This window comes from Phascolarctos cinereus, unplaced genomic scaffold, assembly GCF_003287225.1.
Source record: "Phascolarctos cinereus isolate Bilbo 61053 unplaced genomic scaffold, phaCin_HiC Scaffold_726;HRSCAF=1367, whole genome shotgun sequence".
Lineage (NCBI taxonomy): Eukaryota > Metazoa > Chordata > Mammalia > Diprotodontia > Phascolarctidae > Phascolarctos > Phascolarctos cinereus.
In genome coordinates, this window is record NW_027556098.1 from 159,515,078 (window position 1) to 159,659,256 (window position 144,179).

General features: G+C 35.4%; 1 protein-coding gene across 1 annotated transcript; it reads left to right on the forward strand.

Annotated features, from left to right (window-relative positions):
- Positions 1-32,268: 32,268 nt before the first annotated feature.
- Positions 32,269-119,511, forward strand: SPOPL (speckle type BTB/POZ protein like). Its single transcript, XM_021009466.2, has 11 exons — positions 32,269-32,430; positions 91,479-91,614; positions 92,795-92,916; positions 93,142-93,293; positions 99,843-99,970; positions 105,882-106,059; positions 106,139-106,194; positions 110,149-110,271; positions 113,446-113,588; positions 113,674-113,727; positions 114,977-119,511. The coding sequence occupies exons 2-11, from the start codon at positions 91,531-91,533 to the stop codon at positions 115,119-115,121; spliced, it is 1,185 nt and encodes a 394-aa protein (XP_020865125.1). The 5' UTR covers positions 32,269-32,430; positions 91,479-91,530; the 3' UTR covers positions 115,122-119,511.
- The last annotated feature ends 24,668 nt before the right edge of the window (positions 119,512-144,179 follow it).

Consider the following 144,179-nt stretch of genomic DNA (forward strand, 5'->3'; position numbering starts at 1 on the left):
ACTTAAAACATAAAAGAAACAGGAATACTTTCAAAAACATAAACCCCACAAACTAACAGAAGACCAAATAGAAATATTAAATAATTTAATTTCCAAAGAGGAAATAGAACTAACTGGAATTTTCATGGGGGGAAAAAAACATCTTGGTCTTGATGGATTCACAGGATAATCCTAGCTTAAAGAATAATTAATACCAGTCTAAACAAATTAATCTCAATAATTTAGAAAGGAAGCATCCTATCAGGTTTTTAATGAGATAAATGTAGTCTTAATTCCTAATCAGAAAAGGATAAAGCACAGAATGAGAACTATGAACTAATATCTGTTGCATGTGAAATTTAACAAAAAGGTAAATGGAGGCAATTCTCTATGCAAGTTATCATTTTGCTAACAGGGGCATTCAATCTGATAATAAAGGATAGGTTGAATGGCCCTGCCTCTGGTCAGAAAACCCCAAATCGAAGATGTAACTTGTTTTTATAAGCATAAAACAAAGAACAAAACAGAAATCATCTAATTGGCTAGCATCACAGGGATGAAAAGTCATTATTGGTTATATCAAAGAAAGCAGACACAACCCAGATGTGGGATGAGGACCACCTCTTTCTATCTCTAAGGAATACTTTTGGAATTTATGGCTACTGGATGTATCCTGAGATTACTGATAGGTGCATAGAATCATTGGCACTTGGGAAATTAGATAAGACCACCTTAATTGTTAAACACAAGACAAGATCAGCTAATAACTTATCAATGCTACCACACAAACTTGCAGGAAATGCTGAGATAATGTTTTATCAGAGTACTGAGGAGTTTTTCTCTAACTGACAGCAATTGTGGGAAAGCTTTGATATCTAACTGCAGAAAGAGGGAAGCTGAACTTCAGCACTCATAAGCTTCTTCACCCAGAGACAAAGAGTAATATGGTTACAGAATAAAATCACTTATAGTGAGTAATCAAATATAAAATCCAGAATCAAGAATTAATTCTTTCATATCATTAATGGCAATAAATTGCAAAATGTAAATAAAATCTATCAAATTCTATGTAAATTTATCTAATAAATTATCCATCATGACCAAATTTGATTTATATCAAGTATGTAAGATGATCAGCACTAGGAAAACAATCAACACAATTAATCATATTCAAAATAAAACCTTCCAAAACCATGATTGTTTTGATGAAAGTGAGAAAGGCCTTTGATAAAGTACAACATTTGTTCCTACTGAAAGTTTTATAAAATATAAACATAGAGGGATGCATTTTTTACAATCATAAAAGTATTTATATAAAATACAAAAGAAACATCATATGCAACAAGGATACACTAGAATATTTCCCAATAATTACAAGAGTAAAGCAAAGATATCTGCTCTGCCCAATATCATTTTTATATGGCTCTGGAAATGCTAGCAATAACAATAAGAAAAGAAAAAGAAATCAAAGGCAAAATGATAATGAAGAAGAGATAAAACTATCCCTATTTGCTGATGATTATTTACTTAGAAAATATTAGGGAAGTAGCAAAGATGAAGATTGAGACAATTAAGAGCTTCAAAGGCTACAAAATACACACTCAACATTCAACAGAATTTCTACATAATAATAACAAAATCCAAGAGGTACTGATAGAAAGTGAAATCTCATTTCAAATAATTAAAAGTACATAAAACTTTTGGAGATCAAACTACCAAAGCACATAAATTACTTGTATAAATTCAATCACAAAGTGCTTTTTAAAGAAATAAAGAACTGGAGGAATATTCAGTACTCCTGGTTGGGCCATGCCAACATAAAGAAAAGTAACAACATTATAGAAATTAATTTATAATGTTAATGCTATGTCAATCAAATTATCAATGATATAGTTTACTAAACTCAATAAAATGAAAAATCCATTTGAAATTTTTTTTAAAACAGCATTATATAAAGGGATATATTTTTTTAAAAGGATGAGTTGAAGGGAAAATGGCAGTTCCAGATCTCAAAATTGTTGGAAAGCAGCAATTATTAAAACCATCTATGTTAGTCAAAAGAGAGAAGTAAATCAGTGGGACAGACCAGAAAAGGTAGAATCAGAAACAATAGAACTCAACAATCCCGTGTTTGATAAACCAGAAAACATATATTACTCAGGAAAGAACTCCCTATTTCATTTAAAAAAAAAACTGATGGGAAAACTGGAAAGCAGTCTGGCAGAAATTAGATTTAGAATAACACATTATAACATATCCCAAAGGCTAAATGGATACAAGACCTTAATATTAAAGATCATATTTAGGGACAGCTAGGTGTGCAGTGGATAGAGAACCAGCCTTGGATTCAGGAGGAACTGAGTTCAAATCTGGCCTCAGACACATAACACTTACTAGCGGTGTGACCCTGGGCAAGACATTTAAACCCATTGCCTACCCCCCCCAAAAAAGGTCATATTTAAAAAACAAAAAATTGAAAGACAAGCAGATCACATGCCTCTCACAGCTATGGTTGGGAAACACATTATTATCCAAACAAGGGATAGAGGCAATTACAGAAGAGAAAATAGATAACTTTGATTACAGGAAGGTGAGAAACTTCTGCGTGAACAAAATTAATGCACTGAGTAAAAGAAGCAAAAGTGGTCAAATGGGAAAAATAATATTAGCATGCAATATAAACAATGAACAGATATATAAGACCAAAAGTCATTCTTCAGTAGGTAAGTGGTAAAAGTATATGAACAAGCAATTCTCAAAAGAATTACAAACTTTTAATAATGTACTAAAAAGTATTCCAAATCACTGAAAAAACAAGACAAATACAAATCAAAACAGCCTTGACGTTTCATCACACACCCTAAAAATTATCAATGACAAAAGACAGGAATAGTCAATGTTGAAAGGATTGTCAAAAGATAGACGTACTAGTGCATTTTTGGTAGATGTGTAAATCAGTACAAGCATTTGAAAAGCAAATTGAAATTATGCAAATAAAGCGACTAAAATGTCCACACCCTTTGACCCAGAAATTCTAGTACCAGCAATATACTCCAAGGAAATCACTGATAAAAGAAAAAAGGCCCCATATACAACAAAATATTTACAACAGTTTTTCTGTGTGTGTGTGTGTGTGTGTGTGTGTGTGTGTGTGTGTGTGTGTAGTAAAGAACTGGAAATAAATTGGGGAATAGCTAAACAAATTGTGATACATAAGTGTAGTGAAATATTACTGTGCTGTAAGAAGTGACAAATGTGATGAATACGGAGATGCATAGAACAATCTACATGAACTAATGTAGAGTGAAATAAGCAGAGCCTAGAAAGCAATGTACACAATGACTACAACACTGTAAGTAGACAAAAGGCAAATATTGCAAATTTTAAAGAACAAGCATGATTCCAAAAGAAAATATGAGAAGATATGATCACTCCATGAGATGAAAGGTCTGTTAAGTGTTGATTATTACATATATTTTTAGGCTTTTTCAATTTATTCCACAATTATGCTGTTGGGGTTTTTTTCTCTTTTTCTTTTTCTTGTCTATTTGTTATATGTAATGGCTCTCCAGCATTGGAATTGATACTAGAAGAAATGGTGGTTGTAAAAAAAAAAGACACAATAATTTTTTTTAATTAAAAGACTGAAAAGAAGAAAATGTAAGATAATCCAGATAAAAAACAACTGACCTGGAAAAGAGGGCAAGGAAAGATAACTTAAAAACCACTGGAGTCTCTGAAAACCATGGTTTTTTTTTAAGCCTGAAAAAAGGAAAGATACTTATTAAGGCAACTTTTTTTTTATTAAAGAGAAGAAAATAAAGGGAGGACCAGAAAGAAACATAAATAAAAGGGCAGCTTTGAAAACTATTTATAAACATATTGTATAATCAAAAAGAAAAACAAGCTACATATAATAATGATCTGTAGTTTCTTGCACAATTCTTTTTTTCTGTTTACATATATATGCATATGTATGTGAAATACCCATGTTATTTAATGTTGAAGTTAATAAAATATACATGTGTACACACATGTGTGTTATATATATGTATCTGTATGTGTGTACATGCATTATATATATATGTGTGTGTATGTATGTATGCCTGGATACCATAGTTGGAGAAATCATAAATGAAAAATGGATCTATTAGAATCAGACAGCAAATTTAAGAGAGTAAGAATTCAGCACTCACTTCATGAAAGGAACCCCAAAAGGAAAAGTCTCAAAATACAGAGTTTCCACAAAAATACCACAAGCATCCAAAAGAGAAATACTTCAAGTACCCAAAAAGTATAATCAAGATCACACAAGGCCTAAAAGCTTCAGCTAAATATTATATTTTGAAGTGATATTTTTAAAGGCAAAAGATGAAGGCTTACAACAAATAATAAATGATTCTGCAAAACTGAGTATACTACTATACTCAAGGGAAAATGGATTTTTAATTAGAGGACTTGTAAGCATTTGTGTTGAATGGAACAGAGCTAAATAGGAACTTATATACAAACCAATAGTTAAGAGAAACCTAAAGACTTTATATGAGGAATTAGAAAGCACTAAATAATAAGGTAGTGCTAAGATTCTCATAGAGTCCAAGGAATCTTTTTTTTCTTTTCTTTTCTTTTTTGTGGTGAGGCAATCAGGGTTAAGTGACTTGCCCAGGGTCACATAGCTAGTAAGTATCAAGTGTCTGAGGTCACATTTGAACTCAGGTCCTCCTGACTCCAAGACCGGAGCTCTATCCACTGTGCCACCTCGCTGCCACAAGTCCTGAGGATTCTTAACATTTTCTTGTTGCACATATCCATTTTGAAATCTGTTGAAGCCAAATGACAAAACCATGGAAGGAATTACTACAAACACAACAAAGTTACTGATCCTGAAGAAGGAATTAAAAGAAAATCAAAGAACTAGAATCTAAGGGAGGGAGAAAACAATTAGAGAATTGTTAAACAAATTATGGTTTGTTAATATAACAGAATATTATTGCACCAGAAGAAATGACCAAAAAAATCAGGCTCTAAATTGATAGAGTGAAGTGAGCAAAACCAGGAGAACAACCTATGTATACATTCATCATTCCCAAAGATGAAGTCAACTCTGACACTCTCATTTCCTCAGATCATTTTCCACCCTGGCTGCATGACTTCATCATTCCCTCATATTGAGTAACTTCCTTTCCCACATCCCCTTTTTCAGCTTTTCTTTATGTGCTGTCTCCCCTTATTAGATTATGAACGCCTTGAGGGCAATCAGAGTTTAGCACAGTGCCTGGCACATAGTAGGAAGGAAAAACAACTTCAGAAGACCTAAGAGTACTTACTGCAATGCCCAACTTGTTCTGTAGAGGGCCTATAATGAAGCATGTTACCCACTTCCTGAAGAGAGGTAACTGATCTAAGGTGTAGAAAGAGACACATTTTGTACATTTCCACTATCTGGATTCCTTTTGTTCAACTATACTTATTTGTTACAAAATTTCTTTCTTTCTTTCTTTCTCTAGGTTTTTATTGAGGGGGTAGGCGGAAGGGAGATGAGCGAGAGTGTTACCAAAAAGACGACAATTGAAATAGTTTTTACAATCCACATGGAAAGGAACAGAAGGAAATTCAGAAGAAAATTCAGAAGGAAGCACGAACAGTTCAGTTTCAAAAGTAATAATGTGGAATTTTCATGTACATTTGTCAAAAAACAAGTGGGATTAAGTGGAGTTTGACAGACTCATATACCACCCTTTTTTTGTGTTCTGCGAAATATCCAGATCACTAGATGGATAGATAGAGGAATTGAGAAACCTATCTTTCTACAAAAAGAAGAGAACTGACTAGAGGAGTTCCCAAATCCTGGCCTAAATGTCCGAAGATATGGACCTAGAGAAAGTTGTTTGGATAGAATGGAGGTGCAGAGCCAAGGTCAAACATAACAATGCCTGCTTAATGTGTTGGGAGGGGAAAACAGCCTTGTTATTTGAATATGCAGTTTGTCTAATCTACACCTCCAACCCCCAACCCCCCATAGACTAAATAATAAAACATAACTGAATGGTGGGGCACTGGGGGAGTAGGGAGGTGGAGTTTGGTTTAGACTGAATAACGAAACCTGACTCAACTACCTCAATCCAGCTAGGCTGAATTCTCTAACCCCTGCTGCTTAGAGCACTATTTAGCTTCCCTGGATTTCCCCTCCCCCATAATGTTGCACCCAACCTACAAGTAGGTACTTTTCCAGCCCAACTTTCCTAAAGGAAAAGACTGTATCCTATTGGTCCATTCAAATTACAGAATGCTTCCAATTGGCTGTGTATTCAAAGCAAGACTGAAAAAGCTATATCTTAAAAATGAGTAACTTAGGAACTTGAAGCTTCCCATAGTGAAGCATTTGCTTTAGTGATCTAATAATTTTTTTTTCTTTTCAGTTTGGCTGATCATTTATTTGACCTCCATGTCACAAGGACCTGCTTATGGGTGAGATTCTTCCTGGGCTCTCAAAGAAACCAGACCGAGAAATTTCCCCACCATGAGTCTTCCAGAAAACTGCTTCATTGTCTAATGTTTAAGTTTGAAACCCCTGGGTATGTATAACAGTAGTTATTACTGTTACTTGTTTACACTTCTGTCCAAGTGTGCTGAAGAGAGTTTTTTGAGTTTAGCATTTCTTTTTTGGTGTGTAGAAGATAAATAGTTGTCCCATAGCTACAGTGGTGTCCCAGATTCAGTTTGTACTGGATCCTGTTAAAATTTCAGAAAACAGGTGAAAGCTTAAAAAAAAAATCAGGATTTGATCTGTTGTTTTGTCTATTGTCTAGACTGGAGAAAGTGGTAGAGAAAATGTTTGTAATGCAGATTATACTTAAAAGTAAATCATGCTTTTTTTTTCAGAGGCAGTTGTTAAACCATTTACCAGCCTACTCCTGCAAAGTTGCTTCATATTTCACATTCAATACCTTTCATTCCCCACTTTGGGCAGGCCTAAGATATGACTTAGATCTAAATTTTAAGTAATTTTTTCCAAGACACTCAGCTGGCATATAATGAGCCAAAGAATGAGAGGAAAAGAGCATGACTTTTTTTTTTTTAAGGCGGTCAGGTTGCCCTAGGATTTAACCCATAGCAGTCAACAAATATCAGTATAAGTCTGAGAGAGACTTAGTGGAGACAGAGAAGGCACAGCACTCTATTGTGGCCAACTATTATAATTGTTATATTACAAATAGGCACTGATGATGTTTGAGCAACATATTGACACGGTGACCCCTGTACATTTGGAAAACTGTTGTAGCTATTGTGTGAATAGATTGGGGGGAAGAGTGTCAGAAAGTGGAATCTGCAAGACCAATTAAGAGGCTATTATAAAACTTGAGAAAAAAGGTGATGAGGTCCTAAACTAGGGATGGCACGGGAGTGTTGAAAGGGATCATTTGGGAGATAATGGGAGAGATTTTACAGAAGTAGAACCAACAAGACTTGGCAACTGCTTAGATATATGTTAGTGAGGGTGAGGGGGAAGAGTCAAGGATGATGAGAGTATGAATGTGGATGAGGGGCAGGGTATTTCTGTCTGGACAGGAAGAGGTGAATTTGGTGGAGTGGGTTTTGGAAGATAATGGTGTAATTGGGGCATTCTATACTTGAAATGTCTGTGGGACTATACAAGAGACCTAGTAGAGCTGACAGAATGATTGGACTTCAGAAGATATTAGGGCTGAATATGTAAATTATGTGTTATTTGGTTAAGGAAGATATTTGAGTCCATGGGAGAAGATGAGGTCACTGAAGCATAAAGTGTCAGAAATAGAAGAGGACCTAGCTGAGAGCCCTGGGCCAGGTGGGTTAAGAGGATAGGAAAGCTCAGAATTTGGGTTATGCATTCTTTCCCTCTCTCCCCACACTCGCAGTGGGTTATGCCCTTTCCGCTACCTAAGGACAGCAATAAGGGAAAATAAAAGGGAAAGTCTGAATAATTGAAATGATCAGTTGATTAGGGACTTGCCCTAGATGGGTGACTCTTATGGTCAGCAATAATCCTAAATTGCTCAATTTTCTAAGTAGTTAAGATTTCATTGAGCCGTAGAATGTTAGAAGTGGAAGGGACCTTGAGATCGATCTAGCTCAACACCCTCAAAATATTTATTAAAATCTCACAAAGCACTTGGTAATAATCAAGCAGAAGGCAGACTCCCATGGAAACTTTTCACCTAATAAAATAAGGCATGACACATTTTCGTTTTCCTGTTTGTGCTTCTGAGGTGAGATTTTTTTAAAGCTATTTGAAGGGGGTGGTGATGATGGGATGTTTATTATTCTTTAGGGAAAATGGTAATATCCTCTCATTCCACTAACCGAGGTAGACTTCCTGGAAGAGATGAAGTTTGAGTTTGGACTGACGAGAAATATGGCAACCTGGGGAGCCAGAGGTAGGAAATGGGGAAAACAATAAGACAGGTGAATGAATGAAGGAATGGGATAAACCAAAAAGAAAAATATCAGGAGCTTACTACTTGGTGGGCACCTTGCTAAGCCCTGGGGATATAAACATAAAAAGAGAATCTCTGCTCTCAAGAAGCTTACATTCAAAAATGTATTTTTGAATTTTGGGAGGACCACATACAAAGAAAAGTCATTGGGTTCTTTGCCACCATGAGAGGAAATCTTTAGGAGAGTATCCCTGGGATCTGGCTTGGCCTTGTGACAGTTCACCTTTTTCCTGGTGACTTAAATCATGTCTTGGAAGCCTTGTTTATCCAATTTCCAGATGTTACAGAAATACTAGGGATAGCTAACATGTTGGATGACAGGAGCCAAAAAATATATAGTTGTGCTAAATCTAATAAGATGAAATGGTTTCATATTACATATATATATACATTATATATATATGTATATATATATATATACATATATATATATCTATATATCTTACACTGCCTTCATAAATCAACTTCCCATATATCAAATGAGAAAGACATGACTAGATCATTTCAAGATTAAAATTAGATGGCCTCTGGGGCCCTGAAAGGTTCTAGATCTATGCTCTTATGACCATCTAATATATAGACCAAATGAGCACACTTATTTCAATCTATACATGAAATATTAGTAAAGTTTAATTTTTATTTTTATTTATTTTTTAAGATAAAAATATAACTTTGCCCCTAAATCTCTCTGTCCTCATTAATAGAAATTAAATGCCCTGTGTCTGCATGAGGTACAGAGTTGGCAGGAGGAGAGAAGAGAGATCCCAACTTGAGAAAAGAGGAGAGGTCTGAGCTCATGAGTCTCTTTGAGGTCTTGTGGCTTCCAGATTCAAGAGAGAAGGTATATGATACTAACCTTTCTTTAGATCCGTAGGATGCTAGAAGGAGAATAATGTATAATGAGGTGAAAAAGATAGGTTAGGGCTAAGTTGTAAAGGGCGTTAAAAGTCAAATAGTTGTCAATTCAAGGCAATATTTATACCAATTTTTGAAAATTATTAAAATATGCTTCTATCTTATCTCAAAGGCAAGAGGGAGACAATGAAGTTTAATGAGTGGGAAGTGATTTGGTTATATCTGAATTTAGAAAAAAATTACTTCGGTAGCTGTGTAGAGAATGAATAGATACAAAATATACAATGCAAGTAGAATACAAACAAATATACAATGTAAATGCAGGAAAATGGTAATGGGGAGATCACTAACTACTGATGGGAATAAGAAAGGCCTCTTTTAGGAGGTAGAATTGAGCAGATCCAGAGATTCCAAGAGCTGAGGTTGAAAAGGGTGAGCAATCCAGACATGGGAACTAATCTGTACAAAGACATAAAAGAGGAAGATAGAGTAAAGGGTATTCAGTAAGTAAGATGGTTTGACTGGAAAACAAAGAATGTGAAACGGGGCATAATGTGAAATCATTTTAGAAAGAGGAGAGAACCAGATAGGTATAGGCTTTTATATATACAAATATGTTATTATTATTGACATTATTAATTATTTATATTATACGTACACATGTATTTATGTGTATATTTATATGTCATTAAAATATATACACATATGTGTGTATGTATATTATTACTAAGAGGCCTTCAGCAAAATTGGCCTACATAATTAAAGACATGAGCTCCCCAGGGGAGTGTTCTACTATAGTTGGAAGAGAATAGACTCAGTGAGAAAAAGCAGACAAACAAGAACCACCACCATGTCCCAGAGCCCCATTTTTATGAGTTGGAAAGCAAACTTAATTGTCCCTTTCAAGAAAGGGGCAGGTCAGTGTCAGGAGCATAGAGACTGGTTCTTAATGAAAGGTGGAGTTAGGGAATTAGACTTGGTCTTTTTAAGCAATAAATAATTAAATTGCTTTTTTAAAATTTATATAGTTGAGGTATGTTGGTTAGCATTCTATAAATTCTTAGTAATAAGGACAAGCCACTACTTTTGCTGTTAGTAAGCAATTAGCAGGAATAGTAATCATTCTGGAGGTGGATTATGACCTAATCTCAATGCTCACAAAGCTCTAATTTACTCTGCCATTTATTCTAGTTGCTACAAGCATAGAACCGACATATCTGAGTCATATTCTGAGTAGACATGCTCCCAATGGTATTTAATCTGAATTCCCTTGCATTTTAAAGGACATCAAAGAATATCAACAGCAAGATATTTTGATAGAAATTGTTAGATGTGGTTTTTAATAGCTGGGCAAATTTGATCAAAGTTATTTCTTAATTTTCTAAAGAAGAAAACCTATTTTGCTCAAGGAGTCCAACTACAATACTGAATAGAAAGACTGACTAAAGCACAAACCTTCAGTACAAATGCTCTGCCCCTGTGTCTATAATCACTGACTTTCACTAGAGGTAAGGCAAGGGGTATGGATTTCTAGTTAAGACTAAATTTATGATTCAATATTTAACTGGGCTCTTCAAATGGGCCTTTCAAAATCATTTTTGGAAAGCTGAGCTTTTTTTTTTAACTAAAAAGAAGTGACCTTGGTGAAAGTTTTAGATTTTTATAAAGAACTTTGAGATTTTTCTTCCTTTAACTTTTTTTTTAATTTAGTCCAATCTACAATTCATCTTGCTAACTACCTTTCATTTCCTAAAAACCATGTTTATGCCAAATTTCAAAGAAGTTCTACTTCCGAAATAACCTTGCTTTTAGCTTCCACGTGTAGGTTTATTTCAAGAGATAATGTTAATCCATTCTAATTTACTTTTGCATGACCAATGTGTCACTTACTTTTATTACGGTTTGGTGCTGTAGTTACTCTGTGGGGACAAAACTACAATACTTAATGACCTTATATCTGCCCAAACTGGTTTCTTGCCTTCTTCTAAATTCTTCCTATTTCAAAGGGCAACTGCTCTTGGAAGGCTTTAAATTCATACTATGGTACATTAGTACTCATTCATTTGTTCAACAAATGTTTATTAAACAGAAATAAAGTTTAGATAATAATAATAGTTAGCATTTATATAGGATTTCAACATTTGAAGAGTGCTTTGAAAATATCTCATGTTACCTCAAACAACCCTGGGAGGTTGATGTTATTATTGTTCTCACTTTACAGTTGAGGAAAGTAAAGTAGGCAGAGGTGAAATGACTTTTCCAGGGTAATTCCAGGCTACTAAGTGTCTGGGGTTGGATTTGAAATTGAGTCTTGCTGATTGCAGATCCAGTGCTGTATTCCCTGTTACCTAACTACCATAATAATAATAATAATGATATGATAATGATAATAATAGTTTTATATAGCACTTTAAAGTTTGCAAAGTGCTTTATATATACACACATACATACATATGCAGATATAGATATATATTAGGTCATTTGATCCTCACAACAATCCTATCAGGTGCTATTGTTATCACCATTTTATAAATAAGGAAACAGACACAAAGAGGTTAAGTGACTTGCCCAGTGTCACACAGCCAATAAGTCTCTGAGGCAGGACTTGAATTTAGACCTCTCTAACTCCAAGCTCCATGCTTTATCTACCATATTATTTAGCATAGATAAATCATAGGCTCTGGCCTCATGCAACTTGCATTCAAGGAGGGTTATAAGGCACAGATATAGATATATATAGTATACAAGATTATATTACAAGTGCATTGAATAGCTATCAAAACAAGGTACCATGTAAGATCCAAACATTCTGGTTGTTATCAACTGATAGGATCAGAGGAAACTTCATGGAGGAAGTAACATTCAAGTTGAGTTTTAAATATGTTTAATATGATTGTACATGCATGGCCTATATCAAATTACATGCCATCCTGGGGAGGGGGAAAAATTCAGAACTCAAAATCTTATAAAAGTGAATGTTGAAAACTAAAAATAAAAAAGAAATTAAAAATAAAAACAAAATGTGTTAGAATTCCACATGCAAAAAGGGAGAACAATCCAGGTATAGGAAACAGTGTGTGTGATAGCACTGAGGTAGGAGTAGGAGACTGCCATTTGTGTTTATAAAAGTAGGGTATGGGGAAGAGAAAGATTAAGACAGTCTGGCTAGGGTATAGAGTATACTGGGTGAGCAGTAAGATGAGATGTCCAGATAGGTATGACACTTTCAGATTGTGGAGGACTTTAAGTACCAAGGGGAAAAAGATTCTGGTACTTAAGAGGTGGTACTTAAAGGTCACTTAAAGTAACCACATTCTTATGGACAGTGATATGAAGGATTGAGTGGAGGAAGAAGAAAGTAGAAGCAAGAAGATCTTTTAGCAGGTTATTTGTGGAAGTAATCCAGGTGGGTGGTAATAAGGTTCTCTGCTAGGGGAGTAGCACTGAAATGGAGTGGAGGAGATGAATTTGAGAGATGTTACAGAAATAGGAATTACAGGACTTGGTTGTTAAGGTTATAAGTCAGGGAAGGGAAACTATCAGATAACCCCAATGTTATGAACTTGGTAGCATTGATGAATCATGGTACCATAGATAAAAAGTGAAGTAGAAGGGAAGTTTAGGGGAAAAGATCATGATCTCAGTTTCAGAAATGAGGGCTAGTAGAATATATAAATAGAGAGAATTCTGTATATGACATGCAGGAGGAGCATTATCTATCCCATAAATTTTCCTTAAAATGTATTGAAAACATTCTCAAAAATTACATGGCCCAGGGGACTAAAACTCTGGCCCTTAATATAGATTCTTGGTGATGTAAGGACAACAGCCAGACCACAAAGAAGAAGGGATGGCTGTTCTCAGGCTTTCCTGATACCATCACAGCCAATACAGACAGGGAGAAGGTACACTTACCTGAATCAGTGCAGTATCCTTACCATGCTATGGGTAAGTAAGTCTTCTATTGATTGTCAGAATGAACAATTGAGTCTTCATTTTCATCTTGAGGTTCCATACTGGCCTGAATTTGGTCCAGACTGCAAAAATTAGCAAGCCTAGGAGTTTTGGATTGAAACGGCCATGCATTCTGGCAGTGCCAGCCACATGCAGTAAGGCATCTCCTAATACCACCAGGAGATTAAAAAGTAACCTGCCTGTGGGCATTCAGGAAGTAGACATATTGTTGGATTTGGTAAGAGATATTGGTAACTTTTGAGAGACCAACTTTGGTAAGGTGAAGATAGGGTCAGAAGCAAAATTGCAAGGGGTTGAAGAGAGAATTGGTAATGAAGAAGTGAAGGCACTGATAACAGGATGCCATTATGAGCTTTGGAAGGAAAGAGAACTTGCATATCAAAGTTCTCACCTTAACTCCCTGCCCCCCAAACACAAGTCCATACAGGTGTGCTCTGATTTGTCCTTCGTTCATGGAAAAGGCGGTCCACTGATATGCCGTAGGCAAGGACAGTGTTGATTTGAGGAAGAGGAGATTGGAGAAATGGGTTAGCTTCATCCAGGCATGATTTCTATTGATATGGTTGGGAAGTTTAAGCAACATCAATGTCCTGCATAGAGATGGTTTAAAAAAAATGGGAGTTAAAAGAATGATATCATTTAGAAGCTTAAAACAAAGGAAATCACTGCCTAGTCATCACCCACAAAAGAGTAAGAACAGGAGATTTTATAAGCTTTCAGTGGCTGCCCTTTTGAATAAAAGGACAATAATTCATTCATTATAACAGCAAATCCTGGTCATTATGAAAATGTTTTGGGGGAAGTGTGCTAAGGATATTTATGAAAGAAAGCCACAATATAAGTTCAAAGCAGGAAAGAAGCCACCCTAGTCATGTAAGAGATTTTAAGTTTATCTCAGGGGATACAACAAGTTTTAAAGAGAAAGAGATGTTGAGAGCACCACTGCTGTGTGCCAGCCAAGGAGTATTACCTACCATCTTAGGTGAAATCTGCAAACCTAATAGGTTATATGAATTCCATTGAGGAAAAAAAGATGGAAGCAGGGTCAGGGAATATAATCACAATTCAATAAGGCAAAGATATATAGATATTGTTTTGTCATGCCTGTTTTGTATACAGTAGACTCTGTATTCAAAATTAAAGCCAATTTATGTGGAGTTCTCAGCAAAAAAGAAAATAAAAAATCTTTTGCCTTTTCTCTTTTGATGTTCTGTATATTGGAGGAGAACAAGACTAGGAAAGGATGGTGTAATTTTTCTGTATAAGTCTTCCTGGGAAAATTGGGAAAGGAAACAAAGAGCAATAAATGTTTATTGGGGGCAGATTCTTTTACTTTAATGGTTGGTCACAAATATCAAACATACATAATTTAATTATTGCATTGCTATACAATAAGCTTTGCATCAAAATTTCAAATTTCCTACTTTAAAAACTTTCTTACAAAAAGAAAACTAAACTATAAAGTGGTTATTTTAAAGTGACCATTTTTCAAAGAAACAATTCTAACAAAGTGGTGAAATATTTCTCCTTGTAATTCCATGATACACAGAAAATGGGGGGAAAAGGTACTACATAAAATGGCTAATGACACAGAACAGAAATATCAAAAAGACAGTGACAGCAGAAGAAAATGGTGATAGTGAAGAGAGAAAACACAAGAAAACATATAAGATGACACTGAAGGGAAAGAGTAGCAGGTAGGAAACCTAATCATTTTATTGGCCTAAAGATTAAATACAAACTAATACTTCAAGCAGGAGAAAAGAAAACAAATCCAGGAATTATTTTCTTTGAACAGTAATTCCAAGTGCTAATTGTTAATTTATCTCATTCTTGGCAACAGGTATTAACATATCTGTTCACTGTGTTTAGATTCTTGATGTAAACTGTAAGACTATCGAAGTTAAAATGCAATTTTCTTTAGTAATATCCACTTGTGGTCCATAAATAAAGTACAACTTGTTAGCCTAAGAAATAATTGCCTTGCTTATTTGAAGCAAAGAGAAGATAATTAATTAATTTTTTAACAGTTCTTCCCAGTTCAAGTCTTTAATCTTTGACAAGTTTACCAGGAAAAAAGAATAGTGCAAAATATAAGATCAAAGGCTCATAAATGAATGAATGATTAGTTGAATGAATGAATAGAAAAGCATTCAAGTATTTACTAAGTTCTAAGTCTTATTAAGTCCTCCATCCTCTGGAGAAGGAAATGGTGAACCAATCCAGTATCTTTGCCAAGAAAACCACATGGACAATATGGTCCATCTGGTCATGAAGAATCAGACATGACTGAACAACAAGTCCTAAGTGCTGGGGATACAAATATAAATAGGACTGTTTTTGTTTCACATTCTCATAGAGAAAGACAATATCTGTAAGAGGGGGTGCAGGGAGGAGTGATTTGAATAAGAAAATCAAAGTGAATGGTAATTGAAGTCACAGGACAACTGATTCACATGTTCTTATCAAGAATGGTACTGTTGGTTTGATTACTATTCTCAGAGCTAGAGGTAAAAGGGGAAGGGGAATACATGCATGAAATATGGCATGGGGATGGCAAAAAGGTAGACCTGAGTCTGGGATATATAAGCTGAATGAACACAAATCAGATACCAGAGTTGTAAGAGTGAGTGGGCCCAGACAAAATTGGAGGCTGGAGAGCAGGAGACCTGACAAAGAGATGGCCAGCACATCTAGAGCTGGAAGTTACCTCAGAGGCCATCTAGTTTAACCTCCTCCATTTTATTTTCAGGGAACCTGAGGCAAAGGAAGATTAAGTGATTTATCTATGGCCACACAGGTAAAAAGTATAAGAAGGATTTCTAGCATAGTAATGAATCCATAGTATATTCCTGGACCAAAAAAAGGCAACTATGGGTTTATATGAAATCAAAATATCAGACTGATACTGTCCCATGAAGACATGTAATGTGCCATTAGTATATTCCAACTTCTTACAACATCTCTTGTATACACACCCTCCCTCCACTGACATTGCCACCACCTTGGTATAAGCTCTTATAACTTTACTCCTAGATTATTGCAATAGACTGCTGGTTAGTCTTTCTGCCTCAAATATCACTATATTCCAGTCCATTCTCCATTCAGGAGTCAAACTGATCTTCCTTAAGCACATGTGACCATAATCCACCCAACCCCATGGATTCAATAGACTCCAGTGGTTACCTACTACCTGTATGATCAAATATAAAATCCTTTGGCCTTTAAAGCCCTTCATATCAGGTTCTTTGTACATTTCCATTCTTATACCTTACTCCTTTCCACATATGCCAAATTCCAGTGATTCCACTCTCCTTGCTGTTCTTGAACAAGATACTCTATCTCCTGACTGGATTTTTACTAGCTGTTCCCCTTTAACAGAACAATTTGTCTTCTCAATTCTGTCTTCTGGTTTCCTTTAAGTTTCAACTAAGTCCCACCTTCTGCAAATGAATCTTTCTCATCATTCTTAATCTTACTGATTCTCCTCTAAGATGATCCAATATATCGTGTATATATTTTATTTGCACAGAGTTGTTTGTATGTTATCTCTCCCTTTACATGTGAAGCTTCTTGAGCCAGGGAAGGATTACTTGTTTGTTTTGCCTTTCTTTGTATCCCCAGTGCTTAGCATAGTGCCTAGTATGTAGTAAGAATATAATAAATACTTGTTGACTGATTAACTGGATAAGACTAAGTGGAACAAAGAAGCTCTCGCACCTAGGATGTTAGGAACTTGATTTCTCTTTCTTCTGCACTATTGTGGTGAGTGAAGGAAGTTCACTCCTTGGTTTGGGGCCTAGGACTGTACTGTTTCATAGCCTGCAGAGAGTGTAAGAGGAGAAAAGAGATGACCTAGCCTAAAAATGTATCTGAGTTGTGCCACCAGAGCTTACAACCTAGAAGACAGAATAGTAATAGTTACTGAGCATGTGACTGAGGCACAAAAATAAAGTATAGGTTAGTGACTAGACTAGAGTGTTGGAACAGGTGTCTGCAAGACTTGGGTTTTAATCCTCCTTCATGTAGCTGTGTGACATTAGGCAATCCCTTAACTTTTCTGAGTTTCACTTCCTTCCTCAGGATCAAATGAGACAATTTATGTAAATTGTTTTATAAACTTTAAAACATTATATAAATATGAGTTAATAAATTTTTCTCTTTTTAAAAAAAAGTAACATTTTTTTTAAAAAAACTACTATATAAACAGATTCTGCTTTCTGGTGAGCACATTGTCCATAAAACAAAAAGTAAATTAAGAAAGCAAACATAATTTTAGGAGATTGGCATCCTGGTATAAAGCCTCAAACCATACCTTTTGTCAATCAAGCCATCCTTCTCCCATAAACTGCTAAAACAAAAAATTCATCTAGAGTATTGAATGATTTCATCAACCTCACAAGCTATTAAATAGTAGGAAGGAATCACACATAATGAGGTTCTGAAACCAAATTTAACAGTTCAGGCAACATAATGCAGCTGCAAATAATTCCCCTGTGCAAGATATGAGTAGGTGATAAATTATTGCACTTACCTTAATACTTGCTTAAAGGAGAGTTGAAATGTGCAAAAAGAAAATGTAGATGAGATGTGGTAGCAAACTTGTACAAGTAAGAGGAATGGGAAGCCGTTTGATCTAGATCTTAGTGGTAGGAGTAATATGCTTACCTCTCTGTGCATATTAGGCTAGTTTTTTCATTAAAAGGTATTGAAACCATCTTTGGCTTAGTTGACTCAAGGTACTAAAAACCCTTGTTGCTGATGTCACTTCTTGATCGCCTGAGTACAAAGCAGCCAAGAGAGCTCCAGGTGATCTCTGATGCTTGGCTGATGGAAAACAGTGGGCAATTCAGGCTATTTAGGCAAAGGAAATGTACCCAGTTGAATCAACTGGAGGTGTCCTCAATGCCTGTCCTCAAAATATTCTCCAGCTCTGGCTAAGTAAATCTCTTTTTGTTGCCTGTGGAATAATCTCTGAGTATCTTATTTTGTTTCAATATTTGAGGGGGCTGGCCTTAGTAAGGGAAGCCCAGATCAGAACACTTCCAAAATGGATACAATCTAGAAATGTTATTGCCTGGTATTGTTACTGGTTTCTAATTCCTACTTTCCTCATTTTCTCCTTTCATCACTCGGAGAAGCAGCTTATTGAAGTGAATAGAGAGCCTCAAATACAGGAAGGCCTGGGTTCCAGTCGATATTCTAATCTCTGTTGGCTCTGTGACCCTACACAAGTCACTTATGGTCTCAGTGATCCTGGCTGAGGTATCACACGTGCAATGCATGGCCCATAGAAAAAATCTTCCAGAAGCAGATTAAAATGTAATCAGGAGACATTTGACAAAATAAATAAATATAATGAAATATAGATAACATTATATTTTAACTAAATCAATACTCAGTGCCCAGCGATCCTTACTTTCAATTAGTAGCCCCCATTTCAACTTGAATTTGACACCGCTGTTCTAGTCAACTTCCTAAACTGCAGGGGAAAGTGCCTTGTCAAGCCAGTTCCCTCACCCAGGACATCCCTGTACTATCTAACACTGGCCTTCTTGCTATTCTTTGAACACTACACACTATCTCCTAAGTCTGTGCCTATACACTGGAAGTTCCCCCATGCCTGGAATGCCCTCCCTCCTCACTTTTGCCCCATGGCATCTCTGAATTTCTTCATGATTCAGTTTGTCACCTCTTCTTCAGGAGGTCTTTCCAGACATCTCCTTTTCCTATTCTCTCACTGCTAATGCCTTCCCTCTTAAGATTACCTTCCAGTCAAAAGACTGGGGAAAACAAGTTTGTTTTGTTTTTCTTGTATGTACATATTTGTTTGCATGTTGTCTCCCCCATTTGAATGTGGGCTCCTTGAGGGCAGGAAGCATATCTTTGCCTTTTTTTGTCTCCTCAGTGTTTAGGCCAGTGACAGGCACATAATGTAAAGTTGACTGACTGATGAAATGACTCTATCCCTACCTTTGCTTTTATCTATTCTTTCCTTTCCCTTCTCACTATCATTTCATGCTACATACTGCCTTCAGATTAATCTTCTTAAAGCACTCTTTTCCTGGACTTGTATGGTCTGATGCTGAGTGAAGTGAGCAGAACCAAGACAACATTGTACACAATAATAGCCACGTTGCGTGATGACTAATAAATTTAACCCTTCCCAGCAATACAAGGACCTAAGACATCTCCAAAGTCCTCTTGATGGAAAATGCTATCCACATCCAAAGAAAGAACTATGGAATTTGAATGCAGATCAAAGCATACTATTTGCTATTTCTTTTTCTCTTCCATTGAGTTTTGTTTCCTCTTTCTGGTGGTTCCTCCTATTGGTTCTAATTTTTACTTACAACATCACTAATGTGAAAATATGTTTAATAGGAATGTATATGTATAGCTTACATCAGATTGTATGCCATCTTGGGGAGGGTGTTGGGGTGGAAGGGGGAGAAAAATTTTAAACTCAAAAGCATATGGAAGTGATTGTTGATAAATTTTTTTAAAAAAACAACTCTTTTCCTCATGAGATGGCCCAGTTCAAAATCTTTTAATGGCTCCATTGCCTCCCAGATAAAGTATAAACTACTTAGGTAGGCATTCAAATCCTTCTAGAGTCTTTCATTTCTGTTCAACACCAGTGATGTCACACTTAAATAGAAAGGGGGGGGGCACTAAACCATACATAAGGATCCTTCTGGACTGCATATTGACTTACTTTTAAAATGTAATATTATCTATGTTCTATTTTATTTTTTTATCTATTTTGTTAAGCATTTTGTAATTACACTTCAATCTAATTCCTCAGTACTTGGGAGTGTTGTAGGCCACACAGGGTGAATGTTTCTACACCAACACAATAATCTAATCACTGGGCCATATTCTTAAATATTCCCACTTCCTAAAATGCTTTTCTCTCCCCTATAAATCTGTCAGAATTCAATACATCTTTCAGAGCCCAATTCAAGTCCTACCTCTTTAATGAACTCTTCTCTAACTATCCCACCCACTGTGATAAACCCCTCATTTCTTTTTTTTAACTTCTCATAATAATGTTTTTATTTTAATAATAATTTTATTTTCCCCCAATTATACTTTAAAAATTTTACATTCTTTTTTTAAGTTTTGAGTTCCAAATTCTATCTCTCCCTCCATTCTCTCACTCCTTCCTAAAAAGTTAAACAATCTGATATAGGTTAAATATGTCAATCATATAAAACATCTCATATTAGTCATTTTGTGGAAGAAATTTCAAACTAAAAAGGAAAGAAGGAAGGAAGAGAGGGAGGGAGGGAGGAGGAAAGGAAGGAGGGAGGAAAAATAGTATGTTTTAGTCTGTATTCAGACACCATCAGTTCTTTCTCTGGAGGAGGATAGTATTTTTCATCATGAGTCCTTTGGGATTGTCTTAGATCGTTGTATTGCTGAAAATAGCTATCATTCACAGCTTCATCATTCAATGTTGCTGTTACTGTGTACAATGTTCTCTTGGTTCTACTCAAATCACTTTGTATCAGTTTGTGTCGTCTTTCCAGGTTTTTCTTAAACCATCCACCTCATCATTTCTTATAGCAAAATAATATTCTATTACAATCATATACCGCAACTTGTTCAGGCATTTCCTAATTGATGGGCATCCCCTCAATTTCCAATTCTTAGTCACCACAAAAAAAGTGCTATAAATATTTTTATACAAATAGGTTCTTCCCCCCCCACCACCTTTTTTAATCTTTGGGATACAGACCTAGTAGTGGTATTGTTGGATCAATAATTCCAAATTGTTCTCCAGAATGTTTGGATAAGTTCACAATTCCACCAATAATGCATTAGCATCCCAGTTTTCCCAAATCCCCTCCAACAGTTATGATACTCCTTTTCTATTAGCCAATATAATAGATGTGAAGTGGTCCTCAGAATTAAAACAATTTGCATTTCTCTAATCAACAGTGATTTAGAGCATTTTTCATGTAATTATAGATAGCTTTCTTTGTCTATTCTTATGCTTTGACCATTTATTGATTATGGAATGACTTGTATCCTTATAAATTTGACTCATTTCTCTATATGTATCTGAGAAATGAAGCTTTTAGCAGAGATACTTATGTCCCAGTTTTCTGCTTTCCTTTGGTTGCATTGGTTTTGTTGTACAAACCTTTCTTATTTAATATGATCAAAATTATTAATTTTACATTTTGTAAATGCTCTCTGTCTTGTTTGGTCCAAAAAATTTTCCCTTGTCCATTGATCTGACAGGTAAACTATTCCATGCTCTCCTGATTTGCTTATGGTATCATACTTCATATCTAAATCATGTATCTATTTTGATCTTATCTTGGTATATAATATGAAATGTTGGTCTATATCTAGTTTCAGCCATACTGTTTCTTAGTTTTCCCAGAAGTTTCCATCAAATAATGAATTTTTGTCTCAAAAGCTTGGGTCTTTGATTTTATCAAACATTACATTTCTATGCTCAAACTACAATGTATTGTGTATCTAATATATTCCATTGATCCACCACTCTATTCCTTAGCCAGTACAAGATTGTTTTGATGATTACTGCATCATAATACAGTTTGAGATCTGGTCTAACTAGGTCTAAAACACTCATTTCTTTCCCCTTCCCCCACTTAATAGTATTTTTCCCCAATTACATGTAAATATGGTTTTCAACATTCAATTTCATAAAATTTTGAATTCCGAATTTTTCTCCTTTCCTCCCCTCCTCCCTCCCCAACACAACAAACAATCCAATATAGTAAACCTTAATTTCTTAATCCCTAAAACAAAAGTTCTTAACCTGGGGTCCAGTGAACTTGAACCCAGGTCTTCCTGATTCCAAAGGCAGCCCCTATTCTGTATGCCATCCTGCCTCCAAAAAAAACTGAGAGGTTAAATAATTTTCCTAGAGTCAGTCAGTGTGGGTCAGAGTCAGGGCTTGAACCCAGCCAGGTTTTTCTAACTTCTAAGGCCAGCTTTCTATCTACTATACCAGGCTGCATGGTGGATAACATATAGTTTCCTCATATGGCACAGTTACATCATGATCCTGGTCACTCACCTCTACATATAGTCTAGTTTGCCAACACCTAACATGTGGTGTGCAGAATGGAACAGATGTGATTTTTACCACCTAAAGGAAATCACATGATAGGGGCATGCTTTGGGGAGGGGGCATGGGGGGGAACCTTTTTTCTACTTCAACTGCTTCCCTTTTTCCCCTTCACTTTGTAGTCGTCTACATCTGTGGTGCCCTTCTCCTAGGACCTTGCTTTTTCTCCAAAGTTTAATGTAGTGATATGTCTGAGGTCAATGAAGGAATGAATAAAGTATTAGGTGCCTGTTATGTGCAAAGTACATGCAAAGGGCTGGAGATACAAATAGAAGAGTAAGACAGTGACGAATTTCAAAGATCTCACATTCTGATGGGGGAGAGAAAACATAGTGAAGATTTCAGCTATAAGTCAGAAGGAAAAGTCTCATGGTCCTTAGGATGTAGGGCAGCCAGTTGTCACTGTGGATAGAGAGCCAGACCTGGAGTCAGGAAGATCTGAGTTCAAATCCAGACCCACACACTTATTGGCTATATAACCCTGGGCAAATCACTTTACCCTGTTTGCCTCAGTTTCCTCATCTGTAAAGTGAGGTGAAGAAGGAGATAGGCAAACCACTCTTTTTTTAAGAAAGTTGCAAGGTGCAGCTAGGTGGCACAGTGGATAGAGCACCAGCCCTTAAGTCAGGAGGACCTGAGTTCAAATCTGGCCTCAGACCAACCACTTGACACTTACAAGTTGTGTGACCCTGGGCAAGTCACTTAACACCAATTGTCTTAAAAAAATTATTGAGAAAACATCAAATGGGGTCACAAAAAGTGGGACAGGACTGAAATGACTAAATAATAACGAAGAACCCCTGATCTATATGCTTATATTCTTTACCATCCATTTGGTACTTATTTATAGTTTTGCATTGTTAATTATTCAATACAATTCAAAACACAGTAGTTGGTTGCTTTAAAAGTGTATCAAAGTGTTCAAAACACTTTGATAAGTAAAGGGATGTGGTGGTCCTAATGTCATTCTTTGAAGAAAACATCACCACCCAGTTCCCTGAGACACTCTTGGCCTATATGGTGGGATAATTTTCAGATGAAAATAGGACATATTCATCATAGAGTTAATACAGTGAAGGAAGCAGCCCAGAATATAGAACTTTCTTAGCACCTCTTCCAGGAAAGCAAAATTAGGAGGGGACTTCCTGGTTCCTAATAATACTAAGAATATCTGGGAAGCGGCTGTTCTCTGGGAAGAATGGAGAAGGCAAGGGATCTGGACATAAGTTGTGTCATAGGCAGAGAGGAGCAGAAGTCAGTAGCACCAATGAGGACCACATCAGAGGAAGGTAAGCACTACTAGAGTGACCCAGCAGTCCTTAAACCAGGAGCAAGGTTTTGGTAAGGTATCAATATCCTACAGAACCCTTCAGGGTTGCCTTTGAACTACTGGGATTAAGGATCTGTTTGGTGTCAGAAGAACTCAGGAAAACAAAAACAAAGAAAAAGAAAAAAAATCCTAAAACAAACATTGGAGCTAAGGGTACTGTTGCCACACAAAATATTCAAGGATCTTTTTTTTTTTAATTAAAGGCATTTTTGTGATTTAAGTTGGGAATATATAGAAGCTTGGAACACTATGTCATCAGAAACTTGTTTTCAAGTTTTTCAATTGAACCTTCCAGTCAAAAGGAGTATAACAAAAAAAAAAAGTAACCAAGTCTCTTATGCTAGAGGTGCCTCTGGCACAAAGAGGTTATATTTCAGCTGTTTCAGAATGCCTGGTTAAATCATAATGTTATGATCTGGGGTCAGCGTTATATATCTACTAGATCAATAGCCCTCCTCTTAGGTTCTTTGTGTTTCCTTATGCCATTTAGCACACGGCTATACACTTGATAGTTAATAAATGTTTGTTTATTGGTTGCCTGATTAAATAGACAGAGACATAGATTCTTTGCCAATCATTGAAGACTGTATCTCTCATGTTCTTTAGGTTAAGTGAGGAGTTTTGGAGTAGAATCTGGTATAAAAGTGGTACTGGGAGTCTAATACTCTTGACTTTACAACAAAATCAGCTGGAGCTCAAATATTTGTTCGTTCTCCAAGTTTCTCCCAGGTTCAGATTCCCTATACCCCAGAAAAAGCAATATTGACTCCTGTATTATCCCATTCTGGCTTTGCTTGTATGTACACTGAACCATAGTATTAAATGAAGGAACATGGCTTTGGAAATGCTGAGAAATAAATGCAACACAAAGGTGGAAATGAAGAAACCTAGCATTTGAAAATTTAGCAATCTTGGGGTTTATGTTTTTGAGAAAAGACATCACACAGTCAGTAAAATAAAGTAACTGGGCTGCAATGGATGACAGGCTATAGCCAAGCAGAAACTAGAATACCAAACTAAAGGCTAATCTTTATGTAAATATAGGGAGAAAGTCTGAGTGAAGGTGCCATTAGTGCCAGCATAATCCAGAAATGAGATAATCAGCTGCTAAATAACTAGTAGTTGACTTTAGTCCTCTATTTGAAGTACTTTCTCTATTATTCAGTTTTTCAACTTATTAATATTTATTGAGCACCTAGTGTGTACATAATATACTTAGAGTAATGAAATGCAAATGGACACATGTTCCCTGCCCTTAAAGAGAGAGTATTATCTAGTTGTAGATTAGTAAGCATATAATGGACACACAATCAGAATAATATTATGTGTTTATGTGGGCATGATGATGGTAAGTACTTTACATATACAACATATATTATTACTGGGCCTCATTTTTCTCATCTATATGAAAAGATTTGGACCAGGTGAATTCTAAGGTCCCTTTAATTCTGTCCATGCAACCTATATGAGACAATTGAGACAACTGAGAGTGATGGATATGTAGCATAGTGTGATGTAGTGGAAAAATGAATGCTTTGGAGTCAGGATGATGTTTTGAATCTGGGTCCTACAACTTACCACTTGGCTGATTTGGTGTAGAACACTTAATTTCTCCAATTTCTTCATCTATAAAATAAATAGATTATGATTAAATGATTTCAAAGGTCCTTTCCAGTTCTAATTCATAGAGTTTTGGAAGAAGGCAAATTTTTACTTTTAAAAAATTTATAAAATTTTAATTTAGAATTTTAATTTTATTATAAAACCATTATAAAATATGTAATTATATTATAAAATTTTAATTTCTGAAAAAAACTTAATTTACAAAAATTGTTACTAGAAGCCAGTCCTTTAGGGGTACCTTATTTAAAAGGAATAGGCTGGCTAGAAGAGCATTTGGGTAAAGATCAATGGAGGAAGAAATACAAACAATATTGTCATGCCAAAATATTCTAGACCAGTGGTATCTCAAATAAATAAAAAGGGGTTATTAAACCATATATAATGATCCTTGCATACATACATTGAGTTAGAAAATCACATTAATATTATTTATATATTTTTTTATTTTATTAAATGTTTCTCAATTACCTTTTAATCTGGTTTGGCCCCACACCAGGAATATGGCAGGCAGCATAGGCCTTGTGTTTGACATCTCTGCTCTAGCTTACCTTTATAGAAAAAAGGAAATAGGCATTTGGAGGAGGTGGGTGTAGGTAAAAAGCCTTCTACCATAATTTCCCCCAGTAACCCTTCCACAGATGTCTACCATCTGCCCCCTTCCCAGAGAACCATTCTATATAACAAATGTTTCTTAGATATAAAAATGAAAATAATGGGGGGAAATCAACAAATGATCAGTTCATAAAAAAAAGTCTGAAGATATATGCAGTGTACTGTAACTGTGGACTCCCAACTTTTGTAAAGGTAGGGTTATCTTCCACAATCTCTTTGTAGCCATGCCCTTTTTTTTTTTTGGTAATTTTGCAACATTCATTTTTGTTTTGTGGTTCTTTCAATTTACATTGTTGTAGTCATGCATATTTTCTTGGTTCTGCTTAGTTTATTTTGTATCAGTTTGTCTAAAATTTTTCCATTTTCTGTATTCATCACATTTTTAATTTCCTATACCACAGTAATATCCAATTACATTCATACACCATAAATTATTTAGTTATTCCCTGATCACTGTGCATCTACTCCATTTTTGTTCTTTGCTTTCACAAAAAGCACTGCTGTAAATATTTTGCCATATATGAGAACTTTCTTCTCATTTGTCATAAAGGGAATGATATTAGGGTATTGTCAAAATCAGGGCTGTTAAGAATTTTAGGTGGAGAGAGTGACAAAGGGACCTGAAATTCTAATAACCAACAAAGAGTTAAACTATTTGATGAAATGTGATGAAACAGAAATTATGGGACCATTGGGAGGAAGTGATCATTTAAATTTACAGTTTGTGATTTTGAGGCCAAAGAAAATTGGGACATAGTTTGGCATGTGCCCTAGATATGGGGAAAAAAGATTTCAAGGCATTTCAAGGGTAGGTGGGACTGGATGGTCTAAAGTCCTTACATGGAGTTCATCTCAGGAGGGATGTATGGAAAGCTCTGAAGATTGAAATCCTGAAGACATAAGCAGAAAACAATTCTGATGGAGAAGACAAGAGGTAATGTCTAAAGAGACCAATGTGGATGCACAGGGAGTTCACTGACTGACCTATTTTTTTTAAAGACATGTACAGCATAATGGACACAAGGGCTGGCAATGAAGGATGGCTAGAAAAGCTTGGCTTCATTCAAGAAACAAAGTGTCAGGAATGATAAATCTCATAATGAGTTGAGACAGTGAGGAATTTGAGGGACATCAGAAATAAATGTTATTTGTTGGTTATATATTGGGGAAAATAAAAAGGGTAAAGAAGGGAATGGACTATTAGCTCCAAGCACGTGGGATTATGATAATTATAACTAACACTTTAAGATTTAAAAAAATGTTTTACATACATTATCTCATTTGATATCTGATGATGGAGAGATGGCAGATTTATTATTTCTCTTTTGTTTTGCCTGCCAAAGCACAATTAGTGTTACAATGATAAATACATAGCAAAAATGGCTAATATGGGGTTGAAACACAAGATAATTAAGGAGATAATAATAAGCTGGTGTTGATGAGTTGAAGTCATGAGGTGCCTTCCAGGGTACTGAAATATGTCAATTCTTAGCATTGTTAGTGAACTTCAAAAGTTCATGGAGAATTGTTGAAGTCTTTCAGGAATGGAAAGGCCTCAATTTTCAAAAAGGGAAGAGAGTAGTGCCCACTAACTAGAGAGACAACAGTGAGCTTGATTATGATGCCTGGGGGGAAATCCCAGAAGGTTATAAAGGATAACTTATAATGTTATAAAGTAAACCATTAGAAAAGGAAAAAATGGTTAATAAATAGCCATCATATCTTCAGTCTTCATCAAGAACAGGTTACATCAAACTAGTTTAATTTACTTTTTTGACAATGTTATTAGACAATGTATATTCACACACACACACATATTCTGTGCTATATTTAGGAAGTTTAATTTGGTGGCTTAGTTGAGGAAAGACTAGAGTGGGGAGATAATTAAGGCAGGAAGACCAACCAACAAGCTATTGTGATAGTTCAGTAAAGGGATGAAGGTTTGCACCAGGCTGGTGACACTCAGAGGAGAAAAGGGGTGGGGGGAGGTACACCAGAGAAGTTACAATGGTAAAATCAATAGGATTAGACACTAGATTGAGCTGGTTGAATGATAACACCAATGGATTGGTCAATAATGCCAACTGATGAGTTAAAATTAATTTTGAGGGACAGAGGTCCCTAGGAATCCTCCAGGGAACTGTCCTTGGTACTATGATGTTCAACTTTTTGTCAGTGATTTGGATGAAAACATGCATATTATAATTGCAGAAGAAACAAAGGAGGGATATTTAATACCCTGAATGACAGGATCCAAAAAGATTTTGGTAGGCTAAAGCACTGGTCTGAATATAATAAAGATGAATTTTGTTAGGTATAAATGTGTAGTCTTGTAATCTTCCATTTGGTTTCAAAAAATCAACTTTATTGTTATGACAGAAGAGGCTTTGCTAGAAAACAGTGCATTTGAAAAAGTACTATAATTCTGAACAAACTGAAAGCTCAGTGTGAATCAGCACAGTAATCTGATAGTCAAAGAAAACTAATTGGATCTTAGGCTTCACCATTAAACTCTACCCTCCTTGAAAGAAGGGATTATGGATTTTTATTTTTACCTTTTTTTTTGTATTTCCAGCACTTACCACAGTGCCTGACATAGTAAGCACTAATAAATGCTTACTGACAAAATGTTCAGAACAAGGGAGTAATGGTTCTTGTCTCTGCCTTGGTTAGAAGACCAATGGAGTATTTATGTTGAGTTATGGGTGATAGATCTTAGAAAAATATTGAGGCAGCTGGATGGTGAAGTGGATAGAACATAGACCTGGAGTTAGGAAGACCTGAGTTCATATCCAGCTTCTGACACTTACTAGCTGTTCCACCTTGGCTGAGTCACTTGAACTCTGCTTGTCTCAGTTTCCTCAACCATAAAGAGGCGATATTAATAGTATCTACCTCTGAGAGCTGTTGTGAGGATCAAATGAGGTAATATTTGTAAAGCACTTACCACAGTGCCTGGAAAAAATTAGCTGCCATAAGTTAGAGATCATCCAGAGAAGTGAAACTAGGATATTTGAAGGACCATAAGATCATACATTTAGAGCTGAAAAGTACTTCAGAGCCTATTTTATTCAGCCTCTATCCACAGTTGAGGAAACTAAGGTCCAGAGAAAGTTTACTGACTTTTTTCCAAGGCATGCAAGTAGTAAGCAACCAGAACTCACCTTTATAGTTTTGTTTTGTTTTGTTTTTAAGATTTACAAAATACTGTCATTGAACTGATGGAGTTTGAATATAGATTGAAGCATACTATTTTAACTTAATTTTTTTCATGGTTTTTTTCCTTTTGTTCTGTTTTTTCTTTCACAACATGACTAATATATATATATATATATATATATATATATATATGTATATATATATTTTCTTACATGATTGCACATATATAACCTATATGGAATTGCTTACCATCTTAGTGGGGGAAGAGAGGAGAAAAATTTGGAACTCAAAATTTTATATTAAACATGAAAGTTTTTAATGTCTTTACATGCATTTGGAAAAAATAAAATGCTATCTACTGGGAAAACCAAACCAAACCAAAGTACTTTTCTTTCAAAGGGCTTATGAGTTAGGTTGGTTGTTGTTCTTATTGTGAGTTAGGTTGGTTGTTGTGAGTTAGTATAAATATTATCATCTCAGTTTTAAAGGTGAATTTCCTCACCTGCAAAAGGCTGAAGAACTGTTATTTGCCCATTGTCACATATTCAGCAAGTGTCTGAGGCAGGATTATAACTTATGTCTTCTAACTTTAAATTCAGTGTTCCATTGATTGTGACAACTTCTCCTGAAAGTGCTTAGAGGTCATTCATTCCAATCTCAGGTCATTAAATATAGGATTTTGGGGATATTTATTCTGAAAAAAGACAAGAAAGTCAGGTACATATAAGTAGTTTTCAAGTATTTTAAGGACTGTCAAATCAAAGAAGGATTTGTCCCTGGAACTGAATTAAGAGAACTATTCCAAAATACAATGGGCTGCTCTAAGAGGGATTGGGGCTCTACCACAAGTCTTTAAGTGCAGCCTGGATGATCCCTTGAAGATATTGTCGAGGATATCCTCAGTATGGATTGGACTAGATGACCTTCAAAGGTACTTCCAGCTCTAAAGTTCTTGTGAATTCTTGAGGTTAGGTCATCTTCTAGTGGCAGTATAGTATAATCAACAGTTCAGTGGATTTGAAATCTAACACTTCTGATCTAATCCTAATTACATTTCCTAGTTTGTGAAAGTGGTTAATTTGCTACTCTTTAAGTTTGTTTCCTCATTTGTAAAACAGGAATAATACACATATGCTATGATCCTATAATCAAAAAAGAATTACATATACAATCAAAATAGCTAGGTTATTAGCCAGTAAATGCCACTTCATAGAGCCATTGATGTACAGCTGGAAGCAGTCTTGGAGACTCCCTAAATAAGCATTCTTAGACATCCTTAGAGACCTCCTAGTTCAACCTTACAGATGAGAAAACTGAGGCCCAGAGAGGTTGTAATCCTGTCTAGGTAGTAAGTTACGGTGATGGGTTTTAGCTTAATTCCTTTGCTTTCCAAATCCAGTGATATATACTTGTGTAAAGTTCTACTCTGATGCCTCCTTGTGACATGATAGTGTCTCCGGATTCTTGAAGCCTCTGCAAGTGCTGACAGATTGTACCAAACTGGAATGGCTCCAAATTTGGGCCTGGTAATGGATATTATGTCTGTTGTCTGAAGCTTAGCTAAATTTGGAAAGGCTCATCACCAAGTTGCCTACAGGGTGCTGCTAGGTTTTCAATTCTTTAATAGGGGCTACTAAGTTGTAAAGGGATTCCCAAGCTGTGTTGCTAGAGGAAATACTCACACCAAATCTTGGTGCTTTGAAAGAACAGTTTGAACCATCACCTTTTCATGGAGTTGTTGTGAAGAATGTGCTTTGTTGACATAAAGCTTACAGAAAATGTGAGCTTTTATTATTCTTGTTTGCATTACAGTAGTCTGGAGAAAGAGATCCAAAGCAGCTTAGTGCTTCAAACATTTATTGGTAGTTTAATTGTTAGCACAGGGCTGCTAGTACTCTGGCCAAACATTTCCGCCTTTAAGGTATGTTATTGTTCCATATTTTTCTCTTACCTCATGATTACATGTATCTTGCCTTCTCCAGGAGACCATAGAGAGGCTGTCATCTTACCTTTTTTCCCCCTTTCATTGGGAGAAAAAAAACCACAAACAACAACGGATTTGGAATCAGAAGACCTGGGTTCAAAATCTGCCTTTGTTACTTACTACCTCCATGACCAAGTTATTTAAATTTTTGTTGGCCGTTGTTTCCTCGTGAATCTAGACATCTAGTGAATCTCTCAAGTCCTTTTCACATTTACATTCCAAGAGCCTCATGGCATAGCGTTGAGTACATTTACTGTCAGGAGAAAAATATATGTATATGTACATATATATGTCTATGTACATACATACAGAGAGAGAGAGAGAGAGAGAGAGAGAGAGAGAGAGAGAGAGAGAGAGAGAGAGAGAGAGGCTGACTTGAGTGAGATTCTGCTAGATGCAAAGACAAGAAATTCACACCCAGATCTGCTCTCTGCTAGCCCGGACCGCCGAGAATACGCATCTACCCAATATCGGAATAAATAGGAAACAAGGGAAAGAAACAAAATACAACCAGAGAACTCACATAACAAACACATTAAATGTTTATAGAAGTGTCAGCGGGCAGCTGGGCCAGGGGAAAGCACGGTTTAGGAAAGGGACGCAAAGGCTCTTGTTGTGATGGACTCTACTGTCCTACGGAAGCCCCCTCCCGACCCTTCTGCCCAGCACAGCAGGAGGTGCGACTGGAGAAGGAGGGGCTGCTTTCTCGCCCCAGGACCTCCGTTTCCTCCCCTCCCCCCACTCCCGACGCTGTAGCTTCCAAAACCCGGAGCCACGGATTCCTGCGCACGCCCGGAAGCGTCCAGAGGGCCGGAGTGGAGGGGAGGGAACTAGAGGGAGAACCCCGCGGAGCCGGTGGCACGGCGCATGCGCCGAAGCTGGCCGGGGCTTTCGTCGCAACTAGGAAGCCGGAGCCCGGGAGCTGGAGCCCGGGAGCCCGAGCCCGAGCAGCAGCAGCGGCGGCGGCGGCGGCGGAGGCAGCGGCAATAGCGGCGGCCGCGGGGTGGGGGAGCCTGGGTGAGGAGGGGCCGGGGGCGGGTGGGGAGGGAGGGGGGAGAGTCTGAGGCGGCCGCCCCTGGCGGCGGGTTTGTTTATCCCGGGGAAGAAGTTTGGAAAGCCGGAGAGAGAGGACGAGGAAGCGGGTGGGGAGGGAAGGAGGGATGCAGTACGGCGGAGGCGGCCACCGCCGGGACTCCCCGCCGTCATCTCCGCCGCCGCCGCCGCCTCCGCCTCCTCCCGCTCCTCAGGCCGTCTCCGCCGCCTCCGCCTCAGCATGAGAGGAGCCGCCGCCGGGACGCCCTGCCACCCCCAGCTGCCGAGCCCGGTAGGTCCCCCAGGCCCCGGCGAGGCCCGGGCGTCCAGCCAGTGCCACCTGGCTGCCTCCCCCCACCCCGGAAGCCGCCCCCCCCGATCTATTCCTCCCCCTCCCCTCCGCTCCTGGTACCCCCCCACCCCCGCTCCTCAGTCTCCATGGGAAAGGGGCAGCGTCCGAGGCCGGGGCTGCCGTCCTCCGCCCCCTGCCCCCCCCATGCTGACCTGACTGTCCCTTCCAAGAACCAATTCAAGTACCCCCTCCCACACACACAGCCAGTCCTGTTTACCCAGGCCAGTCACCCCGCACAAATGAAATTGATCTATAGCCCCGTCAAAACACACACACAGACAGAGACACTCACACTCACACTCCCCCACCCCCACCCCCCCCTTGCAACCGTTTCAGGCCAACCCTGGGCGCCTTTTGGGCCAGGTCTGGGTTTACATCTCAGCTCCCATTCATGGCATTCCCCGGTTAAGCAAACCCTGCCTGGGGCCTTGATTGTAGTGAGGAGTGGGTGGAAGGAAAGGCCTCTGCTGGCCTCGTCTCCCCCCCAACAATTCTTCCTCACTCCCAGCCCAAACCCTAAAACGCTGAACTTCCCCCATCCAACCCCTGGGGTGGAGGTGGGACATGCCTAAGGTTCTTCTAGTTCTGATTCAATGAGATTTAAGAAAATGGTTTCCTAACTTACCACTTTCCCCCCCTTTACACATTTAGCTTTTTCCCATATTGCACCCCCTCAAGTTAGCTCCTTAATTACAGGGCCTCATAGGAAGATGGAACCCAGCTTAATGCAAGTAATATGAGTTTTAAGGTTTCTCAATTCACTGATCAAATCGTTTGTTTATTCAGACTTTATCTATAGACTCCTGCCTTTTCTCTCCTCCCCCCCCCCCGTCTCCCTCCCCCCCCAGGGCCTGGCTTTTCATATCTTTAGCTCACTCTTATCACCTGCCTCTTCCTTGTAACTTACCTAGTAACTTACTCTTTTATGTACCACAGACCTAAGTAGTAAGAAGTTGGTGCTTTGAAAGGTTGCTCCCTCTTCCCTTCCCTCTCTGTCCTCCAGGGAAAGCCAGTGTTGTAAACCTTTGTCATCCTGAGATTAAATCTTAGTGTCTGATAATTTCACCATTTTACTCCTGGAGAGAGCAGGGTAGGGGTACTGTCCCCATTCTCTTAATTCTTCACCATTCTTGATAAAGTTATGACTCATATTTTAATGTCCCTGTAATTTCACTGGTATGGAACATACAAGGCTTTAGCTCCCTAAATCAAAATTAGGAAAAACCAGACTTTAGAGAGAGATGGAGCTTTGATTCAGAAGTCCTTACTTTAACACTTTGGAAATCATCTATTATCTTTTTAGTGAGGAGAAAAATAAGAGAGATTTAGTTCATGAGATCTTGTGACTCCCTGCACAGAGTCACAACTTACCATTTTCTGAAGTGGAAGTGTGGACACAATCCTTTAAAAGAAAGTCCCGTATATCTGCCCTTTTTCTTTTTTAACAGAATAAGCAATTTTTTTTTTGCACTGGTGAACCTCAGTACATTGAGAATGTGGTTTTGTTAGATATAGTGTTCTTTCTGATAGTGTCCTTAGATTGATGAAATTTTTGTTAACTTATCCAGTTTTATTTTCGACTACTAAACTGAAAACTTTCTCTAATAACCATACTGTTACTGGAACTTAACTAACATGTGTATTTGCTCTTGCTTATCCTCCTATCTGGAATGCCATTCTGCCTTTGCTCTGCTTATTCAAATTCTAATTGGCCTTTAATTCTCACCTCTTTTCCTTAACTGCATTCATCTTTGTACTCCTTTCCTGACTCCACATAGTTATTATCTATACTATACTTTTTTTGCATGTGGTCTTTCCTGGCTGGGAAGTTCCGGATTTGTGGACTTGAGACTTAAGAATATGAAAAGGTTCCTGAGTCAGTCTGTACTTCTTGGGAGCAACTGCCATTTGTTATACAATTCAGAATATCCAGGAAAGTAATCACCCTGGAGAGGTGGCTTCTTGTATGTAGATAGACTTTGGCAGTTGCTGATGACTTGGAAGCTTTCCTTTTCTTCACGTCACCTTTCTCTAGAGGCCACTGCTGGAGAGTGGGCAGTGAAATTGGAATGAGTATGTATTTCTCCATTGAAACATTCCCCAGCATTAGTTAAATACTATTGATAGTCCTGATTTTTTAGTTTTGTTTGTTGCTTTAGGTGTGTTATGGATTAAACAGGCTTGAGAACCCACACACTCAACAACATTGTTTTTGTAGAAAACTGCACCGACATACATAGATTAATTTTGAAGAAAAGTTTTTGGATCCTAACCTATTAAATTGTGGAATCCATATCTACTTTATGTGTGTATGTGTGTGTGTGTAAATGTATTTATATTCCCCTTTTGTATAATTTTTCTCTTTTGGTCTTGTAGCTTTGTCCTCTTAACAAGATATAAACTACTTGAGAACAGGTACCATTTTAATATACTTAACTTATTGCTGTGATGGATGGCTGGGAGACACTCATAGTTATTGAAACTGTCCTTTTCCACAAAAAACCCAATCTAGAATAATTTAAAAACTGGTTTCCAGGCACTTGTTTTTGTTGAAACTACTTATTCAGTTCTGCAATGTTTGAAGTATCCTAAAGACCAATTCTCCTTTTTCTTCTCTTATTTTCACATAGTGAGCAAAGCTCCTGTAATAGTTTTCACTTATACTTCTTCGAGAAATTGTCCTTATATGAAAATTATATGAATTACTGATCAGGATAATTTTAGTTTTGATTAAGTATTTGGAGGTATCAAATGATTCTTAGGTTTTATTTTGGGTATTTGACTATTCTGGAATAAGAATTTCAAATTGTGCTATTACATACAATACTAAAAAGGCTTGTCCAGTCTTCTGTGATAATACTAGGGACAAAGATGAAAGCTATATACAATTCTAAATTCTAATAATTTTAAGAAATATTACTACACATTTAATCTGATGTTAGTCTCTTAAACATCTGTGTCCTTTATTTTGTATGACAATATTGCATCAAGAGATCTTGCTACTCATTTTATTTTGAAATACACAAAAGCTTGCACTGTGAATGTGATAGAAATGCCCAGCATTTGCCTGGATTCCTATTTTATTTATTTGTATATCTAGGCTAACATAGGACTAAATTACATAGTATACTTCATTATCTAAACATTTGTCTAAAGTTGATTAGCTCTCTTGTCACTGTACCATCTGGTTGGTCAAATTTGTGGGCTTTTACCTCAAGAGAATACCTAAGGTAGGATTTGGCACATAATAGATACTTAATTCTTAATATGCTTGTTGATTGGTGTAGGCCAAGTAACTTGAATTTATTCCTTAACCATGCCCTCTGAAATACTGTAGTTTGCACAGAATAGCTGGCATGAGTATATGCATGGGTCACTTTTGTAATTTTTGAGTGCTCTCAATGAGAATACCTAAGTACTATGCTGGCCAAAATAGAGCTCAAAAGAAGTACGAGAGATAGTTCCTTCTTCACATAGGCAAGCAAGATATATAAACAAGAAGAGATGAGTATGTCTGTATGTCTATATACGCCCCCCCATTTATATATGTGTATGGGTGCATACATGTATATGTGGGAGCTTAAGATTATATACTTCACAGTGTGATTAATTTCATGTAAATACTCCCTCCATTGATGCATATCTGCATCTACTTACTCTTTCATTATGAATTTTTTATCCATGTTCTCCAAAATCTTAATCTATCCAGCATGCTTAAGGTGTTTCTCCTGCTAAGTATTTTAATGTTTTGTGGGTTCCAAAATAATTGTGCCAGCCATCTCTTTTCATTCTTCTGTTATGTGATTGGCTCACTTTTCCAATCTTATAACTGTTATAAGGATTATAACTTTATGTCACTTATCTTTGGTTTCTACAAAAATCCTGCTTCATTACTTCATCTTCCTTTGAAGATGATCCTTATTTGGTCACTAGGGATTAATTCTTTGACCAGGATAACATAAATCGATATTATGTGTTGATATGATCAAGTACTAGAATAGGATATTATGATAAAGTGCAAACTAGTCATAGAAGGTGCAAACAGGTGCAAACTAGTCATAGAAGATTCTGAGCAACTGATTTGGGTTGTAGTTGCAAGGCTCAGAGGGAAAGGTGGACTTGTTGTGGGATAGAATCAGGCTTTAGAGCTGGAACAGGTAAAGACCTTTGGGATCATTTTATCCAGCTTCTTCATTTTATAATTAAAGAGGAAACTGCAAGGTCTCATAGGTAGTAAGTGGTTAAGCCAAGATTTGATTGACCCAGTCTTTTGACTCTAAATCTACCACTTTTTACATCATACCACACTGTGGAGCAGATATTCACATCCTGGCCCTCTGATTCTAAACCTAGAGTTTTTCTATTGTAACACTTTTTTGGGGGGGGATAAACGTGAGAGTGTGGAAAATTGATATAAGATCCATGCACATCCCATTATCAATCACTATTGGAAAACTGTCTCAAGTATGTCATTTTACTATTTGATAGAGCATTTGGTTAAAAAATTTTGCATATTGTCTGGTATCTTGTTTCTTAGACATTTTCAGTCCTTTAAAACTATATGATAAGCACATCACCTACCTTGAGTTTTAATGCCTACTTAAATATTTAGGTGTGGCCTATACTAGTAAAACTCAGTAATGATAAGCAGCTTGGTATAATGGATAGAGGGCCTACTTTGGGGTCAAAAAAGATGTGGATCTTGACACATGGTGTGGAATTGTGGTTAAAGTCCCTTAGCTTCAGATCTCTAGGCCAGTAGTACTAAAACTTTTTGCTCTCTAGACCCATTTTACACCACAAAAAAACCCTCCCTCCTCAGTTTTTGTTTTTTGTGGGATATATTTATTGCTGTTTACTTTATTAGTAGAAACTAAAATGTCTTAGTATTATGAAAACAGTTTTGACCTAGGGAATCTCCTGAAAGCCTCCCGTGGATCTCCAGGGGTTTGAGAACTGTGATTTTTGACAGTTCTCAAAAATTACAAGTTGTAGATATTCATTGCTGGAAGGATTTTTCCATGCATTGGGTGGGACTTCAGTACAATACTGTCTTGGAAGTAAGTGCTATAACCATATTGTAGGTAAAACAGTAACTAGATCCAAGACTGATGCAAACTTGTATCAACAAATTCCTTACTACAGAGGGTCAAAGAATCTTTTTTTTTTTTAACTTAACCCAGCGCTAGATAGTTCTTGTTTCCACTCTTTAAAAATACAATATGGTTCTAGTTTGTATTTGAGGCTGTTTCAGTTAATCTGTCTCTTTTTTATCTCTCTTAAGCATTGGCAGTTAGGTTCAGTGACATTGTTTATGTCAAATAGTTATTGTTTGCAAAATATTGGTTTTTTCTTACACATTTATATTGTACTCAATAGAAGACTGTAAGTGTATTGTACTTAATAGAAGACAGTTGTAATCATTAATTAAAGTCTATGTTTGAAAACTTAAGAGGGATGAAGAATATTTGGGAATACTTGATTGTTTGATACTTATATGTTTGAATTATATTTCAGAGATCTGGAGACTCAGAACATTTTTGGTCACCATTGGAATATTTTTGTGATGCAGATAGATATACTTTACAAGTGTTTATCCTTAGAGCCTAAAATTACTTTTAAAATGATCTAATTTTCCCCAGTACTACTTTGAACACATATCATTTGTTGTTTTCAAATTTTATACTTGCCTTACAAATAGATGGTAATTAGGAAATTTTATTTTTAAAAGGATTGATTATCAACCTCACAATAGCTCTTTGTTAGAATTGAAAGGTTCTTACATAAATGGGGGGGGAATTGTATACAGGATTTTTCCATGGGGAATTTAACTTTTACTTTATTGTCTTTTTTTCCTTTTATAATTTTTTGGGGGGTTGCAGGAGAAGATGGTTTTGAAGAAAACATACTAATATACCAAAGACTTTCTAACCATAATGTTATTTGAACAGTTTCAAAAAGAATGCAACTAACTGACTGTCTTGGAGAATTACAGTGGAAAAACAATACATTTCATTCTATAGAGTATCAGTATAAAATGAGGCTTATAACTTTGTCAGAAATGGTTAGCTCAATTACCAACTTCAGGAATGTATCAAGGTTGAATGAAAAATTTCTTGGTAACACAGTATAAGAGCAGCTTAAACTTATTCAAGCATTTTACCATATTCTGATAATAGCTTATAAAATATAATGCTTTACATTATTGGAACTTTGCAATTTTGTTACATTGGGTAATTTACTGAACCATTTGTACCTTAGTCTTATCTATGAAAATACAATAATAGTTAACCTATGAAAAACATTTTATTGATAAGTTATGTTTTAATAAAACATGGACATATAAAGTAAATGGAAGTTTATTTCCTGAAAATATTTAAACAAAACAATACAAAAGAGTGATTGTGACTTAAACAGAATTCTGACTTTTGTCCTATACTTTTTAAAGCATTAGTCCATGTTATCCATTGTATTTAACTTGAGGTTCATTACTGTTTATGTTTTCATTTGCATGGTTGTCAGTATGTATATTATTTTGGGTCTTCATTCTTTACTTTTGTTTGTCAGCATAAATATCTATATTTCTTTCACTCCTTTTGTATATCAACAGTTTATTCAACTATTTTCCACTCAGTGGATACATAGTTTGTTTCTGACTTTTTGCTAATATAAGTACTGATTCTAGGAATTTTTTTATGGATTTTTTTTTTACTGTTAGCAGTCTCCTTGAAGGGTATTTATTGTTGTGTCAAAGGTTATGAACAATTATATAATTTATGATATAGTTTGATATTGCTTTCCAAAAGGATCAGACCAATTTATAACTTCACTGGCAGTGAATTAGCTTGCATAGGCATTAAATTTTAATGTTAGTGAAGCTCTTTCCAACAGGTAATAAAAGTAGATAACTATATTAAAAAAGTAGAAAAGGATCAGATGGCTTTTTGATATTGGCACATTTAGGGAAAACGGGATACTTTGTACAGTGTGTTTTTGAAACTTCTTGGGTGGTGGTCTAGTTATTTTGATTTAAAAATACGTATTTAATTTATTTTCAGAAAAATGATGCCAAGTAAAGCCTTAGCTCAAACTTATTTTCTTTTAAATCCCTTATATTTTTTGTCAAAACGTTAATACTTTTGATGGATAATGCCTAAGAAAAAGCTCACTAATAGTTCACTTTAAGTATAAGTGGTGTATTTTGGTCCTAGTCAACATTATATACAGAAGTGTTTACAATTTAAAAAAAAATACACACACACACACACACACACACATACACAATAACTACCACAAATCTAATTCTCCATCTCTGACTTAGCTAATTTTTAGAGACATGTTCCCATTTTTGTTTTATAAAATGAAAGGAAGAAAAAAATTTGGGACTAAACTAATTTTTATTCGGATTTTACCCACTGTTTAAGGGTGTGCACATACAAGCCTTTAACCATTTTTTTTTTGGCTAGGCAATGGGGTTAGGTGACTTGCCCAGGGTCACACAACTAGTAAGTGTTATGTGTCTGAGGTCCGATTTGAACTCAGGTCTTCCTGAATCCAGGGCCAGTGCTCTATCCACTGCATCACCTAGCTGCCCCAAAGATTTTTATTAATACACACAAATAGCTCTGTCCCAGCACTACCCAGTAAAAAACAACAAAGTGCAAAATATTTTTCTTAAATATTGACTTTGACTTCATTTCCTCCATCTTATCAATTCTTTTATTTTGTTGTCCTCTAGCCTATTACCTTCTATCTCAGTAAAAGTGTTATGTACCCCTTGTCTCATTTTAATCCCCTGTTGATAGTCCTCAAAAATGTGATTGACCTAAGATAACTGAGATTTCAGTAATCCTGATTTTTTAAAAAAATGGTTGTTAAAAATAAAATTTCCAAAAAAAATCCAGAAAAATTGATATAAAAATTTTTGGAAAAGAAAAAATTTTAAGAAACTTAAAGAAGTAGGATATGAAGGAGAGATTGTTATCCCAACTTTAGAACCTTCAGAAATGCTCTAACTGCCCTGTTCTTAATCTTTTGAGTAAATCAAAGCAAAGTAAATCAAAGTTTGTTGTTCTTAATGTAGAGTAACAAATGGATGTTACAACCAGCTACTTTATAGTCCTTTGGGGCCTGATCAGGATGCCCAACATACATATTAACTAATAAAATACTTTATATTTGTATGCTGATAATGCATGTTTTAGAATACTCTCTTTGTTATTTCATTTAATCCTTCACCTTAACACTCTAAGCTTGGCAGGACAGGTTTTGGGGAGGGAGGGAGGGGGAGGGAGAGAGAGAGAGAGAGAGGGAGAGAGAGAGAGAGAGAGAGAGAGAGAGAGAGAGAGAGAGAGAGAGAGAGAGAGAGAGAGAGAGAGAGAGAGAGAGAGTGTGAGTGAGTGAGAGTGTGTGTGTATTGTAGCAGAAAGAACTTGAAGCTCAAAAGAAGGTCAGTGACTTCAGTGAAGTTTAGTTAGAGTCTTACAGTAGACTATGGAACTGGAATGTAACCAGATTTCCTTACTTGATGGCCAATGCTATTTCTATTTTCTTTGAGTCAATTAGAAAAAACCCTGAAACCAAGAAGGCTGTGACTATTTTCTCTTGTGAAATGACAGTGTCCTTTGGGTGTAGAAATCCATCTTACTCTTGCATTTAAGAATAGTAATGCACCCTTAGTGTATATGCGTATTATAGTCATGCTGAGTTGTAGCTAGTTTTACATTAAGGTGTATTTATTACTTTTGAATAGTTTTTTTTTTCCCTAAGGAAATTTAGGGGTATGGGGGGGGGGCAGCAGCAGCAATATTAACACTTTATCTTACACATTTCATTCATAATTACAATATTTCCTTTTAAATGAAAGACTGAGATTTCTCTACCTTCCCACACTTTACTGATCAGAATGAATCTTGAAGAATTTATAGGAATAGAAATGGTTTTGAAATTGTTATTTATTTTATTTTTTATTTATTTTCTTTTCAGCCTAATGAATTGCCTTGAAGTAAATTTTAAAAAGCATTTATTGAGTGCCTGTTATGTACCAGGCTCTATGCAAGGTGCTGGGGATCCAGAAAAAAAAATGTTAAATGTCCTCTGTTCTGGAGAAGCTTGGGGGAAATAGTATGCGCATATATTATTATTTACAGAAGAGGGGTATTTGAAGCTGGGAGGGATCAGGAAAGACTTCACATAGAAAGAGGTGCTTGAGTTGGAAGGAAATAAGGTGTTCTGAGAGGTAGAGTTGAGAATAGACTGCATTCTAGATATGAGGAATAGCTAGTAGAAAGGCGGGAGGAATAGGAGATAGAGTGTAAAAGGAACAGTAAGAAGGCTATAGTAGGTTGACCACAGAATGCATTAAAGGAGAGTAATGGATACCAAAGTTGGAAAGATGCAGGGCCAGGTTGTGAAGGATTTTAAAAGCCAAGCAGTTTATATTTGATTCTGACAGTCATAGGGAGTCACTGGTGTTTGTGTAGGTGAGTGACATGATTAGACTTGTGCTTTAACAAAATTACTTTAGTTGCTATGTGGAGGATGGATTTTACTGGGCAGAAACTTGTGGAAGGGAGACACAAAAAGAGGCTTGCAGGAGTCCAAGATAGAGGTGATAAGGTGATTGTTATACGAATAGCAAGAAGAGGATGGATGTAAGACATGTCTAGCTCATAGAAGCACAAGATTTTGCAAGTGATTGGATGTGAAAGGTGAACAAAAATGGTTAATCAAGGCTGATGATAATATTGGGAACATGGGTGAATGAATGCAAGTATGTTCTCCACAGAAATAGAGGTTTCAAAGAGGGGTGGGAAAGATAATGAGCTCAGTTTTGGACACAGTGAGTTTGCAATGCCTATCAGATGCCTGTAAGTTTGAAATTTCCAATAGGAAGTTGGAGATGTATGATTAAAAGCTCATCAGAGATCATTCTTAGCAGAATTAAAGACAGGAACTGAGATATTACTAGTCTGTAGAACAAGGGAATCATCATATTGGAAAAGGAAGAATGAACCTTATGTGCCAAAGTATTGGTTTGATGAGCAAGTATTATGAAATGTTTGTGGGCTGCTAATCTGGGAGGTAGGTGGCACAATGAAAAGAGTGCCAGGCTTAGAGTCAGAAAGAATCAACTTTCTGAGTTCAAACCAGACCTCAAAAACTTACTAGCTGTGTGATCCTAGGCAAGTCACTTAACCCTGTTTGCCTGAGCTTAAGAAGGAAATGGCAATCTACTCTGCTATCTCCCCAAGAGTTAGACATGACTGAAAAATGATAGAAAAACAAATGTTCCTTATTCCGAGTCTTCAAATCTCTCCGTCCCCTCCTCCACCTGTCCGAGTACCTTGCAAATGTTCAATAAATGTATTTTGAATGCATGGGAAGCCAATGTCAATTTTCTAAGATGGAACAAAGAGATGGTCAGAAGAGGCAGTCAAAGTCAGTGGGTTATATCTAAGCATGGGAATGTAATTGCTGACTCTTGAGTCATGGATGGAAACTCTTTCATCCCATTTGTCCATTTGAGTATTGGGAGGAAAGCATGGGGGCAATGTAAGTAACTTATATGCTATGCAGTCATTATATATGAAATTCCAGTTGTACTTACTATGAGGTCTTTACTCGTGTTGCAGTAAGAAGAAAAGATGGATTAGGGAGGCAGCATGGTGTTGTGGAAAGATTGCTTGACATAGTCAAAGGTCCTGGGATTTAATCCCAGCTCTGCCAATTTCTGTGTGAACTAGGGCAGGTCAGGTTATGTCTCTGAGGCTCTGTTTCCTGATCTGTAAAATGAGAAGGTTGGACTGGGTTAAACTTCTAAGCCCCCCTCCCCCCTTCCTCCTCAGATCTCTCTTTAAATTTGTGATTCTTTGTTTAATGCTTACTTTTTATTTATTTAAAAAAATATATTTAGTGGGCATGTTGAAGAAATAAGTAGAAAGCTCTGATATTTTCTATCTTTGTGACCTTTAGCCAACATTTAACTTCTTTAGACTTGTTTAATATGTAAAATGAAAGGATTGAATTACCTTATCTCTCAGGTCACTTCCAACTTGAAATCCTATTTGGAAGAAAGAGGAGTCAAGTGAGAACAGTACTTAAAAAGCTTATCCTTTCTCTGACTGAAGAAATACACAAGTGTATAGTTAACAGAATGAGAATGGAGATATAAAGCTCATTGACAAAAATTTGAATATGATTGAAGACTCTAGCATACATTATTTCAGTAGACAGAAGCCAAACAGAGAGTTTATGAGATTTGAGATGTAATGCTAGAAATTTATTTCAGTAGTTTGGCTACATAGGGAAGAAATAAACAGGTGGCATTTTTTTTGGTGGGGGCAGGGTGGGAGGGTGATTTTCAGATATGCCTTTTACGTTGTCAATCTGTTTTTCAGGACTGAAGGGTGATGTCATAGAACATTCTTCATTTCAGATGCCCAGAGACTGGCAGCAAGGAAGCAAGCAGTTAACTTGGACATAATTGAGGAGATGTAGAGTGCATGGAAGGGAGGAGAAAGCAGGAAGAAAGATGTGCAAAGAGCAAATAGGTGAAAGAACAACATCTTCAAACAATGTAAATATACAAGGATTTGGAAAAAAAAATTGTAATACTGTATATTTTAGCAAGGCAATATTAACATGAGCAGCTGGCAAGGATGTGGATATAACCTTATGTCAGTCTAGAAATTAGAATGATATTCCTTAAAAGTAGATTCTGTCTGAACTAAAAAGAGCATTTGCATCTTTTGAATAGGAGGATCAACATTTATTCAGTACCTCTATACTGGAATAATATTATTTGAACAAATAATTAATTATAGAATCATAGGGTGTTACATCTAGAAAGGGGCATGAGATAATCTATTTCACCCTTTCTTATTACAGATTGGGAAACTGAAACCTAGAGAGGTGAAGTGAGGCAGCCATTGTCAGTTGGTGTAGGATCAGTATATCATACAAGTTTAAGAGCACAACTTTCAAATGTTGCAAACCAGTAACAAGTTTTGCAAGTAGATTTATTTTTTAAAGGGTGTCTGCATGTTTGTCCATGGCCCTAAAAGTATATCTGGGATGTACTTGCTGTGACTTGATTGTCTAATAGGTTGTGCTTTGTATTCTCGTTGATCTATGAGATTTGAAGAGTAACAACTTTTGATGCATCAGTGCTTTCATGTGTTAATTTTTCCATGTTAAATGTAAATTTGGGGAAAAATGCTTAGTGTACACATTCAGAAGTGTGCTCCATTATAATCCTTTTGGTTCATCCCCATAATTTCAGGTAAGGCTTACAACTAGCCTAATATTATAGATAGCCGTTTTGTAGCACTTTAAGGTTTGCAAAGTGTTTTACAGATATCCCATTTTATCTTCCCAACAACCTTGGGTAGTTAATTGTTCAGTTGTTTCAGTTGTGTATGACTCTTCGTGACTCCATTTCTTTCTTGGCAAAGATGCTGGACTGGTTTTGCCATTTCTTTCTCTGTCTCATTTTACAGATGAGGAAACAGGCAAACAGGGTTAAGTGACTTGCCTAGGGTCACATAGCTAGTAAGTATCTGAGGTCTGATTTGAGTTCAGGGAGATGAGTCTTCCCGACTACAGGACTTGCATTCTATCTATCCACTGTGCCACCTAGCTCTGCCAGTCCTGGGAAGGAGGTGCTATTGTTATCCCCATTATACAGATGAGAAATTGATACAGAAAGAGGTTAAGTGACGTACCTGGGGTCACACAGCTTGTATGTGTCTTAGGCCAGATTTTGAACCCAGATTTTCCTGAGCCCAGATCTAGGATTTTATCTACCAGGGCCCTATCTACTATACTGCCTAATGACCTACAAACTAAAGTAACTTAACAGTTGATTTTTTTTCTTTAGCTTTAAAAATTCTTTAGAAAAATATATTCTGCAGCTTTCTTTTGTAACTTAATTTCATTTTATAAGGTCCATGATTCCATATGTCTAACTTTAATTCCTCCAACTTCAGTGTAAACTAATTTCCTTGTCTCAGATGGAGAACAGCTGTTCTGTGTATAACAACCCTTTGTATATTTGCCAGTTGTTTTTGCTGCTGAGTATTTCTAATAATTGTAGATTTACTTAGACCTTTTCCGTAGAAGAGTGCACATCATTTTCATACCCATTATCTCATTTTTCTTTATAGTATTCCTTGAGGTAGATGGAGGCAGACATTATTGGCTTTCTTTTATTGAATCAAACTTGTTTATGGTTTCATAGCATTTCAGTAGAGATTGGGAAAAAATCCAGGTATCTTCTAACTCAATATTCAATTCACTTGACTACTTGTCAGTCTCTGATATACTAGATGACTTTTGGTATGGTCTATTGTCATCCTCAGTGTAACACCTGATTTTTATTGTATGACAAGTAATATATTTCTGAACAGGTACACTAACTCTGATTTTTAAGACTCTATGAGGTATAATATAGCTGATGCACATGTAATGCTTCAAGGTTTGCAAAGCACTACACACATATTTCATCTTCACACTGTCCTTGAGATAAGTTATAGAAGTATTGTGCCTATTTTACAGGTAAGTAAAATCAGTTGCAACATGATTATGACTTGCTCAAGGTCATATAACTAGTGTCAGAAACAGCGTTTGAACCTAGATGTAATCTGACTCTAGGTATAGTGCTTTTTTCCACTAAATCATTCTACCTTGGCTTTTATTTGTTCAGAAGGAAACTTTTGCTCAGGTTCCTACTATCCTGTCTTAAAATCCTAGTTACTTTTGCAGTTGCTAGTGTCCCAGAATTAGGAAACTCTGCCTCCTAACGTATATTTCCCGACTTTTTAAAATTTTATTGTCCTTCTTACACTCTTTGTCTAGGCAAGCTGACCTAGCTATTTCCTATACCCTATCCCTGTGAGTTTGCATAGATTGTTCCGCCATGCCAGGAATGTATCACTCACTTTGGCCTCTTAGAATCCTTACCTTCTTCAAAGCTTTGCTTTAGCTACTACTTCCTTTGTGAAGTCTTTCCTGTTTTCGGTCGCTCTTTCAGTTGTTAGTGCTTTCTTTAGCTTTATATTACCTTGTGTTAACTTATTTGTAAGCATATTGTAACTTCCCTTCCACTCCCATGTAAGCTCCATCAGGATATAGATTCTTTATATACTCGCCTCCTACATTATGCCATGCACATTGTAGATGCTTCACAAATATTTGTTGAATTAAATTTTTGTTTATCTGTATTTCTAAGAATGTTTTTTCTTGTTTATCCACTAACCCCTCTTCTTTAACTGTTCTAGTTCTTTCCTGTATACCTAGATAGATGGACCTAGACAGTCTAATTAATGTTCTTATAGAACTGATGCCAGTTAAAGGTGGAGGTTATTTACAATTCATTTATTTATTCATTTTTAATATTTTTCCCACTTAATAGTATTTTATTTTTCCCAATTATATGTAAAGATAGTTTTCAACATTCATTTTTATGAGATTGAGTTCCAGATTTTTTTTCTCCCTCGCTCTCCTCTTCCCTCCCCAAATTGGCAAGCAATCTCATTTATATTTTATTCAAAAAATATGTTAAGTATTTGTAAGAATAATACTTTACATTTTGAATTCACAGAATGCTTTTAAATAAATTATTTTATATAACCCTTCTAACACTTCTGTGAGGTAGATAACATATTTATTGACATTTTGCAGATGCAGAAATTGTGGCATAGGCTTCCCGGTGTCATACAGCAAGTGGCGAAGCCTCAACCTAAAACCAGACCCTGTGATTTATAAATCCATTGCTATTTCCACCACATCAAATGATTACTCTTGTTATATGCTAGGTCCTATCCTAGGCAGTGGAAGAGTAGAGGAAGTAGAAAGACAAGGTTCTGCCCTTGTATATATGTAATCTGTTCTGTTGTAGAGGCAACAGATGAACAAATGGCTATAATACAGAATGAAACGTATGTAAGTATGAACAATATTATAAGAGTTCACTTCTGGCTTGATGTGATCTAGGGAAGGCTTCCTGAAAGAGGTTCTTTCCTAGCCAGTGATAGGTGGTTCAGTGGTTAAAGTGCTGGGCTTGGAGTCAGGAACAGCTGAGTTCAAATCCAGCCTCAGATTAGCTGTGTGGTCCTGGGCAAGTCACTTAACCATGTTTGCCTCTGTTTCCTCATCTTTAAAATGAGCTGGAAAGGAAATGACAAACCACTTTAGTTTCTTAGTGTCTCTACCAAGAAAACCCCAAATGGAGTCATGAAGAGTGGATGAAGACTGAAACCACTGAGTAACCACAATAACAAAAGGATTCAAAAGACTGGGAAATGGGTGGAGAGGCATTCCTGACAAAGAAAATCACTTCAGCAAAGGCCTGGATGTGAGAAAGTTTGCAGAGTAGGAAGTTTGGCTGGAGCAATCCCAAAGAAGAATAAGATTGGAAAGGTAGGATAGCATCAACTTGTCAGAGGTCCTAAACACAGTATTAAGTAATTTGTTCTTCATTCCATAACCAATGAGGAGTTTTGGTAAATGAACCAAAGTAACTCTATGTTACATATGCCTTCAAAACATTATATTGACAACTGTATAGAGTATGGTTTGGAGAGGAAATGAAAAATTGGAACCATGAAGACCAATCAAGGAGGCTGTTCCAGTAGTTGCGATACATGATGAGGACATGAACTAGGGTAGTGGAAGTGTGGGCAAATGTGAGAAATTTTATAAAGCTAAAACTGACAAGACTTGGTGTGTGAAAGGTAAAGATGAGGGAAGAATCAAGAATGTTGACTCTGAGGTTTAGTCAGCCTTCAGAGTTCCTTCCTCAGAGGAGGAAGTTGACTTTGACACAAATAGGGATGTTTAGGGGCAGCTAGGTGCTGCAGTGGGTAGAGCTCCAGCCTTGGAGTCAGAAGGACCTGAGTTCAAATCTAGCCTCAGACACTTGACACTTACTGTGTGACCCTGGACAAGTCACTTAACCCCAATTGCCTCACCAAAAAGTAAAAGGAAAAAAATAGGGAAGTTAAGAAGAGGGACAGGTTTTGGATATATTGAGTTTAAGATGCTTTTGAAACATCTGGGTGGACAAGTCCAGCAGGCAGTGGATAATACAGGATAATTCAGGAGAGATATTAGAGCTGAGTATATAAAAAATTTGGAGCCATCTCTATAGAGATGAATTCATGGGAACAAATTAAAATCAGGGAGAGACCAGCATTGAGGGACACCCATTCCTGGGAGATGTTAAATGGATGCTTTTGCAGCAAAGGAGACTGAAAAGCAATGGTCACATAGGTAGGAGAACCATTAGCACTGTAATAAAAGCTGAGGGGGGTGATGGTCAAAAGACCATTCAGGTGAGGACTGAAAAAAAAAGACACTGGATTTAACAGTTGAGATCCTTGGTAGCATGGTAGCAGCAGTTTGGGATGGAGAGCCAAGATATAAGTCAATACTGAGAATGTGGAGGCAACCAGAATCATTCTAGGAATTTTGCAGTGAAAAGGAGGAGATACCGAGGATAATAGCTTGAGGGGATGGGAGAGCTATGGGGAAGTTGTGGTTTTTTGTTTTGTTATTTTTTTAAGATGTAGGGAAGGGTGCAGGTGGATTTATTTGTAGGTGTAGCAGGGAAGGAACTTGTAGAACTGGAGAATTTTGAAGGTTAGAGGGAATTAGCATGTGAACTTGTTGATGGCAGGGAACTTTTCGCCTTTTTTTTTAAAAATATGCTCAGTGCTTAGCAGAGAGTACCTGGTACACAGTGTAATACATGCTTGTTGATTGATTAAATGATCTATGGGGTATGCTCCTAGAGCAGATAGGGATTGAATAAAGAACACAGAAGAGTCTGGACTTGATAAGGAAGGCCACCTCTTTCATACAGACTGGATTAAATGAGGAGAGGATGAATGAAATGGCTTTAAGGTGGGGAGTCTTGTAGATGAGGTAATACCTAAAAGATGGCCTTGATTTTTCTTAGAGAAGGCATCTGTGTTTACTGAGAGAAGGCATTAGTGAGAAAGGATTGAGAGAGAGAAAAAAAGTTTGGAATAGGTGCTAATAGGACATGTAAAAGTCAAGGAAGAACAAAGGGATTGTTGTGCAGCAGTAAGGTCCCAAATGAAAATTAGATAACATGAATTTGTTGTGGTGCTGGTTGACAGAATTTTGTGATTTCAGGTGAAGAAAAGAGGTATGGTGGAGGTGACTCAGGATTGGCAGAGTATGAATGGTGGGCAAAGGAATCCAGATTGGAGGACAGTATATTGTTGAACTGGTTAACTTCAAGGTCAGAAGTGTAAAGAGAAGAAAGTACAGTCAGTGGGGTGAAGAATGATGGAACTTGAGATTATTATGAGAATGAAGAATAGGTTTAAGAGAACTGTTGTGGGAGAAGTAGAAGTATAGAAATTTATGGTAGGCAAGGGAGACTTCAGGGTCCAGATGATGAAATGGGACAATTATAAATGGTGATGAGATCTAAGCTATGATTCCATCTTTAGGATAAGGAATCTTTGTCATAAGAGGCCAGTGGGACATCAGTAAGTACATTGAAGTTTCCAAGTATGAGGATGGAGAAATATGGGAAAAGGGAAACTGAGTCAAGTACTCAAATGCTTGAGAAAGAATTCAGGAGAACAGCTTGGACCCCAGTGGATTACAGCAATAATGACTAGATGGAGTGAATCTCAAAGAAGAGGTATGAAAACAGAATGGAGAGGGACTGATGGACGGACAGAAAAGGGATACATTATCTTCTTTAGAAGTCAGATTCCTGTGAGCACTGGAAGATGAAAAGAGTGGTGGGTAGGGGATAGGAGCAAGCATTTGTATAGTACTGATTTGATCCTCCCAACAACCTTCAGAGGTAGGAGCTGTTAATATACATCATCTGAATAAATAAGTATACTTGATGAACATGAATACCATTTGGCCAGCTAAATATCTTCTCTGAAAGTAATGGGAACTGGAGTACACCCGCTCACCCCTACCATGTAGAGCAAATACTTAGTGAATGAAATTTTTTAGTATCTTTTAGGATGTTTCCTTTGGAAGAGGTCCTTAACTGCTTATAGTAGATACTGTAGTACAGTCAAACTATAGGTACTGAATGTTATTGAATTGAAATAGTGCAGTGAAATCAAGGAGGATGAGAACTGAGAAAATGCAATTTGATTTAGTGCTTCGATCACTTGTAACTTGAAAGAAAATAGTGTTAGTAAATTGATGAGGACTGAAGTTAGATTGCACGAGTTGGTCAAATTCAATGGGTAATAAGGAAATTGAATGATAGGGTATATGTTTCTTTAAAGAGGCAAGAAAAAATAACATAAGACACAGGACCGTGTTTTGATTTTACAATATTTTCCATTTTACAGTCCAGAATGCTAGATCTTGCTATGGAGAGCAAAGGTAAAAATCTCATTTTTTAAATAAATTGTTCTAATTCAGTACTATTTCATACCCTTTCATTATTCTGTCTTATTTGGGTGCTAGGAATATGAGTAATAGCTTTAGTAGTCTCTTCCTCTACTGTTATTGTCTGTGTCACTTGAGCAAAGGTTAAGATGATTAAGAGAATTAGCTGTCAGGATTAGGGAAGAGTGGTAGTATTCCTAAACTATTTTTGTGTTCTTTTTTGGTTTTTGTTTTGTTTTGGCTAGACAGTGGGCTTAAGTGACTTGCCCAGGGTCACACAGCTAGTAAGTATTATGTGTCAGAGGCTGGATTTGAACTCAGGTCCTCCTGAATCCAGGGCTGGTGCTCTATCCACTGTGCCACTTAGCTGCCCCTCCTAAACTATTTTTTAACAAGAAAAACAAGTTGATTGACAGTGTTGCCATTTTAAGTATTTATGGCATTTGCCTTGTCATTTCTGACTATTGTTCCATTTAGATATCTAAAATATTATTTCTTTTGTCTGATTGAATTTAGAGCAGGTGGTGCTTTCTTGATTTGTAGAGTGCTAAGCGAGGTAGCTCATGAGCCCTCTCACCTTTGTTTCTGATGAAATATTACCTTGATGAGACCTTTTATGCCTTTTCTTGTGTTTGAGTCACCCTTGGTGAGGTGCTACAATCTTCTGATGCTCATCATGCATTTTTTTTTCATCGTGCACTTTCTCAATTGCTTTTGAATCACCTACAAATTTGATACTTTGGAAATTGTGGTGTTATGTAATTTCTAGCCAAAGAACAACATTAGAAAAATGTTGTTGAGAGAGAGGAGTGAGAGAGTCTGTATGTGTGTGTGTGTGTGTGTGTGTGTGTGTGTCTGTGTCTGTGTCTGTGTGTCTGGGAGCATTTTAGGATTGCTGAAAATGCAGTCATCTTGCCTGTTAAATTCTAGGTGTAGTTCATTGCTCATCCACAGTGTTTGTCCAAGGGTCATGTACTAATGGACTACCCATTCAGTGGCATTCTGTAGTTTGTACAATACTTGCTTTTTCCTTTTTAGGTTGTTAGGGTGATCTCTCATGATTGCCTGTGCAGTCATTACTATGCTATCTATAGATAAGAGCATTTGGAGAATTTTACCAACAATAGGGATTCTATTTTCTATTTCTCTTAGGTGCAAGATATCCTGACCAGCATACAAATTCAGTTTACACCTAGTTTGATGGTGTTAGATGATTACTGAACAAAGTTTTGTCTTTAGTTTTATCTGTTAGAGGATCTTCTGTAATGTTCATGTGTAGGAGATATCATTTTGCAGGAGAACCTTTAGGGAGTATCATTTGCTTTTCTGAATCAACACTTAGAAAATAAATGCAGTTGGTTCTTGTAACCTTTCAGTCACTTGTACGATTGTTGGCCTACTGTAGAAATTTATGGTATCAATTTTGTTCCATTTGCAAAGTGTTTCATAGAATTAAACTTTATACTTCGTTTTGAATATCTCACTTACATTTCCTAATTCAAGAAAAGGAAACCACAGGTGGGTATGAATAATAGCCAAAACATAAAACATGATAACTACTTTACTATGACCCCTAAACCAATTCATAATTTTCTCACATGCCAAGATTAGCTTGTTTTTTCTTCTCATTTTTATAAGGGATGCCTTTATTATCCTAATTTTTATAAACATAAGAATTTGGGCCTTTGAGTTAGTAGTTCTTGATATCTTTTGCCCTGTTTTACTATTTATAATACTATCTGTGATTTCCCCCAGTACTGTCTTCTGTATTTCTTCAAATATTTGGAAATAAGATCTCTCAAGACTTTTTTCTATGTTTACACAGTTTGATCCAGATTCTCTTTCTATATCTTTAGTGTTCTTTCCATTTCTTCATATAGCAAATTGGGAACTGAATCCAAATGTGGTGGTTCTGCTCTTCTTATGAGGATGAATTAAATTCTTGTAAAATACTGTCATACCTGTTTATGTTTATTCATATTATATTCCTTTAAGTTGTATCCTTAGCAGCCCTTGAAATTATCGGGCTTAGTTTGATCTCATGACAAACTTTATGCAGAATTGATTTTCCTTTCCACTTTACTCTTTTGGGATTTAGTACTACTCATAATCTTTCAAAATGAATAGCTATGGCATTTTGAAAATGAGTTAAGGCTGCAAACAGAACTACTCCTGCATCATGCTGAGGAGGTGAATATAGTTTCTCCTTGGTGGTGCTGAGGAGCACAGTGTGAAATAATAGAGGCTACTATGTGCCAGGAATTGTGCTAAGTGCTTTACAAATATTATCTCACTTAATCCTCACAATAACCATGGGAGGTAGGTGCTATTATTATCCCCATTTTATAGTTGAGAAAACTGAGGCAAACAGGTTAAGTGACCTGCCCAAGGTCACACAGTAAGCGTCTGAGGCTGGAATTGACTTCTGGTCTTCCTTACTCCAGGCCCAGCACTCTGTCCACTGTGCTACCCCTCCCAGGCTGAAAAGACTTTTTACACATAAGTATAGGTCCTAGCAATAGACTGTCATAAGACTGTCACAGATTCTTTGATCATGACATTCTGTGAATTAAGGAAAATGTAAAATGAGCTTCAGTCACATTTAGAATTCTTCTACTTTGGTAGTGATATTGACAGAATAGTGGAAGAGGTGGAATATAGAACATGTTGAGAGATTATGTAGACTTTTCTTTTTAGTTATTTATTTATTTAGTTATTTGTTTGTTTGTTGGCTAGACAGTGGGGTTAAGTGACTTGCCCAGGGTCACACAGCTAGTAAGTGTTTTGTGTCTGAGGCCGGATTTGAACTCAGGTCCTCCTGAATCCAAGGCCAGTGCTTTATCCACTGCACCACCTAGCTACCCCAATTATGTAGACTTTTGACCAATCCTCAAAATATGAGATACTTATTCAATGATGAAATACTTAACATACTACCAAAGGAATTGAACTACAGTTATCCCTTCCATATTGCAATGTTTTTTGGAAATTTTTGGGAGTTTTGTGGAACTTGCAAATGACACATAGCCTATGACCAAATACTTAAACCAAATTTCACAATAAGGTACTGCAAATACCCCTCAAAAGAAAAAGAAAAAATTCAGACTTCTTCTCTGGTATAAAAGGAGGGCCAAAAACTTTTATGCAGGTTTTCCAGATGGCTCTGTGCCCCTAACCCTGGTTTTGTGGAAGGCATAACTGTATATGAATATTGTCATTTTTGTTATAAATAAAACCAGAAAAAATGTTGCCCTTTAGTAGGATGATTCACAGATTTTCCATGGACAGATGAATAAAGAAGTTGACAGTTTAATTGTTTGCCAAAGATAATACCTGTTTTTTCATAGATCATTTGCTCATATACTGTGGCCATACTCAAGATGAATATAAGCAAAAAAGTCATCATAAGGAAAGATAATTGTGACTTGTGTGCCTGTATCTTTATTAAGATTCTCTAAGCCATTGGTTCTCAAAATTTCATATAAAGGTAGAACCCTTCAGTATAAACAAAGCTTTGGCAGAACCCTTGGAATAAAAGGCAGTAGAAGCAGTTGGGTGGCACTGAGCCTGGATAGAGTGGTGGGCCTGGAGTCGGGAAATTGTTTTTTAGTCGTTTTTCATCATATCTGACTCTCATGACCCCTTGGCAAAGAGGTACTGGAGTGGCTTGCCATTTCCTTCTCCAGTTCATTTTACAAATGAGAAAACGGAGACAAACAGGGTTAAATGACTCTGCTGCATGTGAACTCAGGAAGTTGAGTCTTCCTGGCACCAGGTCTGGGACTCTATCCAAAAAGCCACGTAGCTATCTTGGAGTCAGGATGATCTGAGTTCAAAGCCAACCTCAGACACTTAGTAGTTGTGTGGCCTTGTGCAAGTCACTTAACCTGCTTACCTCATTTACCTGAATCATGAAATTGTTATTATTGTTGTATTATTATCTAAAATTTAATTCCTTTTAACAAACAACAAAAAGTTCATTTAAAAAATTTGGTATTTCAGGATTCCTTGCCACACAGTTTGAGAAACACTGCTGCAAATCAAGCCAAATCTATTTGATTTTCAACTTACATGCAATGATGGACGTAGGGAGGATATTGGAAAATATGGTTTAGGAATAAGAAATAAATGAGTCTAAAGGTTCCCATCTATAATATAGATAGTTCAAGAAGGGAAATAAAATGCATTGGAAATAGTACTGAACACCCTCACACACACACACACACACACACACACATGCTGACACATATGAAATTGACTATATCTTTATTGACGGTAAATTATTTGTTTTTGAAGTGGAAATTTTTTTTTAAGTAAAATCCTTAATTTATTTTGATTTATTAACAATCACTTCCATATGCTTTTGAGTTGAAAATTTTTCTCCCCCTTCCTCCCCAATACCCTTCCCAAGATGGTGCACAATCTGATAGATAGGCTATACATATACATTCCTATTAAACATATTTTCACATTGGTGATGTTGTAAGAATTAGAACCAAGAAGAGGAACCACCAGAAAGAGGAAACAAAACTCAACAGAAGAGAAAAAAAATAGCAAATGGTATGCTTCAATATGCATTCAAATTCTATAGTACTTTCTTTGGATATGGATTGCGTTTTCCATCACGAGGCCTTTGGAGATGTCTTAGATCCTTGTATTGCTGGGAAGGGTTAAGTTTATCAATATTAGTCATCACACAACATGGCTGTTATTGTGTACAACGCTCTCTTGGTTCTGCTTGTTTTACTCAGCATCAGACCATACAAGTCTTTCCAGGTTTTTCTGAAATCAGCCTGTTCATCATTTCTTATAGCACAATAGAGTGGAAATTATTTTGCAGTTGATCAGTCAACCAACCTTTATTAAGTACTTCCTATTTTCCAAACACTGTGTTAAGTGCTGAGGAGACAAAAGACAGACTGCCCTCAAGTAGTTTACAATCTAAGGCAGGAGACCTCATGTAAACATGTATGCAAAGCAAACTTAATAGGATAAATAAGAAATAATTAACAGAAGGTAGGCACTGAAATTAAGGTGGGAGGGGGTTGCTACAAGGCTTCCTGTAAGAGATGAGATTATAGTTGTGATTTAAGCCAGATTTTTCAGTAGTCAAGAGTAGAGGAGGGCAGGTGATATAAGTATGGGGGACAGTCAAAGAAAATGCTTGAAGCTGAAAGATGGAGTTAGAACATAAGCATGATTTTTATGAAACATTATTTATTTCTTCAGAAACGCATAGAAAGAGCATTCAACATGTATTCAAGTCAGTACTTGACCTGAGGCTTTTGGGGTTAAAGATAATCTGACCAAAAAGAAATAACAAGTTTAACAGTAGCTGTGCGAGTGGTAGTTCATTCTCTTTTTGTGTATTTGGAGGATTTCAGGTATGTTCATCTTTAGCCACTTTTTCCCAGTGACAAATGAGCATAGAGGGAAGAGAGAAGGGAATAAGCATAGATAAAGCACCTACTATGTGCTAGGTACTGTTATAAGGACTTTACAAATATTTCATTTGATCCTCACAACAAGCTTATCCTCATTCTATAATTGAAGAAAATGAGGCAAACAGAGGTTAAGTGACTGGTCCACATAGCTAGAAAGTGTTTTCTGCTGGATTTGAGCTCCAGTCTTCCTGAATCCAACCCAGCAACTTTGATTTAAAAAAAAAACCCCACAAATTAGAGTTATCTTTTTTCTATGATTCATTAAGTTTTCTTTTAAGAATTTTATGTGCAATTTTTTAAAAAAAATGAATGTACTTTATAAATAAATCAAATTTGAGGTTAGGCAGAGGATATATTTAAGGCTTCTAATCTAAAAATAATTAGCCTAGTTTTCTCTTATAAATTAGGACTTGGGCCAATTAAGATATTCTGTTTGATTATTTCTGCATTTTAGTTTAGTTTTTATTTGGAAATTACTAAATAAAATATCAGGGTTGTCAAGAATTTTTGTCTTACATGGAAATGTGTTTTGCATGACTGTACATGTATAAGCTAGGTAAAATTGCTTGTCTTCTCATGAGGAGAGTGGGAGCAGGGAGGGATGGAGAGAATTTGGAACTCAAAATTTGAAAAACAAATGTTAAAATTGTTTTTACATGTAATTGGGGAAAATATTAAAAGCTAAAAATAAAAAAAATTCTTTTCGTTTGTTGTGTTTTGGGACATTAAATGCATAATAACCGGTTCAATCATGTAATTGACATGTTAGTGTCATACTAGTTTTTTAAGCACTTTGAAAACATTCCTCATTATTAACTTAATGAGTGGGAAACTCTGTCAAAGAAACAAAGAACACTTTTTAATAAAAGTACCTAGAAAATATGTTGCTGTTTAATGTTAAAGAAAATATAATGAAAGAACAGCTGGGTGTTAGGAGAGCTGAATTTAGGTCCTATGACTACCACTGAATGGTTTTGTGAATGAACTTCAGCTTTCTCACCTGAAAAAAATGAGTGCTTATGACCGTGATCTCTATGCTCTCTGTTTTGTTGATGTTTAATTTAAAGTAAGACTATTAAAGAAAGATATTAATTTGTTTAGAAAATGCAAATACTGTATTCTAAAGTTAGACATTTATTTATTATTAGTAAGTGCTTCAAAGTTGTTTTACTATATTGTGCTTCTTTAAGTAATTCTTCTGATTCTGCCCATTTTCTTTATATCCCTAGTGCTTAGCATAGTACATAGCACATTATAGTAAGCATTTAATTGATTCTTGGTTGATAGACTTCACTCTACATTTAGTTCACACACATCTTCTAGTTTTATCTAAGTTCTCTTTTAAAACTATCTCTTTTTGCATGTGTTATGATGATATACTTGGAAATTCCCAAAAATTCGACTAAAAAGTTAGTGGAAACAATAATTTTAGCAAAGTAGCAGACTATAAAGTAAATAAATCCACATAAATCATCAGCATTCATGCATATCACAAACAGAATCCTGCAAGAAGAGATATTAAAAGCTACCTCATTTAAAATAACTGTAGGCAGTATAAAATAACTTGGAATACAGCTGTCAAAACAAATCCAGGAACTATATGAATAAAATTATTTTAAAATTTTATACAAATAAAATCAGATTTAAATAATTAGAGGTATATTAATTCTTCGTGGGTAGGCAGGGCCAGTGTAATACAAATGACAATTTTACTTAATTTATATATTCAGTGCCATCCCAGTTACCGGAAAAATAATAACAGAATTCATTGGGAAGAACAAAATTCAAGAATATCAAAGGAACTGATGAAAAAAATGTAAAGGAAAGTCTAACAGTACCAGATCTTAAACTATATGTATATGGTGGTAATTATCAAAAGTATCTTTTGTAATTTCTTAGGGGAAATTAATATTCCATTTATCTTCAAATGCAATAACTTGTTCAGTCATTTCCCAATTTGTGGCTACCCATCCACTTTGGTTCCAGTTCTTTGCTAAAATAAAAAGTACTGTTATAATAAATAACCCCTCCAAAATTAACTGTTTCTGTCTTCTTGTCATTTTTGCCAATTTTCTGGATATGAGATGAAGACTTGGGACTGATTTGATTTATATTTCTCTCAGGGATTTAGAGCATTCTTTTGTGCTAATAACTTGCAGATATTTTTGAAAATTGTTTTTCTTTAAACATTTACCTTTTAATGAGTGGCTTTTGGTTTTATATAATATCAGACCTTTATCAGTAATAATAATAGCAATAATGTTAAGCATCTTACAATTATTGGCTCATTTCATCCTCACAACCACCTTTGGAGGTAGCGGCTATTCCCATTTTACAGATCAGTAAATTGAGGCAAACAAGTTATTTAACCTTCCTAGAGTCACATAGCTAGTAAGTGTGTGAGGGCTAGATTTGAACATAGATCTTCTTGATGCCATGTTCAGTGTTCTATTCACTGCTGCTCAGCAATACTTGATATATTGCATTTTTCTTGTATCAACCTCTTCTTCCCATATTATCCTAGTTACATTAATTTTCTTCATGGAGAAGCTTTTCAATTTCATATAATTTAAACTCATCTCTTTTATCTTTTGTAATCTCTATTCTTTGCTTACTATAGAATTAGTCCCCTGCCTTTACCTGTGAAAGGTATCTTATTCCCTTTTCTAATTTTTCAGCTGTGTGATCTTTAATATTCAAGTCATGTATTCATTTTGTGACATATAGTATAAGACGTTCTAAAACTTGACTTGTTCAAAACTGCTTTCCACCTTTTCTGACTATTCTTGTCAAATAGGGAGTTCCCCCCCCTCCCGGATACCTTGTTTTCAGACTTATCCCATACCAGGTTAGTGAGTTTAATTATTTGTCATTTTTTCTTTGTCTAGTCTGTTTCTTTCATCAGCAGGTTTTGATGCTTCTTGATATTTTCTCAGTTTTGTTATTGTATGGTAAGATTTTATTTTGTAGTCTGTCCCTTTACTGAAGCTATTAATTATTACCAAGCAGGCAGCTAGGCAGAGCCATGACTAGAATGCTGGGCCTGGTAGTCCTGGGTGAAAATCAAGGCTCAGACATTTACTAGCTATGTGACCCTGGGAAGTTTATTTGATCTGTGCCTAAATTTCTTCTATAAAGTGAGCATAATGGTAGGACCTACCTTCCAAATTTATTTATTGTGAGAATATTATGAGATATTTGTAAAACAGTTTGCCAACCTTAAAATACTGTATATAAACATATATATGTGTATATGTATGTGTGTGTGTATATAAATATATACACACACACATATAATAGCTGCTAGTTGTTTTAGTATCTATTGTTTTCTAAATAAACCACTAACAATTAGGAAGGTTTTTTTTCCTCTTTGAATGCAACATGTTTATGCCTTTAATATTCTCATTGCTGCTATTAGAATTTATACAAATTATATCGAATATCATTTGGGCAAGAGCTTTATTACTATATTCATTGGGAAGGCTTCTAGTGTTTTCCCATTTGATTCTATCATATCCATTTTATGGATGAGAAAATAAGGCAAAGAGCTCAAAGTAACTGTGAAACCAACCTTCTACTTAAAGGTATTAACCTGGCTTCTTATCCCATGAGATATTCTTACCTTTATTATTTATTACTATAATTAGACACACTTTGGAAGGGCATTGTCATGGGTTAGAGATTCTCTTGCAGGGATTAATGGAACTTCCTAAGTGCAATGGGCTGCCAAAGTAACTGCTGTAGAAGCTACTGATGGTACTGTGCAATAATTGTTTAAATATCCCTGAGAAAAGAGAATGTTTAGTATAGAATGCTAATTTTAAAATCTCAAAAAGCATATTTAATTTGGATTTATTTAATGTAGGTAGTGTTTTGCAACATGTCAAAAAACATACTTAATTGGGGTTTATTCAACTTAGCTAGGTGTTTGCAACCAGTGAGCCAGACTGAGGAGAGTTGTTACAAGGCTATTTCAGTCAATATATGTTGCCTCAGGCTTTATCATTGTGATCTTCTTTTATCTTCAACAGAATGTGGAATTTTTCTCAGAATATTAAATCAGCAGATGTTCATAGAACAACATATATTTTAAAGTGGATAGACCCACAGATACCACCCTTTCACCTACCCAGGTGCCTTGTATGCATGGACTTGGTGCGCATGCACACGCGCGCACACACACACTCACATTCATAAACTTTTTTGAAAAACTCTACCATATCTATATAGACATTATAAAGTACAACTTCATTTAAAAGTGGTTCTGGGGGCAGCTAGATGACACACCGCTTCTGAGGACCTGAGTTCAAATGTGACCTCAGAAATTTGACACTAGCTGTGTGACCCTGGGGTTTCTTTGGTTGGTTGTTTTTGTAAGGCAATTGGGGTTAAGTGACTTGCCCAGGGTCACGCTTTCTAAGAAAAAAAATCTTTTCTAATTCTTTTGACCTTAAAATACAGTGGAGTCCTTTAATACGTGAACATAGAGGGGTAAATAATGCTGAGGGTTTGTGGAAAAGAGTACTGTGTTCAAGGCTTATCATGTGTAATTAGTCTTGTGACTATGGATTAGTTATTAAGTTCTTTGAACTTCTTTCTTCTACCAAATTGGGATGATAATACACTGTGATCCAGAGTGGTAGTGTGGAAAATTACAAAGCACTATATAAATGTGAGCATTATCTCAAAAGATCTTGAGTCTAAGTGTAATCTTTGAGGGTAAGTTTTGATGAACCTAAGTCGTCAAGAAATGGCTAGATTGTTTAATTTATGATATTTAAGTAGGCAGAATCATGGGATCATACATTTAGAGCTGGAGAGGGATCTTAGTCATCTAATTCAACACTTTAAATTTTCAGATGAAGAAAGGGAGGCCCAGAAAAGTGAAGTCATTTGCCAGGCTTACACTGGAGGTATGTTGAAGAGCCTTGATCTGACCCCAGATTACTTGACTTCAGATCTTATACTGGCCATAATTAAAGTTTTGCCACTTAAGAGGATTAACTTTGGTTGTCTAGAAAATTCACTTTGAACAGCTCAATCCACAGTATTCAGTTTGGGTCATAGTTGCTTTTAGTTAGCTTTTTTTTTTCCATACTGTGTATATTTTTCAGTGTTTATGGAATAATTTCAAAAACATCTTTGTACTTTTCCTGTTTCTATATAGGGCAACACCATCCTTCCAATCTTACAGGTTTATAACCTTGAAATCATCCTCAGTTCTTAATTCCTCCTCACCTCCTATATCTAATTAGTTGCCAAATCTTGTTGATTTTTTTACTTGTATGACATCTCTTGCATTTGTCCCCTTCTTTCCAATCACATGGCCACCATTCCAGGTTTGGTCTTTGCTTACCTTTTATATGGACAGTTGTAACAGCATCTTAATTTAATCTCCTTGCTTCCAGACTCTTCGCTCACTTCAGTTCATCCTCTGCCAGGTTGATCTTTGTTAAAACCACTGGTCTGCTTATGTCACTCCTATCTTTAAAAGCTAAAGTTGCCTGTGGCATAAATTGAAAACTCCAGTGTTTGGCATTTAAAGTTCTTTACCATCTGGCTCCAACCTATCTTTTCCAGATTTATGCCGCATTACTCTTTCTAATACATTCTGGGTTCTACACAGGAGGTCTCACTTACCAAATTCCTTATATAAACTACTTACATCTTCCCCCTCAGTACCTTTGCCCAAGCTGTCACTGGTGCCTCATATGTTCTTCTTCCTCATTTATGCCTTAGAAAATCCTTACATGCCCAGCTCACATGTGAGCTGGGCTAACATATGCATACCTTTGTGGATCCCTTCCCACTAGTCACAGTTTTCTCTCCACTACCCCAGTATTTTCCCCTGACAAAATTATTTATTTTTTTAATGTTCTTTTCTTTTTAAATGTTGAGTTCCAAATTCTGTCTCTGCTTCTTTAATGTGGAAGCTGCCAAATTGTGATCCTGACTGACTCCATGATATTTGAATTGCTTCTTTCTGGCTGCTTGCAATATTTTCTCCTTGATTTGAGAGCTCTGGAATTTGACTATAATATTACTGAAAGTTTTCATTTTGAGGTCTTTTCAGGAGTGAGAAGAATGAAAAGCCCAAGAGACAGAGTTAATGGGTAATTAATAATCAGTTTATTAATTAGCCTAGAAAATAAGCAGTAATTTAATAGTCAGTGGTTTCTCTTGGTAACCAAAGTCAGAAGACCACGAAGACCATTGAATGCTTAAATACCTTTGGAAAAGTGGGTGGGCCTGCCAGGCATCAGTGTAGGGGTAGACATTAATGTGGAGGTAGGCCAAAAGTCTTCAACTTCTCCTGCTGAGAACTTGACTAGATCTTGATTCAGCTGCCTGGAGCTATCTGGAGGAAAAAAATCCATCTCCTTCCAGACCACTCCCATCTCCAGCAATCTAAGCAAAGGGATCTATTGCCACCCACAGCAATTCACCTAGATTAGATTCTCTTATATACTTTTAATTAGAAATAAGCTCTCCCAGTTGGGTGAGGCTCAAGCCAAGATTGAGGAGAATGTTTCTGCATGGTTTGGCCAATCTCATTGTCAGCCCTGTCCTTCAGAAAATGACTGACCTACAGGGTCTAGGCTTTGAATGAGGAACTAAAAAGAGAAAAAACACTGTATCCTGATTAATAATTAGTTATTAATAATAATTTCTCTCAGGAGGTGATCAGTGGATTCTTACAATTTCTATCTAGAGGGCAAATCTGGATCTAAGATACTGGGACAGTTTTCCTTGATAATTTCTGGAAATATAATGTCTAGGCTCTTTTTTTGATCATGGCTTTCTAATATTCCAATAATTTTTGAATTAGCTCTCCTTTGATCTGTTTTCCAGGTGAGTGTTTCTGATAAGGTATTTGGCATTTTCTTCTGTTTTTTTTATTCTTTTGACTTTGTTTCATTGTTTCTTGATGTTTGTAAAATCATTGGCTTCTGTTTTTGCCCAGATCTAATTTTTAAGAAGTTATTTTCTTTTTTCCTTTTTTTTTTTGGCTTGGTATGGGGTTAAGTAACTTGCCCAGGGTCACACAGCTAGTAAATGTTAAGTGTCTGAGGCTGTATTTGAACTCAGGTTCTCCTGACTCCAAGGCCAGAGCTCTATTCAGTGCGCCACCTAGCTGCCCCAAGAAGTTATTTTCTTTAATGAGCTTTTGTACTTCATTTTCCTTTTGGCCAATTCTGCTTCTTAAGAAATTATTTATTTAGTGAATTTTTTTTTCTTTTTTTGGTGAGGCAGTTGGTGTTAAATGACTTGCCCAGGGTCACATAGCTAGTAATTGTCAAGTGTCTGGTCTGAGGCTGAATTTGAACTTGGGTCCTTCTAACTTCAAGGCCAGTGCTCTATCTACTGCACCGTGTAGCTGCCCCTGTTGAGTGAATTTTTGTGCCTCATTTTCCATTAGGCCAATTCTGTTTTTTAAGGTGATATTTTCTTCAGTATGTTTTTTTTGTGCTCTTTTTCCAAGCTGTTAATTCTCTTTTCAATAATTTTCTTATTAACTTTTATTAATTTTCCCAAATTTTCCTCTTCTGCTCTTACTGCTTTCTATAACTCTTCCCTTCATTCTGTTGGGTTTGTGTCCAGTTGGCCTTTTTCTTTGAGACTTTGTAACTGTTTTCACATTGTTGGCTTCTGAGTTTGTGTCTTTGTCTTCCCTACTGTCTTTGTAGCTTTTTATAGTCAACTTTTTTTTTTCCTGTTATGGTTGTTGTTTGCTCATTTCCCCAGCCCATTTCTTGACTGAACTTTATGTTAAAGTTGGACTCTGCTCACCTGGATTTGGGGAGGTACTGTCCCAAGCTTCAGGTGTTTTTTTGTTTGTTTGTTCTGGGGGTCTGCTAATTTATGTGCTTCCAAGGTGGTGTGATCTAAGGAGAGGTCTCACTGCACTCCTGGTCTGCACTCTGGATTTTAGTTAGGAAGGGCCTCTGTTTCCTTGCAGCTGCTAACACTAGTGTTCATCTTGGCCTTGGAACTGTGACCTGAAACTATGTGTGTTTGGTTAATTGAATTGCCAGTTAGCACCAGCTATACCCAGTGCCAGCAGGGGTCTCCATTACTGACCAGTTGTCCAACCCCCTTACTGTCTCTGGGCTGAGAGCTTCTGAAACTGGTGTTGCTATTGTTAATGCCATGGTTGTTTCTGTTGCTGTTGTTACTGGACAGGTCTCCACCCCAGTGAGTTTTCTTAAACTAGAAAAAAAAAAGTCTCATCCTGACCTTTTGTTTGTTGGCTCTGCCACTCCAAAGTCTGATCTGAAGCATTATTTTAAAGTTGTTTGGAGGGTAATGTTGAGAGAGGTCTGCTAAGTTTTTGCCTCTAATCTGCCATCTTAAGTCACTTTCTTTATATAGTTAAGCTTTCTTGAAAACACATTTGGACCACATTTACCTGTTTTAGCAGTCATTTTAAAAAATAAATCTAACAGGTGAAATATTTACTTATGCATTCACTCACATTGAAACTTTTTCAATGTTGTCCTTTTAATATCTGAGTTTTATTAAAATTAATAATATCTTTTAACAACCATTATAGGCTTTAGAGCTGGAAAAGACCGTAGAATTATCTAATCCAACACTCATGTTACATATGAGGAAACTGGGGTCTAAAGAAGTGAAACGAGTTATCCAGAGTCCCACAGCTCTTACAGAAGAGTATATTGTCAGTTTAAACTTTTGAATTTGCATTCTCCAAAGTCAGTGCTCGTCTTGGTGCAACTCCCAAGTTAGACTTAATTTATGAATATCTAGTTTGCTTTTATAGACATAATTTTACATGTAAAGGTATTGAAGGTTTATTTTTGTATTTATAATGTAATAATTTTGTCATGCTGACTGCTGTTTTGAAAAGTTTTTGACTGTATTTCTATATGTTGCCTTTTACCTTTTTCCTTTGGAATGAGGTCTTTTGTGTCAAAGTATTATAGCAACACATTTTTCTAGATTTGAAACATTTTCATTTCCTCTCTATAGCTAAATACTTCATAATTTTTGCAGCATTTAAAATATTGTTTAATATTGGATAGCTATGGAACCAAGATACTAATTAAAGAAATGAAGATTTAAAAAAAAAATCTTGCCAGCACCACTTCAAGGCGTCTGAGTATGTATTTGCTTTGCTCTGTTTTTGCATTGCCTAGTATAGTGCTTTGTAAATGGTAGGAGTAATTTATTTTTCTTATTCTTGAGTTTATTATTGATCTTTTAATATCTATTCATGTAGTTGAATATTTGTTTTCATTCTGTGGTTTTTATGCATGAGTTAGTTGCTCTAGTTGTCTTGAAATAATTGGACTTGTAGATATTTTGTGTGGTGACAATTTCAAAAAAATAAAATAAAATATCCTCAACATGTGCTATATGAAAAAAAATAGTTCCCATGCAGGGACTTTTAGGCTAATAGTGATGAAATGAAGTGATATGTGAAATGTTTCTGTTAGAACTATTATTCTAATTGGCAGTTCTAAGTGGTGAGCATAGTATAACTTTCCATATAGCTAAATACGTATTATATTTCTCTGTAACAGTCATATTTAAGCTGGAGTCTGTAAAATTGTCATTTACGGTAGACATCTATTTTGATATGCCTTGATGTAGACAACTGTATTTCAATATGTTTGATTTCCTTTATAATCCCGTGTATTTTATGCATTCATAAACCTCATTCTTAGAAGGGAGCCATTATTCAAAAAAAGGAAAAGAATCCTACTTTATAAATTTCATGTTATATTCTTGTGATTCTTTTCTTTGAAAATATATTAAGACAGAAAGTAGTAACTAATTAGTGGACATCAGTATATTTGATATAGGAGTTTATAATGACGCTATTCATCTATAGAGGAAATTGGAAATGACAGTGATGAGTGACAGTATGCATATCCCTTCTTCCCATCTCTATATTTGATGACTGTGAAATAATTTAACCCCCTCAAGAACCTTTTTTTGAAAATTTGAGCTTCATTTTTATAATCTTTCCTAGAAATAAACTTGGAAAATGTTTTATATGTACTATCTAGGAGAAGCTTCGTGGAACTATAGAATAGCAAGAGTTTAATGTAAAACTGCCAGATATCTAAACCAGAGATTCCTTTGCTTTTTATGTGTTGAAACCCCCTACCCCATTTCCATTGGCAGCCTGATGAAACCTATGGACCCCTTCTCAGAATGTTTTTAAATTTGAAAAATAATTTATGGTATTACAAAGGAAACTAATTTAAGTAGCCATCAAATGTTAAAAGGTTTATGAATCCCAGGTTAAGGATTTATATAAGCAGTCCTTCTGAAGGATTGACTTCATTATACATTACAGAGAAAAGTTGAAAATTTCAGACTTAGTTGTTGGTGTACAGCAGTGATACATATATTTGAAAATGGACCTTATACATTCTATATATCCCCCTATCACAGGCCATTAGGAAGGTTATGTAGCCATCAATTTCAGGATACTTATACTGTAATGAAAATCTTAATAAATGATAAGGTAGCAATTTTCTCTATTCCAGTCTAAGGAAAGACCCATGAGAAAGGTCATTTGCCATTTGAATAATGATGGTGATAAGGAGTGGGATTATTTGTGGGGGGTGGGGTTAAGGAGAGAGAATAGGAGGGAACATGGAAGAACATAAGGACAGCAGCTGTGTATGGGCATTATGTACTACTCTTTCATTGTCCCATGTTCCCAAGTTATTGATTTACTGGTTAGTATGCTTTTGTTTACACCTAATGTATGAAGCTCTAAATCTGCTAGAAGGAAGAAAATAAGGCACTGGGAAAAATAGAAGAAACAAGGTAACAGATCTTGAGTTTGAAAAAGAAACCAATCTGTTGCCTTCATAGAGAGTGTAAATGGAGAGGGCTTCACATTGAATTTATTTGGAGAGACACTTGCCAGGCAAAGAAGGTAGCCTTTGAGAATAATGTTTATGTTGCACTTGTTAATCTAGAGGTCCTTTAAAATGGAAATGCCTTTCCACAGAGTGAAATAAATGGTAAACATAGCATTCTGTAGGCGTCTACAAAAAGTAACCATATTTTTTTTCCTTTTAAATGTGTATCAATATTTAAGGCAAAGTGGTTATTTGAAACAGTTTGAGAATATTAAAGTATATTTTACAGCTCAGGTAAATTGTTGCCGCCAAGACCTCCATAGAAATAAGTACTTTCTTTTTCTTTGCTTCAGTTTAATGGAACTTAGTGATACAAATATGACTAGTATTACCCTTCTTCAATTCATCTTTCACAAATCTACCAAATTGACATCCTTAACACACAAGTGTCATTCCCTTAAAAATCTTAGGATCATAGATTCAGAATTGAAAGACAACTTAGCGGCCATTTATCTACTCCAACTCACTCATTTTAGAGATGAGGAAACTAAGGACCAGAAAGGTCAGTTTATTCGCTTCTCTTAATGAGAGGCATAAGAAGGAAATAGTTCCCTATTGATTCTTAAGGCACAATTTGGCATCCTTCGCCTGGCATTTAAAGCTTTCTACTTAATGCTCCTGCATACTTTACATTCTTATTCCTTTAAAAAATAAATCCTCTTATGGATAGAATACCAAGTCTGGAATTAGGAAAACCTAAGTGCAGATCCAGTCTCAAACACTTATTAACTGTGTGACTGTGGCCAAGTCACTTAACCCTGTGTTTGCTTCTGCTTCCACATGTGTAAAATGGGGATAATAATAGCTCCCACCTCTGAGGGTTGTTGTGAGGATAAAATGAGACAATATTTGTGAAGTGCTTAGTAGTGCCTGGCTCATAGGATATCCTGTAGTATTGGTATTATTACCGCTATCACCCACCACTGCTTAGTCATCAACATCATCATCATCATCTCAATCTCCAGTCTCAGTTTCTGAATTGGGACATTGTGCTTGGCTCAGATTGAAATCACTCCTGTTCTGCTGGATTGTGAGGGCAAGTACTGCTTCATGCTGAGTATGGTACCCGAGACTTGGCCCAGTCCTCTGCAGAAATTTTGGATTATGGATCAGTTTAGGTTTTTGCTTTGCCTCCTCCTCTATCTTCTCCTTTTACACCATTGCACACCAACTCCGTCCTTCACAGTGACCCACAGAGGCCTCTGCTATATATTACTGTTTTTGCTGGTTGCAACTTTTCTTCAAGACACCAGGTGCTTTCCAGGTGTTGTCCTAGTCTTCCTTCTCTGCTTTGTGCAGGGCTAGAGGACTATCTTTTTGCTGCTCTAATGCTGGCCCCTGTTTCCAGCTGTGAGTCTAGTCTGCTTTTGAACTGTTCTTTTTCCTGTCCTTACTGTTTCTGCTCAGATCCTCTCCAGGTTTCTGACAGTCTAATTGTGCAGTCTTGTACTGAATGGACTTGCTTAGAACGATTTCTTGTTGGCTTTCTTTTGCTAGAGTATTTGTGGGGAATATGGACTTTTTCCTTTTTGAACTTGACAAATATCAACAAACATTTCAATATATACAAAGAACCAAAAGAGGATTGCATATAGAAGTAGATTTCTAGTATTAATTGTGTATATGAAATTTAAGAAGATGATAACAGAAATTCTCTGCTGACCTAGGCACTTCTGAATATTTTTTAGTGTGTTTTTGTTTCCTTGATATTTTTTCTCTTTTTTAAAATTAATTAATTTATTTTTAGTTTTTAGCAATACTTCCATAAGCTTTTGAGTTTTAAATTTCCCGCCACTGCCTTCCTCCCCAAGATGGCATGCAATCATGTTAGCCTGTTATGGGCTCTGCATATACATTCCTACTTAACATATTTTCATATTAGTCACATTGTAAAGAAGAATTAGAACCAATAGGAGGAAACTGCAAGAAAGAAGAAACAAAACAAAAAAGAAAAAAAAAGAGCAAAGAGTATGCTTCAGTCTGCATTTAAACTCCATACTTCTTTCTCTTAGTGTGGATAGCATTTTCCGTCATGAGACTTTTGGAGATGTCTTGGGTCCTTGTATGGCTGAGAAGAGCTAAGTCTGTCACAGTTAGTCATCACACGATTTGGCTGTTACTGTGTACAGTGTTCTTCTGGTTCTGCTGTTTTCACTCAGCATCAGTCCCTACAAGTCTTTCCAGGTTTTCTAAAGTCTGCGTACTCATCATTTCTTATAGCACAGTAGTATTCCATTACATTCATATACTACAACTTTTTCAGCCATTCCCCAATTGATGAACATCCCCTCAATTTCCAATTCTTTGCCACCACAGAAAAGAGCTGCTATAAATATTTTTGTACATGTGGGCCCTTTTCCCGTTTTTATGATCTCTTTGGGATACCTAGAAGTGGTATTGCTGGGTTAAAAGGGTATGCACATTTTTTATAGCCCTTTGGGCATAGTACCAAATTGCTCTCCAAAATGGTTGGATCATTTCACAACTCCACCAACAATGCGTTAGTGTTTCAGTTTTCCCACATCTTCTCCAACATTTATCATTTTCCTGTTTTGTCATGTTAGCTAATTTGATAGATGTGATGTGGTACCTCAAGTTGTTTTGATTTGCATTTTTCTAATTAATAGTGATTTAGAACACTTTTGTCATATGACTATAGATAGCTTTAATTTCTTCATCTGAAAATTGCCTGTTCATATCCTTTGACTATTTCTCAATTGGAGAATGACTTGTATTCTTATGAATTTGACTTAGTTCTCTATATATTTTAGAAATGAGGCCCTTATCAGAGACATTGGTTTTAAAAACTCTTTCCCAGTTTTCTGTTTCCTCCTAATCTTGGTTACATTGGCTTTGTGCAAAAACTTTTCAATTTAATGTATTTAAAATTGTCCATTTTGCATTTCATAATGGATATCTCTTGTTTGGTCATAAATTCTTCTGTTCTCCATAAATCTGACAGGTAAACTATTCCTTGCTCCCCCAGTTTTGCTTTATCTTTTCTCTTTATATCACTTTCTGCTAGTCTAGTCCCATCCCCTCCACAAAACAAAAACAGAAGCAAGCATCCCTTGTGACAAATAAATATAGTCAGGTAAAATAAATGCACATTGGCTATGTCTGAAAAATGTATGTGTCATTTTGCCCATGAGCATGCTTTATCATCAGTCTTTAAGAAAACTTGATTAGTCTTTATTAGCGAAATTTTGTCTTTTTTCCTTAAAATCTACCAAATATTTATGTACTTAAATCTTTCAAAAGTTTTTAATTTACATTTTTGCAGTATAAATTGTTATACTCCAATTCATTTTTGCATCAGCCCATATAAGTCTTCATAGGTTTCTTTGAATTCATCTCTTCAGTCATTTCTTACTGCATGGCAAAAATCCATTATATATGTAATGATTTGTTCTATCATTCCCCAGTTAATGGGTACTGACTTTGCTTCCAATTCTTTGTTACTGAAAAGATACTATAAATATTTTTTGTATGTGCTGGTGTATATGTAATGAATAGTGGTATTGCTGAATCAAAGAATATATATGATTTAGTGACTTTTAGTTTAAATCCAAATTGCTTTCCAGAATGATCAAACCATTCCACAGCTCTGCCAACCATCTATGTGGCTTCAGACAATTGTCATTTTTCCTTTTTCTTATTTTCATCCGTCTTATGATTGTTAGATGTAACCACAGAGTTGTCATATTTGTTTTAATAATTATCTCCTTTATTAGTGGCTTGGAGCACTTTTTTCCCCCCACATAGCTGTTGCTACCTTTCATTTCTTCTTTCTGTACCAGCTTGTTCATCTACTTTGACCATTAATCTATTGGAGAATTACTTTTGTTTGTTATATTGATTCCCTATATATCTGGTTATCAAGTTATCTGAATTATGATGTAGACTTTAATACTTGGGTCTTCTGTCCATTTGGTGCTTATTGTAGTGTAGTTGTATGAGAATTTCTTCTAAACTTAATTTCTGCCAGACTGCTTTCCAATTTCCCTGGCAGTTAATCTACTTGGGAGTTCCTGGGCTTATAGCACACTATACCACCATATTTGATAGTTTTTAGATCTTGTTTCTATTATTTAAAAATAGTTATCATAGTTTTGATTACTCCTTTTGTATTTAGATCTCCTAATGTTGTACTCTATTTTCCATTCCCATTTTTTGATTGATTTCTCTAGAATTCTTGATCTTTTTTCCATCCTCCACATGAATTTTGTTATTGTTTGTTCAGTTCTATAAGGTAATCCCTTGGTAGTTTGTTTTGACACTAAAATTTAAAAAGGCATAGATAGTATCAGCTTGGTTTAGCCAGGAATGATAAGCAATTCTCCAATTATTTAGTCTTCTTTTTGTAAATAGTTTAAATTTGTAGTCATATTTAAAAACAACAACAAAAACACCTGAGTGTATCTTAGGTTAATAAGCCTCTGATATTTTATACATTTTCTTATTTTGGATGAAATTTCTTTTTTAATCTTTTTTTTTGTTTTTTAATCTTGGTGTCTGATTTTTATATAAGTTTATGTCCCACCTTTTTTCCCCTATTGAATCTGTAGGATTCTTTAAGACATCATTTTTTGGAGAGTGTATGTGGGGAAACAAACTTGGTATTTCATTGCAATAACAATACTTCTCTAACAAGGAAGATTACCACTTCCTCTGAGTTGCCTGAAGCAAGACAAGTTATGTGACTTGAACCCAGGTCCTTCAGTGCTGAAGCCAGCTCTTTGCTACACCATGTTGGTTCTCTGTCAACTATCAGAGATAATTTTGCCTCTTCCTATTTCCCTAATTTGTTTTTTTACTTCTTTTCCGAACATATCTAGGGCTATCTCAAATAATGGTGGGAGCAGTAGACTATTATATTATACCTGATTATTTCAGAAAGATGTTAGTATATCTCCACTACAAATAACTCTGGCTTTTCAGTTTAGATCTGTACTGTTAAAGAAAGGTTTATTAATTTTTTTTAACCAAATGAGTTTTATTATTTTGTTATTGATATTATTTATTGTATTTTTTACCTAATTTGAATCACCCTTGTGGCATTTATCAAACTAATTTGATAATAATAATTGATCAGTTGGATAAAAATTGCCATAGACTTTATTAGAAACTTATTGAAATTTTTTTCATCAGTATTCATGATTTTGAGCTATAGTTTTCTTTCTTTGCTTTATCAAACTTCATGGGTTTGGTATTAGTATTATATTTGTCTTATATATTTGAACTTCATCACACAAGCTTAATTTATATGCAGTAATACAATTTCCTAATCCTTCCCACTTCTGCAAAACTAGAGGGAGGATACAATTTCTTATGTCTCTTCTTCGTGGCATTCTTGGTCTTTAAATTTTTGAAGCATTCGGTTTCAATGGTTTTTTTGTTTTCCATTGCATTGTAGTAGTCAATGTGAAAAGTCAAGCCATCCTGTTTATCTTCCGAACTTCTTCTTTTCTCTTCCAAACATTTAAAAAAGTACCTAAATGAACCTCTTTTTTTTTTCTTGGCCTCGAAGTTGCTAGTTTCCTTCCCCCTCCAAAACCCCTCCCCCTCCCCATTTAAAAGAAAGCATAGAACCTCTGAAATAGCCTTGTAACCAATAAGCATAGTCTGGCCAAAAATGCCTATCATAGTCCAAGTCTGAAGTGCCCCCTCACTTTGTTAGGTGGTGGGAAGTATGCTTTATTGTCACTTCTCTGCAGTATTGGTTGTTCATTGAATTGTTCGCATAGTTTTTAAGTCTTTCAACTTTCTTTAAAGTTCTTTACAATGAGGTGATTTCTGTGTATAAATTAATTTCTTGATTCTGCCTCCTCTTTATCAATTTTTTATATGTTTTGCTTGGTTTGTTTGAATCCATCCCCTTTTATAATTTATGATACAATAATGTTCCATTACATTCGTTCTCCGTATTTTGTTCAGTCATTGTGAGTGCCCCATTACTTTTTTCCCCTACAACAAAAATGCTTTTGTGACTATTTTTATATATTTAAGTCCTTTATTTTTATATCTTTTGGATATATGTTAATTTCCTATCACCAACCACTATTTTTTTTCCTTGTAAAGGGAACATAAGGATAAAGAAGAAACATAGCAGGATATGGACCTGGCTGAGATTTGTCATTTCATTATTATATGGAATTCCTTGTGGGAATCAGGAACCATGGAATTACCAATTCACATTGTCTCTCAAATCTCTCAAAACATTAGAGAGAGAACAAACCCAATAATTGTAACTATGCATATGAATGGAGAAGGATGATATAATAGATTAGAAAATCATACCTAACCATAAGGTTTTCTTTCAAACAAAAAAAAGATGCACTTAAAACAGAGTCATATTTATTGTCTTTCATTTTTCCTGAGATAGTTGTAAAGCCAGGGTTCTTTACTTGGAGCTGGCAAATTTGTTTTGGTTACTGTATTTCAGTAAATTGATTTTCTTTGTAAATCCTGTTTTATGTGTTTAAAAATATTAATTTGAAAAAGGGGTCCTTTTCTTCACATTGCTAAGGGAGGAGTTTCCATAATGCAAAAAAGTTAACCCCTGTTCTAGAGGGAGCTAGGCTGGATTAGAACATTTGAAGATGTCATCTTTTCTGTAATCCCTGTCATGTCTTGTATGTGAGAAAATAAAAAGTTAATTGTAATTGTGAACATATTAAAGTTTAGCCAAATCTAGCTTTCTGTTCTGATTCTACCTAGTCTTAGGCTTTTCCATTGTATTAGAATTGAATGGGACCTTGGAATGTTTTCTAATTCTACTTTCTACCTAATGAAAGAACTGATTTCACTGATGAGGAAATTGAAGCCCTTGAGATTTAATCTGGTGCCTGTTATTTCTAGCCAAACTGGGATTTTGAACCACATTCTCCTTTCCTTATTCCAGGCTATATAAATGCTTCAGTGTGCTATGGCAGATATTTAGGGCTGTGCCTGATATCTTGATTTCTTTAAACTAGTATTAATTTGTCGTGTTTATAGTTTGCCAACATTTTATGATTACAAGCCATATCTGTACTTTTAAACCCATTTGTGTCAAAAGATTGGACTATCAGATCTCACACCACCATTTATTAGATGCCTCACTATTAGAATTGAAAGACTTTGTAGTGTTACATAATTTACTTTGTTACTGTAGCAACTCATTCTGCCACATTTGCTGATCAGTAGGTGGCTATCTATACTGGTTTAAATGCCATTGCAAAAGAATGTACTGAGGGGTAGCCAAGTGATGCAGTGGATAATGCACAGGCCTTGGAGTCAGGAGGAACTTGGTTCAAGTTCAGACTTGCACCCTTACTAGCTGTGTGACCCTGGGCAAGTCACTTAACCCCTGTTGCCTTCACGGGAAAAAAGAATATGCTGTGCCAAAGACAACCCATCCTACTTCTGAGTAACTTTAATTAATAGAAACTTTTCCTTATGTTGAACCAAAATCTTCCTTTAATCTTTTCTTAAAATACATTATGTGGTATTGGACAAATAATTTAATTCTCTGTACCTTAATTTCTCCTTCTACAAGTTAGGGTTAATAATATCTGCCCTGTCTTTTTTTTTTTGGTGAGGATCAATTTGGACCATAAATTTGCAGTAGACTTTAGAAATCAATCAGGCCAAAGCTCTTACTAAACAGATGAAGAAACTGAGGTTCTGGCATTGAAATAACTTACCCCAGGTATAACAGCTAACTAATGGTAGAGAGGAGGACTGGAACTCAGAGACAGTGTAGGGGAAAAGATGTTTTAAACTATGAAATATTGTGCAAAATATATTACTTTAAAAAAATAACCAAACTATAGTTAAATGTTTTAGGTATAAATTGACAATATTACAACCAGCAGTTGTTATAATTTGAATTTTTGACTGAGGCTTAATATCTTTATAATAAGCATTGTTATGTACTTTTAAGTGTTAATTAAGTACACAAAGTATTTAATATTAATGGCTTTCTTTTGAGTAGTGAATCTGCAACCATTCATCTAGGGCCTATTATGTATTAGGTCCTGGTGATACAAATGGAGGGGAAAAAAAAGTAAGACAGTCCCTGCCTTCAAGGACTTGTTATTCAACTGACTACATGGGGCCTTGGTGTTCTAAGAGGACTAATACCTCTGGTGTGAGGACTTAGCTAGCCCTTTTTTGGGTTTCTTTCCAACCTTTGATGTATACCTGATTCACCCAACTCTTACCTGTGCCTCTAAGAAGCTGTAGCATTCACAGTGGCCACACTACAGTGAAACAGTCTTGACAGACAGGCTAACCTTGAGGGGCAGCCAACAGGCTTCAGACTGTCCATGAGTGAGGGGGATGTCTGCTCCAAGCATGTGAAGACTTCCCCCTGTGGAATGGACAAATGAGAATGATTTATTCCAACAGCCATGAAGGCAGCTGAAGCAGGTGCCTGCTTGGTCAGACATCTAAGCTGTCAAAGTCTTTCACTGTATCCCAAGCCATTGACAATTATCCTGACTTTTTTCTTGCCACTGGACTGAGATGACTCTGGAAGAGAGTATGGTTGAGGACTTCATGCAACTCTGCTGCCTCATTTAAATCCCCTTGACACACAAGTCAAGACAGTACTCTCTCCCTTCCCTCCCCCTCCACCCCCAGGTCATTTGTTTTCTTCCAAAGTTAGAGGAACAGCAAAAGTGCCTACGACATTTAAAAAAAAAAAAAGAACATTCTTAGATTGCTTGCCATCTTGGGGAGGAGGGAAGGAGAAAAATCGCTATCTTGAGGAGGGAGGGGAGGGAGAGGGAAAAAATTGGAGCTAAACATCTTATAAAAAATGAATGATGAAAACTATCTTTACATGTAATTGGAAAAGATAAAATACTATTTAAAAAACATAATCAAGAAGGGGAGTGGGCTGGTAATATATCCAGAATGAAAGGATAATAGGCAGCTTGAACATTATTTTAGTACACCAGAAAATGGCCATGTACTGTGTTGATTGACTTGATCCTCTTGAAAGGATACCTAATAATGGAATAGGATGAAAAATGTATTGAGGGTTTGATTTATCCTCCCAATGGAAGTAGCATATCTGTTAATGTAAGATATGGAGCCAAAACTATTAGTAAGAGGTTAATTAAATTTTAATTTTAATTGTTTGCTTACTTTAAATGGTGCTTTTAGAGTTTTGGGGAATGATAATAATGCTTCAGGTTTTAAATTTGACTAGATTTCTTAGAACAAACAATGAAAAGAGCCAGATTTGGGAGATGGTTCTGTAAGATAAGAAAGTTAATGGATATCCATATATATGAAATCAAGGCTTGTTTGGAGAAATAGGTATGTTTCTTGTTAATTGGATATGGCAGGGGAGGACTCCTTTGATTTTAAGACTTTCAGTTCTGATGTATTAGTATAAGTTTATCAGGTTTCAGTAAAAGTTTAGAAGTACATATTTTCTGCTCCTCAGGTGTATATCTGTCCTTGTTAGGTAGGAGTAATACTCATCCCTGCTTTCTCATATACCTTTTCTATTTCTATATGCATTCTAAATCGTTATTCCATGTTTTGACTTGTTTCTGTGTTTATTCAGTCGGTCATTTTTTTTTCCAGTGCCATCTGACTCTTTGTTAACCCAATTTGGGGGTTTTCATGGCAAAGAGACTGGAGTAGTTTGCTATTTACTTAACCAGTTCATTTTACAGATGAGGAAATTGAAGCAAACAGTATTAAGTGATTTGCCCAGGATCATACAACTTGTAGGAATCTAGGCCTGATTTGAACTCAGAAAGTTGTGTCTTCTATGACTGCAGGCCTGGCACTCTAGAGATCCACTACACCACCTAGCTGGCCCTTGGTGTGTATGTACACTTTAATTCTTACTTTGGTGAGTCAAAATAGCCCTGAATTTGGAGGCTCTGCTGCTTAAGTAACTTTAGGCAAGCCAATTATTGTTCTTGGGCCTCAGATTTCTCATCTAGAAAATTAAGTGGTAGTGGATTAGATGACCTTAAAGATCCTTTCCGGCTTTGAATCCTATGATTTCCAAGTACATTTCCAACTTTGAGAGAGAACTCTTAATTACATCTTTCTTCTCCCACACTTTCAATTAAAAAGACCTCTTAAGTATATTGTTATCCAGTACAGTGCCTTGTATGTAATAGGCCCTTAATAAATTATCATAAAAAATTATAAGTAGTGGTTGAGTAAATAGTAACACTCATTAAAAAATAGATTTATGAAAAACAGAAGTCTGCCTAACTACTCTCCCCCCTTGTTTTTGAATGGAAATAATTTTCATGGCCCCTTTTCTTACTAATAGAAGTTTTCGTTGCAGATGGGATTACCATGACTCACTGAGTTTCTTACAGTTAAAGTTGGCCATACACCCGGGAACTATTTTGGTTAATTATAGTAAGGGTTCAGATACATTCTGTTAATAGTTACAGAAACTTTTAGGTGTCTTTATCTTTTCTCTTAAACTTTCAAAAAAGACCAGTTTGTCTTTTACAGATTTTTCCACAGTAATGTATTGTAGTAAACTAGAACTAAAGGGCTTTAAACTAAAAATGGTGGGAAGACCATCTATTTCAAGCTAAATACCACAGTGAATAGCTGCAATGAAAAGATAGCAGTTGAGACAGCTATTAAGTTCATAGAAATCTAAAATCTTAGATGTCAGTTAATAAAATCTCTGAATTTAAACATTTATATACAAATGCCCTAAGTCTACCTGCAATCACTAAGGAACTAAGTATCATAAAAGGAGGAAATTTGACCTCAGTGGTATGAAACACATGGCTAGAATATACTTATGGATGTGTGTACTGCATTCAAAAGAAAGAGGATAGGTAAAAAGGAGGATGAGATAGTGTTATATTTTCAGAAGGTTTATTCAGTTAAAATTTTTTTGAAAAATACAGTGGGATAAAAAGGATAAAAGAGTAAGACCTTTTCTTGAAGTGGATGAGATGATTATATTTGACAACAGAGGTAAGATAGCTACTTAACTTTTATTTTGCTTCTCTTCTCAAAGGATAATGGCCTTTGTGTTGGAAATGGCAGAAGAAAAATGACTAGGGAATTAATACCAGGATAAATAAGGAAATACTAAGAGAGTATCTAGTTGACTTTGAATAGAGGTCACCTGGCCCAGATAAACTAAATCCATGGGTATTGAAAAAATTGGCAGATGTGATTACTGTAACCTAGTGTCAGTAATATTTGAAAGACCTTGGAAAAATGGGAGAGGTACTACAATATTGGAAGACAATTATCCTTAGTCCCTCTCCCTCCCCCCTCCAAAAAAAAAGTTAGAGAGCACAATCTGTGGACTAGAACAATGAACATATCTTTAATTCCTGTAAAAATTCTGTAATAGATTAAACTTGTTCTGCTTGCCCCTAGAAGCGATAGAAGTTGAAAAGTGGCAGATTTAGACTCAATATAGGAGGAAAATCTGCTAATAATAAGAAATGGAAGGGCCTGTCTCAATATGTGCCCTTACTATAGGTTATCAAACAAAAGGCTGGATAAAACACTTCTCCCGTGGTACAAAGAGTTCCTTTTCAGATATGGGTTAGACTAGCCTTGGGTCACTTCTTTTTTTTTGTCCTTACTTAATATTATTTTATTTTTTCTGATTACATGTAAAGATAGTTTTCGACATCCACTTTTATAAGATTTTGAGTTTGAAATTTTTTCTCCCTCCCCTCCTGGGTCACTTCTAAATCTGATATTTTGTGATTCTGTGAAACTTTACACCATGCCGTCTTAACAGATAATTAAATTGAATTGCAAGAATAAAAATAATTGGGGCAGTTAGGTGGCGCAGTGGATAGAGCACTGACCCTGAAGTCAGGAGGACCTGCCTTCAAATGCGGCCTCAGACTAGACACTTGATGCTTACAAGCTGTGTGACCCTGGGCAAATAACTTAACCCTAGTTGCCACACACACACACACACACACACACACACACACAAAGGATAAAAATAATTATGCACATGAAACTAGTTCACATAAGATTTCAGTACAAATTTCATGTTTGGTTATTAGAGATAGTGAACATCTAGAAAGGAAAATTAATTACAGAGGTAATCTCGGTAATTTCATCAGAGGTATCCTTATTTTCTTTCTTTTTTAGGGGGGCAGGATTACTAAACTGTACATGAGTACAGTACTGTAGATATAGTTTACTGAAATTTTAACTGAAAATGTCACATGATATACTTTTGGAGAAGAGGGAGAAATGTAAATTAGAGGGCAGTATTATTAGATGGATTCAGAAATGGTTGAATGGCTGGCCACAGGACAATTATTACTGATTGTTCAGTGGCAGGAGTTCTGCAGTTGTGAACCCTCACAGGTATCTGTGATTTGGCCTGAAACTATTTTACTTTTCTTTTTTAAATCCAGTGATATATATAAAAACAGATTTCCTTATATTAAGTCTAAATCTGCCACATTTCAACTTTTGTTTTTCTTTGCTTCTAGGACCATGAAGAACAAATCTAATTCTTCTTACACACTTGAAGACTAATATTAAGTCTTCCGTATGTCCCCTCCAAGTTTAATATTGCCATTTCCTTCAGTAAAACTTCACATAATTTGAAGCACCTATCCTCATCACTCTTTTTGATGTTCATCCTCAGTGCATTTGCTACTTAAAAAGATAGAATTAAATAGCTCCTAGTTACTTCTTAATGGATATTGAAAATATTAAGCTTAGTGATAAAGGTTGGAAAAAGAATGCATCTTATGTATAACTTGAGATTATCATAAAGATTAACTAGCTCAATAGGCAGTTTCATAACTTAATTCTCTAATTTTCACTATAGCAATTTAATGTCATCGTTTTTACTACTACATAGTTTTACCACAGAGTTTTTCAATTCTATTTTTTTATTCTATTTAATCATTAAATTCCTTAATTGCAAGTTAATTTGTCTTTCTGTTAATGTCCTCATATGCCTTTGATTACATTTGACTACAAGTCACCTTTGGAAAATGAAACCAGTCTTTCATAATCAGAATTTTTCATATATTGCTTTTTTGCCTAGCTGACATTTGTATAAGCCCCTCTTCTATTGCCATTCATTTACCAGTTCCAGTTTTCCCTCTTTCTCCAGCAGCTATGATTTATTCTATCCCTTTTCATTTTTTAAAAAAAAGATAAAATCTTTGTAACAAATAGTTAAGGAAATCAAATTCTCACATTTGTCATGACCAAAAAATTATTATGTACCCTGTCCTCTGTCAGGATGCTTCACCATGGGTTCTCTGAAATTGTTGTTGATCATTACCACTGATAAGAGTTGTTAAATTTTTCAAAATTGTTAATTTATAATTTTGTTGCTATATAAACTGGTCTTATGGTTCTGCTCACAATATTCTGGATTAGTTTAAATGAGTCGTTCCAAGTTTCTTTGCATCTTTTTGTCATTTCTTAAGTCACAATAATACTCTATTATATCTGTATACCAACATTTGTTTAGCCATCCTCCAAATTATGGGCACTGCCTTAGTTTCCAGTTCCTTTCCACTGCACAAAACTGTTATAAAAATTTTTGTATATGTGAGCCTTTAAAAAATTTTTCTTTGGGGTACATGCTTAGTTGTGGTATTGCTGGGTCAAAGGGAATGCACATTAATATTTCAAAATTGTTTTTCGGAATTTCTAGACAAATTCACAGCTCCATCAACATTGTATTAAAGTGCCTGTTTTCCCATGGCCACCCTTAATATTTGCCACTTTCCTTTTTTTTTTTGTCAGCTTCTCAATCTGAAGAATGATTTAAGAGTTACTTTAATTTGCATTTTTCTCTTATTAATGATTTGGAACATTTTTAAATATGGCTATTGATATCTTAGATCTTCTTTAGAATATTGCCTCTTCATATCCTTTAACCATTTATCATTTGTGGTCATCTCTTTGGTGCCAAGCATAATCATGGTTTTGCAGCATTCAATTTTGATTTTCATAGTAATCATTTAACATATTAGTTGAATTGAACAAAGTCACTTCTGCATATAATCTTCCTTCCTTATTGCAGAATGCTCACATTCATTAACTGTGATCCTAAAATGTTTTTCTTTTTTCTCTTTTTCACTGTTTATGAACTTGTGATATTTATAGTTTTGCTTCATATTTCTGTGTAATCATTTGAAAAAGAGCATATGCTTGGCAGATTTTTTTCAGATTCTAGGAGTATGCCCTGCATAGAGTCCAAATAGAAGAGGAATACTCTACAGATAGTAAAGTCTTCCAGATTCTGCTCTCTGCTGATGACATTTTAACCCTTCAAGTAAGACAGGGTTGTTTTAATGAGTTTTCTGGCTGTACAGAAGAGATTTGTTTGTTATTCCACATAGGAAGAAACAAGTAAACAAAAATTATATGTTGCTAAAATTGTTCCAGTTGGATGGCTAGCTCATTAGTGTATATATCTTGGGACAGGCACTGCACATGGACAGTGACTTGGAGAGAAGACTGGTTACATTCAGGACTTTCAGTATTTACAATATACCAGTCTATCTATCATATTAGAATTCTTTTAGGATAGTAGATATCAGTGATTCATGAAACATCGTGCATTCAAAGAACAAAAATCGCAAATAATTGCAAATAATCACAAAGGGCAGTAGAGGTAAGCATGGTGGGCATTTGTAGGTCATAAAACTTGACTAGTGTTGATTACCATGTAAGAAGTAACAAGTGGCAACAACAACAACAACAACAACAACAAAATACAAACCATTGTCAAGGATGTGTATCAGTAAAAAAGGAGGGTGGGCTGGTTATATAGTGGAATGTAAGACATAACAGATGGACAGTTTTATTATAGCACTGCCCACAAAATTGATTTAGTTCTAATATTTCCTGTCTCATGGAATCATTGTTCTCTCTTTGTCAAATTTAATTTCAAGGAATCTGTTATTTGAGGAAAGTTGTACAACTATTGTGCTAAAGCTGTTTATTCTCCTTCCAGTTTTTTTTTCCTAAAGCTCTTTATATATCCCATGCCTTCCTCTACAGTTACCATTTCATTTTTAAGATCATTTAAAAACTTATTTCATTTCTTTTAGGAATTCCAGTAGACCTGATTGCAAATAACTGATTTTCTTTGTGCTTAACTTTGAATTGGAATTTATCTGGTATAATGAGTAAGGAGAGGAGTGATTGCTAAAGCTATCTTATTGTGTGTGTGTGTGTGTGTGTGTGTGTGTGTGTGTGTACTCATGCACTTATGTATAAGAGAGGATGATAATTTGTTTTAAATGAATTTGTTTTCAAATGGATTTCCTTAACATTACTATTGTATTTAAATACATATTTAATGAATGTGTGGAGAGGGAGGAAATTTTAGTTTTGTGTTTGGAAACTAATGAAAATGTGAAAATATGGCCATTTACAAAAAGTATTACCATTTCTTTTCAAAAACACGTTAATATAAAGCAAGGTATCCTTTTCTTGGTTATGCTAACACTTTATTTGTTCATTTTCATTCATGTCCAACTCTTCATGAGCCCCATTTTGGAGTTTTCTCAGCAGAGACGTTGGAGTAGTTTGCCATTTCCTTCTCCAGCTCATTTTACATTTGAGGAAATTGTGGCAAACAGGGTTAAGTGACTTGCCCAGGGTCACACAGCTGACAAGTGTCTGAGGATAGATTTGAACTTCAGTCTTTCTGTCTCTAGGCCCAGCACTCCATCAACTGTTCCCCTAGCTGCCCTTTACCAATTTTACTTTTTTTCAACTTTGTTTGAGAAATCAAATTGGTGTATTGCCAGTGACCTTAAATTCTGAAGAAGTGTAAACCTTTGTAATAAAGCTCTTTCATTCAAAAATAGTTAAATATGAGACAATATCAGTACAAATAAAATATAGTATCATCTATCCAAGGGTGGGGAATCTGCGGCCTCGAGGCCACATGTGACTGACCCTCTAGGTCCTCTAGTTTGGCCCTTTGACTAAGTCCAGGTTTTACAGAACAAAGCCTTTTATTAAAGAGATTTGTTCTGTGAAGTTTGGACTCGGTCAAAAAGCTGTACTTCAGGACCTAGAGGGTCACATACGGCCTTGAGGCCACAGGTTCCCCACCCCTAGATCCTCTCAAGTATTATATTAATGTAAATTATTAATTATTGATTATTTAATTATTAATTTAAATTATGTAGATCTTGCAACAGATACTGTATTTACAATCAGGTCATACAACTTAGTTTAGTGGCATGGCAATGAATTGGAAGGATGGAGGAAGATTGCAGACAACTAAAAATTACTTTTTATTATTCAGACTGCTCAAGAGCTGTTCACATTTCAGGTCACTAATGCGATTTTAAAATCTTATTTTCTTTAATTGAAGAATTGTTTTGACAGATGGTATAGTCTTGGGTGAAATAATTCTGGGTTTAAAACTAAGACAAGCCAGGTTTTATTGACTGCACACATGTTGTACTATGATTATGTGATGGAAGCAGGAGTAGATAAATTGTGATATTGTGTTCTAGGTGTCTTTTTAAGCCAAACATGTACTGTGCCATTTCTCCCTGGTACCAAGAATAAATTTTTAAAAAGCTATTTGTGTGAAAAACATCTATTTTAAAATCTACTTTGGCAATTTTGATTTTCAGTTATGAACCTAAAGACAATCTTGTGTTCAAAATTATTCAACTTTAAATACAAAAAATTGGAAGTACCCATTTGTGGTTTATCAGAGGAAACAGAGCATTAAAACTGTGAAAGCTACCTGGTTGTCTTTCTCCCTTGAACTTGAGTATGCCTCATAAAATTGATTCCCACACACACACACAGATAAATAATAGCATTGCTTCGAATTAGAAGAACAAATTGTTATGTAGACACAACTTTTTCTTAGCCAACATGTTCTTCTTATTCTAGGCCAAGGGTTCTTAACCTGTGATATACAGACTCCCAAAGGGGATCTGGGAATAGATTGCACGGAGCTATAAACTTGAATGAGTGAAAAAGAGTACATCTTTATTTAAATATAATTGGCTTTTTTTTTTTACTATTTTATTTTATGTATCTAGAACATTCTGAGAAGATTCTTGTTCATAAGCTTCACAAGACTACCAAAGAGCCAGGGATGGGAGAGAGGAAGAGAGAGGGGTATTTATGAGACCAAAAAGATTAAGGACTGCTGTTCTAGCCTTTATGGTGAATACTTTTCATTTTAATTTATTGTTTCCTTGAGGAATAGCCAGCTCCTTTGTAACTTAAAAAAAATTTACCCCCACCCCAATTCAACAGCCATTAATTAAGGGCCCTACTACATACGGGGCACAAAAGGACAAACATGACGAACAGGTCTTGCCTTCAAAGATATCTTTCTTTTGAAAAAATAACATTAAATATATTATACTAGATAGATTTTCTTACGTACTCTTAGGATTTTCAAAGTATATATGTCCCTCCTCTGAGCTTCATTTTCCTTATCTGTAAAATGAGGATTGGACCAAATAGTAAAAGTTGATTTTTTTTTCATATTTATTCAGTTCTCACATTTATAATTCTGATTCCTTGTCAGTAATTTTGAATGATAAATCTATAAATAATAGGCATAGTTGTCTTCCCAATTTGATCCTTAAATGATCTTGGAATGACTAAGCTTTGCAAGAAACCCAAATGAGCATGCTTGAAACCTTTATCCTTCTACTGCTTCTCTCTGTTACAAAGCATCATATGCTTCCAACTGTCCTTCCCTAATGTATTAGAAATGAGTTTATATTCTAAACTGACATTGTCCTTAGTTGATTTTCCTCTCAGTTTAGCAAGTAGGTGAACTCTTTTACTGAGGCATTTTTTGTCCCTTTTTGCCTTGTTGTGAAACCCACTGATGTCTTTCCTTCTATTTCTCATTTTTCTAATCAGCGACTCTTTACAAAAGGTCACGTTATACTTGTGTTATTTGTTTGCCTTGCCATTTCTCTCCTCTCATTTTATATTATTCCCAGAAATATTTCAGTGCCATATAAATGAAATACAGGATCATGCTTAAATTATTGCTCAGGTATCAATACAGAAAAAAAATTAAGTAAATGAATGTTGATTGTCATGATATTGAAGAGAAAACTTGTGTGTCGTGTATGTGTGGGGGGAGGGTTGACCTTTGCAGTTCAGACACTTAAATAAGCAATAAGTTAGGACCAGAATTAAACAGGAGGAGAAGTCTGGATTACTTTTGGGAAATTGGAAAAAAAATTTTCCCCCTATGATAGCAGTTTTATCTCAGTTTTAAAATAAGCAGATTAATACAGTATATATATTAAAGTTAAAATCATATAACCAGTGGAATAATTTCTGGTTTTCATTTTGGTTTAATTGCTCTTCCATGATGATTTAGATTAAAGAATAATATTCAGTTAATAGGCTGAATTCTTATGTAGTCACCTGTTGTCTACATTAAGTATTATATGCAGAATTAGAGCCAAGAAGACCTTTATAAAGATGTTACCATGTTATAAACCCAGTATCCTTATTTATCTTGATTTCAACTCGTTAACTTTTGTTAATCTGTAGGAATTAAGTCTGGCAGTTTCTGAACTAGAGCCTGCATTCTGAAAGAAATGGTATTATCAAGGTAACATACAAACTTAGGTATACAATACATTGTATGAAAATGTAAGACTCTTGACTTTTTGGATTTATTCTCTGGATTCCTACATAAACCTTTATTTGTGATATTTCTGTTTTGTGATGGTTTCCTCCTCAAGGGAAGTCTTTTTTTTTTTTAATTTATATTTTTTGTTATCACATTACCTACATTTTGCGATCTATCCCTCTCCAACCCTTTTCATACACCCCTTTTCCCCCCACAAAAGGGGAGGGGGAAGCAATTCTGAGTTAGTAATACACCAAAAACATCTGACTTCCACACATCCATAATGCAGGACTTCTGCAAAGAAGCAAGGAAGATGTCTTGTCTCTTCTTTGGGTCCGTGTTTGACTTTTTGCAATTACTTTGAATGTAATTTCATATTATTGTTTTCTACAGAAATAACATGCATATTATTTTCAGTCCAGTTTACTCAAAGTAATAATCATTTCATTTCTTTGTGCAAACTATTCTAATTTTATAAATTACAGTTCTATAAATTAGAATTAGAAGTTCTATGAGGCTGTAAGTTAACTAACATTCTAATTCAAACATTATCACTTCTGCAATTGAGGGTAATTTTACCTATTCCTTTCCACATGTTTATGACACTAAAATCTTTCTTTTGTTTTACTGCTGTCACAAGCATTTCTAAAACTTTTATACAGTAGTGGAGAGAGGGAATATTCCTGTTCCTCTCCTCCATTTATTGGGAAAACTTCTAATATTTTATATTTGCAAATAATGCAAATGTGGTTTTAGATTAAATATTTTTTTTATCAAATCAAAATGGGGCCCTTTAGTTTTTGTGTGTGTGTGTTGGCAAGTGTCACTTTATCACAGGCCTTTTCTGCAGCTATTGATAAAATCATGTGTTTTTTGTTTTATATGAACAATGATGATAATTGTTTTTCTAATGTTGACCTATTCATGAATCCTTGCTATAAGTCAAACTTAGTTCCAGTGAATAATTTTATTTTGTAGATATTATTGTAGTTTTTTTTAACTAGGATTTTAACGGAACCTTACTTCATTGGATTGTTTTCATATTTCTCTTTTTCTGCGTTCTCCTTAATATGGGTTAATAGTACCACATCAAAAAAGGATTGAATAAAATACTTTTGTAGTTATTTAGAATAGTTTTGTAGAATGAATGTCCGTTACTTTTTAAATAATCATTAAAATATATTTGTAAACCTAATATTCTGTAAAATATACCTGTAAATCTATTTGTACCAAGATAGGTTTTTCCTCCATGTTCATTTATAGCTTCACTTTCTCTTTCTGAGATTCATTAGTCTAAAGTATCTGTTTATTTCTTCCTTCTTTCCTTTTCTTTTCTCTTCTTTTTTTTTTTTTTGCTAATTTGGGTATTTGATATTTTTGTAGTTAATAAGTTTCCTTGAAATTCTCTCTTTTGCATATAAAATTGGGTATAGTAATTTGTTTTAATTCCATTGATCTTTGTTTATTATGAATTCACCTTGTTCACTTAAAAAATTTATTGGCTTTCCTCTTAAATTGATTACAAGCTCAGTTTTTAAACTTCTGTTACTCATTTCTATTGCCTTCTTATCTTTAATTTTCAAGATTTTCCCTCTTTGTTCTTATTTTAGGTTTATTAACATTATACATTTTAAATTGCATGTTCTCTTAATCTTTTTCTACTTTGCTAATAAATGTTTCTTTTGAGGACTGCTTGTACCTCCAAAACTTTCTTATGTTTTCTTTGCTTGCTTTTTACACAGTTGTTAATTGTTTCTTTTTTTCTTCTTTGGCCTATTAATTATTCAGGCTGTGCTTACTTATTCTCTGTTTAGGCATCTATCTTTTGAACACTTAAAATGCTATTTCTGTTTGTTAGACACTTAAAATTACTCTTTATTAATTTGGTTTTTTTAATTAATTTGTTTTGTGAAAGACATAATTAATATTTTTGTCTTCTGGTCTCTGTGCTTTTGCAGATGGTCATTTTTCTTTAGTATTCTCATTCAGATGGCTACTACAGGAGCTGTTTCCAAAATCTAATGAATATAATCTGTTAGATTTTTCCATCTTTGAAAGAAGAATGTTAAGGTTTCTTACAGTAATATGCTATTGTCTGTCATTTTGAAATTAAAGTTTAACTTTCCTTTTGTGGATTTCGGTATTGTATCTTGGTGAGTATGTGATTGGTAATGATAGTTTATTGTCTATGGTGCCTTGAAGCATAATTGTAGCATCTTTCTTTTATCACTTCGCATTTGTGAAATTTTATTTTTGCCCTGTCCGATCATATGAATGTAACTTGTATTTTTTTGGAATCATCTAATGCAGCACTTAATTTTATTCTTTATTATTCTGTATTCTATTTTATCCTATATGACTGTTTTTAAGATGTCTCATTTTATAGACTTTTAAAAACTCAATCTTCTTTTCTGTTAAATTTTGAGAATTTTATTTACTTTTTAAAAGTAACTTATTGATATCTTTTTATGTCAACAGAATTTCTCCCAGCATTCTTCCCTTTCCCAGAGGTTCATCCCATATAACAAACTATATTTTTCAGTGGAAAGAGAAGGAAAAAAATCAGCAAAATAAAGCAATACATGAGAAATGTCTGAATATGTATAATATGTCACAACTCTGAATTGCCTGTGTCTCCAAAGGAGTGGGTTTGGAGTGTCTTCTGTCTCATCTCTTCTTCGTTATTCAGTTTTCAGTCATGTCCAACTCTTTTTGACTCCTTTTTGGGGTTTTCTTGCCATTTCCTTACTCTTAACTCATTTTACAGATGAGCAAACTGGAGCAGTGAGGTTAACTGACTTGCCCAGGGTCACGCAGGCTAGTAAGTGTCTGAGGATGGATTTGAATCCAAGAAGATAGTTTTCCTGACTCCAAGCCTGATACTGTATCCACAGAACCATGCACATAATTATCTCAGTAGATGTATAGAAAGCCTTTGATAAGGTAGAGAGTAGCAGCAGCAGCAATGATAATAGCTAACATTCATATAGTACTTATTATGTGTCAGACTCTGTGCTGAAATTCCATTCAAAATAACAAAAGGCCCAAAATACTTGGGGTGCCATCTACCAAATTATGCAAAATACTCCTTAAATAAGGAACAACTTAAATAGATAAATATTTAGTGTTAATGCTGGGCCAGGTCAATGTAATAAAAAAAGACAATACTGCCAAATTTAATTTACAGTTTTAATCCTTTTGCATTTGAGGTTATAATTTTTAAGTTTGCCTTTCCACCTGTTCTTTTGTGTTGTTTCCTTTTCTTCTTTTAGGCTAACACTTTCTACTTAGCAGTGATCCAGGCAAGAGATGATGAGTAGCTGAAGTGGAGATGTTGACATTTTAGTGAACTTTTTTTTTTTTTGAGGAGTTTGAAATGAAAAGTAGAAGACAAAGAGAACTGGCCTGTTGGTGGGGTGGTAAAATCGAATGAACTTTTTTTTTTAAAAAGAATGGAGGTGATTTTGGCATGTTAGTGGGGAATTGGGGCTCATTGAACTAGTTTTGCTTTGCTTTAGAATATTATTAATAGGTGGTTACTATCAATATCTTTTGATAAATCACCTAGGTATTTATGAACCTATAAGCTTCAAGTGATCCCTTTTTTGTTAACTGGGTGTTGTTCATAATTTGTTTTCTAGTCCTGGTTCTATCTATTCACTACTTTCCAGAGTTTGTTTATATAATTTCTGTTATGCAATATGCAAATGATTCTTGTATCTGTATCACCAACTCCTTTTTTTTTTAATGGGTACCTTATTGTTCTTTTTGTGCTATTGCTAATTGGTTGTCTCTGGCCCCATATTTGGGATTATAGGAATTAGAGCTGGGAGGAATTTTGTTAATCATCTAATCCAATATTCTTATTTTATGGATAATGGAAGCCTAGAGATGCAAAATGACTTACCCAGAATCCCACAGGTTGTAAGTAATAGAGCAGAGTTTCCATCCTAGGTTTTAGGACTCCAAACCCTATCTATATTTGTTCTGATTTGAATCCTTTTAGCCATTTAAAAAATTTCTTTCATCTACCACCAGGTTCTCCAGATAGACTCTCCTAGTAAAATCTTCTCTGGGACCTGCTTTTAAATCTATTTCGGTAGCTATAATCTTGGGCACATCCCATTCACATATATTACTGCTATAGAGTCTATTTCAGTTCTTAGTTCCAAGTTTTCATTAGGTGATTAATGAACCATTTGACATCAAGGTTCTGTTTTATTTATCAGCAGCCTTTTTACATTATAGTAGAAGATGGTATCATACTTAAATACTTTGTGAGAATAGATAGTTCTCATAAATCTTGTTTAGTTATGATATGAAAAGGTATTTAGCCTTCCCTCCCTTCTCCCCAAATGGAAGTTTCTCTGCCTAAGGAGAAAGGCAAGTAAAAATCCTTGGTGCTTTCCCCTTTGGGACTATTTGATCCTTCATTATCTTTGTAACTAATTTTTTCAGCCTGGAGAATAATTTACTTGTAAAGACTTTGGTAAAAAAAATATTATGGTAAATGGAATCTTTTTTGATGACTCTTAATTCTTTTAAGTAATGAAATCTTGGAATGACCCTGGACTTTGATTGCTGCCCTTTCCTATTCCCCATTCGCCACCCCACCCCACCCCACCCCCAGGAACCATTCCTATACTTCACTTCTTTCCCTCCAGAATTCAAGGCCTTTGAGGCAGTAGGCAGTGATCTATTATGAAACTTAACTGTCCTATACTATTCAGTTCGCCCTTGGAATTTTGTTAATTCATCCATTTTATTTGTCTCCGCAACTAGATTAATAAATTCTTTTGAGAGCGGTGCTGTACACGTAATAGTCATTTGGTTGTTTGATTTTTATAAGTTGATGGACAATAGCTATATACTTGATTATGATTTGGGACCATTTATCTTGCTTTTTTATTGTTTTTTCCTCACTTAGCTTATTTCCTTAGTACATGAGGTTATTCTTAAAATCACTTGTATCTTGAAAACATATCTTGGTAAACTGCTGATGCTTTTAATTTTTTGTCTAATTTTAGTGCTTTGTTGCTTACTTGGAGTATGAATTAATTAAAATAAAACAAGATATCCCCCAACTTCATTTGTAGGAATTCCATATTCCACTTCTAAAGAGCCATCCCCTATAAAAATATAGCAATTTTAAAGATTAAATTTAAATTTAAAGATTAAAAAAAAGAAAAAAATCAATATAACTGAACAATACATTAAAAAATTCTGCAAATACATGTAATGAGCAGTACTTGTGGATGTCACACCTCTACAAATGGGGGCGGGAAGGCCTTCTCATATATCTGTCTTCTTTTGAGCCCTTCTTGTTCTAAATATTCCATTCACTTCTGATTTCTTAATGTGTGCTTCTTTTTGTTTACATTGTTGTAGTTGTGTGTATTATTTTCTTGGCTTTGCGTATTTTACAGTATCAGTTTATGTAGTTCTTTCTATATTTTTCTGTGTTTGTCTCATTCATCATGTCTTACAGCACAGTAATATTCCACTACACTAATGTAATTAATATGTTTAGCCATTCCCCAGTTGATGGACATCTGCTGTGTTTCCAGTTCTTTGCTATTAATCTTTTGTTATTCTTGTCATTAAAGTTTTGAATAATCTGACATAAAACTATTTTATTCACAGGTAAAGTACTGAAGTATAGATTACTGACCTGATAATAAAAACTTGCAATAAAATGGCAATGTCTAGGGTACCCACCCCACCTCCACCTGGAGAGATGACCTGTGGTCCTATAGCCGAAAGTTGGTGTTATACACAGGCAAGTACACTTTATCAAATACTTTACTTTAAACTATAAAATAGTAAGATAACTTTCTTTTGAGAAGAACATTTTCTGAACATTTTGGGGAAAGGCAAAAATGTAGAGTACATTAGGAGTCAGGCAAGCCTGTATTGAAATCCTTCCTCTGATCTTAATTTCTTTTTTTTTAATATCAGAATTGTTTTTTGAGATAGTTTGCAGTCTGCTAAAACCACCAGATATCTTCTTTTTTTTTTCTCAAGGAATGTTATCTAGGCATGCTTACTCTAACCCATATTTGGAAAGCTGATTTTTGAATCTCTGTAAAGCTTTACATTACTGTTGTAGAATCACAGAAGATATTTTCATAGGCCATACGGTCCAATTCATACCTGAAATAAAATTTTCCTCTACAAAATACAATGCATGAACTCAAGGCCCTAAATCATTCTGGTTTACTGTATCTGGTCAGTTTCTGGATTTTCAGTATCATTCCTAATATGCTACTCAAAGAATTGAATGAAATACTCCAAATGGGGTCTGAGCAAAAGAATGCATAACAACACTCTTATCTCCTTATAAAAGGATTCTTTGCCTTTGAATCCAATCACATGACCTTTCTTGGCTACTATATCACACTGTTTACTCATGTTAAGTATGAAGTTTACTAAAACCCCAAAGCTACTGGCTAAGCATACTTCCTCCATTTTGTACTTGCAAAGGTAAGTTTTAAACCAAATGCTACATAATTCTACCCTATCAGGAATTCCTTTGATCCTGACTCTTATATAGTATTAGTATAGTGTAGATACGTGTTTACTCTCTTCATAATCTCATGTCATCTGCAAATTTGACAGAAAATGTTGAACAGAGTAGGACCAAGGACAGCTCAAAAGGGCACTTTACTACAAACTACCCTCCAAATTGACATTCTAGATCCACAAATCATCATCCAGCCTATACCACAACTTATATCATTCCTTCTCTCAAAAGGAGATAGTGTTTTTCTTATCTTAATTTCTGTTAGACTTGTAAATTTCAGAGAAAATGCAGATGTACATTGGTAGGAGTTACTATGATCTCCCTATGACCTCACAGGTTTGAGAGCTTCTTCCCTTGCCCGCACCCCAAAAGCTCTGTAACCTATATGAAAAATACAGAAAAAACCTACAAATGTAATTTTATTTTACTCTTTTAGGTGAAAGTAGTAAAATTTTCCTACATGTGGACCATTAATAACTTCAGTTTTTGTAGAGAAGAAATGGGTGAAGTTTTAAAAAGTTCTACGTTTTCATCAGGCCCAAATGACAAAATGAAATGGTAAGACTTTTTGTTATAAGCTACTTTATATTGCTAATTTTTATTTTCTGTTAGCCATCAGTAAGGAATGGGTTACATTTGAAGTGAATTATATTAAAGGACTACAGATGACTTAGTAGAGATGTCATTTGTATCATATAATATAAATGATATTTTCATTGTAGCTCACTTTAAAAGAAACTTTTAAACTCTTACGTTTCTCCATATGAACTTGTTTTATTTTAGGTGCCTGAGAGTAAATCCAAAGGGATTAGATGATGAAAGTAAAGACTACTTGTCCTTATATTTGCTTTTAGTCAGCTGCCCCAAAAGTGAAGTTCGAGCAAAATTCAAATTTTCCCTTCTAAATGCTAAAAGGGAAGAAACAAAAGCAATGGGTAAGTGATTTTACAAAGAGAGTAATATAAGGAAATCCCTGTGTTAATTTAAATTAAATCCCCCTGTCACTCCTGTGCTTTTCCTACTTTCCCTCACCTGCATTTCCTTACCCTACCTCTATCCCCCAAAAATGAAACAAACAAAAAACCAACAAACAACACAGAGATTTTTCATTTATTTGAGGTTAGGTTTAAGTGATGGCAAGAAATTGTGGTTGAAGACATATTAAACTATTTGCAACAGGCTGATATTTTGAATTACACACATGCATATCTGCACATCGTTCTAAAATGTGAGACTTGGAAGGAACTCAAAGGCTATCTAGTCCAATCCATACCTGACTAAGAATCTCCTCCACAGTATCTCCAGCAAGATGTCATCTTACTCTTGCCAGAAAACCTCAAGTGAAGGGAACACTTTCACTTTTGCATAGCTGTCATTGTAAGGTAGCCTTTCCTTACTTGGAACCTAAATTTGCCTCTAACTATTAACCGGATTTCTTAGGCCCTCTGGGGCCAACCAGAATCAACCTAATTCCTTGTCCACATGATAGTCCATTCTTTAATTGCCTGAAGACAGATATAATCCACCTCTGACCAAAGCTCCCTATTTTATTATGAAATTGATATTTTAAAAAATTGCTGTTAGATAATTTTATATTGTATTTTATTAGATTCAGGTTAGTGTTATTTTCTGTCCTTTTATTTTTAATTATCATCTAATGTATTAACTATCTACTTTGCCAACTATACTTTTACTAAATAGGCTATCTGCACTTTATACAAGGCATTTTTAAAAATATTAACAGCACATGACAAAGGACAGCCCCCTTTTTGGACACACCACCAACTGCTACCTCCTAAATTCACATTGTCTCATTAATGACCCCTCTTTGGATAAAATCATTTACTTAGTTCTGAATCCACTGTAATGTTGTTCTTCTCTTTATCCTGTTCACAAGAACTAACTCAGAGTCTGTCTGGGATGCTTTGCTGATATATAGGTAAATTATCTCTATAGTACTCCACCTATTCCACCAGCCATGTAATCTTGTCAAAAAAGATAGATTTCCATGACTCCTTTTTGATAAGGCCATACTAGTTCCTTGTCACCTCTCTTTTATCAGTGGAAGCAGTCCTGGACTCAGGAAGACCTGAGTTAAAATCTGGCCTCAGATACTTACTAGCTTTGTGACTCTGGGCAAGTCACTTAACCTTTGTTTACCTCAGTTCCTCAACTGTAAAATAGGGATAATAACAGCACCTGCCTCTCAGCATTGTTGTCAGGATCAAATGAGATATTTGTAAAGTGCTTAGCACACAGTATCTAGCACAGGAGGTTGCTATATAAATGCTTATTTCATTTCCTCATCTCCTCTGAACAAAATACTAAACAATTTTACTCAAAGTTTAAGTCAAGTTCATTGCCCCATAGTATGCATAGTCCAGTCTCTTGCCTTCTTTGAAAACCAAAACATCTTTTGCCCATTTCTAGACCTCTGTCACCTTTCTCACTTTCTATTATCTGTGATATCATCGATGATGCCCCAACCATCATGTATGCAAGTTTTATAAATTTTTTTCCCCAGTATCCTAGAATGGAGTTTGTTTGGGACTGGTGACCTGAACTTGTCAATCACAGCTAGTCCTTCAATTCTTTCTTATTTACATATCTGCGGTTTCAGATCCCTTTAGCTACTCCCCTCTCCCCCCAAGCTCGTCCAAATATCATTCTCTTTGGAAAGGGGAAAAAAAACAGAAGCAAAATGAATATTGAATAGTTTTGCTTTATCTTGGTCCATTGTCATAGTTTCTCATAACCCAGAAGTTTTATCTGGATATTACTTATCCCTTCAGTAGTTACTATTAGGAGTAGATTCTCAGAGCACCATAAGGAACTGAATAACCTGGAAGAAATAAAGGGAATAATTTACCTGAGAGAAGAAAAAATGACTCAGATGGTTTGTTGCCTATTTTTTTTTCCAGCAGTTGATTGAGTGAACATAGTTAAACTGGAAATATTTGAGTATCTTTTGTTATTTTCTCTGTTCTTGTCATTCACTTTATCTGTTACTACTAAAACCTGTTCAGGATTACTATAGAAACACATATAGTAATGTAGCCCATAATTACATAAAGATAGGTGGGAAGTGCTTTGCATTTGAAGTCAATAGTTCTTCATATGTGTGGTATATTATTGCTTATATATAGTTAGTTTTTTGGCTTAACACATTCGATATTTCCAGATATTAAATCACACCCAGGTAATTTCATCAGAGTACTTACCAAGCCTAAACTTTTATATTTTTTCTTAAATATTTCTTTAAATAAAAAGGACATTTTCATATACATAGTAGAATATAAAGAGTATTGCCATGTACCTGTTTTAAACACTATATTTCATGTTTTAAATTAAATCAACTAAGAATGAGTTAAAGTGAGGCAGTTCCCATTGTCAAAAAGTTTATATATTGTTAAAATGATATTTAAGCATGAATTCCATTATAATTTGTCCATTTTATTATCTGAGTACGCTGGATGTTGAATACTTTGCTGTAGAAAGTTTTTTTCTCTTTAAAATCTCTTAATACCCAGTGAATTTTTTATTGTATCATATCTCAAGTTCTCTCTGACATCTCTCCATCCTATGTGACTTTCATTCATGTCCTCCTGAACTTTTGCTGCCATCTAGCCAGCATATTGGATGACTTTCTCACTTTCTCCTGACAGAAAAAGTTAACAGTGGGGTACTTGGGCTGTTGACCTGCCATCTATTTTCCATTCTGTCATATAATTCCTTAATATTATGCTTCACCCTTGTTCTTCAAAGTTACTCCTTGGTTATATATTACCACCTTCTCATTCTGACCATTACCCTCTATTTGATGCTCATCTCTGGTTCTTAATAGACACTGACATTCTGTGTCTCACTGCTATATAGGAAGGCTGGCAAAATGTTTATATTGAAAAGATGGACCTATGCTATTGCAGAAACTTGCTGTCAGCAAAAGTTCTCCAAAAGCAATTCAAAATACCCTCATCCAGTTAAGGTTATATAGTGAATGGAATGTTGGGCCTAAAGTCAGTAAGTTCTGAGTTCATATCTGGCCTCAGACACTGGTTATGTAATCTTGAGCAAATTACTTAACATCTGTCTACCTTGGTTTCTTAATCTATAAAATGGGACCAATAATAGCATCTAACTGCCAGGCAAGTTGAAACTACTGCCAGTTTTAAGGGTGGTGCAGGGGATAGAGTGATGGGTCTGAAGTCAGGAAGATCTGAGTTCAAATGTGGCCTCAGATACTTACTAGCTGTATGACTCTTTGGCAAGTCATTTAGTCTCTTTTTGCCTCAGTTCTTCAACTGATAATTGAGGATAATAATAGTAATCTGCTTCCCACTTCACATTGTGAAGTTAAAATAAATCACTGAGCATGGTGCCTGGCATATAGTAGGTGCTGTATAAATGCTCATTGTTGTTATTGATTAATAGGCCCCATCTATTCCACATAAACATATTTTTAGGCAAGATCTAACAAGAGTGTGTATTCAGTTGTGGGCAGTAGGCATTCTTCATCCACTTGGTCTTTATTCTGTGAATGAACAGACCTTTGAGTGATTGCGTAGGCTCTGCAGTGTCTTGGGGGCTTGATGCCATCTATACAATGTCATCTGTAAACAGGAGCATCTAAAGAACCTCATCATCCACAGGTAATCACTCCACAACCAAGATTCTGTGCTGTTTGTCTCCATCACAGTGACTAATAAACTCTTTGCCTAGCATACATTTTCCTATTTAATGCCTTAATCCATCTTTTTGTGAGTTTATTGTTAGAGGGTGGATGAATACTGATATTTTTGTCATTAATATTTCCCAGGAATTCTAATTAATCTTGCTGTGTGAATAGGAGACATCTTGCTGTGAAAGAGCCTGTTAGGTGATGTTTTGTTCTACAAAGTCAGATTTTTTTTCATAATCAACAAATGGTAAATATGATTGATGATATTTTGTATTCTCTACATCTCTTTATCACTTACAAGAGATGGTAAATATGTGGTCTGTTATTGAGTCATGTTTCAGAAGCCCAGTTGTTCCTTACTAATACTCTTATTGAGGGTACTTTCAATTCTTATAGCCACCTTTCATAAAGATTTTGTGTATATGATAGAGTAGTCACATAGGTAAGTAGTTAACTGTATTCTCTCATTTACTTCTTTTTGGGGGGGGGGTAGGGGTGATATGGATACTAGCAAGCTCTGAGTTCCTCAGGTATATTCCATTTGGTTTCTTTGTGTGCTCACAATTGTATGACCTCCCAGATGGATCTTTTCAATATATTCTTGATCCAACTTGGGTTATTTTCCTGTCTTTGTTCTATTTAGAGCTATTTGTGATGTTTGTTAGTGCCACAGGAACAATGATGTTAGTGTTGAAGTTTGATACCTCCACTATTGTTGAAGGAGAAATGAAATTTGTTGCAATTCTTTTTCCATTTTTTTTATGTGTGTGTTTATGGTCTTTCCATTTTCATCCTAGAAATCCCTTGGGATGACTTTGCCCATTTGAATATTGTGCCATACATTATTTAACCTGGTTGTATCCTTCATTACTTCACTCTACTTTATGGACAGTATTCTTCATAATTTTCCATCTTCCTTTTTCACAAAATTTTATAGATGAATTTATATTTGAACATGGCATTGCCTTTTGCAGCCATCTTTCCCATTTGATAAGGAAAGTTAGATGTTTGCTAACTCAGATGCTATCTCTAGCAGTTAATATTTTTTGGGGGGCGGGGTTTAATGCCTGGATTAAATTGCTGTAATGGTATCAATGTTATCTCTCTTGTTTCTTTCTTATTTTTCATTTTCAATCATTTTCTTGAATAATTCTGGGTTAAATTACCGTAATTTACACTATGTCTTTTTCTCATTTCCTTGTTATAAATTCTGATCTTTGCTCTGTTGAGTTGATGGTTCACTCTGCATAGTCAGTCAACTGTAGGGTAACTCCCAAATGTTCCTGTCTGTTAACATATACTTAGTTTAATTCTTTGTGATGTTTAGAGTTTGTCATATTCCGTGACTCCCAATTCTTTTTGAGAAAGTGTTCATCATATGAAGCTATTTAAGTTTTTGAATATTCTACTAATCTTTGCCCTCTCTCATTTCTTTCTCCTGAACCATTCTTTGCCATTTATTATTCACTATCACTGTTTCCCCCCACCTTTTCATTGAAGTCATCGAAGTATTAGAATGTATGTTGATTTGACTTTGGGGGAATGTTCTTATCAAATACTTCATAAAATAGGTCCACCGTAGCCATAGTCACTGATGTTGATGAATAAGCTGTAATTATTTTCATTAAAATCTTTTTTGTAAGTGCTTATCATTAGTTTTGAAATAAGCAGTGACCAAATGTCTCAAGAAATAGTTTATCTTGTAAATTTCGTTTGTGTAATAAAACCTACTCTGCCAACTGCTTTGTTTGGCCCTTTAAAGATTATTGATTGGCTATTTTCCCATTTACCTGAACCTTTCTTCTGTTTTTGGTATATAACTAGAGTGTCAACATTACTTGATCTACTCTTTAAATCATTAGATAAGAATCTCAGATTTAGAATACCAGCCATCAAATTGAAGTTTGTTGGTGGTTGAAAAACTTAGCACTTTTTGTCCCCTTTCTACTGCCACTACTTAGGTAACCACAAAAGACCAAGGGCCATTTCCAATTTAGGGTTAGTTTCATGAATTGCCATGGTCAAAAACATTTCATCACCAGGTGTTCATCTTACTATAACATGCCTCTTCATAATTAATTACACTGATTTTCAGAAAACAGACTCAGCCTGTTCCCAGAGCCAAACCTAATACATATTTCATAAACTTTGTATGACATTAAAGAAGCAATGTGAAGTAAATTTTTTAAATTAAATTTTGGGCTAAGGTTCAGTAAATTGAAGGTGAGTGAGGAAGATGCTTCACATTTTTAGGATGGCCAAGGTACAGCATTTGATGAGAGCCCAAGTGAAATTAATGAAATTTGCGAGGTAATGATCTGGTATAAGTTGTGGAAGAGGCATTCTTAGGGCAGTAGATTATCTGGAAATAATTATGAGTCCCTGACATTGTACTAGTGTTAGATGCTGATAAGCATATGTAATATAGTGACATACTATTATTGTATATTTTTATCCTATAAAGTGTTAAATTTGTTTTCCTTTATAGCCTCAGACACTTATTTTATTCCTTTTACTGAACAAAACATCTAGAAATCTATTGCTAAGACAATGATGGAAGCTGGAAAGAATCATCTAGGTTTCACATACATACTGTATACACACACATGTGGCAGGCAAAAATGACGATTTAATTGCATTTGCTTTTTGTGACATTTTCTTAAGAATAGATCCACATAACTTTGAAATTTACCACATGATTGCCCAGTTGTTATTTTTATACATTTCATGTAGCCATATTGTCATTAAGAATAACTTACTTTAATTTGTGAATCCTGAAAGTTCTTTTTATTCTCTTTTCCACCAGAAAGCCAAAGAGCATATCGATTTGTACAGGGGAAGGACTGGGGATTTAAAAAATTCATTAGGAGAGATTTTTTGCTTGATGAAGCTAATGGTCTTTTACCAGATGACAAGCTTACATTGTTTTGTGAGGTAGGTAAAGTTCTTAGTTTCATGAACTCATATAATTTAATTTTGTAATTAACAAAAATAAAGCAAAATTACAAATTGTTGAAATAAGAATGCTTTTTTGAAATGTGAAATACATTTGGTGGAATTGATTTTTTTGTTAATGAGGGCCCAGAGGAAATTTAAAGAAACATAAGTTGATCTGTCATTCAATGTCTTCTATTTGATAAACTGTTTTATGTTGTTAGTATCTTCTATTGTATTTTCTATTGATTTTTAATATTAATTATTAGTATTTATATGTCAAGTTTTGTCATCCTAATTCTGTGAAGTAGGTAGTATAAGTATTGTTATCCACAATTAAGAGATCTACAGCTAAGGGATTATGTGACCATTCTGCATTCAGACAACTAGTATGTTGTTGATTACATGTAGTGCCTGTTATATCTTTCTGTCAAAAAAGGTAAAAATAACTTTTGGACTATAATTTAAAAACTTATAAAAGTGTCTAACTTGAGAATATTCAAACTGGTCATAAAAATAATAGGTTCCTTGAGAAATTAGAGTCAAAGTACCCACTTCTGTAACTAGTAATACTAAAAGGACCAGATATTCAACTGACACAGAAAAAAAAAATTTAGCTTTACTTTTAAGTAAACTTTTATCCTACTATCTATTTTCTTTGCCTTATGAATAATAAAAAATGCATTGTGTCAGTTGATGCAGGTTGGTCTTTTAATATATTCTTGAATTCCATTCCTTCCAGTGTTAATATGTACATAAAATCAATTGAAGGATCAATAATTTAGCTTAAATATCTGTATTTTTAACATATATACAGTTTTCTTGGCAAGATTGCAGCATAATTAAATGTCATTATGTTGTGACAGAGGAATAATTGAAATGTGCCTCCTGAGACTACATTGTACAAATACAGAGCATCTTACTTTTACTTAGACAAGTTAAATTAGCTGCATGAGGAATTTGTTATGAATACAATTATTTGGTTGATAAAGCAAATGTAACAAATTTCTTGTGGTTCTTCAGGGCTCCTCACAAGATCATTCTTAAGTTTTATTTAATTTTATATTGTAGAACACTTGCTGCCTGTGGGCTATTATTAAATTTAAATATAATTTTTTCTTTTTTTAAAGTATTTTTGAGCATTCTTAATATAGTAGTATTCTAACTAAGCTTGATAATTATCTTAAATTGTTCAATAGATTATGAAATATTTTTATAGCTTATTTTTTGTAAAATTGATTTGCTAATTTTTATATTGAAATACATTTTAAAAATATTTTGGAACACTGATAATCAAGAAATTCAGAATTAAGGCTGTAATTAAAAATCAGGTTCTTTTTTTTGCTACATCTTTTTGGGGGAAAAAAAGACATCAAGTTTTCCTTTCGATAATACCTTAGTCCTCTCCTAAAAGACCCACTTTATTGATTTATATGTTGACAGCTAGCAGATTTAGTAATTTGAATCCCCAAATACCTAACATTCTTTTTAACTGTTTTGTATATATGTGGATAGACTAGGGTATCCCTGAAGTAGTACAGAATCATATTAGTCATGGACAAGATAAAGAAAAGTATATATAAGCAATTTATTATTCCCTCCTACCAAAACATATCCTCATCTTTTATCTAGCCCAGTCTCACTGATGCGACTTCCTTCCACAGCATCACCAGCACTGCTTGCAGAAGAGGAGGAAGCGTTGCACAGAGCCTACATAGAGAACTGCCTCCTCCCCCTCCCCTGCAAGTGGTGCTGTAGGCAGGTAAGGCAGTTTGGTGCTATTCTTTTTGTACAAAATATAACCTGGCCTGCAAATTACATACTTCATTGTAGTGACCAGGAGGAAAATAGGTTTTTTTAGGAGCAAGTTGATTTAAAAAAAAATATTAAATGGCAATATAAAATTATTTTGGAAAAAAAGTATTTGAGGAACCAATAGGAGAAATAAAGCACTGGCTTAACCAATCTTTTTTTTTTCTTTTTCTGTCATCCAACAGATTACAGACTCCCTTACAAATACTATAAAATTAGATTGGCACCAGTCTGGTACCTGGCATAGATTTGCCAGAGTAGGGTCGGGAAGGTTTGGGATCTTGGGGAGATTGGCCCTTGAGCAACATGAAGTGGTATCATGTATCCCTGAGTCTTTAGGTTAGTTAGTATTCCCCTGAAAGCTGGGTCAGTTTTGAGGATTTACTTCCCATCAATGGGTCTGAGAGGCCTCAAGTAGTCATAAGTCCCAGTAGCTCAAATTTTTTAAGGAACAGCAAGGTTGATCGGGATTCTGGTGTAAGGCCAGCTTAGACCTTGAGAGGAATAGGCTTCCTTTCTACTCTTCCTAGTTTAAATTGTATTTTATGGGTCTGGCCCAAAAGTGGACCAGCTTTCATATTTGAGGAAAGAAGTGGTGAGTTTTTCTGGTATATTTACACTTTTCATTTACCCTTTTGAGGTGACATTTTACCTCAAAATATCACCTTAGCAGCCTTATTTCTGAATTTCTGATTCTGAGCTTCAGTCAGAAACATTTATAATTATAATTATGTACTCTGATCTCATTATTTTAAATAGAAAGCTAAATGTAATTTAATTTTCTCTTTTTTCCCTATTTTGAAAGTTAGCTGCTCATAAAGTTTAGCTAAGTTATAACTCATCACCACACTTATAAATTATTCCCCTAAATTATTTTGTGATACGGAGTATTGATTAAATTCTTTGTAGCCATATTGATGCAATAAACTTATTCATGGTCTAGAATATTTTTAGTTATGGCAGAATAGTACATTTCATCCATGATTAATTATGATTGTTTAATTTTCAATTAATTATTTCCTAAATAAATTCAAATTATTTTCTTGCCACCACCTTTCCCTCTACTCTTTATACTAAATGCATAATTATAGTTAAATATATAGGTAGAAGTTAAGCATTCTAAGAAATCTTTACACTTAGGCCAATTTTACACAGCTGTCATCTACATCATCATCATTTCTTAAATAGTATTAGTTTCTTAAAATATTTACTTTTTTGTTTACAGAGACTTATATGGTTACAATCCATACCCTCTAAACAAATTGTAATTCCTAGAGTATGATTCCATTCATACTTATGTGGACTAATAAAAGCCCATGCATGTGATTGTATGATAATATAAAGGGGAATAATGATACTAAGTTGGATTATAAAAATAAATAGTAAATGGATACCAGTGAGAAGTGAATAATTGGGATTACGTAGTGAAATGGAATTAGCAACTGTCATAAGCATTCTTAGTCTTGAGGTAAGTCCAGGGATAGGAAGGCTACTTCCTGGAAAAAAAAAATTGATAGATAAATTTGTCAGTTAATGGGACAGAAGAACTCTGGTCTATGGAATTATAAAATATAACACAATATATTGAATTCAGGCAAGGAATTGTTTCTGTAGCTTTTACGTGATTTTTTTTTATAAGGTGCTTTCATAACAATAAATAAAATACATACTGTCATACTGAAAATATTTCTTAGATTCTAGACACAGTGAAACCAGTCTGGTAGAAAGGGCATTGGAAATTGGGACTAACATTGTAACCTGGGCAAAATTTATAGCTTAGCTCTGAATACTACTGCAAGTTTTGCAAAGTGCTCTCCCTCCTCCTCCCCCTGCACCTCCCCAAGAAATTGTGAGGTGTAGGTAGGGTAAATATTATTAACCTCATTTTAAAGATAAGGAAATGAGATTAGGAAGTTAGTAATATTTCAAGGTCATCTACTGGATGTCGTATCTATGATTTGAAACCAAAGTCTTACTTACCAAGACCAGTGCTTTTAAATCATGCTATCTTATAAACCATTTATATTCTCTTGCCTTTAGTGGCTTTATTTATGAGATCAGGATTGCGTTAGATAATTTCCGAGGTCCTTTACATCCCTAAAGTCTTAACAGTATATTAAAGTCCTATATTCGTGTATTTTCCCATGAATAGAGGCTTAGCGCTAGAGAGACCTTGCTCAGATGGAGTTCATCCTCTTTGTTTTGTAGATGAGGAAACTGAGACCCAGAGAGGGAAAGTAACTTGCCTAAAGCCAATGAGCTGGTTATTGATATGGCTAGAACCCAGGACAAAGATCCATTTCTTCCTAACCCCTAGTCCATTGGAAAGGAATTTTAAAAATAGGTTTTCTAATTTTCTTGAGAAAATACAGTTGCTATATTTTGTTTATTTTTTTAGTTTCGCTTATTTTATTAGTAGTGTACAATTTAAAAAATGTTTCTTGAGTTGCCATGGGCCAAGAATTTATTATATAGTGTACCATCTGTGATGAGCCCTTCCATGCTTAGGCTAGGTCTTGGACAGTATTCTGTTGCTGGAGGTTGTACTCTTATCTGAGCAAAGTCTCTCTAGTGCTGAGCCTCTTAATATCCATGGAAAAATACATGAATATAGGACTTTAACATACTGTTAAGACTTCAGAGATGTAAAGGCCCTTAGAAAATATATAATGCAATCATGGTCTCATAAATAAAGAAGCTAAAAACTAGAGAAAGTAAATGGTTTTAAAAGACAGCATGATTTAAGATCATTGGTCTTAGTGAGCAAGACTCTGGTTCAAATGATAGAACTTATTTTGCTGCGACCTTCCAGTACTCTGGATCAGATATTTATGCCATAGTAAGGGATCACAATAGGACTTTAGTGGGTTGAAGTTTGAAATGAAGTATAGAGTTTTATAGCAGATTGGGATATGTCCACAAAATTTGAATTCTATAAATTCAAGCTTTTTGTATCCAGGTGGCTATAAAATTAAAAAAAAAATCCCAATAGCAGGGCCCACAAATTTGTCTAATTTACCAGTTTCCAAAGCAGCTCTTCTATATAAATGAGATAATATATAAATCCTTTCTAAACCTTAAAACTGTATAAATGTAAGCTATGTTTGTTATGTATTTTTGTTAGCATTATGTATCTATTCTGTTGATAAGTTTCTATGTGTCTATAGATATGTCCACATGTAGACAAGTGACATGTGCAACTAACTTTGATTTTAAAAGTTCTTAGCAAAAAGAAAAGGAAATATACATGCACATGTGTGTGTGTGTGTGTGTGTGTGTGTGTGTGTGTGTGTATTAAGTGGGAAAAGCCTACCTAATAAACTAGATAGAAATGGTTAACTCATGCTTGAACTTTATTATTGCAAAAATTTAATTATTTAATGCTTTTAAGTACTATTGTGATAGCTTTTGGCATATAGTATAGAATCACTTTGTTAAACACATGTTTATAAACAAATTTAACTTGTGAATTACTGGTCAGCTACGATGCATTGAGGAGATATAATTTATATATCATAATAATAGGAATCCTTATGAACAAGAAGCTTTAAAATCTTTGTCCATTCACTATCCCATAGTTATAAGTGTGGTATCATAACCAAACTGAAATTCTCCATATAATTTAGGCTATCCAGTGATACTAATATATGGCCTCTTATATATAATAAATTGAAATCTTGAAAATTAAGGAATTAATCAGTTAGATGAGTTTTAATATATGTGACACATGAAAATCTGGCACCTAATTGGATGTCCATTTCTTCCATGAATTATTATGTTCTATAGTGCCTTTTCTGTTATTTGTCCTGTATAGAAATAGATCTTTGTAAACCTTGTGTTATTTTTACTGCTTCACTCAATAAACATTTATTAAGTGCTCACTATGTGCCTGGTATCTTATTAAGTTTTACTACTTGTAATATAAGTAAAAACTTAATGTGTTTAGAAGGTGAATAGTCAGCATAGAAAGGTGATGAAAGAAATTACATGTGTATTTTAAAGATATGAAATGTAAGTGTTGGTATTATAGCTAATGATCACTGATACTCAGTTGTGATGGTGTTGTTTTTTTGTTTTTTTGCTGTAATTTTTTTTGCAGGTAAGCGTGGTCCAAGATTCAGTAAATATATCAGGACAGACTAATACAAACACTTTGAAAGTACCAGAATGTCGACTAGCAGAAGATTTAGGGAATCTCTGGGAAACCACGAGATTTACTGATTGCAGTTTTTTTGTAAGAGGACAAGAATTCAAAGCTCATAAATCTGTTCTTGCAGGTATTTTCTGCTTTTGTATCAAAACATGTGTATTTTTCTTTCCTAAACATGAATACTGATGATTAATTTCTTGTTACAGCTCGCTCCCTCGTTTTTAATGCAATGTTTGAACATGAAATGGAAGAAAGCAAAAAGGTAAATGAGGGATCAAAGCTTTTATAAGTTATTTTTAACATTTTTTTTAAAGTATGCATATTTGGAAGGGAGAACCTTTTAAATTCTGTTTTAAATGAAACTAGGAAGATCTCAGAAATGCTTATCAAAAAAATCCCTAAGTGTAAGATGTTAACCCAAAAAGATATAGTAGAACGATGGAAGGGAGAACATTCTTCAGTAAGTTTTGATGATAACATATGTAAAGCATTTTGCAAACCTTAAAACACAATATAAAATGATAATAAAGATGGTGATGATAATGATGATGATGCCAGTCATTCTTGTGTTTTCTCCAAGGTAACAAAGTTAACTATGAGCTGGAGGGGGGTGATCTCACCCAAACGCTATTATGTTAATCTGCAAATAAGGATTTGTGGAAGAAAAGTCCTGAATTAGGCCTCTGAAATTCAAGAGAAATCTGCATGTGTCCCTTCTCTGACTGATTACTTTTACATGTAGATTGGATTAAAAATAGATTCAGAACACCTTCTTTGCACTATTGCTATCTTTCATTCAATATTCGAAAAGCATGTATTAAGTACTTATTGTGTCCACTATAGTGTGTTAGGCACTGATTGAGAATTTAAATTAGGTTTTAAAATATGGGTAAGAATTGAGCAAATGGAGTAGGAGGAAGATTCTTGGCACAGGTGTCTGAGCAAAAAGCATAGAGGCAGGAAGGCATAACTTGGAGTAGGAGAGGAAGATTAAAAGAGAATAATGTTGAAAAGGGATGATGGTTTTAGGACATCAGCCTCAGCTACTCACTTTTAAGACATTGAAATCCAGAAGAATAACAGATGAATGTGTGCTAAGTATATGAAATGCTCTGCCCAGAACTATCAATGAACCTGATTAAAATTACATTGGGAAATGTTGCACAAAATAAAAATAATATATGTAATACAACAAAGGTAATATTATTTTGATTTTCAAAGTCAATATGCATCCCACAGGGATCCAGTTCCATTTGAGTTTGATTGCCCTGTGCTAGCCCCACTTACTTATCTGAAGCTGAACAAGAAGCTTCTCTACAGCTTACTTGACAAGTGATTATCTGCACCTTTCTTGAAGACCCAGTGAGAGAATCCCCTATCTCCAAAGCTGCTTTGAAGTTTAAGATTTAAACAAAACAAAAAAAACCCAAAGATCTTGGCAACTGGTGGGAGGGAGAAGAAATTGAAGTATCAGATTTTATAAATTGGGCTTAAGATGACTGCAGATGGTGACTGCAGCCATGAAATTAAAAGGCACTTGCTCCTTGTACAGAAAGCTATGGCATATCTGGACAGCACACTAAAAAGCAGAGATATCACCTTGCAGGTCTGTACAGTCAAAACTGGATTTTCTGGTGTGTGCCTGTGAGAGTGGGACGATAATGAAAGCTGAGCATCACAGAATCAACACTTTTCATTTGTGGTGCTGGAGAAGAGTTGAGAGTCCTTGGACAGCAAATAGGTCAAATCGGTCAATACTTGGTCAAATACTGAAGCTAATACTTAAATACTTTGGCCACTTAAAGAGAAGATGGGATTTACTGGGGGAAAAAGCCAAGTTTTGATAAAGATTTAAGGCAAAAGGAAAAAGGGGACAGCAGAGGATGAGGTGGATAGTGTCATGGAAACAAAGAATATGAACTTTGCCAGACTTCAAGAGATGGTGGAGGGTAAAGGGGTCGGTGTGCTATGGTCCATGGGATCAAAAAGAATTGGATATGACTGAACAACAACCTCCAAACAAAGTTAAGTTTACTTTCGGATAGCTGTTTTTAGGGAGTTTTCCTTTAAGTCTGCTTCTGTAGGATCTGTTCCTACTTCTAGGGAAAAAGCAGAATTTAAGTGATCCTTCTTCTACATAACACTTTTTCAAATACTTGAAAGACATCTAACATCCTTCCTAAGTCTACTCTTCCTACTCTTTTCCCCATTCCCTCAACTTGTCTTCATGTGGCCAGGGTTTATCACTCTCTGGACATGGTTTTTCCTTATAGTACCTAGAACCAAATAAGATAATAATGTAAATAATAATATAAGATAATAAAAGAGGCAATGTAACTGTGGCAGAGTGTAACAGGATTGTCACCTTTTTTCTCGTTCAGTTCTGTCCAGCAAGCATTCATTAAATTCTTTGTATATTCCAGGTCTTGTGCTGGGATCTGGGTATTCAAAGACAAAAATGACAATAGTAAATCACTTTCAAGGAGCTTTTTTTCCTTACTGTGGTAAAGCAGCAAGTCCACTGATATATAAATACAAAATAATTTCAGCCTGTGATAGGGAGGAGAAAATGGAGTGTTCTGAGTCAAGTTAGACATTCTAATGAATTGAAACATTTCTAGACCACCTAACTTTTATCAAAAGTATTAACACTAGTATGGAAAGAATTTTTGGTAAAGATATAACATTGGTTCATATGGACCCGATTGCACTATTTTCCATAGTATTGTGCTCAGTAATCAGGATGTGTCAAGTTCTAGGAGCCTTAGATTTGTTGGGCTTTTATACTTAGCTGACCAAAGAGCTACTACAGTTTTCTGATCCTTAGTCCTCTTTGACCAATAGGTCTTGAGGTTTTAGGGAAAAACTAACCTAACTTCTCAAAGGAATAGTTGTTGCTTTTATTGAGGGGATAGGGTGAGAGAGGGAGGTAGAATAAAGCCCAAAAAACTGGTAAGATCACAAAAGACCTCCTGTAGGAGGTAGCATTTGGGTTCTTCACTGAATACAGCTAGGAATTCCAAAGGTTACAAGTGGGGAACCAGGATAACAGGAACAATTTGTTTTATTCTAGAAGTAAAAAGTAGCATACTGGTGGGTGAGAGAATACTTAGGTAGTAGGCACAGCACATAAGTCAGCTTGGCCTACATAAGAGTGAGAAATGGAAAGTTTGGAATAATAGGGTTACAGATTTTCAAGGTTTTTTCACGATTTACAGATTTTTCAAGGGTTTTAAAATGTTTCTATTTTATCCCGAAGGCCATGAGGACCCACTGAATTTTTTTATCAAGAGAATGGCATGGTCATACCTATACTTCAGTAATAATAATCATTTGGTGACTGTGGAGGAGTTGCTTTAGAGTGTGGAGGGAATTGGAGACAATGAGAACAATTAGAAAGCTAATATGCTAGAAGTGAGAATTGAGGAGAGGTTGAACTAGAAAGATGGGTAGAGATGAAAAATCTTTTGTAGAGGTTGTGTCAGCAAGAGTTAGCAACTAGTTGAATATGGGGTCTGTGGGAGAGCAAAGGATACTTTAAGAGTTGGAACTTGGATGATTTGGAAGCATGATAGTGCCCTCAAGTTAGGAAGACAGGAATGTTGGGGGAGGGGATGGGTTTAATTTTGGAGGTGTTGAGTTTAAGGTACCTGTGGGACATCCAGGTGAAAATTTCCAGCAGATAGCTGATGACAGTGGACTGAGGCTTAACTACCTCTCGTTTACCAGGTCTATTGTACTCTAAACTGAATCTCTTTGATTCTGTTTCACTTACTCTGTTTCTTATCCCCAAGCAGATTCTGAACCCTTAGGAGTGACCTTAAAAGCTTTTTTATCCACTCAGTATTTTTCTAAAATGGAAGTGTATTTTGTGAGCTTGGAATTACTGGAAGGATTTTCAAGTTTCCTATATTTAACTCATGAACATGATAGCTCTTGAGACTTAACAGACATACTGACAAATAATTCCTGGTGTAGTTCTCAGCCTAGCAGTCAATGATTTTCATAATCATGAATCCTTTGGTAAGGTTATCTATAGGAGAAAATAAAACTGAAAGCTTTGTTAAATATTTTTAAAATGAAATTCTTAAAACATGGCTTTAAGATTTTAAATGTATAATAGTAGGCTATATAGGAAGAAGTAAACTGGGTTTCAGTTTATTTTTTTAAAAGATTAATTCTGGTTCATGTTTTTCTCTTGTATTTTAAATAACAGAATCGAGTAGAAATAAATGATGTAGACCCAGAGGTTTTTAAAGAAATGATGAGATTCATTTATACAGGGAAAGCACCAAACCTTGACAAAATGGCTGACAACTTGTTAGCAGCTGCAGACAAAGTAAGTAATCTGTTTTTAAGGGGCTGAAAAAATGTCCCCAAGCTTGATGTTTACTTAAAACTATTATAAAAAATAAAACCTTTAAATGTCTTGAGTTGTAGAAATAATCTGTGTTTTTGTAGATAACTCTTAATGGTTCTTTTGAAATAATATCCAGTGGGTAATGTTGAGAAAGGGGGTTTTTGAAATGAACGAAGTTATAGTAAAATTGATTGATTTTGAGGGAAAATATTTTTGGGGAGAAATTGGATTGTAAACTAAAAAATTTTTAATTGCATTTTTATCCCCTGTGAATATGTTGCTTTTGATAATCTCATCACAGTAAATATGAAATGTTACTCGTTTTTATTTTTGTAAACACTTATTAGATCCATTTTGCAAAGCACTCAATCATATAGCTTTTTAAGAAGTCCAATTGCGTTGTATAATCTTTGCTTCAGAAATAGACTTGAAAATGCATATTTGTAGAGAAAACAGCTTTATGTTATAGTTTGGGGAAAAGAGGGAATGTGATTGAAATATCAGAAAATTTACAAATTCTTGCTTTGAAAAGAATTGAACTTTTTCTTCTTCCCACAGAATGTTTTTGTTTATATTTTCCTTATACTAATATTAAGAACCATTTCTCATTCTTTTTAAACTTGCAACAAATCACTGACTGGGCTAGTTAGCTCCAGTATATATGGATTAATAAAGATAAGGCTAATGAATTAGAGCAAGTAAAATAGACAATGTTAATCCACACTTGGATAATAATCAGTGTTGGCTGTCTAGGAGTACTTTAGTATTATTACTAATATAAACTAATTCACTTAAAGAGCACAGTATATTATTGAGAATACTAGAACCGGATTTGAATGTAGGTTCGGCCAGATTCAGCAAGTCACTTAAATTGTCTTAACCTCAGTTTTCTTATTTTTGAAAATGGGAATGAACTAAATTACTACTTGACACAAGTGTTATAAGGATATATGTGAAGTAAGTTCTTTATAAACCTTAAAGTGATATATAATAATAATCTAGTAGCAATTATCATTAAATGGAGAAACTAAAATTTAGTTCTTATAAGGATTTCATTATAAAAATATGAATAATTGTATTTGATAATTTCCATCATTTTAGTATCTGTAAATGAATTAGATTGCAGGTATACTGCCAAATTAAAGTATATATGTGCAAATTATTATTTTATTTTATTATATTTTTTATTATTTTATTTTTAATATTTTATTATAAGTACATTTTTCTAAGTAGATTTTATTTTAATAAATCAACTGAGAAATGCAAGACCTTTGGAATTCAGATTTGCTTACAGTAACTTAAAGATGTACATACATTTCTATGCTTTTGATCCTGACAGACAACCTTATGTAAACAATACAATTTTTTATTAACGAAGACACCTTAATGTACTGATTAATCTTAGCCAGTCACATATGTATGAATTTATGATTGCCAGAATTTGACACTTGCCTTTAAAATTATGTAAAAATTAGGCATTGCAGTATGTAACTTATGTTTACATATATAATATGTGCAATGGTGATGTTAGTTCCAGGAGTGAGCGCTGTTTCTTCCATTGTAAATGAAAGCAGCTATTATGGATTTCAGTTCATTTTAGCATTAAGTAGAAGTCAAATATCTTTGAATTTACTAGTTTTGATTTGATTGGGTAATGAACTAATCAGAAGTATGTTACCTAATAAATTTTGACTCTTAATGACAACAGTATGATGTGGTTACAACTTAACACTCTTAGGATACACTCTTACCATTTAAAGTGATCAGTGTTGGTTTATTTGCTTTCCTTAATATAAGAAATTATCTTTTCTCTAAAAAAGCTGTAACATAATTTACTTTTGAGGAACACGCTTTAAAGTACCCGTACTACATTTTTCTTTACACTTTAAAGAAATCCCACATTATTATTATACAGACATGAAGGAAGTTAATGTTCTGAATTCTTATTTAAAATAATATTGATATAGCAGCTATTTAGCAACCCCAGAGAAAATGAAATATATTGCCACTCTAATTATTGCATTCAATTTCTTTAAGGACCTGCTGTGAACTGAGTACTGTCTTGGTCATGGTTATGGTCATGGTTTTGCTTCCACATCTGATATCTCCCAAAGGAACAGCAGACAGGTTTCAGAAATTCACTAATATAATTATTTCAAAAGTTGGGGGTGATGTTTTCATTCATTTGATGCATAGTGACTTTTCCTAGCCACATGTACATTTGGTCTTGATGTAGGTAAACCTATCAAGAAATTAAGTATAACTTATATGCAAATATATTATTTCTGTAGTTACATATTAGTAAGGATACCTGAAGTTCAATGTATATGTTAGGTATGGACAGAACGGCCTCTATTACTTGACAGTTATGAACAAATTCTTTGGTTTTGTTAAGCTTTTTAATATACTAAATAACTTTTTAAAAAATTTAGCAATAAATACCCAGCTGATGACAATTCTCTACTTCAGTATAGAAAGAAATGAGATTATAGAAGAAACTATTACTTAAGAACTTTTAGTTGTGGTTGTTGGATGACCCCTTACTGAATATATCACAGTTTCAGAAAGAAAATTTATCTTTTACTCAAAGTGTATTCATGTTTATTTCAGATTGTATTAAGGAAGTCCAGAGCTGGGACTAGGACACATTTTAATGCCACTTTTTACAAAATTACTATATATAATGACAGAAAATTCCACTTTCTTATGGTATATTTTGTGACAGCTCACATCACAATGGAAGGCTCTGAGCCCCAATACCATATCCTTCCTAGGCACACAACAATAAAGACAGAATTTATCAAGAATTTTTTTTCCTTTGATTCGGTTTGTGCAATTCAGTGCTACAATTTTCAGACCTTACCTAAGGCACTCAAAATCTTGTCCTGGCTCTGTATAATCATATCTCACCTGTCCCCTTCTCCCACCCACTCCCCCAGTTTAGTTTATTTCTACATACACATTTTAGGAACTGGAATTTTTACAATATTAATGAAAAGATATTTTCATAAAGTGGGTGGAGATTAGGCTTTTAAAATGTCCTTAATTTTCCTGTATTGCTTTGATTTTATATTCTCAATTGCATGTATGATAATTTCAATAATTAGTGGTTTGACTAAAGGTATAATTGTTGTGTGTTTTCCTTTCCAATAGTATGCACTGGATCGGCTGAAGGTGATGTGTGAAGAAGCTTTGTGTAGTAACCTTTCAGTAGAAAATGTTGCTGACATCCTTATCCTTGCAGATTTGCACAGTGCCGAACAGTTGAAAGCACAAGCAATAGAGTTCATTAATAGGTAAGTGATCTCTAGATTTTAATCAGCTTGTACCTTCACCATCTGTGCTCAGAATTCTCTAAGTATGCTTACATTTTCATTGCAGGTGCAGTGTACTTCGACAGTTTGGGTGTAAAGATGGGAAAAACTGGAACAGCAAGTAAGATGACATCAGATTCTCATTTTATTTTGAATTCCATAAATGGGAGTAAATATTGCTGTAGGCTTAACAGTCATATCTATTAATATAATTTGAATAATTTTTGAAGGTAGCTTTCTAGCCTTCCATTATCTAGAAATGAGAGTAGAGTAGAGAATAGAAACTTCAGCAGTTTGAAGAATTTTCATTTTTCTGTTCTTTCTTCATATTCATCTGTTTAGATCATGCCAGTAACATTTTAATGCCATTATTTTAAATGATATGATCTAATGGTGAGGAAGAAGAGAGGAATGTTTTAAGAAATAGTTCTAAGAAAACTCATTTTCACATGGTTTTACAACCTTCTGTGGTTGAAAAGTCCATACTCTAATTAAATGTTTTGATTATACTTTATGCCATGTCTAGAAACTATCTCTGCATCTTTCTCTGGTAATTTGCCCTAGATGGCTAACATTTATATAGAAATTTAAATATTATGCATATTATATGTAATACTTTACTTGCATCTTTTCATTTGGCCTTCACAACAACCCTATGATGAGGTGTAGGTATCCACATTTTACAGATTAGCACACTAAGATGCAGTGTTAATTAACTTCTGGTAAAAAAAAAAAAGCTCCTGGTAAGAGTTGGATAGGCTTAGAAAATTGTTGAGTCCTGGACTCTTTCTACTGTACATATTACCCTGAGAAAGTAAAAAATTAGGTATTGCTTCTCATTTGTTGTTATCTGCACTGTTACATGTTATCAAATATGGCTGATGATCTAGAAGGATAAATGACTTTGAAATATGTTATAAAAGGTAGTTTTTTTAGTAGGTTTATCTAAGTTGGTACTAGGTACTGTTATAAGATACTGACTTTGGGAAAATAGTAAGTAGACTTAAGTTGATCACTTACAGGAAAGTTGATCACTTACAGGGTACCTATTATGTGGTGTGCACACAAGTGCTCAGGAAACAGTGGTTGAACAAATGAATAAAAATTCTTAATTATATTTAAAATTAGTTGAATAGTGAATAATTCATTCATACCAGTTTGTCATCACATGGCTAAAAGCATGTTTTATTGTTAGTGCATGTTTTGTTTTTAGTTAATATTTTATATTAGTGGATTATATTTTTTCGACATCTCTTCCTAGGGAAAGTTTTAAAATATTTTGAATATTATGGCTGTTGCATTTTATTCTTTTTTAATACTACTTTTTATGAAATATCTTTAATTAAATGTTTCATTCACTTATTTTTCAGCCAAACAACAGACATAATGGAAACGGCAGGCTGGAAGTCTATGATTCAGTCCCACCCTCACTTAGTGGCAGAGGCCTTCCGAGCACTAGCATCTGCACAGTGTCCACAGTTTGGTATTCCACGCAAACGACTAAAACAGTCTTGAAATCTTCCATGAACTTTAGAAAAAATCAGTTGACTTTTACTCCTCCAGGTCCAGATGGATTCTAATATACAAACCATAAACAAGAATTGTTTTTTTTATCTTTGTCCGCAGAACAGAAGCTGAAAAAGCATTGTTTGCTTTTCAGATGGATAATTTATGGTTTAATCTTCAGCTTTAAATTAGACTGATTACTCTCTAATTCACTGCAAGGCCTTAAATTATCTTCAATGACTTCTCTAGTTCATATAGGCTAATTTTTTTTTTAAATTGTGCCTTGTCTTTTTGACTAGGCTATGCAGGATTGCACTAGCTCCATAATGCAGTAAAATTGATAACTGAAGATATTAAGTTTCAAAAGGATCTTCCATTATTTTGAAAAACAAAACGAATTTTATAGTTTTTGGTCCTGTGCTATCTCGAAGGTTAAAACTAGGCTCTCCTCAAAAAACACTTGAATTGGAGATGACTACAGAAATGCTCCAGTCCAAGTCTTGTGAATACGGGAGAGCTTGCTTACCTTCAAGGTAAGTTATGGCAATACACTACTTTGATTCTAATTTATTTTTCATTGTAGGGGCAAATATGCAATGGTTTGGCCTGAAAGAATTGTATTTTAAGTACAGTTTGTAATACATGTCTGTATGTTAACTGTCCAACAAACTTTGAGAAACACATAATAAACTTTTGCCTGTGTTTCTTCACGCCCTAGTTGATGATATTTGAGAGTTAAGGTTAAGATGTCAAAAAATTTGCTCTTAGGAATTTTTTATTTATTTTAACCCACATTTATATGAAGATTCCTGGACATGCAGAAGGTATACATATAATGACCAAATGTATATTAAATTAATGGGCCAAATTAAGAATGATAAATATGCACTTTTAATGTGTAACTTTTGTATACTGAGTGGTACATATATATTTTGCTTGTGATTGAATTAATGAGGTACAGTTAATGTCTGTTAACTTTTGGGGAAAAAAATTATATTTGGAGCCAACTGGGACACTCATTTTGTTACCATGGACAAGGAAAATAACAATTTAAGTCAACAAAATTGATTATGAATTTCACACACATTAAGTAACTGATATACTCTCCCTTTCAAGAAGGCACATAATAAAACAAGATCCTGAGCAGCTTGCTCTCTTCTTTTTCCTTTTATGAAAAATTGTGTGCAACTATATGATTTCTCTAAAGGGACGTGCACACCAGAGGAGACACCTCCCTCCCCCTTATGATAAGTGTGCCAGGCCACATTTACAAGCATTGTTCTCTCCTCTACACCCGCCCCCACTGTCTTAAGTTAATGTGCATTATGGATGATATTGAAATTCTGCATAATGTGAACAGGACAAACCATTTGAAAACTCCTTTTCATGGGCCAGTTCTTATATGAATTTTAGCTTTAAATAACATTTTCAGTGTTCAATAGCTTTGTTTACAGTTTGAGGGGGGTGGCATATCTGCAATGGTGCACAGTATAGGAAGAGCAGGAGAGTAACTGTTGAGTTACTGCTTTAAATTTACTGTAATAGTGATAATATATAAATTGATTCTAGGCAAATTTTTTTTTGTTTAATCACAAAGGAAGAAGTGTCTCACTGGAAAATAAAACATATTAAAAAAATATATATATATATTTACATTTATAATTTTATTCACAAAAGATTGTAATTTGCCTGTAGAGTTTTACAGTACAGGACAAAGAACTTTAAAATTTATCTTCCAAAATAATTTGTATTTCCCAGGTCTTCATTAATCATCCTAATGTTTAAGGAAGAGAATGTACGCATATTTACACTTAACACTGAAAAGTAAGCATTTATTTACAAACTGGAAAGAGTGTAAAGTCTTTACTTTAAAATCTTTAAATCTCTTTCTGTGGTTTTACCTGTATTGTGTCAGTTTTTAAATTGGAAGCATCCCTTAGGCAAGCAGAAAAATTAAAGTTGAGCAGAAGATTCCTTCCCTGATAACAGGCTCTTTCTGTCCTTTGGAGCAGTAAGAAGAGTAAAATGCACACTTCCCTGACTCCACCAAGAGATTGAGCTATGTGCGTTTACAATGTGAAGTTATAGTTATTTTCTCAATTTTTTTAAACTCCTGCTAGAGATCTCCGAGACTGGCTACCTGGGGTATAAATAATGTTTCCTCCACCTCTATTTAGTGAAGTTTTTCTGCCATGTATTATAGTAAAATTTAAGATATGCATATATGTGATGATATGTGGTGTATGTGTGTGTATATACACATACATATATATATTATATATATATATACACATATATATACAGAGATATATAGATATGTACATATACACACATACACACATATATCTCACACTGTGCATAAATTCACTGCTAAAAACTACAGCTCTAAAATACAGTAACTTCAATAATGTTTATTACTGTGTAATATTTACTTCAGCTTGTTCTAATGTAATATCACTGTCTATTGGAAAGCTTAAGGATTTTATTATAAAGATTTTTTAAAGCTCAATAGCACATTTTGTACCAAAAATGTCAAATGCTGTGCTGTAAGAATATCTACGTTTGTAAAAAAATGTCCGCTTTTCAGATAATTCAATGCATACCTTCCTTACACTAACAGAAAATTGTTTGGCATTGTTTTGCTTGTTTTTATTTATTATGTATATTTTCAGTTTTGTTATGTCTTAAGGAAAAGGTAAACAGTTGATGTATTCTCAAGTGGATGCATTCATTATTAGCTCTTTGGTTGCATTTAAACCCCATGCAGCATTCTCAGTGTACCCTAATGACTGTCCAGACGTCTTTGTCCTTTTGAATCACCAGCTTGCTTCTTTCTGTGTCCCCTTTTTTCACTTCTAGGGGCTTTCCCCTAGAAATGTAGTGATTAATTTCAAATGTTCTGTGTTATAAAGTAACCATCACAAAATGTTCTTATTCAGGCTAAGATTTTAAAACAGTGTGTATGTACGCGTGTGTTTTGTTTTTTAAAACTGTACCAGTTGTTTGGAGCACAAGTATGAAGGTGCCATAACATTTTGGCTTGCCAACATTACCTCCTTAAATATTCACGTCTACCACCTTCAGACTTTTTTGGAGAATCTTGCATGTGTTGTGTGATCATGTTGCGTGTATATACACGCCTGTATGTATGTGTGTGTGGTATTTTTACAGAGATAGATTTTTCTGAAAATAGGACTCAGTTAAATCTTAAAATGACAGATTAGTTTCAGATATTTCATTTCAACTTGTTTTATTTAGGAGACAGTTCAGGAAGCAAGGAAACTATAAAATACTTTTTTATATGGTCAATTTACTGCATACTGAACTAAGAAAATACAGTGCCTTTTTAGGACTTCTATTATAAAATTAAGTTATAAAACATTAAAATATCTTAAGTTTTCTCAAGTATTACTGATGCATATGTAAACTAGATTGAAAATAAATTATGAAAAGATTGGATTAATTTATTTCCCTCTTTGACATTGTCGTAAGCTTACAATTGAAATATGGAAGCAAGTGTTCTTTGCTGATGTATAATTGAGAACAACATTCCTAAAATCCAAGTCCTTTATTCAGATGATTTTATTTTAAAAAATGTAATGCAAGTAGTCCTATACAGTATTCTTGAACGGGACGAATTGTTTGGTTTTTTTCCCTAATTCAAACATGTCAGATATTTATATTTGCATTCTCATGGTCTAAAATAAGTATTTTAAGAATGAAATTTTAAGAGTTCATTATTTCCTTGTAAGGGTGTTTCATAGTTTAAAATCAAACATTTTAGTCCAGATTGAAATGTATATCCAAATTTTGAGTATTCACTTCATTTATTTGAAATTGACTCAATAATATTGGTCACTGATTTTAATGTATTGGAAAGACAGACACATACACACACACACACACACACACACACACACACACACACACACAGAGCTTCCTTATAAACTATCAAGATTAAACTAGTTTAACCAGTGCTCTGCACATAGTAGGTGCTTAATAAATGTTTGCTGAATTGAATTAGACACAGCTTATTTTCTGTTTGCAGTAAATGGACTTTATATTTGAAAGAGAATTTGTGGGAATTCTTTAGATGTTTGGCTTCATCATTATGCACAGCAGTCCAGTTAATTCTGTATTCCGTGTTTAGAATGAAGGCTTAACTTAAATGAGTCCTGTTTTGGAAATAAAAATATTGTTATGATGATTTAAAGACCAGTATTGGGGTGGGTATGATTTAGAAAATTCATAATATATGTATAAACACTTGCATCAAACCGGCCAGCCTCTTTTTTTAATCAGCTGATGTTAATGTTCAGATACTTTTTGTATCTTGTTGCTGAAAATATTTTTGCATTTCAGCACATCAAGTTACAATAAAGTTATTACTTATGCAGAATCATTTTGTTCCCTTTGCATTTATTGGAAAATATATAAGCTTTTCATTTTGTATTGTTTTGCTATACTTTTTAAAATGGCCAAGTACTCAATAGCATAAGTCTTATCAAGTAATGTAAATCAACTTTTATTTTTATCCAGGGAGATTGGTCACCCCGCCCCCCAAACAACAACAACAACAAAATAACCCTTTCGTCAATGAGTTGAAAATACATTTATCCCAAACTAGATATATCAGCTCATGCATCCTCATTAAAGCCTTTTGCAGCTTATGAAACAGAGTGTGATCATACAAAAACTCGTTAATATTCCACTATTCCCCCTCTTGCTTCATACTGTCTAACTTTACCTACTTTTACTCGTGGGAAGGAAGGCTGGGAGACTGGGTAGTCCTAGACTGTTGCGGGGAGGGGGGGAGGTACGCGTGTCTGTGTGTGTGTTTGTGTGTTTCTGTCCAGGGCTTGAGCTTCTGCTCAATAAAATTGTGAGAGAGAAAAAAAAGTTATTGAATCAATTTGGAGAGTCACCTAGTAAGTGATTAGAATGGATAGAAGTTAAAGCCTGAGAGTCCTCCTGACCAGTATATAGGTAGTGAATTATAGGTTATGTGGTTCATCCTAAATAGAAAGAGGAAAAGAGTCAAGTAGTTACTTACATTTTTATTTAGAAGTCTTTCAAATGGATATGTAATTGCCATTCTAATGTGGACTCTCTCTCTTCCCTCCTCCTCCCCATTAGTAAAATAGTTAAAGCTATTTCTATCTCCTGGGATAGTTTCAAAGGATATGAAATGAAAAGCATAGTTTAGTGACCGGCAGTAGATGTCATATAGGCGGTTCCTTTGGTCTCTTAGAATTATGTAGAATAGATCATTGAAAGATAATTTCTTGTTAATATCAAAGATTATTTTGTTATCTGAATATAGGCTGATGTTGATGTTACCTAAGGTAGCTGTATGTATTTTGACAGTTTTCATTCAGCAAACATTTATGTGTTGTTGAACATTTGCCACAGTCCAGTTATTTTAATGTTTATGGTCAATGTAGTTCCCAAATCAAATTTGTGTCCCAAAATTGATGTAAAATTGAAACAATTCTGCCTCAGACTTTTACTGTTTTTTGTTTTTCGTGAGAAAAATGAAGTCCGGAAAGTATATGACTTGCCCAAGTAATACTTGACAGAGCCAGGATTCAAACCTAAATTCATTGAGTATTCTTTCCTACCTCAAGCACCACTTTGAAAACCCCTTTACTTCCCTGATTACACAATTTCCCAATGTCTTGAACTCTCAAGAACCATTTTTTTCTCACCTAATTTCAGTCACACATTAATATGATCAAGACTTTGATTTCGTATCCTCCAAGTTCCATAACTTCGCTCTGACCATATATTCTGCTTCATTTTCAACACCTGTTTTGTTCTCATCCATGAATAATAGTTTCTTTACTGCTACTTATTTATCTAGTTTGTTTCCCTCATTCTGGCTTAATGTTTTGGCTGCAGATGGCCTAGACTGTGTAATCTTCACTTTAATGCGTCACTAGCCATTCTGGAGTCCATTTGCCTTCTTATTCTGGATCTCCTAATCCTCATTCGTAGCTAATCTCCCCTATTCTGCATTTCATAAGTCTTTTTTCTATGCCACTAAGTGATAGTAGAAAAAGTTAACATTCTTACCTACAACATTTATCAAATTTACTAAGTATTTATTACATGTCTACTATGTTTAAGAGAAGGCTCTTGACAGCTGCCGGATAGTCCTTTTCCATTCCTTATAAAGCCTGTCTCATTGTTGAGATAGAACCTTTTTCCTTTACCTAGAGCAGATGACTGGCTACTTCATTAAGAAGACTGAGGCCATCTGAAGGGAACTCAAAGGAAAGCCTGCATCTAGTGTGAGAGGACATGGACTCAAATTTTGTCTTATGTTCACTGTTCATGTAACCCTAGGAAAGTTGACCTGCTTAAGACTCATTTTCGTTATCTGAAAAATGAAAAGTTTAGACCACGTGGCCACTGAGGGTTCCTTCCAGTGTTAAGTCTATGATCCGGTGGCCTATGCTTCGCTCCTCGAAACTTCTTAGCAATATCATGCACTGTCCTCCACTATATTCTTGCATCCTTAATTTCATCTTCTTGCTCACTACAACTTTGTTCATCAATTTTCTTTAGGATCATCTTTCCTTCCCTCTGGTTCCTTTTAATCTACCTAAAATATACTCATCTCCCTAACCCTAAAAAAGCTCTCTTGAGATACTTTTACCTCATCTCACTACTGCCCTCTTTCTTAATCTTAATCTTACAGACAGTGCATTAGACAGTGCTGGGCCTTAAGGACTTGAAGATAACTTGAGTCAGGAAGACTTGAGTTCAAATACAGCTGTATGGACTTGGACTAGCTGTGTAACCCTGAGCAAGGCATTTAACCTCAATTTTCTCAACTATAAAATGGGAATAATAATAGCACTTACCTCATCTTAACTCATGATTGTTATGAGGGTCCAATAAGATGTTTGTAAAGCTCTTAGCAAGTGACTAGCAAGTGATAGGCATTTAATAGGTGTTTATTTCTTTCTTCCCTTACCCCCAGACTTGTGAAAAGGTTGTCTACATTGAATATTTCTACTGTATTGCCATTTAATATCTCAATTAAACCCTTGTAACCTATCTTCTGGCCCTTCATCAGTCTTCTGAAATTGTTTTCAAAGGTCACCAATGACTAATCACCAAATCAATGTGGGTACAATGAGGGAGAAAGCACTGGATTTGAAGTCATAGGACCTATGTTCAAATTTCTGCTTCTACTCCTGCTCCTTACTATCTATGTGACTTTGGACAAGTAAAGCTTCTTATATAAAGTGAGAGGCACCTTCTAGCCCAGGAAATGTTCCTATGAAATCCAGTGTCCCTTATTTTTGTTTTATTTTTTCCAGTTCTTATTCTAATCCTCTTCTTATCCTCTAACTTCTGTAGAGTTAGGCACTAATTAATCAATAAAAACTATGTGCAGCCAAGCTATACACAAGAAAAATAGTCAACAGTAAACAAAATGAAAGCACTAGAATTAAAGAAATAAAGAATTGGGAAAGGCTTCTTATAGAAGGTAGAATTTTAGGTCAGACTTGAAGTCAGGTGATGGGAGGAGAGCATTACAGATATGAGGGACAACCAGTTGAAAAATGTATAGAGCTAGACGTTGGGGTCTTGAGGAATAGCAGTGAGCCAGTGTCACTGGATTGCAGAATATTTGGGGGAATGTGTTGTATAAAGACTAAAAAGCTATGGGAGGCAGGTTAAAAATGGCTTTGAATACCAAAAAAAAAGGCATTTCACTTTGGGAAGATCACTTTGACAGCTGAGTGAAGGATGGAGTGGAATGGAGAGAGATTGTGGGGAAATTAACTCACAGGATATTGCAGTAGTCCAGGCATGAGGTGATGAGAGGCCATTCCAAGGTAGTAGGCATGTCAGAAGAGAGAAGAGGGCATACCAGAGATGTTACAAAGATGAAATCAGCAAGCCTTGCAACAGATTGGAGATTTGGAGGAAAACACCTAAATTGTGAGCCTTGGTATCTGGAAGATGTTGGTACCCTCACATTAGCAAAAGGGAAGTTAAGAAGAGGGGAAGATATAAGATTGTCGTTCAAGAGAGATGTTGAGTCTAGATTAGTAGATTTTAGAATCATTAGCATAGAGATTATAACTTCATCCATGGGAACTTATAAGTTAAGTGAAATAGTATAGAGGGAGAAGAGGGCCCAGGATAAGAGTCCTATAGTACACCTAGTGTGTGTGACCTGGTTGAAGATGCTGCAAAGGAGACTGAGAAGTGGTCAGTTGGCTTGGAGGAGGAGAAGGAGAGAGTAGTGTCAAAGAAAACCAGAATAGAGCATCAAGGAGAAGAGGGTGATCAACAGTTACAAAGGCTACAGAGAGGTTAAGAAGTTTGAGAACTGAGAAAAGACTGTTAGATTTGCTAATTAAGGGATTGTTCCTAACTTTGGCGATAGCAGCATCAGTTGAATGGTGAGATCAGAAGCCAGACTGTAGATAGTTACTAGTGAGAGGGGAAAGTAAGTAGAGAGATATATTACAAATAGCCTCCTAGAGTTTACCCACGAAAGGGAGGAGAGAGATTTGGAATTATAGTTAAGCAGAGGTGGATGTTCAGCCCTTACTATATTCTTAACTCCAGAGATGCCGCACTGCAGTATCTATGTGCCATCTCTTTCTCTGCTATGTTCTTGTAGTACTTTAAGGAAAGTGTTCCCTAGGGGTTTTTTTTGTTTGTTTGTTAGTTTTTGTTTATTTTTGCCAAATGTAAGAAACTTTAGCATCTGTCTTGACCAGTGATCAGACCTTTACTTGAAAGATCTCTAGGTAGCCCATTTCACTTTTGGACAGCTGTAATTGTCCAGAAATACTGTCATCAGACCTAAGTTTGTGTCTCCACAACTTGTTGCCCCTTGTTCTTTCCTCTGAGGCCAGTTAGTAGTAGTCTAATCCATTGTCCTCTTGTTTTCTCTTCAAATCCTAAACACAGCTATGTCCTTCCTGTCTTGTCCACACCAACAGATAGTCCTCTAATATCCTTAGTTCTCTCAATTAGTTCTTATAATCCAAGGATTCAAAACCCTTTGCTGTGCTTGTTGTCCTCATGGATGCTCTCCATTTTATCAATATCCTTAAATTGTACTGTGTTTTACACTACAAAGGGTCTATCATCTCTTTTATTTTTGGAAGCTACTCATCTCAATGGAGCAGCTAGCTGGTGCAGTGGATAAAGTGCCAGGCCTAGAGTTAGGCTGAAAGAATGGAGAAGAGTAAGTGGCCTAATTTAAACAAAAGGGAAAAAACCGCAAACTATAGGTTAATAAGCTTGACAACTCAGGGAAATTTCCTCAACAAATAATTAAAGAAATGCTTAGTAGACATCTGACATCTTTCTGAGTTCAAATCTGGCCTCAGACACTTAATAGCTGTGTGACCCTGGGCAAATACTTAATTCTGTTTGCCTCAATTTCCTCAACTGTAAAATGAACTGGAGAAGGAAATGGCAAGGTCCTTCTGCTTTTGCAAAGAACACCCCAAAAGCAGTCACAAAGAGTCAGACGTAACTGAAAACAACTGAGCAACAACAAAAATTAGTCTCAACGTAACCCAAGATTACTTTTTTTTTGCTGCCACATCATTCATTTCAAATTTGCAGTTGTTTAAAACTTACAGAATTTTTTCAGATAAACTGTTTTCAAACCATTCCTTCCTTATCCTTTGTGTCTGAAGTAAAATTTTTTGAACCCAAGTATGACTACATTTGCTCTCATTGAATTTCATCTTACTACATTTCAACCCTGGGCTATAGCCTTTGGATCCTGATTCATCCAGTGTGTTAGCTCTTCTATCCAACATTATGTCATCTGAAAATTTTGACAGATTACTATCTATTCCTTTATCCAAGTCATTGTTATAAATGTCTAAGCAAAGTTCCTTTTTGCACTGCACTATTAAATAGCAGCATTGATGCTGAATAACAATGACGGAGTCCTGTTATTCACTCAGCTGTCAAAGTTCAGCTCCCCCTGTCCAAATCCATTTAGTCATACTGTCGTTTAGCCTTCAAACCTCCAATATCTTCATAAGAATTGTTTGAAATTTTTTCTCAAATGCTTTGCTAGGTAAACTATTCACTGTATGTTTATGTTCTATTCGTTTAGTAACCCTGGCGGGGAGGGGGATGAGGTAACATCTGGCATAACCTGTTGGTGAAGACATACTGGCTGTTACTTTCTTTGTCAGATGTCTACTAAGCATTTCTTTAATTATTTGTTCTGTAATTTTCCCTGAGCTGTCAAGCTTATTGACCTGTAGTTTGAATATTTTTTTCCCTTTTGTTTAAATTAGGACATTTACCCTTCTCCATTCTTTCAGTAACTTTCTTGACTTTCATGTATTATGAAATTTGATCACCAGGTATATCCAGCAGTTGGATTTGGTTTGGAGCCACTTCCTCTCAATTTCTGCCTGGTCAATTTCAGTCACTTTTACAGATTCAACCACCACCTCTATCCAGATGGCTCTCATATTTTTGTTTTCATCCTTGACCTCTTCCAATCTCCATACTGCCTATGAGACCTATCTACCCATATGTCTCAGTGGTACCTCACATTTACCATATCCAAAACTGATCTCATTTCGATTTCTGGTCATATGTTGCTCAGCTGACCATTACATTTCTTCTTCAATGCAATTCTTGGTTGTTGCAACTTGCACCCAATTGGTTTTCCAAATAGTTAAAGTTGAGCCTTCTGATCATAACGTGCTCTATTTAACATGGAGACCAGATAGGATGCAAGGATGTAAGAATAGAGAGCACTGTATATGCAAGAGCAGTGTATATGCAAAGCAATCTGAAAGCAAGGCGGATTAACAAGAGGTAAATAAATTGAATCTCCCTTTGGGAAGCATGTGTATACAATCATTTTAGGCCAAAAATTTCTATGTCAGTTCATCTATCAGTTTCTTTGAACGTGGGACTAGAAAGAATTTCTGCAGTTACTCAGTTTAAAATTTACCTTAGTAGTGATCACTACCCTTCCTCTTCTATCCACCAAGGCAGCCCTAGTAAGAACTGAGTTTGAAGATTATTTGCAAGTCAGTCAGTACTGTGACACATAAAACCATAAACAGCATGAGACACTTCACTTCCTTGATGATATATCCCTTTAAGAAAAAAAAATAACTATGCTGTGTATAGGCAAAACTGATTGTGTTTCAAGAATATACAAAAATGCTGGAAGGGTAAAAGAAACTTAGTTCTTTATTATGGATAATATAATTAAGTATAATTTACCTAATATTTTCTATCAAAGATGCCAAAGATATTAATATGAGTACAATATTTTCATCTGTACTAGACTCTATTAGATTTTTTAAATCCTTTCCTCCATTTTTACTTTTGTAATATAATTTACTTGTAAACACTTATGTTGATAGTGGAAAGCATGGGTAAATATAGAGACAATTCTGAAATCTCATTTTGACCCTTTGAAATTTGACCATCTCCATCAATTCTTTTAACAGGCCTAGAAAGAAAAATTAATCTAGATTTCTTCTTTCTCTTCTCTAGTCCAGCTTCCATTTCACTGAGCCATGAAATGGCCCAAAGGAAGAAAATAAGAGGATCCAGATAACTACAAATTGTACCATCAGCACCCTTGACAATGAAGAATTAGACTTTGTCTCCATTTACCCTGTCTTTCCTGTCCCCTTCCATTGAATTATGTTATTTAAGAAAATTAATTATTATGAGTAGAGTTCAAAGATTAGTCACTGGAAAGTTAGGGTACTGTCTGGGCTGGTAGAGCAAAACTGAAATTAAAGATACTCAAACTGTTTCTTATATTACTCTAATTTTGTCCTGCCAAAGCATTCAGCCATTAGAGGCAGGCATCGTCATCTGCCCATTCAGTATTATGTCTTTTTTAAGGGTTCACAGAGGTAAATTTTGATACTTTGTGATATGAGTACTTTGCTTATTTTATGTAGCTAATGCTACATATGTTTTGGTTGCTTTCTTTCCTTGCGTTTTCCTTTATGCTTACGTGTTGTCCACCCTTCACACACATTTCGCTAACCAAGACTCATTTGAGATTGCAGTGGAGGGATGGAATGAGGGTGGTGATTATATCAGCATCTTCATGCAAGTTGTTGACAATGAACTTCATGATGGCTCCTTTCACTAAAAAAATTTTTTATACCACTGTTGTCAGTTAAGTAGTTTTTACCAAAATCCTAGATTAAGGAAGGGTATAGCAAAATGTCTTCTTAGTATCAGTGTTAACTACAAGTCGTAGTTAGGTTTTCAGTCGTTGTCTGACAGCAGGTTATTGATAAAGATATATAGATGTCACCGGTACTGCTGATTGGTTATCTGTTTTCTCAACAAATTAGTGGAAATAATTCTTCAGAGTGCTAAGTTCTATTCTTATCCTTGTCTGAAAAGTTAATATGGTATTGGGCAATTTTTCCTGAATCTAGGATACTTATTTTTCCAGTAAGAGGTTAGAGTGAGATGGTTTTTAACTTTCTGTTTACTTTTATAGAATTACTTGGCTTTGAAACTTTGGCTCTATGATTTTATTGATGTGTGTACTACTTTCAGTGACACAGATTGTAAGCTGCCAATGCTTGCCCATTCTTGTCCGTATTCTCTTCCCATCAGTATACTGTAGAGGGTTCACTTAACATTCCTAGGACCTTCACCTAGAGCTCTTGATATTTCATGGATATCAGTAGAGGAAGTTGTGAGTGTGTGTGTGTGTGTGTGTGTGTGTGTGTGTGGTGTGTGTGTGTTCTCTGAAGAGCTCATCCTTCTTTCCCCATTTCTTAACTTAGCTTTCCTCATTTGTAATATTTCTTCTTCACCACTATGTTTGCAGCCATATGACATTAGAAGAATATGGCTTAAAAAAATACACTCCTGTTTTGAGTGATTATTAAACTCATTTAAGAATTCCCAGCAATCCTACAAGATGTCTGCGTTGAAATTTTATATTCATCTTTTTTTATTGCATTAACTTCCGTCTTTGTATTATAAGTTTTATGAGAATAGAAACTTTGGCTTAATTATTTGTCTCTCTCAGACTACCACAGTTCTTTGTGCATAGTAAGTACTTAATAAAATGGTTATTGAATGTTTTCTCTCTATCACTTCTGAATTTTTTCCTTGAGTTTTTTTTTCCCTTGATTTGCCTATATTTGACATATACTCACTTAGAGTAAGTCTCTGTTTTTCTAACACTTTAACTGGAGAAAGATTGAGGCAAGGAAGCTAATTATTATGAGGCTTGTAATAATGTGGGTGAGAGGGGAGGAGGGCCTACTGTGAGGTGGTAGCTGTGTAAGTGGAGATGAGGGGACAGGTGCAGGAGATGGGGAGATAAAAACAGATTAAGTTACAATGTGGGAGATGGAAAGGATGGTGATGCCTTTGACAGAAATAAGGAAATTTGAAAGAAGAAAGGGTTTAGGTGAAAAGATAATTTTAATTTTGGGCATGTTGGGTTTGAGATATGTCTGGGACATCTAATTTGAAATATCTAATGCATGGTAGGAAATGTGGAACTGAAGCTTAGGGAAAGACTGATGGTATATGTCTTCTCCAATAGTCAATTCCATGGGAGCTGGTGAAATTACCAAGATAGGTTATGTAGGGAAAAGATGAAGAGGGCCTATGACAAGACCTTGTAAACATCCCCTAATTGAGGATGTTACAGAGATAGAAAGAGAGGAGTAGTCAGGTAAGAGGATGTGAGAAGAAAGTACTGTTTCAGAAGCCCAGAGAAGGAAAAAATATTCAGTAGAGAATATTCAACAATGTCAAATATGGCAGATAGGTCAAGAAGGATGCAGACAGAAGAAAAAAGACTAATTTCTTAGTTTGGAGATTTTGGAATTTTGAAGAAGATAATTTCAGTTGAGTGATTAAGTCAGAAGTTAGGTTGCAAAGGAGAGAGAAGTGGAAATGATGCTGTCAGATGTAGGCAGCTACATTTTTCTAGAAATTTGAATAGGGGAAATTCATGGAGAGTTGGGGGATGACAGTTTAGAATAACTTCTTTAGGGATTCAAAATGATTCCCTGTTATTGAAGAATAACTTGAGGACCTGGAATGGTCTAGTAAAGGTGTTTTTTGTTTTGTTTCAAGCTTGATGAAAAAGTGAGGATTGAAAAATAGTAAGGGAGAGAATAATTGTTTCCATTCTGCTTGGAAAGAGGGTATTGGATCAAGCACTCGTGTAGTGGGTTTGACTTGACAAGAAGGGTTACCTCATTGTCAAGAATTGGCAGAAGTGAGGCTAGGGTGGGAGGATAATGTCAAAAGGTTTTGAAATGAAGAGAACGAGGGAAGAGGAAGCTCACATTGAGTAGCTTCGACTTTCATTAAAATAAGGAGTGACGTCCTCAGCCAAGAGAGAGGGGTGAAGGGTGAGATGTCTAAGATTTGAGGGACAGCAATGCTTGGAAAAGTTTCTGTAGTGAATAAGATTGAAAATTAGGGAGGGAAAAAAAAGTAGTGCTGCAAACTTAGCAGAGGAAAGATGCTTTCTTAAGGAGTTATGTAAGGAGAACTGGGAAAGACTTCTTGCAGAAAGTGGCACTTTAGCTTAGACCTGAAGAAAACGAGGGAAGCCCACAGGTGAAAATGAGGAGGGAGAATGTACCAGATGCAGGTGACCAGTGTGTGAATATTGTGCTCCTCCATCCAAATGAGAGTTATATATAGTTAATATGTGGCAAGAAATGAACCGTAGGAAATGGGGTGAAGAATTTGAGAGCAGAGGATGGCGTAGTGTACAGTTGAAGTAGCTGAGATGGAAATGGGAAAAAAGTGAAGTCTAAGAAAGAAAGGAGGGGTGGGAGGGTTTGGAGGTCATTCTTATCACAAATACCTAGCATTTATAAACTATTTTAAGGTTACTTTGTACATGTTACCTCATTTGATCTTGAAACCAACCCTGTGAAGTAGGTGCTATTTTCCCCATTTTACAGATAAGAAAACTTGACAAAACTTAAGTAACTTGTCCAGGATCACACAGCCAAAGCAGCCTGAGGCAGAGTTTGACTTTAAATCTAACACTATTTATTCTCTTGGTAAAAGCGAAAAACAGGCTTAAGAATGGTGAGGCAGAGAGAAATACAATGATCAGAGATTATGGTCTGATGGAAGAATGCGGTTTGTAATTAAGTAAGAACACTTCTGGGTAAATGTAATATTTCAAATTTAAAATCCCACTAAACCCTTTATGTTACACTGTACTTTTCTTTAGACATCTCTATGGGATCTTAAACACATTTCCATTTCTTGCATTCAGAAACAGAAGTATAGTCTTGGAAACAATTTCTGTTGTTTCTACCTGATGCTGTGACATGTAGCCTGTCCAAGCCAATATAGTGGAATGATTTACTACCACATCAATGCCAGTCACACAGGTTTCTGGTCTTGAACAGTAATCATTCTTTTTTTTTTTTTTGAACAGTCTCCTGCTGTTATGGCAGTTTATAGCTATCAGTCTCTGCTTCTTAAAGGGCTCAAAGTAACTTCCCAAGTAAACAGATTAGAGTAAAATGGATTCTAAGATCACAGAAAGCTGAGAAAAAGGTAGCATGAGAGTGGTCTGTATGACTTAAAGGAAGGTTCATTTATTTTGCTTTCAAGATAGTTCTCTTTGTTATAGCACCTTGAGAGGAATTCTCTTTCCCTTTAATAGTTTGTGTTAAATATTGATGGTAAGAGACAGCATGGCAAAATGGAGAGAGAGCTGGATTCAATCTGAAAGATTTACCTTGGACATTATAGCAGTGTGAACTTGAGGGAGTCACTCAATTTGTCAGTGCCTCCAAGCCATTCTCTAAGCAATTGCAGATTTGCATTGGTAGAGAGAATCTGCTCACCTGGACCTTCCTACAACAAAGAAATCACAGGTCCAGAGCAAAGCAAAAACGAAATGATATTCTTGTGCTGTTTTCTCAGTATTCAGCAAAGTATCTTTTATTTTATATCAGGAAGTGAGTATTGGAAGAATGCTACACATCAAGCTGATGTTCTCTAGTCTGCTAGAGAAGTAGTCATACTTTCAAAACTCCTTTTTTTCCCCCAGTCAAAATAACTTCTATTTGCACACTTGCCAAGTGTCATAAGTTCTACCTCCATGCCATCTCTAGTATCCATCCATTTCATTCCACTTACATTACAACAACTTTATTTTAGGCTCTTATCGTCCCTGTCTTAAACTAAACCTCCTAAAGGGTCAGTTTCCCCATATTTTCACTCTCCAATATTTTCTCCACATAAGTGGCAGAGTCTAAACATGCCAGTCTTTTTCTTCAAAAATACATAGTGGTTCCATATTGCCCCTAAGATAAAATACATACTCTTCAGCTTGACAGTTAAAGCTCTCCACAATCTGGCTCCAACCTACCTCTTATTAGCCATATTTATTTCATACTGCTTCATTTCATAAAATCTGCATTTCAGCCAAATTGGACTACTAGTTTTTCCCCCAACATTTCATCTCTCTTCTCTATGCCTTCACATAAGCTATGTGTCACACATGGAACGTACTTGATTGTATACCACTGTTTCTTGGAACTCTTCCATCATTTCTCAGTTACCACCTCTTCAACAAAATCTTCCTAGATCTGATCAACTGTTCATGCTCTCATATTCCTCAATCAACATTTATCTGGGTACACATTATCAGTACCCCTTTAGGAGAATATATGCTCCTTGAAGGCACTGAATGTCAGATTTGTCTCGTATCTCTTGTACATAGCACAATACTTTTCACATAGTAGGAACTCAAGAAACATTTCTTGAATCATTGAATTCTTTTGGCCAAAGTTGCATTCTTTTGGCTTTTAGATGATTTTTTTTCCTATACTGTTTTCGATACTTAGCATCACTGCAAAAGGCAAGAATAGTCTTTCCTAAGTATAAAATTAGTACAACATCTTCTGATTTCACACAATACCGTAACTTTAGCATCTGTGTCTACTTGTATTTGTAGTTTCTTGGTCAGTCCCTGTGTGTGCATTAAGTATTTTTTTTTCTTTTTGGTTATCCCATATAGAATTCTCCCTAATTCTTTTATTAAATGAGGATAGATATTGGATTTGCGATTTCATTGATATAAGGAACCCCTCATTAGGAAACTGCCTATGCAATTTATAATCTTAGAGAGTTGCCCAGAACATTGAGAGGTTAAGTGACATGTCTAGGGTCACATTGCCAATCTATATTGGAGGCCAGTTTTTAAGCCACTATGTAATATTGCCTTCTATGAAAGAGGCTGAACATGTTTTCCCCTGAATATTTTGTTTTGAAAGATTATCTCAGTTTTTTGCTTATCCATTGAATGGCATGTTAATTACTTCAAAGCATCCCCAGTCACATAGCATGAGTAGGTTATATGTTTTCCTATTACCAAGCTATAGTCAAGGTCCGGGGAGAGAGAGCCCTTCCCTACCTCTTCTTGTCCATCGTCCAGCCACATGTGACTCTTTGAAGAGAAGAATTGGAATTAAAAATGTTTGAATGCCTCTCTTGAGTCTGTGGCCACATTTCACTATTAGAAGCTGAAGGTGTGCCCTAGCTCCCCTAAACAGACAATTTTAGCCTTTCCTTTACCCTTCTGTTTGTAGTAGATTGGTTTCTAATGAGTAATGTCTCTGTGTTAATTTATCACTTTAAGGATGCCCCAGTTCCAGACACTTCCCTTTGGTTTGTTTCTGACATCAAAGTTATTTTTGCGCAGTATCAGGAATGAGTGGTAGTTTGTTGTGTCTTCACCTACACGGTTTAATAATAATAATTATAACAACAAGAATGATAATAATAGAGAATGGAGCCTTTCCTTACCCAGTTGTCCCTGACCTAACATTATAGGAAGGAAAGAAATAAGAATTTATGAAGTGCCTGCTTTGTGCCATGCCCTGTGCTGAGTGTTTTATAAATCCTAAGTCATTGGATTCTCACAACAACCCTGGGAGGTAGGTGCTATTATTATCTCCATTTTACATTTGAGGAAACTGAAATAAACTACAGTTAAATGATTTGCCAAGGGTTGTACAACTAGTAAGTGAGGCCAGATTTGAACCCAGGTCTTTTTGACTCCAGATCCAGCACTGCCTCTTCCACTGTGCCACCACCTCTATTTTGCACCCAGACCCAGATCTCAGTTTTGTCTCAATTAGAGGACTAGTCTAAGCCGCTGATACATAATTTTCTTCGTTGTCTACAAGGTACTTTCTTCCCACCTCCTAGTGGATCCGCAAGCCCTAAAGGATCTTGAGTCTCAAGGTCTTGAGAATAGGTTTGGTGACTTAACCAGATGAAAAACAAATAAAGCGTACATGGTCTCCCTTAGTATGCTCAGTAGAAATTCCTGGACGTAAGGTACCAAGAGAAGGTCCTTCCTTGGTATTAACCTGTTAGAGATTTGGATGATCAAATACTTCATTCTATTACACAACTGGGTAACTATTTTGTCAGCAGAGAGAACACTTACTCATTTCCTCTCTCAACATTGAGGCCAATTAAGATCTCAGGGTGAGAATTAGGACTATGATTAGATTAGATTCATAGATTCAATTAGATTAGGTTAGATTCATAGATTAAAGCAAAAAGTGGGGAGTATGAATAACATACTATGAATAACATAGGCTCACAGAATTAAAATTGGAAGGGACCTTTGGAAATGCCTAGTCGACCCTCCTCTTGCAGATGAAGAAAGAGGTAAGTAACTTGTCCAGTTCCTCATTTGGAAAATAAGAGGATTCAACTCAATAATTATCTCAAGTTCCCATCTAACTATTAATCTATGACTGACATTTAGCAAAAAGAATCAGGGATAGTTTGACTTCCTGTACAAACAAGTTACAGATCCAAAGGAAAGGAATAAGAAAGGTAGTGTATGGTCTCTGAATTAAAAGATGGAAGACAAAGAGATAACCAAAGATACACTTCACCTCTGTGATTACCACCATAATCTTACATGAGAAAATTATTACTCAGGACAAGCTTAGAATCATTAGAATACAAAATGCATTCCCTGACCCTTAATACATCTAAGGATGTTCTCACCCAAGAGCACTGTTCATTACTCAGAAACTTCAGGAATTTCTCCTGGACAGTCTTGTTGCTGGAATCAAAATGATAGTAAAACAAAAATCTCTTCATGGGGCAGCTAGGTGGCTCAGTGGATAGAGTCCATCCTTGGAGTCAGGAGGACTTTGAGTTGTTCAAATCCCACCTCAAACATTTGACATTTACTAGCTGTGTGACCCTGGGTAAGTCAAGCAGCCCCAACTGCCTCACTAAAAAGCAAAAAAAAAAAAATCTCTTCCATGGTAATTTTGTCTTCTTGGATGTCCGTCAGACTACTTATCACTGTCTTGCATGTGTGCTTTTCTGTGCTTTGTCCTTTTCTGCTTCTTCTACTTCCTAACCATTAGTCTTGGGGGAATCCCATGTTTCAGCCCTAATCTCTATACTCCCTCAGGGACTTCAGCACTCTCATGGCTTTGATTATTACCCAGCTATGCAGATGAGTCCCAAATCTTTATCTACAACTTTGAGCCTTCCTAGCCTCCACTCATGTATTTTCAATTGTCTGTTAGATGTCCTCACCTAGATGACTATTCAGCACCTCGAAGTCAACTAGTCTAAAAGTGAACTCATCTCATCCCCCAACCCTAACATCTCTGTGTTATTGGCACCACCATCCATTTATCCTTCTAGCTGCATATTCTTTTTTTATGAATTAATTTATTTTTAGTTTTCAACATTCACTTTTATAAGATTGAGTTCTAAATTCTCCCCCTCCCCTCTCCCCTCTCCAAGACAACATGTTATCGGATATAAGCTATACATATAGAATCATATTAAACACGTTTCTACATTAGTCATGTTGTAAAGAAAAGTCAGAACCAAAGGGGGAAACCAGAAGAAAAAAAAAGAGAAAATAGTATGCTTCGATCTGCATTCACATTCCATAGTTTTCTCTGGATGTGGGTAGCATTTTCCATCTTCAGTCTTGGAATTTTCTTAGATCACTGCATTGCTGACAAGAGCTAAGTCTATCAAACTTGGTGATCTTATAGTGTTGCTATTACTTGTTCTCCTGGTTCTGCTCACGTCAGCATCAGTTTATGTAAGTCTTTACACCTACTCATCATTTCTTAAGGAACAATAGTATCCATTACATTCATATACCATAGTTTATTCAGCCATTCCCCAATTGATGGGCATCCTTCAATTTCCAATTCTTTGCTACCACAAAAAGAGTTCTAGCTGCATATTCTTAAAACTGTTTTCAGCTGCGCCATCCTCATCTTAAAATCCAATCAGTTGTTAGATCTTGTTTATTCTTTCTTGGTAATACCACAACTCCTAGGACTAGGTTTTTTTGGTTTTGTTTTTTTTTTAGGCTTTCATTTCTTTTCACCTAGGCATTTGTAATGGCTTCTAATTTGTCTTACTGCCCTCCAGTCTATCTGGCATACAATCCATCATTCACATTACTATACATGTAACTTTCCTTCTGTCCCATCAATCACATCACTCTTCTACTTAAAGACATCTTAGATGGCTCCCTGCTACCTAGTCAACAAACACTTATGAAGTATTTTCTATGTGTTGGGCAGGATGTTAAAGTGCTGGGAATACAAATAAAAAAGATGGTCCCTGTATCTCAAGGAGCTTAAGTTCTAATAGAGGAATGGAGCTGAAAGTGTGGGGGAGAGACATGTCTGGAGAATCAAGAGTGGAGATGGTAAAGGAGTGAGTATGGCTGGCATGGGTACCAATTTTGCATCTGCAGCTCTGCTTGGTTTCAGTTCCATGGAAGAAGGTGTCCCTCCTACTATAAGCTCATCACTTCTAATCTCATCACAGTGCTGCTAACAATACCACCTCCCTCATCCTCCTCTCCCCTCTGATTGAAGGGCTGGAGGGTGGAGTTAACAAATTTCTTCCAAAGCCTCCCTATAAAGGGAGCAAAAAATCAGCTCACTCCCCTTAGCATCTGCAGCTCTGCCTGATTTCAACTACACTGAAGAAATTCCAGCTGTATATCTCTTGGTATTCCTCCCTCCTGCTTTCTGTCCTCCTTTTGTGTGTTGTCTTTCCCCCATTTGATTATAAGCTCCACTTGAGGGCAGGGACTATCTTTTTCTTTTTTATGTCGCCAATGCTTAGCACAGGGACTAACACAAAGTAGGTACTTAATAAATATTTATTAAATTGAATTAATAAATTGAGTTCACCAGTAGGAGGAAGGGGGTTGAATGAACAGAAGGATCTTCTAGAGTGAGAAGACCAAATACAGAATAGGAGTACTGGTATTCAAGGTTTTCCACAATTTGATATAGAATTACCTTTCCAGCCTTAAAACTACTGCATTTCATACATTCACAGAATCACAGAAGGAATTTTAGTGGCCACCTAATGCTACCAGTACACAAGTAGAATTTCTCCAATAAAATACCTTACAAATGATTGTCTGGTCTTTATTTGAAGACCTCTGAGGAGATGGAATACAGCACTTCTCAAGGTAGACCATTCTCCTTTTGCATAGTTCTAATGGTTAGGAAGAGAAGGAGGAGGGATACTTCTTAACACATGTGGAGTTGAAGGGAGAGGCATGGGCCTTAGCCATATTTTGGGGAATAGTGATAGATATTAGTCCTCTTAGTGTAGGTCACTGGTTATTTATGATTTCCTAATCACCTTTTTTAAAAGTATTAATATGGTTTGAGTTCCCTGCCCCCCCCCTTGGTATTTTTCCTTCCTTCAGATATTTTACATGTTGGCCCCTTAGTGCCCATACAATTATACTGTTTCCAGCATGGATCTTTTCTGTATATACATGATCCAAGTTGGCTGCTTTTCCTATCATTTTTCTCTTTAGAACCACTTCTTGTTCCTCAGGTGATGGAACTGTGATGTTAAGGTCCAAATGAGGTAATTCCACTATCCTAATGGGGGAAAAAAAACAACCAACAAACAAGCTTAATATTTTTTTCAAAACTTTTCCATTTTTATTGTTTTGGTTCCTTTCCATTTTCACCCTTGAATGCCCTTGGGATGAATTTGCTTAGTTGAATGTCTTGCCAGTCACTCTTTACATAGGTTTTACCCTTCACTGCTTCTCTCTGATTTATAAGAAAATGCTGTGCATAATCATCCATCATCCTTCTTTGTAAGGTTTTTACAGACATGATTATATTTTAACCCAGTGTTGTCTTTGGCAGCTATCTTTCTTTCTTTGGCTAACAAACCACGTGTTTACTGACAAAGATGCTTTCTAGGCACTTTTGGTCTTTACCAATTAATTTACATTGATTTAACTTCTGGATGAAATTATTCGAGTTGGTGTTGAGGTAATTTTTGTTGTCCATTTCCCATTTTGGGTTTTCAGCAATTTGCTTAAATAATTCAGGGTTAAATCTTTTTAAAAATGGTATACCATATCTCCCCATTTTTATTTAAGTCCTGATCCTAGCTTTGATGAATTAATGGATTGTAACAAGAATAACTCCTATTTCAATGTGAGTCTTTTCCTTGATAACAAGCACACTAAATTCAGAATGAATTTCCACTTGACTTTCAGTTCAGTAGAATTCCATGCTTTTAATATGGAAGAACATCTAATTCATGGTCAATTAAATGCCTTTCTCTGCTGTGACTTGATAATACAGGCTATGAAACATTTCTGTCATTTTGAATTTTAAGGAACTTCATGATGCTTGTTTTTTTTAGAACAACTGCTATTTTTATTATTATTATTATTATTATTATTTTGATTATCAAGAACAATAATAACAATAGCTAAAATACAGACTGTCCCTAAAGTCTTAGTGCCATTTAGCAATGGCACTAAGACTTTTGGAACACCCTGTATATAAATATATATATATATATATATATATGTGTGTGTGTGTGTGTGTGTATATATATATATATATATATATGTGTGTGTGTGTGTGTGTATATATATATATGTGTGTGTGTGTGTGTATATATATATATATATATATATATATGTATGTATGTATGTATGTATGTATATAGTATGTGTAGGTTTGCAAAGCTCCCTTTATCCATTATCTCATCTGAGTCTCAGAACAACCCTTTGAATCTGAAACTACAGGTGCTGTTATCCTCATTTTATAATTCAAGGAAAAGGTTCAGAGAAATTAAGTGATTTGTTGATTTGTTCTTGGTCACACCGTTAGGTCTTAGAAGCAGGATTTGAACTCAGGTATTCATGACCATAAGTCTAGCACTCTATTTACTCTGCCAGGGGGTTTAGATTGGTTCAGATTTCAGCCCTTCTCCTATTGTACACTTCTTTTCCAAGCTTTTCTATAAATCCTCCAGTGCGAATCTACCCAGGGGAAGCTAGGTGGTGCAGTGGATAGGGTACTAGCCCTGGAGTCAAGAGGACCTGAGTTCAAATCTGGCCTCAGACACTGGACACTCACTAGCTGTGTGACTCTGGGAAAGTGACTTAGCCCCAATTGCCTCACTAAAGAGAGAGAGAGAGAGAGAGAGAGAGAGAGAGAGAGAGAGAGAGAGAGAGAGAGAGAGAGAGAGAGAGAGAGAGAATCTACCCAGTATATCAGAAACTTTCTTCTAGGTCTTTTAACTTTTCAAGGGTGTTGATACAGTCCTTGGATTGCTGACTTTGCAGTCAGCCCCTCCGTTCATGACGGAGCTACCTTTTCTGAGCATACACTTTCTTGATTTCTTTTATGCCAGCACTTGTGTACAATCATCATTAATACTGTGGTATACACTGTACTCATTTCTGTTATGCATTTCTGCCTTGCCCTTAGGGTCACTCTTAATTATGTTTCTTCAGAGAAGATAGTGTGACATGATTTGCAATCATTTCACATCACTAGTAGAATATTGATGTTAAATAGATGGACTTTTGTGTGAGGAAACAGTTTGAGGTAATTGAAAATATACAAATTCCCAAACAAAATTCAGTCCACTCCCTTCTATTAATTCTGAGTCCAGTTCGTTGTCCATCTGCAGTGACTGCCCACATTATATGTACTGATGGACTAATTCAATGAGTCGTACATCCAACTGCTTCATATAATCTAGCAATAGACGTTTTTTTTTAATAGACATTCTTTATACACTTGCTTTTTCCTGTATGAATTGTTCATCTGATTTCTTTTGAATGCTTGTAGATTTCATTGAGGAGATGCTGTAGTATTCTGGGTTTTGATGTAATCAGAACAGTGTCATTTCAAACAGGATAATCTGGAAGATGTTATCACGTATAGGAAATCACTTCCATTTGAACAAAGCATAGGACATCTGTTATGACAGCAGTGAAATCTTTTGGTGGTTATAGGATCATAGATTTAGAGATGGAAGCGTTAGGAGATACAATTTAGCAACTAATCCACTCTCATTTTATATATGAGGAAAGTGAGGCCTAGATAGATTAAATTACTTGATCAGATTGATCGACTTACAGATAGTAAGTAGAAGGGCCAAGGCTCTAACTCAAGTCCTGCAACTCCTAAGTTTAGGGTTTTTTTAACTACAACATACTGTGTCCTGTTTTCAGCCTCACGTGGTTCTTATTCAGTCATATAACAAGCCTTTATTAGTGTCCCAGGGATCTATTCTTGGACCTGTACATCTTTTTCAATGTTTTGAATGAAATCTTTGAAGGTATGCTTGTCAAAATTTCAGATAGATGTAATAGCATAAAGTACAATGGGATAAAAGTATATATATCTTCACTTAGATATAAAAAAAAAAGTTTCACAAGTACAGGACCTGGACACATGGCCAGACAGCAATTTCCAGTATGAGTCAACTGTGTGATATGGCAGACAAAAAATGTTACTGCTGTCTTAGGCTGCATTAAAAGAAATATAGTGTCCAGAATGAGGGAGATGATATTTCCTCTGTTCAGGTCAGGCCACATTTAAAAACCCTATTCAGTTTTGGGGGGCTCCATTGTAAAAAGACCGTGAAGACTGAGTTCAGAAGACACAGGAGGTCTTGTGACTAGGAAGATTATTAGAGTGGAGAACATGCAGTATAGAATTAGTTTGAATGAACTGGGAAGTTTAGCCTAGAAAGAAGATTTGGGACATGAAAGCAGTTTCAGGCATTTAAAAGGCTAGTATGTAGAAAAATGAAAGAGGGATTAGATTTGTTCTCTCCCCCTACCTCCAATTAACTGTTCTCCCTTCAATGGTATTTGCTTTGAATATATTTTTTTATATTATATGTATAAATAATTTTACTGATAGAATATAAGTTATTTGAGGATAGGGACTGTTTCATTTTTGGTTTTGTGCCACTGGAGCCCAAGACAGTTCCTGGGACACAGTAAGCATTTAATCAATACTTAGCAATTGACCGCAGAGCAGAATTAGGAGCAGTGAGTGAGAGTTGCAGAGAAGCAGATTTGGAATGATGTAGGGAAAAAGTTCCTAACAATCCATCTGGTGTTGTTAATCATGTCCAACTCTTCATGATCCCATTTTTTGTTTGTTTGTCTGTTTTTGGTTTGGGGGGTGTTTGGCAAAGATACTGGAGTAGTTATTTCCTTCTCCAGATCATTTTCAAGGTGAGGAACTGAGGCAAACAGGGTTAACTGACTTTCCCAGGGTCACACAGCTACTAAATATCTGAGGCCAGATTTGAATTCATCAAGATGAGTCTTCCTGATTCCAAGCCCAATCCCATTTGCCACCTAGCTCCCCAGCTTAACAATTAGAGACATCCAATGGTGGAATCCATTGCTTTGGTAAGTACTGGTTTACTCTTCACTTGAGGCATTCAAGCAGAATCACCACTTGTTGGGGATATTATAGAAAATATTCTTCATTTATATGAAGAATTCTAAGTAATTGTCATACAAAGACACTTCCAATTCTGAGATTTTATAATTCTCTGAAGTCTTTAAGTCAGTCTATTTTTTTTTAAATTCTGTATTAGACTTTCATGAAATTTTCAACAGAGGCTATCTCTAAATAAAAAGAAGTGTTCTTGATTTTTAAGGGGGAAGGGTAAATTTAAAATGGGTTCTGTCATCCAAGGCATAGTGACAAATTTTATAATTTGAGGAAATAGTAACCTTTGAGTTTTTTAAAAATTGGTATTTCCACATACTCAAAGCAATACAAAAAATAATTGTATGTGAAACCACAGCTCTGCTATGTATTTCATGTGCTTTAAATATTTGTGTCTGTTATTCCAAATATAGCTTTAAAAACTGTCCAGCTTGTCTCTTCTTTCTTCCAAACTTGCTTCTGTTCTCGTCTGTGTATTTTTTGTTTTGTTTTGTTTTGTTTTTTAGGCAGTTGGGGTTAAGTGACTTGCCCAGGGTCACACAGCTAGTAAGTGTCAATGTTTGGTCTGAGGCCCTATTTGAACTCAGGTCCTCCTGACTTCAGGGCTGGTGCTCTATCCACTGCGCCACCTAGCTGCCCCTCTTCTGTGCATTTTTTAAAAAGTTTCAATGACTCCCTTTATTTTGGTAGCACTATTACTGACCTCTCCTCCCCCAAAATCTCCATCCCAAAAAAGGCAGCAAGTTAAAGTGAAAGAAACTTGTAACAAATAAACATAGTCAAGCAAAATGAATCCACTCGGTAGCCATGTCCAAAAATGTATGTCTCTTTCTGCATCTTGTCACCTCTCTGGAGGTGGGTAATGCTCTTGATCATAAGCCTTCTGAAGACAAAGCATTAATCAGAGTTCCTAAGTCTTTTACATTTGTTTTTCTGGACGAAGTTGCCATTATATATTCTCCTGGTTTTGTTCTCTTCACTACCTCAATTCAGACTATCCAGGATTCTCTGAAATCCCATCTCTTTCGTCATTTCTTACAGTGCAGTGATGTTCCATTACACTCATGTATCACAATTTGTTCAGCCATTGCCCAACTGATGACACTTCTTTATATTCTTGTTCTTTTCTCCCTTTTCCCAATCCCTTTTAATCAGGATTAAAGAGTTTGTTTTGCTTATGGCTCTTCCCTCCCCTGTATTAACCTCTTTATTAATTCCCCACCATTCCTCTGTTCAGTCGATGTATTTTGTGCCAAATTATGTGTGCATGTGTTTAATTCTCCTTTGTCCATTTCAGATAAGAGTAAGGTTCATTTTATGCCCACTCGTCTTATCCCACATTCCAAGTTAGTATAATGGTCACATGCAACCTAATTATAAGAAAGAGCAAGTTCTACCCTTTCTCTTTTCTATGTTAGCATATTCCTTTTATTTTCTCTTCTTTATCCCATCATCAGAAGAGAAAGAGTTCTGCCCCAAATTACATTTTTCTTGTTGTTGGGAGTTTCCTCAATACCTTTTGAAGATGATAAGTTTCTGAAGGGACACATCTCTTTTCCCCCATTAGAATGTTAGCACTTTATTATCATACAGGTCCTTCTGATTACTCTAACGTACTTATCTAAGTTTTTCTGAACTCGTGCTTGTATTTCACAGTTCCTACTCAACTCTGGTGTTTTCATCAGAAATGCTTAATAATCTTCTATCCAAAAAAAGTCTCTTTGTAGGATTATATATTACTAATTTTTGAAGAATAAATTATTCTTGGTCATAAGCCTGAATCTTTTGTGTTTTAGAATATTGTTTTCTAATATCCCTTTTCATTTATTGTACAAGCTTCCAGGTCTTGTGTGACCTTGACTTTGGTGCCCTGGTATTTGAGTTGCTTCTTTCTAAATTCTTATAATATTTTTTCCTTTGACATGGGAGCTCTCAATTTTGACTTTGATATTCTTGAGACTTTTCCTTTTGGAATTTCTTATTTATGGTTTATTTCCATTTTCGTTTTGCCCTCTGACTCTAACAGAGATGGGCAATGAAATATAGTGCCTATATTTAAAAAAATATTGTTTTCAGTGAATCTGTGACTCTTAAAATGTTGCTCCTTGTCCTATTTTCCATATGAGATTTTTTTTATATTAACTGTCTTACATTGTCTTACATCTTACATTGCCATTACATTGTCAAAATCTTTTGATTTGTTTTAATATTTCTTGGTGTCTCATGGATTAATTAATTTCTGCTTGATCTATTCTAGTTTTCAGGGAGATGAGAGGCAGCAAGGTGGCCCAGTAGATAGAGTTCTGGGCATCTAGTCAGGATGATCTGAACTAAATATAGTTACTGGCCACGTGACCCTGGTCAAGTTTCTTAATCTCTATCTGCTTTTCTTTCTTATCTGTAAGATGGGGATAATGCTAGCACCTACCCCTCTAGGTTTGCTGTGAGGACTGAACAAGATATTTGTAAAGCATTTAAAGTATTGTAAAATCTACTCTGTATGTCTGTTTCCTCATGTGTGAAATGAAGAAGCTTCTAGGGTCCCTTCCAGATCTAAATTTATCATCCTGGGGTCCCAGGAATTCTCATATTCTGAAATTCTATAAATGATATCTAATATGAGTAGGTTGGATAGCAAGAAACTATGGTAGTGGTATGTTAATATGACCTAATTGTAAGATCATTACACTGAAAATGATAGTTATGGCCCTTGGCAGCAGTAGCAGGTCCGTCTGACATTTCTCTCAAGTCAAATATCATGATGGTAGACTCTGTAGCTAACTCATTCACAGTTCTTTTTAACTCCATTCAATTGCAAAGGGAGGAAACAAAATTGCAGCAGCATCTTTGGAGGATAGCTACACTAATAAAGCCCCTGGACACTAAGAAACCCTTTGCTCTGCTGATGTCCATGGCATTCCTGTTTTGGAAAGTTTGGGAATGTTAGCCTGCAGTATCATGAATCCATTTTATTTTATGTTAACTTATTAGTGATTCTAAGTATGTTTTAAAAACAATTAAATATGATAAATTTAACATATTAGAAAAGTTCTATAGCATCTCTCCATAAGCAAACTATGCAAATCATACAAAGCCATTTTTTTCAGTGACCGTTCAGCTGAGAAGAATTCTATTCACGATGCTTTTCCTCCTGTAGAGGTTCATACTGAGCAAGATTGCTCTCAGTTTTTTGTTACTTTCTAACATAGCTCCATATTTATCTTTCATCTCTGCCAATTCTAGGAAAAGCACCCAGCTCCTATGTCATGCT

What these genes read in the sequence shown, in the direction of transcription:
- SPOPL (XM_021009466.2), top strand. Translation starts at nt 91,531, where the DNA reads ATGGCAATGTCTAGGGTACCCACCCCACCTCCACCTGGAGAGATGACC. An exon ending in AAATGGAAGAAAGCAAAAAG is followed by an intron (nt 106,195 to 110,148) that starts GTAAATGAGGGA and finishes TTTAAATAACAG; the next exon opens with AATCGAGTAGAAATAAATGA. An exon ending in GGGAAAAACTGGAACAGCAA is followed by an intron (nt 113,728 to 114,976) that starts GTAAGATGACAT and finishes CTTATTTTTCAG; the next exon opens with CCAAACAACAGACATAATGG.